Source organism: Dipodomys spectabilis, unplaced genomic scaffold, assembly GCF_019054845.1.
Source record: "Dipodomys spectabilis isolate Male_0828 unplaced genomic scaffold, ASM1905484v1 ptg000250l, whole genome shotgun sequence".
NCBI lineage: Eukaryota > Metazoa > Chordata > Mammalia > Rodentia > Heteromyidae > Dipodomys > Dipodomys spectabilis.
The window spans coordinates 718,377-835,562 of record NW_024870927.1 but is presented as its reverse complement, the minus strand read 5'-3'; the positions used below and the strand labels follow the sequence as shown (position 1 = coordinate 835,562).

The 117,186-nt window shown below is 44.9% G+C and overlaps 3 protein-coding genes and 1 non-coding gene across 4 annotated transcripts; all 4 read right to left on the bottom strand.

Moving 5' to 3' along the window:
- Window positions 1-2,629: 2,629 nt before the first annotated feature.
- Trpv3 (transient receptor potential cation channel subfamily V member 3) lies at window positions 2,630-54,539 on the bottom strand. Its single transcript, XM_042699430.1, has 18 exons — window positions 54,417-54,539; window positions 45,797-45,901; window positions 45,567-45,653; window positions 44,703-44,857; window positions 44,041-44,217; window positions 41,363-41,503; window positions 40,345-40,625; window positions 37,504-37,680; window positions 36,519-36,677; window positions 35,796-35,897; window positions 35,083-35,156; window positions 31,227-31,392; window positions 29,163-29,229; window positions 27,012-27,286; window positions 25,827-25,939; window positions 24,146-24,225; window positions 23,688-23,791; window positions 2,630-2,642 (listed from the first exon to the last, which is right to left on the bottom strand). Exons 1-17 carry the CDS (start codon window positions 54,533-54,535, stop codon window positions 23,694-23,696), a joined length of 2,376 nt encoding a protein of 791 aa, XP_042555364.1. The 5' UTR covers window positions 54,536-54,539; the 3' UTR covers window positions 2,630-2,642; window positions 23,688-23,693.
- LOC122124837 (small integral membrane protein 13-like) lies at window positions 18,549-19,330 on the bottom strand. Its single transcript, XM_042699433.1, is given in 2 exon segments — window positions 18,549-19,225; window positions 19,227-19,330. Coding segments are annotated over 2 exon segments (264 nt in total). The 5' UTR covers window positions 19,326-19,330; the 3' UTR covers window positions 18,549-19,060.
- A 9,438-nt stretch (window positions 54,540-63,977) lies between the features above and the next one.
- Trpv1 (transient receptor potential cation channel subfamily V member 1) lies at window positions 63,978-99,985 on the bottom strand. The gene is made up of 15 exons (XM_042699429.1): window positions 99,670-99,985; window positions 98,831-98,997; window positions 98,606-98,758; window positions 98,003-98,143; window positions 97,611-97,909; window positions 96,620-96,799; window positions 92,850-93,008; window positions 87,423-87,518; window positions 85,130-85,200; window positions 76,308-76,473; window positions 75,913-75,979; window positions 73,464-73,789; window positions 72,660-72,787; window positions 71,303-71,418; window positions 63,978-64,835 (listed from the first exon to the last, which is right to left on the bottom strand). The coding sequence occupies exons 1-15, from the start codon at window positions 99,951-99,953 to the stop codon at window positions 64,663-64,665; spliced, it is 2,526 nt and encodes an 841-aa protein (XP_042555363.1). The 5' UTR covers window positions 99,954-99,985; the 3' UTR covers window positions 63,978-64,662.
- A 10,931-nt stretch (window positions 99,986-110,916) lies between these two features.
- On the bottom strand, window positions 110,917-111,023 carry LOC122124875. Its single transcript, XR_006150678.1, has one exon. It is a non-coding gene; the product is annotated as a U6 spliceosomal RNA (small nuclear RNA).
- Between the last annotated feature and the right edge of the window lie 6,163 nt (window positions 111,024-117,186).

Below are 117,186 nucleotides of genomic sequence, written 5' to 3'. Positions count from 1 at the left end.
TCTTTTCTCTGAGTTGGTCTTGATAGTCTTCAGTATTTCTAGTCAGATATTTCTTCAGTCTATAACTCATTGCTTCACCAGTTCAGGCACTTTGAGTTGTGTTTTTTTTTTGTTTTGTTTTGTTTTGTTTTTGTTTTTTGGGGGGTCCGGTTGTAGGGCCTGAAGTCTGGGCCTGGGAGCTGTCCCTTGTCCTCAGCTCTTCAGCTCAAGGCTAGCGCTCTACCACTTGAGCCACAGTGCCACTTCTAGCTTTTTTCTTTTTGCTTATGTGATGCTGAGGAATAGAACCCAGGGCCTCATGCATGCAAGACAAGCACGCTAGCACTGAGCCACCTTCCCAGCCCTGAGTTGTGTTTTATTTGCATTATTTCTAATCTACAGATGTGTTTTCTCATGTATAAAATAGGAATGGGAATAATAATAATGCCTCTCTCATGGAGTAATTGTGAGGATTAAGTTAGATAACCTTGTAATGCCCTTGAAGTCAAGAAAATCTATGGGAACACGGGCAAAGGTGGCGAAGAGTTTTATTTGACTGGCCATGACTGCCTCATCCTGGGAGGACCAAGAGCAGCACCAACCTACAGTGAGGTAGAATGCAAGTATCAGTTTACAGATGCTCAAAGAGCATTGGGGCAGGGATATTTTTCAGCTGTGGTCAGGACCAGGCATGTGGGGGTTATCAATAAATGAAAAAAAGCAACCTCAGTGCCTAGTAAATGGTGTGTACTTCATACATTATTCAAGTCCACACCTCTCACAAAAGGCCCTTTAGGGTCTTACCCTGTTGGACTCATCTCCTTCCCTGTTCTTCCTGTTTTTTTTTTTTTGCGGGGGGGGGGGGCGGTCATGGGGCCTGAACTCTGGGCCTGGGCACTGTCCCTCAGCTCTTCAGCTCAAGGCTAGCGCTCTACCACTTAAGCCACAGCGCCACTTCCAGCTTTTTTTTTTCTTTTTGCTTATGTGGTGCTGAGGAATCGAACGCAGGGCCTCAGGCGTGCAAGGCAAGCGCTCTACCACTGAGCCACCTCCCCAGCCCCTGTTCTTCCTGTCTTAATGTCCTTCATGTTATATGCTTTCACTGGGACTGATTCTTCCCTCTGAAACTTTCTCCACCTTTCATGCATCTTCCCCATTTGGCCATGCTCTAGATAATTCCTGTATTTCCACCAGAATGCAGCTTAACTCCCATTTCATATACAAAACCTTGCCCTACTTCTCTGATTTAATTGCCCCCCTTTTTCTTTCTCTTCTCCAAGTCCATCTTGAAAACATTTAAATAAATCTTTCTCAGTGTCTGCATTCTAAAGTCCAGTTGCATAAACATGTATATTCAACTATCCTTTCTATATCAAAACATCTTCAAATTCCATCAGTGTGTGTTATTCCTCTGGCACTTTCCAAGTATCCCCCAGTCACTCCCAAGTGAAACAGTACATTCTACAGTCTTACAGTGTTACTGTATTTCAAAGGATGGTAGAAGAAGGCTAAAAAATAAATCCTTCACCCAGACACTAGTGGTTCACACCTATAATACTAGCTACTTGGGAAGCTGAGATCTGAGGATTACAGTTAAAAACTAGCCTGGGAAGGAAAGCTCGTAAGACACTTATCTCCATTTAACCACCAGAAAGCTAGAAGTGGAACTGTAGCTAAAGTGATAGAACACTAGCCTTGAGCACAAAAACTCAAGGACAGCATCAAGGCCCTGAGTTCAAGCTCCAGGACCAGCACACACGCACAAAAATCCTTTGAAGCCTGCAACTCCATAGGAAAAAGTCAGCATGCTCAACAATTCCTTTTGGTGGCTTCTCCTTTACTTTTGCTATGAAATCTCAAAGATTCAGTAAGGCCAGAAAAATCTTTCCTACTCTGGACCCTTCCGCTTAGCCAGTCTCATCTATTGTCACTCTCCTTTTGCTCCCAGCAATTGGAACAGAAAACCTGAGTTCTCCACTCCTGAGATGCACCAAGCTTTCTCTTACCTTGGCTCTTTGCCCACATTATTCCCTTTCCTTTTGTTTGTCCGAGTATCAGGCGCTGTCCCTGAGCTTTTTTGCTTAAGAATAATGCCCTGCTACTTGAGCTATAGCAATGCTTCAGGTTATTAGGTCATTACCCAGAGATGAGAGTCTCTTGAATGTTCCTGCCTAGGTTGGCTTCAACTGGCTTCCTCAGCTTTCAGCCTCCTGGGTAGTTAAGATTATAAGCATGAACCATTGGACCCTGGTTATTGCCTCTTCTTTGAAAGCGTAACCTCTCTAACCCCCATACAGTTCCTTGACCTGGATGCTGGGTGATACTTGTTGTGTGTGTGTGTGAGTGTGTGTGTGTGTGTGTGTGTGTGTGTGTGTGTGTGTGTACATGCATGCATGCGTGTGCACCAGTGTTAAGGCTTGAACTCTGGCCCTCTCCCTCTTGCTTGGCACCTGAGTCACAGTTTCACTTCCAGCTTTTAAGTGGTTAATTGGAGATCAGAGTCTCAAAAACTTTTCTGCCCAAGCTAGCTTCAAACCATGAAATCAGATTTCAGCTTCTTGAGTAGCTAGGAATACAAGTATGAGCTATATAAGTGACCATCCACTTGTGATACTTGTTCTTAATATGACTCTGGCAAAATTAGGCATACAAGCTCATGAATGCTACCAGACTAGTGCAGGGAGCCGGGACAAACGCCATTACAAGATGGCGCCCACTTCCTTTCAGCTTAGAGGTAAATGACTCCATATTAGGCAAGTGCTTGGCGGGGCTGCGGGTCCCTAGCTTTGCGCATGCGCCATCATTGTAAATCCTGAGCCAATCCCGTGGCACCTGGTGACGGTAGAAGGCGGACAGCCAATCCTGAAGCGACCCGTGTTCCAAACCCTATATAAGCGGCTGCATTTCCTTGCTCGCTCTCTTGCGCTCAAGCTCTCCCTTCAACTAAAAGGCTCTCCAATAAAGTGTGATCTGAGAAGACTCCTGGTGTGGTGGTCGTTCTTCCTCGCTGGCCGAGAAGGCGTTCGCCGCAGACTAGCATTTGCCAGAAACAATGACTGATGAAATTAGAGCATGGAGAGTTGATATTGGTCTTTTTTATTGCTAGGCCTGGGGCTTGAACTCAGGGTCTGGGCACTGTCCCTGAGCCTCTTTGTGTTCAAGGCTTAGTGCTCTACCACCTGAGCCACAGTGCCACTTCCAGCTTTTTCTGTTTATGTGGTACTGAGAAATTGAACCTAGGACTCCATGCATGCAAGGCAAGCACTCTACCACTAAGCCATCTTCCCAGCCCCAATGTTTGTCTTTTTTATTAAACTACAAAATTCCCAAGAAAGTAAGGATAGTGTTGGTTTCCTGGTAACCAAAACATTTCACATAGTGCTTAACACATAACAGGAGCAAGTTTTGTTGAATCAATAAAAGTTGTTCCATGTGACCTGAAACTATCTGGAGAGGCTTCTCCGGAGGTGACCCTGAGACCACAGACCATATCACTGGAGACCACAGTTGATGCCACAGGGACAAAAATGGTGAACCACATATAGCTGCTGCTCCAACAGGAGGTTTTCAATAAGTGGAGGACAGTGGTGGGAACTTTGGAGATGGAGATGATGAAGACCATGATGCTGCAGGAGGGACTTATAAATTATACATGCACCAGGGCAGATGGACAGGGTGTGTCTAAAAGCCTTGAATTAGCCTACCCAAAGTAGGCAGATTCTGAGGAGGAATAATTGCTTAGGGACTCTCAAAACCTTTTCACATCGCTATACTTCCACATAACATACATGGCCTTCAAGATGCCTGCAATCTGTCTGGAGAGACCCTCTTCATAGTCTAAGCCCCAACATTGGCACACAAAGAGCTTGATCCAGAGGTTACCAGACAGGAATTTCTTAGCACTTACCAAATCAGTGATGGACTGCTTTCCATCAACTGACAGAAAGTCAGAAAGTGATGGGGGCAACCCTGGACTGCCACATGGGCCTAGTGACTTGTGCAAAGCACAACTCTGGAAGGGGTAGGGGACATTCATGTAATTCCCAAAGTAAATAACAGCCCAGGATTTTAATCCCAGCAAACTGACACCTAAGATTGAAATGTCAGGGCTGGGAAGTTGGCTCAGTGGTAGAGTTCTTGCCTAGCATGTATGAGGCCCTGGGTTCGATTCCTCAGCACCACATAAGCAGAAAAAAGCCGGAAGTGGAGCTGAGGCTCAAGTGGTAGGGTGCTAGCCTTGAGCTGAAGAGTTGAGGGACAGCACCCAGGCCCAAAGTTCAGGCCCCTTGACCGACAAAAAAAAAAAAAAGATTGAAATGTCCTCAGTTTGGCCAAGAAAACAACAAAGTACCTGCTTAGTAAATTGTTTTTTAAAAATCTAGGGTTGCCAGGAGCCAGTGGTTCATACCTGTAATCCTAGCTACTCAGGAGGCTGAGATCTGAGGATCGCAGTTCAAAGCCAGCCCAGGTAGGAAAGTCTGTAGGACTCTTATCTCCAATTAACCACCAGAAAACCAGAAGTGGCACTGTGGCTCAAGTGGTAGAGGGCTTGCCTTGAGCTCAAGAGTGCAGGGACAGTGCTCAAGCCCAGAGTTCAAGCCCCACGACTGGAGAGAGGAAAAAAAAAGAAGAAGAAGCTGAGATCTGAGGATCATACATAGTTTGATGTCAACCTGGGCATAAAAGCCCATGAAACTTATTTCTAATTCACCAGCAAAAACCCAGAAGTAGAGATGTGGCTCAAATGGCAGAGTACCAGCCTTGAGGAGGAAAATAAAAACCCATCTGGGGTCAATAAGGAATTTGGTTTGTGTAGCTTCGACAGAAGAAAAAAAAAAACCACTGGTGCCATTAGCTACAGATAAATGTTTAATGTAAAACTTTGTTCTTAGAAAACAAATCTATTAATCTGAGAAATAGTTTCACCACTATAAACAGCATAAGGAATCTCATGCAAGTAGAGCGTGTCCTTGGGAAGAATTTATACAGTTTCTAGGTTTGGTGGCTAAAAGTTGAAAATGTCCCCATTTGATGGCTTCCATTTTCACTGCCAAGTGATACTGAAAGGGAAGAGTTGGAGTCACAGGTGATAGTTTTAAAATAACTATAGGAAAACAGAGCAGACAACTTTTGAAACAGATAGAGGAACTCCGGGGGTATTGCAAGAATTAATGAAGACACAAGTGAAGTGCATGCCATTTTCACTTCCTTCTGTCTCTCTCTCCACCCACTTTATCTCATTTGTTTGACTCCTGTATCACTGAACATAGTGAATGTTCCATTTTTGTGGCATTGGGCCTAACTTCTCACACATACTAGGTGAGATGTATTCACACACAATGAAGAACTGGTTTGGCTCCCTTCCAATCAGGTGACATTGATTCATGGGATATACTCATAATCTGACTGTTGGAATTGAAATCCCTTTTTTTGTTGTTTTTTGTTTTTATTTTATTTATTTTGTGCATTTTAAAGTGAAAGTTAAGACATACAAACCACAGAAACTTCAGTACTGACCAATTTAAAAACATAAACTGGAGGGGGGACCAAGATGGCGATGGGGCAGTAGGGAAACGCCACAGCTCTCTCCAACCAAAAAGAGAGTTCGAGTTCCAACCTTTAATCTCCCCAAGAGACCGACAACAACAAAAAGACGAACACTCAGAGAAAAACCAGAGGTGGAAAATAACAAAAAAAAGAAAGAGAGGAAAAGAAGAATTTCAGAACAGAGAAGAGCGAAGACCCCTCCCCCAACCTTTACTGGCCGCGCGGCAGTGCGCCAAGCCGCCGGCCAGCCCGCCTGGCGGGGGCTGCTGGAGCCACAGAGACACAGGGGGCTGCTTGCAGATCACCAGGTACCGGATTGCAGAACAGCGGATCGCCAGGAACAGAGAAACCTACCAGCCGGGAGTCTCCAGGAGGATCCCACCCCACCAATCACTCTCCACCGGAGCGGAGAGGCTCCATCCCGCCAAAGCCGCCCGGCACCAGCAGCGCCACAAAGGGACCTGTCCGCAGACCACCCGCCCAATCGCGATCGCAACGACCCGGCGGGGGGCCGCCCAACCCAGCCCGCAACCACCCCAACTGAACTCGGACTGCAACAGCAACTGACGGACTGCAACAACATCTGATGACCTACAGGGTGAGTACCCATCAGGGGACAGGGAATCCATCAAGGGAGACCAGAGCTGGAGGGAATCCCCAGACCCTGACCTAGACTCCCTACCCCAACACCCGGACCACAGGACCCACTAAAACTGGGAACTGTTCGAGAGCTCCACCAGCCGGTGGAGCACACTCTGCTGGCCAGGCCAGAGCAAGAGCGCCCCTGGAAGGGAGCTTAAATGCTCAAGCCAGGAACAGTGCCCCTGGGTCAAGACTACCAACAGTAGAAGAAATTTGAACTGTGTCCTCCAGGCTGCATAACCAAGGTGGTATACACATTAGCACAGGCCTAACGAGCGTGCTCCAGGCTGGGGCCGGAACCAGGCCAGGGGACCGGTGCCTGAACAAAGCAAAAAGGGTCAGAAGTGGGGCTGTGGCTCAAATGGTAGGGTGCCAGCCCTGAGCTGAAGAGCTGAGGGACAGCACCCAAACCTAGAGTTCAAGCCCACAACCAGCCCAAAACAAACAAACAAAAACACATCAGGAGCCCATAGCAGACTCCAGTATTTGGGAGAGTGCATCCAGAGCATCTGATCTTCCCAAGAGCACCCGCAGGAGCAAACACAAGCAGTCTAGGCTGCTCAACCCTTCCAAAGGCGGGAATTGCTACAGCAGAGAGCTGAGAATCCTAAGTGAATAGCAGCTGGAAATAGGCTCCCAACAGAATCCAGATCAGGCACAGACTCTCTCTACCAATACAGAATCAGCAACCAAGCAAAGACAGACACACCAAAACAAGATTGAAGAGCAGTCTCCTGAACCCCCATGCGAAAATCACAGAGAAAAATCACAAGGTTTACCACTACCCAGGACAGCAAGCTCACCTCAAAAGCCAGCAGCCACGCAGGGGAGAGCCCCAGTGGGAGCAAAGCAGGAATGGAAGACAAAAACTACATCCAAGGGTTGCTGGAGGCAATGACTCAAGAAATAAAGCGAGAAATGGATCAGAAATTGAAAGAGCACAAGGATGAACTATCAAAAGATATACAGGATATCAAACAAAAATTGGATGCAAAAATAGAAGCTGCACAAACCTCAGTAAGAAGTGAGATAAACGCCAAATTAGAGGTAATGCATACTGATCTCACCTCATTGAGAGGTGAGATCAGTACTCTGAGAACCAACATTGAATCCATAAAGGGATCCATTTCCACCATGCAAACCACAATAGAAGCCACGGTCAACAGAGTGAATGAAATGGAAGGTAGAGTGTCAGATACAGAAGACAGAATACACCAACTGGACCAAAAAGTGACAGATATGGAAAAATCACTCAAATTAAACCAAAGGGAAATTCAAGAGCAAGCAGATAATGCTAAAAAATTTAACCTTCGCATAATCGGAGTGGACGAAGGTGAGGAATTCCAGAGCAAGGGAATGCAACACCTATTTAACAAGATAGTCAATGAAAATTTTCCCCACCTCAAAAACGACCATCTTAACTACATCACAAAAGCTTATCGAACACCCAACAAGCAAGATCCCAGGAGAAACACTTCTAGGCACATAATAGTAACAATGATGGATCTGAATAATAAGGAAACAATCCTGCATGCAGCAAAAATGAAGAAGGAGCTATACTACAACGGGAAAAAAATTAGAATCACTGCAGATCTCTCCACACAAACAATGAATGCAAGAAAAGCCTGGGAAAGCACCATACGAGCCCTGAGAGCCAATAACTGCCAACCCAGACTGATATACCCGGCAAAGCTAGCATTCACATTCGATGGAGAACTGAAAACTTTTAATAGCAAAGAAAAACTAAATGAATACATAAACATTAAGCCGGCATTACAAAGAATTCTAAGAGGGGGGACACAACCTGAAGAAAGCAACCAGGAACTGGGACCTGCCCCAAACAGGCATTACTCAAAGTCTAACTGAGCAAGCACAGGAGGAAAGGAAAGAAGAAAAACTTAGGAAAACGGAATGGCAGGGACAACAATGCATCTCTCTATACTTTCTCTTAATATAAATGGGCTGAATTCGCCAATTAAAAGAAAACAAACTGAGGACTGGATCAGAAAACAAGACCCATCCATCTGTTGCCTTCAGGAGACCCACCTCTCAGCCAAACATACAAACAAACTCAGAGTGAAGGGGTGGAAAAGGATCTACCAATCAAATGCCCCCAATAAGAAAGCAGGTGTAGCTATCCTGATATCTGACAAAATAAACTTTTCATTAAAATCAGTACAGAAAGACAAGGACGGACACTACATATTAATAAAGGGAACAATCCAAGAGGAGGATATAACCATCATCAACTTATATGCCCCAAATATTGGTGCACCCAGATATGTTAAACAAATGCTCTCAAACTTACAGAATAAAATAGATCCCAATACGATAATACTAGGAGACTTTAACACGCCACTCTCACCAAAGGACAGGTCTACCAACCAGAGGATTGGCAAAGAAGCTACCGAATTAAGTGAGGCCATACTTCAAGCGGAATTAACTGACATCTACCGAGTATTTCACCCTAAAACAACACAGTACACATTCTTCTCAGCAGCTCATGGAACTTTCTCCAAAATAGACCATATCATAGTTCATTCAAGGAACTTAAGCAAATACAAAGGGATCGACATAATCCCCTGTATCCTATCTGACCACAGTGGAATCAAGCTAGCTCTCAATAACAAAGCATACCGCAGAAATTTCTCTAATACATGGAAATTGAACAGCACACTCCTTAACAAGGCCTGGGTAACAGAAGAGATCAGAGAAGAAATAAAGCATTTCCTAGAACTCAATGAAAATGAAAACACCTCACAAAGAAACTTGTGGGACACAGCAAAAGCAGTCCTGAGGGGCAAATTTATTGCCCTCAGTGCCCACATCAAGAGAATGGAGACAGACCAAGTAAATAATCTCATGTTGCAACTAAAACAGCTAGAAAAACAAGAAAAAATGGGACCTAAAGCTACTAGACGAAGCCAGATAACCAAATTGAGAGCAGAGATTAACCAATTAGAAAATCAGAAAACCATAACCAAAATAAACCAAACAAAAAGCTGGTTCTTTGAAAAAATAAACAAAATTGATGGCCCGTTGGCAAGATTAATTAAAAAAAGAAGAGAGGAAACCCATATTAATAGGATTAGGGATGCCACGGGAAACATCACAACACGTACCCAAGATATCCAAACAATTCTAACAGACTACTTTCAAAAGCTATACTCTCTAAAGGAAGAAAATCTGGCGGAAATGGATGCATTTTTAGAGAAATACAAGTTACCCAAACTGAGCAAAGAAGAAGTTAACCAATTAAATAAGCCAATATCCTATAATGAGATACAGGAAGCTATCAAAAGTCTTCCAACAAAAAAAAGCCCAGGACCAGATGGATTCACAGCAGAATTCTATAAGACCTTTAAACAAGAACTAATACCCATACTCCTCAAGCTCTTCAGAGAAACAGAGAAGGAGGGAGCTATCCTAAACTCATTCTACGAAGCCAATATCACACTCATCCCCAAACCAGGCAAAGACCCAACCAAAAAGGAGAATTACAGGCCAATCTCCTTGATGAACACAGATGCAAAGATCCTTAACAAGATTCTAGCTAACAGAATCCAGAAACACATAAAAAAAATAATACACTATGATCAGGTGGGCTTCATCCTAGAGACACAGGGATGGTTTAACATACGTAAGTCAATAAATGTAATCCAGCATATCAACAGAGCCAAGGTCAAGAATCACATGATTATCACCACAGATGCAGAAAAGGCCTTTGATAAAATTCAACATTCATTCATGCTAAAAGCTCTGGAGAAAATAGGAATAGAAGGAACATTTCTAAAAACAATAAAAGCCATTTATGACAGACCAATAGCCAATATTATACTTAATGGGGAAAAGGTACAACCAATCCTCCTAAAAACAGGAACAAGGCAAGGATGTCCACTGTCTCCACTCCTCTTCAACATAGTCCTAGAACCCTTAGCCAGGGCAATAAGGCAAGAAAAAGACATTAAAGGGATCCGCATAGGGAAAGAAGAAGTGAAACTATCCCTTTTTGCAGACGACATGATACTATACCTCCACGATCCCAAAAACTCCATCCCCAAACTTTTAGAAATCATAAGTCACTTCGGCAAAATAGCAGGATACAAAATAAACCCACAAAAATCACTTGCCTTCCTTTAACTGATAACGCGCAGGAAGAGAGGGAAATAAAGGGAGCAACCCCATTCACAATAACCTCCCAAAAAATAAAATATTTAGGAATTAACCTAACCAAAGATGTAAAAGAACTATTTAATGAGAACTATAAAAAGTTAAAGAAAGAAATTGCAGAAGACACTAGGAAATGGAAAGACCTCCCATGCTCCTGGATAGGCCGACTTAATATAGTAAAGATGGTGATACTTCCAAAACTAATATACAAATTCAATGCAATTCCTATTAAAATCCCAATGACGTACATCACTGAAATACAGAAAACAGTCCAAAAATTTATATGGAACAACAAAAGACGTAGAATAGCCAAAACAATTCTAGGGGATAAAGACAATATGGGAGGGCTATCCATGCCGAACTTCAAACTCTATTACAGAGCTATAATCACAAAGACAGCATGGTACTGGCACAAAAACAGACCGGAAGACCAATGGAACAGAATAGAAGATCCAGATATAAATCCACAGGCCTACAGCCAGCTGATATTCGACAAAGGAGCCAAAGACATACAATGGAAGAAACACAGCCTCTTCAACCGCTGGTGCTGGGAAAACTGGGCAGCCACATGCAGAAAACTAAAAGTGGACCCCAGCCTATCACCATGCACCAACATCAACTCAAAATGGATTAAAGACCTTAACATTAAACCTGAATCTCTGAAACTACTGCAGGACAGAGTAGGAGAGACACTTGAACAAATAGGCACAGGAAGGAACTTCCTGAACAGAGTCCCAGGGTCACAACAAGTTGGAGAGAGACTCGACAAATGGGACTACCTTAAAATAAAAAGCTTCTGCACAGCTAAATCTATCGCAACTAAGCTAGAAAGACAACCAACTAATTGGGAAAAAATATTTACCAGCAATATATCAGACAAGGGGTTAACATCCTGTATATACAGGGAACTCAAGAAACTAATCCCTCCCAAACCTAACAAACCAATTACTAAATGGGCAAGGGAACTAAAGAGGGACTTCTCAAATGAAGAAATAAAAATGGCAAAGAAACACATGAGGAAATGTTCATCATCCCTGGTGGTGAAGGAAATGCAAATAAAGACAACCCTGAGATACCACCTTACCCCAGTCAGAATGTCCCACATCCACAAATCAGCCAACGACAAATGCTGGAGGGGATGTGGAGAAAGAGGAACCCTATTACACTGCTGGTGGGAATGTACACTTATACAACCACTTTGGAAAGCAGTCTGGAGGGTCCTTAGAAAGCTAAAGATTGACCTCCCTTACGACCCAGTCATACCACTTCTAGGCATCTACCCTGAACAACAGGAACCAATATACAAGGACACGTGCACCTCCATGTTTATTGCAGCACTGTTCACAATAGCTAGGATATGGAAACAACCTAGGTGCCCCACCACAGATGAATGGATCCAAAAATTGTGGTATCTATACACAATGGAATATTATGCAGCCATTAGAAATGACAAAATAATGGCATTTGCAGGGAAATGGATGGAGCTAGAAGGAATCATGTTGAGCGAGGTAAGCCAAGAACGAAGAGACAAACGGTACATGGTCTCCCTCATAAGTGGATGCTAAATCCAAAAGGTTAGGTGATACGACAAAACTAACAGGACTTAAGAAACAAAGAACTCCCGCTCACCTGGTTGAACCACTACTAAATATCCTCATGCTGCTGATCACAAATATGGTATATAACATGTGAACACTGTTATATATTACAGACTGTGGTAGACAATTTGCTCCAGGGAAGTTAGAATGAACTTGTGACTTTGAAATTATGTAATCATTTAATCACAATCAAAAAAAAAAAAAGAACCTCGGGGAAGGGAGGGAGGGAGGGGATGGTAGGGGGAAAACAATGGAGGGGGTAACAATGTTCAAGAGGAAGTGTACTCATAACCTCACTCATGTAACTGTAACCCTCTGTATAGTAGCTTTACAATAAAAAAAAAAATGGCAAAAAAAAAAAAAACATAAACTGATCATATACACACATTTCTCATCTTTAGTTTTACATGTTGGTTTACAAAGGTACTCTTTACACACACACACACACACACACACACACACACACACACACACTTCTAGTTCCTTAGAACCTACTTGTCAAGCAGCAAGATGGCAATGCCACCAGAGCCCAGCACAAAGGGCTCCTTCAAGGGACCAGCAGCAGTGCTTGATGAATGGTTATGCATAGAACCAACTGTAAGACAGGTAGCACATGTACACTAACAATGGGAAAGTGCGACCATTAGTAATAAAAGATGAATGTTGTTCTTTAAGTTTAAAGCTCTGGGATATTTTAAAAGCAAGACAAAACAAGGTACTTTAATTCTAAACTCCATGACCAAGCACTATTCTATTAGTTGTCTGAGAGTCTGTATGTTGAGAACTGCTCACAGGCTTCTCAAATATATACAATAGCCCTTAACCAGTCAAAATCTTGTTACATTTGCTCACAATAAACATAAAAGATACTTGTGGAGAAAAAACTGACTTAAGACTGCTTTGTTGACTTACAATTAGTCTTAAAAGGAAAATGCACTACTTTCAAATCTTTCAACATGTTTTCAAAGCTACAGACAGTAAATCTATTACTTTATATTCCAAATTTTTCAACAAAGTATTATGAAGTGATTCTTGAGCCTAACTCCATCTATAAAAATGGGTCAGCACATGTGTAAGATGGCGATCCAATGCAAAAAGATACTGGTTTCCACTATGGGATCCATCAAGTTCTACAGTTAACTGGAGGTATATACTTAAAGCCTCACTGAACAGTGTTCTTCAAATGTTTAGTGTTTTGGCAGTTAAATCTGAGAATGTTACTGTACAAGCAATTTTCACAAAAAATTGAAGTGAGAGAAAGAGAGATTTGGAGATGGCTAAGAAGGAAATGGAACAATCTACCTGAGTCCTCAGTCATAGAATTAATTCACCATTTTGTAGAATAATTCAGGCAAGATTCAAATATTGGTACATACTTTAATGCTTGTAACTTTTAAACTTTAAAAATAATCACAGGCCACTGACAGACTGAATATGTAGTTGTGAAACAGTTTTGGTAAGTTTGGTTACAAAAATACTATCACGCTCTCTCTGCTCTTTTCTAGCTCTCTCTGCTCTCTGCTCTCTCTCTCTGCTCTCTCGCTCTCTTGCTCTCTCTCTCTCTCTCTGTTCTTTTCTACCTCTTCTCTCTCTCTTTCCCAGCTCTTCCAGCTCTCTTTCCCAGGACTTTCCCCTCCGCATGGAGGACCAAGATGGCCTGGTTTCAGCCTGAAGGATGGATAAACCTACCCCTTACCTGAATACCACATGCGTGGTGCTGTTCTTACTCAGCTACCTCTTTTTATAAACCTAACATAAATGCCATTCTCAGATGTAGACAGTTTTTGCCACTGCAATGGTAAATGGTCAGAAGTCTGTTTACTTTCAGGTTCTCTTTGCTCTCTCTCTCTGCCAGTCATGTCCAACTTTCCCTATCTCTCCCTTTCTCTTTTCTACATTTTGGCTTGTGCCCTGAAGAGTGCGACGCAGGCTGGGTCCCGGGAACCCCCCTCTAGGTTCCCTCTCAAAGGCTAGCCAAACTAGGCTTGATCTATTTGTTCAGGGTTTCTTTGCATTTTTTTTTCAGAAATTCATCATCTTGAGTTCGCCATCTTGGCCACATGGTGGGTTAAGGGTTTGGCCCCATGTGACCCTTAAACTCCCACCAAGCTTACTACTCCATCCAGCTATTCTAAGGTGTCTTGCTAACAAGTTGCTCTTTTCATAGGTCCTGGTAACTGAGGCCCAACTATCTGATGTGCTTTGTTAGCAAAGACGTCTTCACATTGTTGTCAAAATTTTAGGTTTTTGAGTTTTGCCTTTTTTGTTTTGTGTTATGTATTCTGATACTGACTACGTGACTCTAAAATATTGGGCATATCTGTGCTAAGATTCTCACATCTAGGAAGTTTTGTCATTCCAGAATATTTGTCGGTCAAGTCTTTTTTTTTTGGGGGGGGGGTCTGGTCGTGAGGCCTGAACTCTGGGCCTGGACGCTGTCCCTCAGCTCTTCAGCTCAAGGCTAGCACTCTACTATTAGAGCCACAGCACCACTTCCGGCTTTTTTCTTTTTGCTTATGTGGTGCTGAGGAATCGAACCCAGGGCCTCGTGCATGCAAGGCAAGCGTTCTACCACTGAGCCACCTTCCCAGCCCATGTTGGTCAATTCTTGATAAGAACCAGGATAAGCTCTACATATTCTACTTGATCTCCTTGTTGCTTTAATTGGAAATAATAAAGGGCTTTTGTGGCAAAGGTTTCGGTTCAAAGCCAGCCCATGCTGAAAAATCCCTAAGACTCAATCTCCCAACTAACCTGCAAAGAGCCAGGCTGGAAGCAGGGCTCAAGACTTATTTCTAACCAGCCAAACACTGGAGGTGCTATTGTAACTCAACGAGGTAGAGCACTAGCCTTGAGCAGAAGTGCTCAGGGACAGTGCCCAGGCCTTGAGTTCAAATCTCCTTGAATACCAACTGGGACAAGCCATCCCAGCAACGAGCACCTAGACTCAGCCAGTCTGGGGAACAAGGGACCATGGAGAGGAGTAAGAGGAGATGATGTCACATCAGCTACTTTGTGCCTGCCCTTTCAAAATTAACCAGAGCCGGAAGGTCAGTAGAAGTAAGAAGCCTGCCCATCCAATGTCTATACCTGTGTACCTATTAACTGAACAGGAATTTATATTCCTGCCTTTGTCACCGACTTCTCTACCTAGTAGCCAGATGTCAAAAGTAGCTAGGGACATTTCTACCAACATTTTCAGCCCCAAGTCCTTCCTCTTGCCATTTATTTGCTCTCTAGTATTTTTTTTTCCAGCCCCTCAATGCTCATGAGACTTCTCCAGACTTCATCTAAGGACTCACGCCACCAAGGGACAGCTGCTGCTCACTGCCTTCTCTGGGAGGGGACCAAATTCCAGCCTTTTACCCCTATTGTCGACGCCCCTTGTCAGCAGGAAGTAGCCAGAGAGAATCCGCACCCTATTTCATGATTATTAAAAGACTGGAATGTAAGGTCTGCTCCTGGATGGCTAGCAGACTCCACCCTCCTCACAGCAAAGTCTCCACCCAGTACCTGCGTTACCTAGGCCACTGGGACACCTGGAAGAGGTCACATCTGCATCCCCTGAGGTCACATCTGAATTTGATGTGGCCACACCTTTCTCTGCCCATACCCTAGATAAGGCCTAGCCCAGGCCCAGATGCCCTCTCTCTGCTCTTTTCTAGCTCTCTCTGCTCTCTGCTCTCTCCTCTCTCTCTCTGCTCTCTCTCTCTCTCTCTGTTCTTTTCTAGCTCTTCTCTCTCTCTTTCCCAGCTCTCTCTTTTTCCCAGCTCTCCCAGCTCTCTTTCCCAGGCCTTTCCCCACCGCGTGGAGGACCAAGATGGCCTGGTGCCAGCCGGAACAATGAATAAACCTACCCCTTACCTGAAAAAAAAATACTATCATATGAGGGGGTGGGGGGAGGAAATGGGAAGGGATGAGAAGGGGAAACCAAGGAGGAGGCAACAATGCTTGATAAGAAATGTACTCATTACCTTGCTCAGGTAATTGTAACCCTCTGTACGGTATTTTCACAATTAAAATAAAATACTATCACAGAACAGGAAAAAGAACTAAAATAACATATCACACAAATAATTCTGCATGAACAGCTATTTCCCTCCCCTCTCTTAGTGCCTCAGAAATATATGCTACAGAAAGTGGGATGCACAAAAAGAAAAGTTTTGAACAAAAAATTAGTTTGTGCCCTCAAATATGTATTTTAATGTTTTTGTTTCTTTCATGCATGTGTTTCTAACGCATTTATAAGATTATTTCTTTGTTGCTTTGTATGTCCCTCCCCCACAGTGTAACCCCCGCTTTCACTATATTTGATGTCAGTATAACATGTGGAGGAGACGGGGACAAACAAGTCGTTTAAGGATTCAGGTGGACCTGTTGCAACAATGAGAAGTACAAAATGTCATGTCAAAACCAGCTTTACAATGTCGGTGTGGTGGGGGGGTAGGGGGGGTATGATTGGGCGGGAGGGAGGGGGGAGGCTGGGAAGGGAGGTGAAGGGTAAACAAAGGAGGAGGCTGCAATGCTTGTAAGAAATGTATGCATTATCCTGCCCATGTAATTGTAACCCCTCTGTACAGTATGTTCTCAAATAAAATAAAATAAAATAAAATAAAAATTAGTTTGTGAACTTTCGTGTTGGCTTCAGCAATTCCTCCTTACTTTCCCAAGTGAGATCAAAACAGCAAGTATGAGCTGTCAATATGCCTTTAGAGCATATCATTATGTCCTTATTAATGCAGATTATTTCCTAAAATGCTACAATGCCAATAAATCATGTCCAACATATGTATCTTTACCAAGATTAATCTGGGTGTGACTATGGGGGGGCAGGTAACATCAGCCATCATTCTTTAATACTGACACAACAAGAAGCTCACAAGCTAACATTTTTCAACAACTATTATCATCCAAACCTTAGGACAGCCACTACAAACACAAAACAAAATATGAAATATTTTAATGCAAATACACCCTCCTATACCAAGATGCTTTGGGGTATTAATCTTTTTTTAATGAATGACCATTTCAATGTGATATTCAGCTAGTATATGACACAATTAACAGTAGGATCTATGTCACTGTTTTCTATGCCCTCAAGTAACCATACATCAACTAAGGAAATTAGAATAAAATGACTGCACCCCACTCTCAGATACTGGGCAATCTCCCAGCAAATATGTAAAGTTCTGCCTTGTGGATTCCCTTTCAAAATGCCCAATGAGACACAATATCATCAAGGAGGCGTTCAACAGGTATACAACCTGGGTCAGAGCCAGTGATCTAGTCACAAAAACAAAAGCTGCCAGCATGAAGAATGAGGTATCAACACAGTTACACACCATGAGAGGTGATTACCAGCTCTTCAAAAATAAAGGTTAAAAATAAAGAACTCTGATTAACAAAATAAACTGGCTTTGCATTTCACTTTTGTACAAAGCTGGGAACACTAAACAAGAAGATTGGTTAATCCATATCTGTTCCCTAGTAAATAGTCCAAAGTTCAGTCAGACAAACATGGAAACCTGGCAAGAGTCATTCAGATCCGTTCAGCAGGTGTTCTTGCCTGCTGTTTTTTAAGTATCCAATACCTTTGAGGGCTTATCACTGAACTATTATTTGTGAAGAACAACTGTTTCCCCAGAACGCATTCCTGGGGCATGAAGTCCTCACATACAAAAGGAGTGACCAGACTTAAGTCTTCCTAAAACGGTAGATAATACTACTAACAATAGGTTACTACACCTCAAATCCTGAACAGCTTGCCCCCAAAGTGTATTTCAGAGAAGGTAGCTACTTTAACATTACCAGGGATAGAATTCAGTTCCCTAATAAATAACTGCTACCTTGAAAAGAAAAATAAACTTACAAACTATCATGTTTTACCTAATCTAAGAGGCAATTCATTATTAAGATGCACCACGTACATTGCTAAAAAAAAATGCTGCTTGTTCAAGTACAACACATGCTTTGTATCACAGAAATTGTTTCTTTGATACTTATTGAAAGGGTGCTTCTAAAGATAAACAGATGTTCACCACACCAATTTTGTGTATACCTAAAGAAAAGGGAAAAGCAATTGGTTAAGTTATAACTTAATATTCTAAGTCCAACTCTTCTGAATCACTTTTTAAATGCAGTGGTTGCTTGTTCCCACACATGGTCCTTGGTGTCAAGAGTACTGAGATGCAGCATTTCCTGAAGAAGGGCTCCAACCCTGTCTTCCACTGAATGGAAGCAAGAAGCTTTGGATAAAATACTAATACCGTAATGGCAATCCTGCTTGATGCTGCATTGGTCACACCAGCTTTCTGTTGCTTTCAATTTTGCTTCATGGATTCCAAGGGCTTTGGCAATTTCTCCTGCCTTCAGTTGCATCATTTGGCCTGTGATAGGCATTCCCTTTATACCTGCCTCATTGCCAAAACATGGTACAGCTTCATTTATTTGTGGGGATCTTTCTTTTAGGTCCTGTAATGCATTTTCTTGTTGTTGCCTCGTAAGAAAATAAGGAATGTTGGTCATTCCTCCAACGATGAATATTTGCTTCGCTAATATCAAATGTACACCCTGCTGTTGCATTTGTATGCATTTCCATGCTGAATCATAGTGTAGGCATTTCTAAACGCCTTTGATGACAAGCACACACACACAGGTGAAGGCGATGACAATGGGACAAGCTGTAACTTCACGCATGCATGGCTAGGAAATAACATGAACCACCACTGATAGTCATGAAATGCATCCCAAATTCAGACAAATTACAATGTCAGCAAAACAGTACATTTTCAGTCCAATAAAATGTTTCTTCAAGCTTGAAATGTTTACCAGATTCATCAGTGTAAAAAAAAAAGAAGAGATAGCCCAAGAGATAAAGGAACAACTGTGTTAAGTAGAGAGCTAGGGAAGCAAAATATTCTTAAGATGAAATTTTCAGGGTCTAACTTGTTTCAATTCCCTTTATTTCTATATGGCTTATATGTAAATCTGTTTTTGAACTGGACATAAAATCCAAGTAGAAATGCTGTTCAGTCATTTAGTAAATTTCAAAGTCACATCACTGAAGACAGAGGTTTATAACTGCCTTTTATCATTTACTCAGGAATAGAGGCCCATGTCTGGGGTTAGTGGCCTTCATCAGCAGGTGCCCGGCGCTGACGAGCAGATCGTAACCTGTGTGCAGTGGCTGATGGATCTTCTTCAGTTTCAGACCCTGAAGGCTCATGATCTCCCTCCTGGGACCCTGTATCTCCCGCCAGTTCTCGAAGAAACTTGAATTTAGATAAAAAATAGATGCCATGCAAATTACCAACCGCACACCATCAGCAGCAGGATGATCAGCAGCGTGGCCACGAACACCAGCAGAGTCAGCCCCACGTTGTGCCACATCTTGGGCGCGGCGATGGCCTCCGGGGGGCAGGCGCGGGACTCCTGAAATCCCTTTGTACAACTACTTACAATTTAAAAAAATTAAATGGAATAAACCTTTTGATATTGTTTTAATATAGAAAAGTGGGTTAGGAGAGAGAGTGAGGTTGATCGGGATACATTGTACACATGTGTACAAATGGCATAATAAAACCTTCCTTGTACAACTGCTAAAAAATAAATATTACAATGAAATCTCCCTTATACAACTAATGGCTGCTAAAAATAAATAAATACCCTAAGGTTATGGAAGTAAAATTTGCGCTAAGAGGGAGGTAGAAGAAGAGAAAAGGGGAAAAGAGAATAAGAAAGAGCAATAGAGAGGATGATTAGGTTCCAAGTACATTACATGTATGTATGGAAATGTCAGAGTAAAAGCCTTTACTATATGCAATTCAACAAGTCAGATTATGAGTACAATGGATTTTCACCACTTAAAGATCCTATTTACTTATTTTACTGACATATATTAAATTCAAGTTGAGAGCTGCACCCAATGGAATGACTCAAAACAATTAAAAATACACAGATATATGCACAGATATATGGACAATAATGATGAATCAGCTCTGTGGTATTTATTCTCTCATTGCCTCCTCATGAGAATCCCATAACATAAGACAGGATTACCTTTTGATCTCCAGATGGAGCCATGAATTTATATCCAAGCTAAATAAGTTGAGTGCCAGCAAGACACAATGAACAAAATACTGTATGATGGTCACATTATCTGGCTGTGAATCCTTTACTCAAACTGCTGTAAAAGCTGCTGGGTGGTTCAAATAGGGTATTAGACAGGCATGTGCTTTGAGATGTAGACAGTGCTCTGTCCCTAATCTGGAACTAATAATAATGCTTTAAGTTCAAAAACTGGCCTTCCTTTTATGTGTCTCTACTAAGCAACACTCTAGAATTCATAGTTGGTCTTTCCATTCACCCACCCAAGGAAAGGAAAAAATGCAGTCATAACAAGACAAAATAAATATTTATTTATTTAAAATCAAAAAAGCATATCTTCAATAGGACTAAAATATCCTTTTTTTATGATTTCTTGAATGTAAAGTCTCATACACACAACACTGAGAACAAGTCTGTAGATTATAATTTACAATGATCAGGCATATTCAATGAGAACAGAGACACAATTCTGTTTGGAACCAAGATCACAGTTAAAAAAATATTGGAAATCAATGGCACAAATCATGTACATCCAGATGAGGGCCATTTCTATGGGCCCCACCCAGAGCAAAAAGACTCAGTTTACCAGGCCCTGAGGAGGGAAAGAAACATCAATAATACTGTATTCTCTTGGACAGGCACTAGCTTAGGAGCTTAATGACTTCACAGTACAACCTGGAATACATTCTCCCCATCCCAGGGAAGATAGAAGCACCCTTATTATTCCAGATACATGATATAATATCTAGAATAATTAATTCTTCTTGAGGAAAGGGATAACTGAAACAGCACTGATAGCCAAAAATACCCTGAGCATGGGAGGGCCCATCCCTGGATAACACCTTCCCTTAAATTACTGAAATGTGAATCATGGGATTTTACTGGATTACTGCGATGAGTATATATGTACGTGTATGTGTGTGGCTTGAATTTTAGACTAGTTGTAAGGATGATAGTAACAATCCCAACCATCAGTCACCCAAGCAAAAAGGCCCTAGTCCTGGCATGTACCAACCACAAAAACAGACTCAAAGTTCCTAAATAACCAGGCTAAAATTAGTCAGGACACTTTGCCTTACATGCTTTAATCTGACTTCCTCAATGATAATGAACAAGTCTAGAGTCATTTCAGAGCTCTAAGCCTCATGTATGGAATGAAGGAGTTGGTCCTTTTGACCAGGATGTTTTCAGACTTATTGCTTCTCTTTACTCTAGTAAACCTACCTAGGTTTACACCTAGGAAGTTAAAAGCCATTGAGGAAATGCCATTATTGGGAAAAATAGCTGGTACCAAAATGGTCTTGCCAACAAATTCCATCCAGATTAAAGAAAACAGCTCTCCATAACATGTAAAATTGATTTCTATTTGCCTAACTTCACAGCTTTTGTCTCAGTGGAAGACAGGGCTATACGGCTTTCTCCACTAATACCTAAGTCAAAGCAATTCTGGAATTCCCATCCATAAGGTACTACACAGCTCCACACATCCAGTGGCATCCCTTCAAAGCAGAACATCTGTTCAGGATAAAAGAACAGCAACAACTCCAGCTGTGAATGTTGATTTGTAGAATCGTCAGGCTACAAAGATTTTTAAACTCATCCAATCTAGGCCCAGATGGCTCACACCAATAATCCTAGCTACTCAGGAGGCTGAGACGTGAGGATCAATGTCTAAAGCCAGCTTAGGCAGGAAAGTCTGTGAAACTCTTATCTCCAAATTAACCATGAAAGAGCTGGAAGTGGAACTGTGGCTCAAGTGATAGAACAAAAGAAAAAATTCAAGAACAGCACTCTAGCTCTGAGATCAAGCCCCAGGATGTGACTGTACCTACATACACGCCCACATACACACGCGCAGAGACACACAAAATCATCCAATTACCTTCTTCAGTATCTTATAAATCTTCCATAAGAGCTCAACCAACTTCTGCTTAAACATCTCCAACGGCAGCAAAGGACTAAATGTAGCAAAAATCTTTCTCTAGCTTTTACTAGTTCTATCCATCCAGCACACATCTGCTCCGCTTAACCCTATGACAGCCCCCTTAAATCTTCCTCCTCCAGAGATATATGCCACATCTTTTTTCTCCTGCCTATACCTGAATGTGGTCTGACCATCATACGTAGAGTGTAAGAGGAAAAGCAGGGGGTACTGAAGACTGTGTAGTTATCACCCTTGAACTGTCACATCCTTCTCTCCAGCTTGACTAGCCAAAGGCTAAGTTTCTACTCATCCAGTGAAGCTGATAGGCAGACAGCATAACTATTTGGCCCAAGGTGGACAGACAGGCTTGGAATCAGCTTGCTTTAAGTCAGATTAACTCACTAATTGCCAAGAGCCAATTTATTTTTGTATCATTTAAAATTTTAAATTTGTTGGGACTATCTTTATAATCCTGCCTCAAACATTTCCACATGATTCTTTCTTTCACTAGATACCAAAGGACAGTGAATTCCATTGCTGCTGTTTTTGTCTCTTGTCATCTGGAAAATTTCTTCCACCTCCACTTTACCCCTGTCCTAAAACCAACACAGGAACTTCAGAAAAAAGAAAATTCAAGGATGAGGATCTAAAATAAATCCAAAGCTTTTGGTAGCCCTTCCCTTTAGCTTCGAAATAAACCCACAGTTAACAAAAATAATGTGAGAACATTTCAGATATTTTGCTAAATTCCCCCATACTGGTATATGCTCTGAAATTTAAGACCATACAAATAGAGTAGCAGCTATTTCTGTCTCAGATGAAGCCACAGCCACAGTTCCAGGCACAAACTGGCAAGACCAGAGAAGGAAGGAGCCAAGCCCTTTCACCCAGATAACAGTCTATCCCCTTCAGACTTTTGTGTGTATGAAGAAAAGCTTATTGTCCTAGATCTGGCCACCCGGAGACAAATTACATAATACATCCAGCCCAAAAGCTTCAAATCTATTCCTCGACTTTTAAAAATCACCCACTTCATTCGAAGTAATTTTCATTGAAACTGAAATGTCTTTTCTATACTAAAAATAAAAACCCTGTGTTGATTACTCAACTAAAAACATCCTATTGGAGACAGTTTGAGCCTTGGGTTTCACTTCAAGGATGGTTTCATTTCCTGAAAGTTTCAGGAGGCATTTCCATATCTCCCTTCCTCCCCAAGATGTCTGGCTTAGCTCAGTCTCTTACACATTCAGAAATAGATTCAAACATCTCCCACACAGCTAGGGAGGTAGCTCATTGGTATAGCACTAGCCTAACATAGGCAAGGCCTTGGGTTCCATCACCAGGAACAAAAAGAAAAAAGAAAAATATTGTCTACAAATTCAGGTGACCCAGCCATCTAGGAGAGATGAAGAAATCTGTGGGTAGGTTTAAGTTGACAAGAAGTTGGCAGGAGCTATGTTCAAGTCCCTCCCTTCCCAAGAATCTGTCTCTTCCAGCCAAACCAAATCAAACCAAGGTTCTCACTCAGGACTCCAGGAGAGTCCCAGGCTCAGGGACGCTGGCCTGTGTGTTCACACTGTGCTTGGAATCAAAGATGTTTCCCTTTCCAAAATGGACAGCTGCCGCTCAGTGCAGCCACCTGCTCAGCAGGATGGGGTTTTCTGCTTCTAGTTCAGCACTGTGCACAAGAACCAAGTTCAAGTCTCAGCCCACAATCATACCCACTTCTATACTGAGGTTTCTGGAAATTCATCTATTTCCTCAAATGCATTCAGGGTGGTTTTGCTGTTGCTCCTGGAAGAATCTTGGATTTTGTTGAAATCTACTTTAAAAAAAAAGAAAAGAAAAGAAAAATTGCTTAGATATGGATCACTCTGCATGCCATGTTTCCAAAGCATATGGCAATTTGTGTGTGTTTGTGTATATGTGGTGGTGCTGGTAAGTGAACCAAGGCCTGACAGCACAATAAGCATGTACTCTACCGCTGTGCTACACCTCCAGCCCCCCACCACCTAATTTGTAAAAGTTGTTCCAACTAGGGCTAAAAACAATGTTAGAGCTGATAGGGACCAGTGAACCAATTTAATTCAAACTCCTTGCCCGACCCATATGCCCCACCCTATTTTACAACAGGGCCCTCAGACTTGATTTGCACAATATCTCATAGTGGCAATGATACCTGTTCGTCGTATGGGCCCGGGATCTTCATTAAGGAAGGAGACATGTGTTTTCCATTCAGTCCACTTCACCTCATTGATCCTGCCAGTGTGGTAATTACCTCATTACTTCACAATCACACTTTATTGAATGCAAACAGAAGACACTATGCTCTGGATATCCTTCTGTGTATCCCAGGGATAAGAACACTCTTGACCCTCATGGTCAAGCATAATAAAGGGTTTAATACCTGCCCAAGTCTCCATTTTCCCAGGCCTCAAGGAATGAGTTCTCCTCCAAGAGTAGGGGCCCAGGAAATCTATAAGTTACTCGGAGAGAGATCTCCTGACAGACCACTGTGTCTGGCTGGTAAGAAAAAGCTCATGAGGAAGACAAGACAAAGAGGGACAAAGGGCCTGGGTTGAGAAGAAGCAAAGGTTAAATGTAGGTTAGCTCAGGTTGAGGGTGCAATGAAATAAGGTGGCTATGGATCTGATCCCAGGACAGCTGGCATTGCCTATCATGTTGGATTACAGCTGAAGACATTGGTGTGACTTATATTCACATTCAGAAACCCACTTTAGAGAGCAAGTGTCCAAATCTGTCACTCTTGTTAATGTACAGATTACAGGTTGAAGTGATGGTTTCCAGAGGTGGGAATTGTAGTTAGAGAAAGAAGTAGGCTGAGAACAATTATACTCAAAATTAAACATCTCAGCTAGGTGCCAGTGGCTCATGCCTATAATCCTAGCTACCCAGGAGGCTAAGGGTTTAAAGCCAGCCCATACAGGAAAATTCAAGTGACTTCTATCTCCAATTGAACCACCAAAATGCTAGAGGTAAAGCAGTGGCTCAAGTGGTAGAGCACCAGCTTCGAGCAAAAGAGCCAAGTGAGAGTTGTAGGGCCCTGAGTTCAAGCCCTGGTACTGACACAAAATGAATGAATGAATTGATTGATTGATTAATTAATTAATAACATCTGAAGAGCCAGGCAGTCATGTGGGGTATAGGGACAACTGCACTTTTCAGAAAAGGTGGTCATAGGATGTGGAAGAATTTTTTTAATGGAAAGGTTTGAGATGTGTGGAAAGCCATCTCATCCTCCACTTGGCAGTGATAAATGTGCCCAGATCCTATGATGTCACACCCATCCATCAGAGCAGACAGAAAGGCAGACCCTCAGGCTGGTGAATCTTTTCTAAGTCAGATACTAAACAGAGAAGGTCATGAAGGCACCTCCAAGATGGCAGAGAAAGAGTATCTGATGGCAGAAACCTCTTTCCCTTACCCTCCTGAGCTTAGAAACCCTAGCCCCAGGTCCATATTTACATGGAGAGTTCTGTCTATAAGGATGCCATAAGAAACAGTTGTGGGGGGGCTGGGAAGTTGGCTCAGTGGTAGAGCGCTTGCCTCACATGCATGAGGCCCTGGATTTGATTCCTCGGCACCACATAAGCAGAAAAAAAAGCCAGAAGTGACGCTGTGGCTCAAGTGGTAGAGTGCTACCCTTGAGCTGAAGAGCTGAGGGACAGTGCCCAGGCCAAGAGTTCAGGCCCCACAACTGGACCCCCCCCCAAAAAAAGAAAAAGAAACAGTTGTGGGGTTATAGAAAGCAAGTGAAAGTCATGTTTCTCCAATATCCTGACTTGTCCCCTTCTACCCACCCCAAAGACCACCACCCAAGGATCCTCCTTCTTTGTTACCGAAGACACAGCCGGAAGTCTTCCTCAGCTACTTTGCACAGCTCTCCCATCCGGAATCTGCTCCTCAGCCATTCTGGTAACATTTTCTCAAACTCCAGGATTGTCCTGGCTCTCTGAAGACAGAAACAAGACTAAGTTGGTTGCTCAGAGCCAACCCCAAGAACATGACTCTGTAGGAGTGTTCAAACACACACACACACACACACACACACACACACACACACACACACACAGCCCCTTCCAGCCTCTCTGATTGTTTAATGTGTTTAATGCGTAAGTTCTGGAAGATTTAGCTAATGTATAAAATTCAAAAATGGGCTGGGAGTCTGGCTTAGTGGCAGAGTGCTTGCCTAGCATGCATGAGGCCCTGGGTTCAATTCCTTGGTACCACATAATCAAAAAATGAATAAAATTAATTCAAAATACAAAAATGAAAAAACTGAACTGTTAGGGAACTATCCAAAATACTTTAAAGCACAGCATAGATAAACTTCTCTCATGGTTCAGGAGCCTCCTAACTGAGCTGTTAGGATCCTAGAATCCCAGGTGCGGTGAAGTTCAGATGTCACACTGTCCCACCTACCCCACAGACTGGAGTTCCTCGCAATGTGTCCAATCTCTTTTGAGCATTATCCACAATCCAATTAAGAAGATCTTAATTCATAGAAGCTCTTGGTGTCAAAGCTTCTTTTACCCTGTGGTTTTCCAAAGTTCTGGGGCTACAGGAGGGGCTGCTCCCTCATTGACAGGTAGCTCTGACACTATCTTAAGGAACCCTCTAGCTCTCTAAACACAGCCTCCAATTCTCTCCCACTCCCATCCAGAGATGGTCTCTGAACCCTGGCGATTAATGATGTCAGCAGGAGTTGTCACCTTCCTTGTCCTAGACCTCATACCCCTCAATACTCAATAGTGGCATGTTTCCACAAACACATATCATCACACTGTCAACAGTGAGTAGAGAGCATCGCCCTCTGAAAGACAAAGCTGCTCTCATATATGCTACTTATGCAGCCTCACTTCCTACACATGTTACCCACAGATAGTGCACTCAAAGCTTTCTAAATCTAGCTTATGTCAATTCCAAGGCCCTGCCTCAGACCCACCAGTGCTGACTTTTTGTTGTTGTCAACAACTATATGATTCTGTGGGAAGTCTTTACACTAAGGTCTCTGCCCAGCTCACCTGAAGACGCCAGATGCGCTCACTCTCCTTGGAGACATTCTCCACAGTCTCCCCCATCAGCGCGATGAGCATGTTGAGGAGGAGGACGAAGGTGAGGATGACATAGGTGATGAGCAGAAACAGAAAGAGGATAGGGTAGGTGGAGTTCTGCTGGATGTTCAGGTCACCCAGGCCTATGGTGAGCTTGAAGAGTTCCAGCACGGCGTCACTGAAGCTGCCATAGGAACTGCAATCCGTTTTGTCCTTGGAGCATTTCTCAATCAGTGAGGCCAGAGCTGGAGGACATATAGAATATTCTCTTGGCCTCTCTGCCTGGATGATTATCAACAAGCTTGCATAGTCCCCAGAGTTGGCCTGCAGCCACCCTACTAGTCTTAGCCTCATCTCCAACCTCATGTTCCCTGGAAGTCTCATTAGGATAAAGCAGAAAGCCCCTCCCACCTAGCAAAACACATCTTCTCCTCTCCCACCTCTACCTCAGCATGCAGCACTTGCTCACAAGAGGAGTTGCCAATTATGAGCTACTCCAAATACAAGTAAGAACACAATGTACACGAATAAGAACTTCAGAACTTCATCCAACAGGACTTAGTGCTCCAGATTTCCTGAGGCCTGGATCACCTCCACCAGTGCTGTGAGACCTTGAATTTCCTCCTGATGCTGTTGTGAGCTTTCTGCAAGGAAGACCCCAGCTCACTCTGTTCTTTGCAAGACAACATAAATAGTTGTTTCTGGGTAAATGAGTAGGGAAGCCTAATGCTTGAGTTAATGCATGGATAAAAAAATGAGTACCTGGAGGATCAAATAAATTTGGACCCAGAGAAGGTACCAGGGAACAGCTGCCTAATTTTGAATGCTAATAGTGACTGGTAGGATGCAGGGGGAAGGAGAAGAAGGAGGAGAGGAGGAGGAAGAAGAAGAGGAAGAAAGTTAGGTGGGGTGGCTCATCCCTGAGATCTTAGCTACTTGGGAGATAGAGGTTGGGAGAATCATAGTTTGCCTAAGCCAGGCAAAAAAAAGTTCACAAGATCTCAATAAAAAAAAAAAAAAAAGTGGGCATAGCCAGGCACTGGTGGCTCATACTTATAACCCTAGCCACTCAGGAGGATGAGATCTGAAGATCAAGGTTCAAGGCCAAACTGGGCATAAAAGTCTGCAAGACTTTTATCTCCAATTAACCACCAAAAAGTCAGAAGTGGGGCTTCTTCAAAAAATGCTAAGTGAAGCTAGGCACCAGTGGCTCACGCCTGTCATCCTAGCTACTCAGGAAGCTGAGATCTGAGGATCACAGTTCAAAGCAAGCCCGGGCAAGAAAGTCTGTGAGACTCTTATATCTCCAATAAACCACTCAGAAAACTGGAAGTGGCACTGTGGTTCAAGTGGTAGAGCGCTCGCCTTGAGCTGAAGAGCTGAGGGACAGAACCCAGGTCCAGAGTTCAAACCCCATGACAGACAAAAAAAAATGCTAAGTGAGAGTGGGAGGCCCTGGGTTCAAACCTCAGTACCAGCACATGCACAGTTGGGCACAGTAATGTATGTCATGTATGTATATCATCCCAGCTATTGGGTACATGTAAATAAGAGACTCACCATCCAGTCTAGTCCAGACATAAATATGCAACCATATTAAAAGAAAGGGGAAGAGGAGGAGGTAGAGCAGCAAAAAGGGACTGAATCCTTTGCAAATGCAAGGCCCTAAATTCAACTTCTACTAGTTGCTTTTTAACAAGAGATAAAGGCCCAAAGGAAGTTATCTCCATGTATTACTTGGCTCCTATTCTTGAATACTTTCAGTTAAATTTCTGTGAACCTTTAGTTTCTCCATCTGTGAAATGGGACAGGAAACATCTGCCAAGTCCATCTTAGTTCATAAGAGTGACAGGAGGCCATGGATTTAATCATACGAGGCAGATCAAAATGTAGACTGAAAAAGCGACAGGTCTGGGACTATGTCTCAGTTCGTTTGGGATCGATGATAAAAACCCCCACTAGATCACTGAGAGAAGTGTGAAGATCCTGCTTGGAAAGCAGGGATCTGGCAGGTATTACACTACTGGTGGTCGTCATTGTTGCTGAGACTACTTGACTTTGACATTTGCATATAGTGCTTTGGCAAATGCAGGAAGCTACTAGTATTTAAGAATCAATTACCTACTCCAAATCCAAGTAAGAACACAATGTATACAAATAAGAACTTCAGAACATCATGCAAAATGACCTGCAAAGAAATAAGCACAATTTGAGTGTGAGGTATGTGCACTACCCTCTCCCAGCCTCCACCCTAACCCTGCCACAACTCAGGACATGACCACCCCCTATGGAGAATCCTCCTGATGTTCCCATGCTTGGTTCTGTGCACCACTTTTTCTAGAAAGCCTTGTCGTCTCACTTTAGTCTCCAATTCTGGCCTCCCTCTTGGAACAGCTTCTCTGCTTCACTCTGTGCCTGTTTCTATGGGTCTCACACCTGGGCCTCATCCTTCCTGGGTAGAGTGTCATGCACATACCCATATCAGTGATCATAGATGATTGTTAAATTATCATGAGTTTTGTGAGCTGATTGTTCATCTCAGCCATTATTAAAACCAAAATAAAACCTTCAGGTATCAGACGAATAAGCTCCTGGGATCCAACACACAGTATAATGACTGTATTCATTATATGACATCCTAAGTGTATACTTGAGATGTGCCAAGACCATAGCTCTTAAACTCAAACATATATAATTAAATAAATTATACTGAAAGCAAAGATTACAGATATTTAAAAGTGATCATTGCCCAGCTATTGCATTTTTACAGTTATCTATTGTTTTGAAATGATTTAAATAGATTATAGCCACCCCATTGAAGACTGGGCAATATACGCTGCTGTGCATCTCCTCTCAACTTTGTGCTCAGTGACATAACATCAGCAGCTGCCCACCTACCATGGTAGAAATGCTCACATCATGGAAATTGATAAATACTACAAGTCAGAGATTTATTCCTTTTGTTTTTCTTTGTCATTGTTTTTATGTACCAGTACTGGGGTTTAAACTCAGGATTGTTCCTTCACTTTTTGCTCAAGGCTCAAACCACAGCTTTACTTCTGCTTTTTTCTTTTGGTAGTTAATGGGAGATAATAGTTTCACAGGCTTTTCCTGCCCAGGTTGGCTTCAAATTGTGATCCTCAGATCTCAGCCTCCTAACCAGATAGGATTACAGGTAAGCCACCAGCACCCAGACTCTACTCTAAATTTAAGGTGGTAATGCAGATGAAGGCAGATTAAATTTTAAAATATTTCCTGCTATCTACAGACATCCCATTATGAATAGCACATAGTATTAATGAGATATTCTTCCAGTATTTCCAAACAATTACCCAATTCAGCAAAGAAATTGCTCACATTGTTGTCAACAGTGAAGTTCAAAAGTAAGCCTTCATTGTTTCATTTTCAATTATTGCTTATAAATAAAATATCAACCGGTACTTGGGCCAGTAGGGAACAATAATCATTTGTCAATTATAACTCTAAGTTGGGAACAGACAAAAGAATTCAATGAAAAGCAACAAATTATTCTTTGCAGGGGCTGGGAAGGTGGCTCAGTGGTAGAGTGCTTGCCTTGCATGCATGGGGCCCTGGGTTCAATTCCTCAGCACCACATAAACAGAAAAAGGTGGAAGTGACGCTGTGGCTCAAGTGGTAGAGTGCTGGCCTTGAGCTGAAGAGCTGAGGGACAGCGCCCAGGCCCAGAGTTCAAGCCCCACAACAACAAAAAAAATTATTCTTTGCAGCTCAACTGGCTATGTGGAATTTAAAATAAAATATATTGCATAATTTATTATTTGTACATCCCCTGTTGCAATCCTTTATATAGTAAAATTTATAATAATGCATGTATATAAACACACATATATAGTCTGTATACAGACATATACACACATATATATATAAAAATACATACACATATCTCCAGAGTTAAATTGTTAACTATTTTTCCAGCACACCACTGCCAAGGGATAAGAATATTTCCAAACAATTGTTTGGAAATGCTCTCACCCAAATCAGGTCACTTCTCAATTTCTAAAGGGCCCAGGCATTTTAAGGTCTGGAGACAAAACCAAAGGGAGAATGTGACATTTAGGAAAAAGAACTACCTCTTGTTATTTCCCTTTCCCTCCGAAAAATAGAAGCCCTCTGAAAGCCCACCCAACCACACAGCTACCCACACACCTTCTGGATCATGACGCTGTACATGCCCATGGACTGGAAGCCACGTGTGTAGTAGAGCATGTTCGCCCAGCCCAGGGCCATGGCCAGCACGAGGCAGGCAAGGTACTCTTTGTAGGCAAACAAGTACAAGAAGACAGAGAGTATCACAAGCACAGCTTGGACAAAACTGTTCAGGAGACACAGGAGACAAGGGCCTTACTTACTTCTCTGTAGCAAGGCACAGGTATTTGACTCCCCAAACCTTAACCCCCTTGATCCCTCTGGTGACTGTTGACACACAAAGGCTACCTCCAGTTCATTCAACTGCTTCTGAACTCCAGTAGTATAGACAATATTGCCAGATGCAAATCAGGGCCAGTGGTGAGCTCATAAGGACTTTAAAAAGAAAAATATAAATCCCCAAGTCTCCAGCAGGTTCTGGGGGTAGCCCACATAGCCATATGGCTTTTAAATCACCTGAAGATTTATGAATCCCACGCAGAATGTAAACCACTGAGGATACATTGAATGACCCAAAGTTTCCAACATCAATACTTATGATCATGATACCTCGTTCTTATATTTTATAAGAGAAAAGTCACAATGCAAATACTATTTGGTTCTAGTTATATGAAGTTCTCAGAGTAGTCAAACCCATATAGATAAAAAGTAGCGTAGTGATTGCCAACAGGGAGAAGAGGAGATGGAGAATTGTTTCCTGGGCAGAGTTTTAGTCTGGGAGATGAAAAGCATCCTGCTGGCTGGTTGCACAGCAATGTGACCACACTTCACAGACTTTAGCTAAGCACGTACAAATGGTCTGTGAAGCTGGGCACCGTGGCACACACCTGTCACCCCAGCTATACATGAAGCTTAAATAGAAGGACTATGGCCCAGGGTGACCTGGGCAAAAAGCAAAACCTTATTCAAAATAAATAAATAAATACAAGAAAAAGAGCTGGAGAAGTGGCTCAAGTGGGACAGCATCTGCCCGACAAGCACAAGTTCAAATACCAGTAACCACCAAAAAGAGAAAAAGTGGCCTAAATCATAACTTTTATGTTACATATACTTTAGTACAATTATACATTATCCATGTGTAAATATATGATATATATACAATACAATATGAACCTGAAAGCTGTGGCACATCCTTGTCATCTCAGTCATGTGGGAAATGTATCAATATTAATATATCAATAAATACAAGTATTGTTAATCTACTAGTTAATATTATTCATTAATTATTGGTTAATTTATATTACTATTCAATTGATTGTTGGTTGTTGTTAAGTGTTAATATTAATGTAATAATGTTAATGATATTGATATTAATGTTGTTTATTATATTTACTTTTTATTTATATAAAATATATGCAGAAAATATAAATATATATTGTCCACATAACTGAGGGATAGATAGACAGACAATTACATCTGACTATAGCCCAGCTTGGCCTTAAACTCATTATACAGACCTGGCTATCCTTAGACTCAGGATCCTTCTATCTCAGCTTCCCAAGAACTGAGTTACAGGCATGTACTACCATTTCTGACTACTGCAATTCTGTGTTTTAAAGTATGATTTGTAGCAAACATACAATATTAAAATGTAAAACACATGAAGAGAAGTGGGGGAGAATGCAGTCAAAATTCAAAGTATATCCTATGAAGGTAAGAAAAGTGAGGGAAGGGATGGGTTGGGAGGGATGGGTAAGAAAGAGATGACATCCAGCAAGATACGTTGTACCCATAAACTGTTTTGTTCAATGGCAACAAAGATAATAAAAATACCTTTTAAAAACATTCAAAAATAGGGGCTGGGAAAGTGGCTCAGTGGTAGAGTGCTTGCCTTGCATGCATGAGGCCCTTGGTTCAATTCCTCAGCACCACATAAGCAGAAAAAGCCGGAAGTGGGGCTGAGGCTCAGGTGGTAGAGCGCTGGTCTGCAGCTGAAGAGCTGGAAGACAGTGCTCAGGCCGAGTTCAGGCCCCACAACCGACAAAAAAATCTAAAATAATAAAATAAAATATATTTCTGTGATGATTTATCTTGAATATCAACGTGCTTGGATTTAAAAATGCCTAGTTGGAAGAAATAGTTCTATTGTCAAAGGTTATAGAATTCACAAACTTTAAAACCATGATGATGACAATTTGCCTTGTGAAAGTTAAAATGTGATAGTGACTTTTAACTAAGTATAACTATCCCACAATGCTGTAAAGTTTGTGAAATTTATGTAATCACTTAATCTCAATAAAAAAGCATTTAAGAAACAAATAAAAATGCCTAGTTGATCAGTAAAACAACACATTTCTGGGTATGTCTGTAAAGATATTTCCCAAGGCAGTTGACATATGGAAAAGGAACTGAAGGGGGAAGTCCCGCCCTGAATGTGGGCACTACCATCCATCCAATAGGCTCAAGCCTGATGGAACAAAGACAAAAGAAGAAACCTATTCTCTCATATTCTCTCTCTCTCTCTCTCCCTCTCTCTCTCTCCCCCCTCATCCTCTTTCTTCTTCTCTCTCTCCACAATGAGGTGAGCAACTTTACTCCTCCATAGTCTTCCACCATGATGTTCTGCCTCACCATAGCTCAGAAACCACAGAGCCAGTCAATTATGTCCTGAAACCATGAGTCCCCCAAAATCTTTTCTCCTTTAAGTTGATTTTCTCAGGTGTTGCCACAGTTGACACAACTCCCAAACAGTGAATATATTTCCAGTTTTGCAAACATTGGCTTAAAACACTCTCTTGCATATAACAGCAAGACATTTCCACAATTATAAAATATCCAATCAAAATTAGGCCACAAGCAAGCTTGTTTTACTGGTACAGTGAAGAGCCAACATCTGCTTGATCTGCTGCATTTAAGACTGAAAAAAGTAAGGATGTCTCCACTTTCCTCCACACTAACAAAAAGAAAAAGAAAAAAATGAAGAGAAGAAAAGCAGAACTAAAACCAGTGGTTGTATGGGTGGACTTTTCTCTCGAACCATTACACTTCCCCATTGATGAGAGATGTGGTATGGCTTACATCATGGGACAGTGTCAAATCTGGCCTATCCACTTACTAAGAATACCCAAGTGCCTCACCTTGTGGGAACAAGGATAAAGAGATTGTTCAAGCCTCTGGAAAGTAGGGACATAACAAAATTCTTAGGTATTTGGAAACATCAAACTAAAATTCTAGGTCTCATAGACCTGGCCTCCTAAATATTCAGAAGCAAGACTGAAGTAGGGTAGCTACAGCTTCAGACTCTGTGCCATTACCACACAATCAAGCTAAGTCAGCGTCTGGTCACTTAGAGGCAGAAGTCACCAGCGCCTCTGATGTCAGCTCTACATGGCCTCATTAGGACAGGCTGTTGAACTGAGCTTTCTAGCCAGGTCCCTGTGAGCCTGATCCTGTACTATTTGGGGATAAAAATGCCCAAAGGCTGGGGCTTCAACACTGCTGGAACACCGTGTGGCTGTAGGTGACTAGCTTCCTTGCTCTGGAAACTTCCAAGGTGTCCACAGATGAGACTGCTTTCTCAGGGACCTTCCTGGCCTGCTCTGCAAAAGTCTCAAGTGGCAACATCAAGGCCCAGACAGCTACCCTGGAACAATGCTTGGTGAAAAAGGTCAACAGGATTGCTCTGTGAGTCAACAGGTGGGACTCTATGGCAGTGGGACTCTATGGCATTGTGGCTGTCCTACAGGTTTCTGAACTCTTCACAGGTGTTTGTGTGCCTCTCTTACTGGAAAAAAGTAGACAGATCCTGTCATAGAGCCATGGAATGATGCCTGTACATGGTAAGATGGTAGAATGGCTGTTCTAGAGGACTTCAGTCCTGTCTGTGAAATGGTAACCAAGAAAGCAATCTACTTACAAGACAAAATGAAACCAGGCATCGGACAGAATGGACTGCAGATCCGAAGGTCTCAGCAGGAAAATGGCAATGCCCTAATACCAGGAAGGAAAGGAAAACATCATCCTCTTCCTGACCCATGCTGCAGGATCTGAGTGGAAAGGGGACTGATTGAGATTTGGGCAAGGAGGGGCTGTGCAAAGACCCAGCCAGAGCCAAGGTAGGGATCTGGAGGACATGGTGAAGGCAGATGCTCCCACAAATTGACTTACTTCTCTAACTTTTCAACCCTAGTCCCTAGCTCAAGACCTGCAAAGCCACATAGCTACCTACCATCCCCCAAAATGACCTAGCTCTCCGTCCTCTTTACTTGTGTTCAGGTGTTTGGGTAGGTAAGGCTGGTGGTAGGTAAGGCTGTTTGGATATTTGAATGGATGAATGAAGAGGTTGGTGATAGGGGGTAGGTGACTGAATGGGCAGATGAGAATGGGGAAAGGAGAGATGAATGTAAGGAACAACTGATAAATGTGAATAGTAAAATAGATGAAGATGGGACGCAGTTGGTAAAATAGGCTTACTTTATGCATTTATTCCTGACTTGTAACTTAGGAATCTAAGGCTTAGCAAGGATCTCCCAAAGCCCTCAGCCATCTAGCAGAACAGGGAAAGATAAAAACCAGGCCCACAGTGCCTGCCTCACAGGACAGTTTAGAATGGCTTACCAGTCTACCCACCTCTTTCACAGAGATACACGTGGCCCAGATGAGCACGAACATCCTCCCCAAGAGTTGCAGCCACCCCATCTTGTGTGTCAGGGCCAGAGGATGTGGGAGGGCCTGGGGAAAGAAATGAGGAAGGTAGTGAGGATGAGGAAGAGAAAAGAAAGGGCAACTCTGAAGGGACAGTGACTCAAACACATGTTAGATCTTCAAGCTGGGCCAAAGGCTAGCAAGAAACCAGGAAAGAAATTGCAACCCCTTGCCTCCAACCTCCCAACCTCAGCAGGAACAGGAAGGCTTCCCCTTCCCAGACCCCATCCACCCCCAGACACTCAGCAGGGCCTCTAACACAGCTTGATAAAGCTGAGACTCTGCCTGATGATGGATGGGAATCTGAGGCTCGAGAGCCCAGGGAAACTTGCCAAGTAACCTCCCTCCTTTTGTACCCCTGTGGCCCTCACAAAAAACAATCAATCCATTTTAGACTCAAATAGAGAGCCTGGGCAGGACCCAGAGTACCCAATTCCCAAACTATCATCCAACATTAATCAGCTAGGGCTAGAAACTTAGAATTCAGCCCTATCAAGCTCCAAGGATAGATTCTGATCTCTAGAAACCTTGAAAAATGCCATTTGGATGACCCCATGCAAGTTTCTTGACTGAATTCTATAGGCCTCAGCTAGGCGCATCTCCTAGCTTCTCCAATTCTAATCTTCCCATCCCTCCAGGCCCACGTGCCTCCTCTTCCCGAGGACGGTAATAGGAGACAAGCGTCAGGGTGATGTTGTAGAAGAAGTAGAAGCAGAAGGACAGGAAGAACATGTACTTGGCAAACTTCTTCCACTTCATATGCAGCAGTGTGTGTAGAGGCTCCAGGGTCAACATCTCATGCCGGTTCTGGGGGTGGAATAGCACTCATCACCATGGAGATGAGGGAGACAGTGAGGGACCATGTTCAAAGGGCCCATCAGGACCTCTCTGAGTCAGCAAGGAGCCTATGGCAGAAGGTTCTTGTTATTTTGCCAAGGGACTGGTTTAACTGGAAATGCTGGGCGGGGAGGCTGATGAAACCCAGCAGCAAGTGGGAACTAGAAAGGGGATCAGGTCTCAATTTGCCCCACCCCCTTCACTGTGTGCTCTTAGGGCAGCCTCTGGCCCTCTCTGGGCCACACCTTTTCACTTATAAAACAATCTCTGCCTTACCAAACAGGCTGCTATGAGGATTCAGGGAGAGCCTAGACAAAGCAGGCTCAGTGGTGCAGAGGCCTAAGGCAAAGCCTCTTGCCTCACTTCCTCCAACAGCTGAGCTTCTTGGAGACAATCCTCTGCCTCTCCAGCTTCCTCAAGCACCCTCCTCCTGCCTCCACTAGAAAGGCCTCTAGGATGTCTCCAGTTATGCATTCACTGCCCCTCTTGGGAACCCAGGTTTAGAGGAAAAAAGGATTCCAAAGCAGGCCATATAAACTTTCAGAGGATAGGGGAAAAATAAGACAGAGAAGATTAATACTCAAACGTCCCAAGATTCTGAGATCAGAGATCTCTACCACTTGGTCCACAGCCCAAGGTTTGCCAGAATCATCCCTGACCCTGTCCTGTGTGTGGTGTACCCAGCTCTTTTACTTAGGCAAAGGACTGGAGGATTACACCACAGGACCTCCCCGTGTCCTCTGACCCTGGCCAAGGCCCAGCCCTTGCTCCCCCCCAGCTGGCCTAGAAGACCCACATCGATATTTGTGTTATAGACAATGATTTCCAGAACTGAGTTGTCTGCTGTAGTGTCCACATTGGTGAGGTCATAGAGGGAGGACGACACAGGACCATATGCCCAGTCAGTGAACTTCCTGGACAGACTGCGAAGTGGCTTCTCCTTGATCTCACGACTGAGGATGTACTTCAGAATCTGGAGAGAAAGAGGAAAAGCAATGGAGCTTAAAGACATCAGCACTAGGCCAATGAGGCAGCTAAGCCAAGGAAGATGCTCCTGCCAAGGGTAGTTTGAGTCCAGCCTTTGCCTGGCACCACACTCTTAGTCCCAGATATAGCTCTGGAATGGGTAAAGAGACCACAGCTCTACCCATCTCACCAGGGACCAAAGGCGGTAAGACCCATGCTACAGAGCGCCACATCCCCTCAGCTCCAATTCTATGAGGAATTGAGAAATTTATAACTTTGAGGAACTGTTTTCATTTGACCTAACTTGCAAACATCTAGTTTTCCAGCTTCCTCACTCCATCTTCAGTCGAAGTCCATATGGCTGGTTCTGGTCACAGGGTGACACAGAGTACCATCCTTTATAAAGATGCCCATAGGACCCATTCAAATCAGAAATCCTCACATTCTGTGGCAGTGGATCAATAGGATTTTTTTTTATTTTGAATTTTAATTTTAAATCAGATCTCTGGAGGGAAGAAAAAAACTCTATCTGTGTCTGTGTGTCAGTGCGCGTGCACACGCGCGTGCACACAAACAAACACACACACACTAGTGCTGAGGCTTGAATTCAGGGCCTGGTAGCTGTCCCTGAGCTTTTATGCTCAAGGCTAATGCTTTACCACTTGAGCCACTTGGCTTTTTGGTGCTTGACTGGAAATAAGAGTTTCTCAGACTTTCATATTTAGGCTGGATTTGAACTGAGGTCCTCAGAGCTCAGCCTCCTGCATAGCTAGGATTATAGGCCTGAGCTGCCGTTCCCAGTTTGACAGATTACATTTTTTATAGTCTTCTGGATGGTTCTAATATACCAGCTGGATAGAGGGGTACTGCTCTCCAGGCTACTATTTCCTGAAGGTTAAGCCTTGAGTTAAACTAAATTGGGAACTAGTGTCCCAGTGTCTGAATCTAAGACACGACACAAGGGAGGAGATTGTGGAAGAGGAGTATCAGAGTTGGATTTCATACAGCCTAGCAGCATCCTCATGCAATGACAGCCTTAGGAGCCCCAGGATAAAATGATCTTCCCATCATACACCCACCTAGAAAGCTCTCGGGACAAGCTCAGTGTTAAGACTTGCTGTGCTTTCCATGCCCAGCAAAGTAGCCACCTTGAACATCTTAAGCAGCATCCAGAAAACTTTTCCAAGGACACTGAGTAAAAGGAGAGAATATAGTTGGGCACCAGTGGCTCACACCTGCAATCATAGCAACTCAGTAGGCTGAGATCTGAGGATAGTGTTTCAAAGCCAGCCCAGATAGAAAAATCCATGAGATTCTTATTCCCAATTAATCAGAAAAAAGCTGGAAGTAGAGGTGTGGCTCAAGTGGTAGAGCACCAGACTTGAGAGAAAAGCCAAGCAAAAGTGAATGTCTGAGCTCAAGTCCCATCACTGGTACAAGGGAGTGGGAAAGAGAAAAAGAAAAAGAGAAAGAGACAAGAAGGGTATGCATGCCTCCCATGCCTCCCAGACGGTTCCTCAACTTCCACTCATCCTCTAAAGAATAAGGGAGTCTTTTGGTCACTTTCTATAAAAGGCATAATACTCCCTGAGTGGAGATGACAGGGAGAGCACATACTACAGTGACATGCAGGGACAAGACCCACGGAGGAAGCTCAGCCTGCAACTATCACCTGACTCCTCAGAACTCACTGTGACCCTAGGGCAGTAAAGTGAAAGGGAGGCCAGCACACAATTCCATTACTGTTGAAGCCATTCTCCATCTACTCCTTCCCCCACAAAGCAGGGGAAAAAAAGGTCCTTTGTAAGCTCCAGCCTGGCCACTAAAACAGACCCAAGGCTCTCCGATCAGCTGACTGGGGAAGTGGGTGCACAGCTGCGCTTGTCTAATAGCTGCCACCTACCCAAGGGCCTCCTGCAGCCTTCCAGAAGCCACAGCTCCTTCCCAAGGCTTGGATGCTGAGAAACAGTCCATGACCTCAGGATCTGTCTCTAAGAACCCAGTTATGTCCTTGATCTTAGACCAAACTGTGATTCCAGCCACTGATGCAGATCTAAACCTGCCAGTCTGAGTCTTCACGAAGGCTCATTTTTTTTTGGTTCCTCAAAGCCACATCACACAAGGCATGAGGGCCTCATGCAACCATTCTCTTTTGGGAATGTGACTCAGCATCTCACCCCAATCAACAGGCTAGAGTCCATCCACACAGAGGAGCAGCTGCCCTGTGAGCCACAGGTAGTCATTCTGGAACTCCTGACCTCATGAGGGGTTGAAGGCCTGAAGGGCAGACATTCAGCCCCTGTTGGGTACCTCAACACATAGAACTAATCAGCACAAAGCCCATGAGGTGTGGTAACCCCTCAGCCCTAGAGATGTCCCAGTCTAGCCCCCTATAGGAAGTCCTGGGACAAGCGGTGCAATCATGGAGTACAGGACTGAAGTCCATGATGTGGTGTGCCCATCTCCTGCACGTCAGCAGTTCTACATGTCCCTCAGAGCCCTAGTCACCCCTGTACTATTGCATCCAGACCTAATACTAGGCCTGTCTCATGGTTAAAGCTGAGATATGTGTGTGTGGGGGGGGGGGGGGGGTGGAGTCTTTAAAAAGGCCCCAGGGTTGGCAGAGTGATAGCTGGGCCTCCTTGCCCTCATGGCTGCACCAGGACCCCACCTCAGCCTTGCCCATCTTAGCAGCCAGCTGCAGTGGTGTGAGGCCATCATGGTTACACATCGTCTCCAGTTCCCAGTTGCCACTCCTCAGCAGGATCATGTCGTACATGCGTTTAACAAAGTCGTTCTGGGTCTTGAAGTCCTCGGCCACTGTTACTAGTGCGTGCAAGATGTTGTTTCCCCGTGAATCCTGGGAGGTGATGTCCGTTTGCTCGTTCTCCATCAGCAGCTGCACGATCTCAGGCTGGTTGGTGCATGCTGCCAAGGCCAGGGGCGTTTCTCCTATGGAAGGGGAATATTGTGGCTCTTGGTCTTTCCATGGGCTAGAAGCAGTATCTTCCTGAGCCCAGGACTCCGCCTCCTATCTTATTTTGCTATCTTAGTTCACTAAGGTCCTCAGCTGTCTTTATTGGACAGGTGATCACTGTGATCAGCTAATGTATCTGTGTCCCCACAGACCCTGCAACACTCTGTGCTCCACACCAAGCCAGACAAATCCTGTTAACACACATACCCCACCTTTCCAGAATGAAAGCTCCAGCACAGTCCACAAAGCCCTACATTCCTCCAACTCCTCCCCCTTCCCTGCCTCCTCCCCTCCAGTCCCAGGGGTCTCTTCTTCCCCCAGCACACTGATTTGCCTGCCTCTGGGCCTTCTCCCCCGCCCCCTTCTCCTCCCGTCTGCCTGGAGATGTCTGTAACTGTTCCCTCATTTCCTTCAAGTCTTTATTCAAGCAGCACCTTTATGATAAATCATCCTAACTACCCTACTTGAAATTGAATCCAGGGATTTCAATTTTAAATTCACAGTGGAGGCAGAGAGCTCCTAAGGAGGCACTCCACGCCCCAGCCTGGAGAAGCTCTGAGGACACCCATTCGTCTTTGACTGGGAGGAAATTGGCTGGAACACCTTGCAGACACGTGACACTAACCGTGCCCCACCCACAACTAACGTGAGCGAGCACCGAGTGAGAGCCGCCAGGGACTCGGACCGGAGCTCACGGCCAGGCCGCACCCACCGAAGTAGAAGCCCTCGTGCTGGTGCCGGGGGTTGAAGAAGGCGCCCTTGGCGTGTGCGTTCACGTCTGCGCCCGCCGCGATGAGCGCGGCCGCGATGTCCCGCTGCCGCCGCTCGATGGCGATGCTCAGCGCGGTCTGTCCTGCGGACGAGAAGGGCAGACGGGGTGGGGCGGGCGGACCCGGAGGATGGGGCGCATGGGGCGGGAAGAACGGGAGGATGGGGCCCACGGGGCGGGGTGGGGCGGGCAGAACGGGAGGATGGGGCGCACGGGGCGGAGTGGGGGGCACCGGGAGGATGGGGCGCACGGGGCGGGGTGGGGCGGGCAGAATGGGAGGACGGGGCGCTGAGGGCGGGGTGGGGCGGGCAGAATGGGAGGACGGGGCGCTGAGGGCGGGGTGGGGCGGGCAGAATGGGAGGATGGGGCGCACGGGGCGGGGTGGGGGGGGACCGGGAGGATGGGGCGCACGGGGCGGGGTGGGGGGACCGGGAGGATGGGGCGCACGGGGCGGAGTGGGGGGGACCAGGAGGATGGGGCGCACGGGGCGGGGTGGGGAGGGCGGACCCGGAGGATGGGGCGCATGGGGCGGGGTGGGGGGCACCGGGAGAATGGGGCGCACGGGGGACAGGCGCTCAGCTGGGGAAGCTGGGGAAGCTGGGGCGGGCCCACCCCATGAGCCCGAGCCCCACCCATCCTGTGGGGAGCACCCTTCCCCAAAAAAATACATGGCGGGGGTGGGGGGAGAGGAGCAACAGGGGGCACCAGGAGCAGAAGGAGGCGGCATGGCTGGTCTCTGAGAAAGAGGGACACGTGGCTCCCCAATATGGAAGAGGCAGGAGGGAAGGAGGGAGCGGCAGAGTGAAGTGGAGGGGGAAGGAGGGAGAGAGGAGGGACAGGAGGGAGAAAGGAGAGATGGACATCACCCCTGCAGCCTGGCAGCAAGAAGCAGTTGTGACAGAGGGAAGGAGCCAAGCGAGACTGGCAGGGGCAAGCTGAAGATAGATGGCCCCACGGTACATGGCCTTAATAGAGACACTAATAATTTACACACTCAATCAAATATCTCTAGTGTGAGACCTGCAGAGGGGGATTCTTCAATCCCTGAAGTCTGGACAAGGAAAAAGGAGTTAGGAAAAGAAGGATCAGGACAGGCAAGCCTGAGGCACTGGTCTGAACCTTGAGGTCTGCAGGCTAGTGCTTGCCAAGGACATCTATGGCCTCCAGCTTCTCTCTCTGGTGACACCAAGGAAGCTCAGTGTCCAGCTTAGTGCAAGATTTCAGTCTTCTCTGAATTTCCTCTCTCCTCCATAGCTTCTTCATAATCCTTGCCTTAGCACATGTTTGTGTGTGTGTGTGTGTGTGTGTCTGTGTGTCTGTGTCTGTCTCTGTGTGTCTCTATGTGTGTGTATGTGTGTCTGTGTGTGTGCTGGCACTGGGGCTTGAACTCAGGCCTGAATGCTGAATCTCTTAGCTTTTCAAAGCTGATGCTCTACCACTTGAGCCACAACTCACTTCAGCATTTTGGTGGTTAATTGGAGATGAGTCTCAAGAACTTTCCTGCTTGAGCTGGCTTCAAACATTGAACTGAGAGGATCACCAGCACCTGGCTTCTTGCCGTCTTCGAGCATATGCATTTTTAATTGAGAGTTTACAGAGTTCAAACAGTAACAAAATTAGTTTCTCCATGCAAACAATTAAGGGCTTGAAAGATCCCACCTTGAAAACGTGAATGCTTAATACCTTCAGTATATCAGCAAGATGACTAATCATGAGCCATTTATTTTGCCATAAGGGGCTGTTTACTGTTGTCAAGTCAAATTTGGACACAGCTTACTAACTCACAGACCGGGAAACATTATCCCTATTTTTTTTCCTAGCCTACCTATGAAAGAAGCCAGACAACTAAGACCCAAATGGGATAGTTAATAATGATAATGATAATGACACTAATGGTTGTTTTGTTGTCCCATCCAGAGACTCTAGCCTAATCACCAGCCTTCTTTCTAGAGTTTAAATATGATTATCTCATTCCTACCTCAGGGCTCTTGACCCAGCCTAACTCTGGATCCTTCTCAGCATGCAGGTTTTGCATTGAAGACACTTCTCTGTCCATCCACTCTGCTCATCCTGTCACTGTATGTCACTCTACATTTGCTTATTTGCTTGTTTGCTTATTGTTGTTGTTCCAGGACTAGGGCTTTAAACTCAGAGCCTGGGTACTCTCACTTAGCTTTTTCATTCAAAGCTTGTACCCTAGTATTTGAGCCACAATTCCATTTCTGGCTTTTTGGTGCTTAATTAGAAATAAGAGTCTCACAGACTTCCTTCTGGGCTGGCTTTGAACTGAGATCCTAAGATCTCCTGAGTAACTAGGATTACAAGCATGAGCTACAGACGCTGGTTTACATTATCTTTTGTTTGCATAGCATTGTTTGTCCAAAATCAGAGCAATAACCTTAATCTGACTTGTTTGCTTTTGTACCTCAGTGCCCAAAACAATGTCTATTGTGGAGTTAGCACTCACAATTATTTGTAGAAAGAAAAAGGGGCAAAAGAGATGTCTGCTGCATGACATAAACCAGGCTATATGCTCAGGCTTCTCAATGGCTTTGGTGTCTCTGTCTGGAAAGGCCAGCAGTGGCTCTGCATCCTGTGCAGCCCCTCCACTGACAGGCTACCTTCATATGCCTCCTCTGTGTACTCAGCATTGATGAACCTGTCCAGGATATCATTCTCCTCAGCAAAGGCAAGCAGGATCCGCACAATCTCCTTGGTGTTAGGGTTGATGTTTAACAAGGCCTTCATCAGGCAGGTCTTCCCTGTGTCTGAGGCTGTCAGCTTGTGCATGAGAAAGTCTGCAGGCAGAGCCACAGGATACAGGTTCAGAAAGGAAGGGACAGCTTCCCTTATCCCTCCCAGCCCCCAGCAAAGAAAGGGGGGCAGCAGTCACACACCTCAGCATGAGGCTCCACAACTTCCCATGCACAACTTCCCTTACCCTGTGCTCCTTAGCTGCTGGCTTCTCTGGTCCCCCACAGGACCCAGGAGAGCCTTATTTGCAGCTTTTCTCTTGGCCCTCTGCACCTTCTCCCAAGTGGGGCAGTCTCACCCACAGCCAGACTTCTCATTGTCCACTTCAATGTCAACACCCTAAAATTTCCATCTTCAGCTTATTACTCCCCATGGCCTACACATGGTGCTCATTGACACCAGGCAACCTGCTTGTCTCCTGGTCTCCCAAGACCAATGGAGCAGGAGCCAGTGGATCCAAGTGGGTTCCAAGTGGGATCCAAGGTCTGGGTTCCCCCAGACCTGCACCCTGTCAGTGCCAGGCACTCACCAGGTACATCTCGGCCACGGCGCCGTTTGCAAAGCTCCTGCAGCTCCAGCAACAGCTCCACCAACTCCTCCACATAGCCCTCTGACACGGCAGTAAAAATGCACTTCTTCAGCCGCTTCTTCTTCCGCCTCTGCTCTTCCTTGGCTAGGTTTGCACTGAGGCCAGAGCACAATTTCCAGCTTGCTACACATGTACCATAGCCCACCCACATTCCCTTCTTCACCACAGCTGCTGGCCCCCAGGGGGGCAGCACTGACTCCCTAGCACCTCCCAGGCCTGTCTCCATGCCTGCAGTGCCTACAGGTCCTGATTTGTGCTACTCTATTAGGCTTCCCTCCCAATCTATATCCTTTTTAATCATATCAACATGTTTACATACATGTGGGGACCATCAGGAAAGATGTGTGCCCACTGGCCACAGGGATGACCTTGGAAACCAGGATTATGGAAAGGGAAGATTCGCTTTAATATTTGGAGTTGTGTGAACTTTGCCATTGTATCCCTGTCTGCCTCTACACTCCTCAGACAATCCTGGTAAAGCATGGATGTATCTCCTTTTGTTTGTATTGTATGCATGTATTTTGTATGCATGCATTTTGAACTTACATAAGCTATCATGTCCTAAATTTTTTGTTCTTCTGTATACCACAGTTTGAATGCTTTATAACAAATGGGTATTATTTTACAATTTCTAATATTAAATATTCCGCCCCATCTACAAGATGCCCTGCACATAATAGCCATGGCCCAGACCTGTGTCCTAACACCTCAGGGATGTTGACTTCTTTCCCTTTCCTGTACTGAAAGCCTGGGGTCTGACACTGCTTCTTGGGCACAGGGGGAAAAGAAAAGGGCTGGACTGACCTTGGACTGTTGGGATTAGATGGAGTCTCTGTAACATCATCCTGAGGAGACTGAGGAGAGTCCATGTCATCACAGTTCCCAGAGAGACTGAAGGGATTTGAGGAGGCAAGAGAGGAACAAGCATAAAAATGGACAGTGGTGGCATGCCATCACTAGGCCCCACAGCATGGCCCAGGCATACCACTGGTTGTCTGATGGCACTGAGGGCTGGGCTGGGGGCTGGTACTCACCACTGCCGGATGTTGGAGTCCATGGGCTTGGAGAAGATGGGGGGAGAGGTCTTGGTGACAGTGGGGTTAGGCTCGAACCCTTCTATCTCCAGGAAGAAATGTGCACTGAGGGGACACCCAAGCAAGGACATTAGAGCTTCAACAGGGACTGTCCACCTGGATGTCCTCCAGCCCTGAAGGAAAGAGTCCCACCCTTGGCTACCTCTGTGCCATGTGTCTTCATCTAGCTCTCATAATGACCGTCACTGTCATTATCAGCTACATTTCACTTTGGCTCCTGGGAGGCTCTGGAGTAAAGCAACCTGCCCTAGGTCACACACAGGAAAGTAGTAGAGCCTGGGTTCAAGCCTGAGTCTTGATAACTTCTGTCAAGAGAAATACTGGATGGATGAGCCCAAGAGTCTCTTTTATGTGTGGCCTAGTATCAGAGGACCTGCTGCTGCCTTCAGGTGTAAGGGACCCTTTAAACATGGGACCATCATACTAAGAACTAGATTGCCACCGCCAACCAGCTTCCCCAAGAACTCGGGTCTGACATCTTTGGGCTCTGGGAAGGGGAAAGGGAACACCACTGACTGTTCCATCACTGCCCAACGCTACTGCAACACCATTGGGCAGCACTTATTTGTTACAACAGCAAACAAGCCAAGGGGGCTGATCTAGAGCAGAGAAGACTTCAGAGATCAGGGCTAGAAATCCTCCATCAAGAAGGAAAACCCAAGCCAGGTATGGTTGTACAAGCCTATAATCTAAGCACTCAGGAAGCTGAGGCAGGAAGATGTTAAGTTTATGGCCAGCCTAGCCTATACATAGCAAGACCTTGTCTCAAGAAGAGAAAAAAAAGATATCATATCAAGAAGAAGGGGGAGAAGAGAGGAAGTGAAACAAGGTCTGCTTTCTCCTCCGGTCACAAGAAAAGAAACAGGGACCCAGGCTCTGATGTCCTGGGTGAACATGGGGAAATAGGGGACTCTCACTGTCCCAAGAGATTCAAGACTCTCAGGGAAGACATGATTCCCAGACAGCCACAGCCAGCCCTACCTCCAGTCATACCCACAGACACTAACAGGCTTCATGGGACAGCACAGTCACACATTCAGAGATGAGCCTTTTGTTGACACTAATGAGAACCAGATTGCCTTCACAGATGCCTCCCCTGCAGCTGGAGACCACATGACTGCTCAGGACAATGGCCTCCTGACTTCTGGACCTCTCTCTAGGCAGACAAAGCTCCAAATACCTTTACTACCATCTTCCCAGGCCTAGAAGGACCAATGCACTCCCTCCCTTATTCAAAAGACACCAGAGTTGCTCTGGGAATGCAGCCCCACCATATCAAGTCCAGATCAGAGGGAAGCAGAGATAGGATTTGGGTAAGGTTCAGGATGGAAAGTAGGAAAAGGAATGTAAGGAAAAATCAAGAGTCAAAGAACTTCAGCCGGGCACTGGTGGATCATGCCTCCAATCTTAGCTACTCAGGAGGCTTGAGATCTAAGAATTGAGATTCAAAGCCAGCTGGTGGAGGTATGGTTCAAGTGGTACTTTACCAGCCTTGAGCAAAAAAATAAAAAAGCCAAGCAAGAGCATAAGGCCTTAAGTTCAAAGCCCCAGTATTCTCTCTCTGTCTCTCTCTCTGTCTCTCTCTCCTCTCTCTGTGTCTCTCTGTGTCTCTCTCTCTGTCTCTCAGACATACACACAGTCAGAGAAACTAATCAATTCCTGATATCCAGGTTGACAGTTCACATAGATTTCCACCTCAGCAGACTCTCAGCTTAACCCCTTGGACTAAAGTAGCTGCAGAGTCTAACTGTAGAGTTAGTAAGCTGGTATGGAGTCATTGCCCACCATATGGCATACAGAAAACACCTAGAGCTGTCCTAGGGAGTTCCCTCCCCTCCTCCAGGTACAGGCGCTCCTGAAAAGCTCAAAGCTGTTCCAGAAATAGGACATATATTGGGCAGAGAGAAGTTCTGGGAATATATTGACTGTCTTCTTCCTGATTATTGCCCATGAAAGGGAACCTTCTAACCTAACTTAATAGCAAATCCTTTTCAACTTCTGACTTGGAACCTAAAGCATGAGTCCTAGTGTGCCTCCACCTCTGCCTCCTGCATGCCCCTATGTTGTCACTTTCCATCTCCAGGGCAAAGAGTTCTCATTCAATGGATAAAAGTTAGGCCAGATGATTCCTACGGCCTGGACTCAGGAGCCAAGGAGGCTTCAGGATCACGCACATATGAGCTGTCCTTCTGTAGTGGGCATCAGAGGTCTACTGGTCTGATCACTACTCCTCTGCACTTCTAGGTGCCCTGAATTGCCACCCCAAAGTGGGCCTCACTCCACTGTGGCAGTCACTCAAGGATTCCAAGTATATCCACTGGAGACTTAGCCACAAAATGTTCTAGCTGGTTGTCTCCATATAGAACCCCACCTACATTGGCAGCTTTTCCCTGACAGTTGGTCCAGCACTACCTTGAGCCCTTCTTTCCTATTGGTCTGGATTAATCAGTGGCACTTCTACTCAGTAAACCACCAACAGTGTGCAGGGCACTGTTCCTGAAGCTGGGGACATCATGGTAAGCAAGTGGTTGAATTCTTTCCAGAACTGCTGCTTCACTGGGTTAATGAGAAGTGGCCTCGAGGTGAAACCAAGGCACAGGGCAGCAAGGTCATGGCTTTTTTTCCTCTTCACAATACATTATTTTTTTAGCTGTCAGTTCTTCAATGGCGGAGACTATGACTGCATCATTTTTTATTCCCCAGAATCATCCCTGATTGTCCATCATTGATCCAGACACACAGAAAACCTCACTGTGGGTGTATGGGAAGACAGGTGATAAATGAAAGCGGGGAAGGAAGCGGGGGGGCGGGGGGGGGGGGGAAGGAGCAGGGGAGGATGGGAAGGGAAGGGATGGGAAGGGGAAACAAAGGAGGAGGCTACAATGCTTGATAAGAAATGTACTCGTTATCTGTTGCAACAATGAGAAGTACAAGTTGTCATGTCCAAAACGAGCTTTACAACGTCGGTGTGGGGGGGGGGGAAGGGGGGGGAAGGAGAAGGATTGGGATTGGGGGTGAGGGGGGAGGCTGGGAAGGGATGTGAAGGGTAAACCAAAGGAGGAGGCTGCAATGCTTGGTAAGAAATGTACGCATTATCCTGCCCATGTAATTGTAACCCCTCTGTACAGTATGTTCACAAATAAAATTAAATTAAATTAAAAAAAAAAAAGAAATGTACTCATTATCTTGCCCATGTAATTGTAACTCCTATGTACAGTATTTTCACAATAAAAAAAGAGGGGAAGGAAGATAGCTAGTTGGACAGAATAAATATGTGGATGGATGGATTGATTGACGGATGGATGGATGGATGAATGGGCAGTTCAATGGATGGATGATTAGTGAGTAGATAGGTAACTGATAAAGTAGACAGATGAGATCTGTGTACAGAACCAATACACAGGCAGATCAACACAATCTTAAACTATGAATGTTGAAACTTTGCATCTTTCCCATGGCTCCTACTGCACTCTCAATTGCCCCAAGCCCTCCCTCTCCTAAGCCCCATCTCCTTCTTAAGACTCCCCAGTCTTGAAGTCCTCTGTCACTCCACTCTCTCTCCACCTCCTCAAGGTCTCCTCCCGAGCCTACACACACACTCAGGGGCTGGACACTGTCCCTGAGCTTTTAAGGCTAGCACTCTACCACCAGATCCACAGCTCCACTTCCAGCTTTTTGGTGATGAATTGGAGAGGCTCATGGATTTCTATGCGCAGGCTAGCTTTGAACCTTGATCTTTGGATCTCAGCTTCCTGAATAGCTAAGGTTATAGACACTGGCTTCATATTCTTTTCTATATGAGAAAGGAAAAATACTATGTTTTATTCAATCCCACTGTTTGTCTCTGTGAATTACAGATGTTCAATAAATAAATAAACAATCAATAATAAAAAAGAAAAGAAAAGCTTTGGCAGAAAAGGTGTAGTAGGAAAGGAAGTCTGTGGCTTAAGAGTGTGAGGAAGAGAATGATGACAGCCAGCCTGGGGGCAGGGGAGCTAGTGATTAGATAAGGGCCTGAACTCAGAGGCAGTAAAGCTGCTAGACCATGATGACCCGTGTCTGCCCTACTTGCCACCACACACCCTACAAGCCACGTCACATTATAAGCACATGGCAAAGTCTTGGCCACATGACACGCTGGCTCCTGCCTGCTGCAGATGCTGATTGTTTATTCCTGCCTTTGGTCTAGGCCAAAGGGCACCACATGGCTATTGTTAGCTCTAGTACACAGATAGCTCTACCCCATTTCTTCATTTCTGTCCCTTTACATGTGGGAAAACTCTAGGATTGGGAAACAATCCTAGAGCTGAGAAGGAGATTAACTGGATGCCTGTTTATCCCAAGAAATGGCTGAGTTCTGAGTTCTTCAAGATAGGCTCCTCCATATATTCCATCAGCCTAAGTCTCTGATCCTGAATATCCCTTGCCTATGGAACCCTCACCAGCAGCTACTCCCAGGGAAAGATATGATGTTTGGACCTGGGAACTTTCTCAAGTCCAAACATTTCTCCCCACTTTAGACTGAGTAACTAGGCCAGTCAGCCATTGAATCAGTAAACTCAACCTGGAGCCAAGTTCATGAACGCAGATGGATTCAAAAAGTACATCTAGGGGCTGGGAAGGTGGCTCAGTGGTAGAGCGCTTGCCTTGCATGCAGGAGGCCCTGAGTTCAATTCCTCAGCACCACATGAGCAGAAAAAAAAGCCAGAAGTGGCGCTGTGGCTCAAGTGGTAGAGCACTAGCCTTGAGCTGAAGAGCTGAGGGACAGTGCCCAGGCCCAGAGTTCAGGCCCCATGACTGGACCCTCCCCCCCCCAAAAAAAAGTACATCTAAACTATTCCTGCTGTGAAAAACCTGAGATTTTCCTAAGATCCAGTCCTCATTTCTCCCCCCTGGCACAGTTCAGAGATGTTTCTGTTCGTTCCTTCTAGGCTGTCCACAAGACACCTGTCTCATCACTGTCTCCTCCCACATTCCTCCTTCCACCCTAATGTCCCTCATTCAGCTCTTAGTCAAATTTTCCTACTTGGGGCTGGGAAGGTGGCTCAGTGGTAGAGCGCTTGCCTTGCATGCATGAGGCCCTGGGTTCGATTCCTCAGCACCACATAAGCAGAAAAAGCCGGAAGTGGTGCTGTGGCTCAAGTGGTAGAGTGCTAGCCTTGAGCTGAAGAGCTGAGGGACAGCACCTAGGCCAAGAGTTCAGGCCCCACAACCAACAAAAAAAAATTCCTACTTATACTTGGCTTTTCCTAATTTTTCTCCTTATCCTCTGATTGCCCCACATCAGAGGTGGCTTTGCAATTTCTCTGAATCCTCCCTCTCAGAAGAAGTGGGTATCAATTGACTCTTCTTCTTCCTTCCTTGCTGTAGCAGGTCTCACAACACTAATACCTCTGTGTCTTTGTGGTCAGGGATGTAGAGGGGGCCCGGAACTCATCACCTACCCCTTGGACTTCCCAACAGACTCCTCTTCTGCAATACATTCTCCACAAAGATAAAAATTCAAATCTTACCATATTTTCCCTCCCACACAAACTCCATTAATGGCTCACTCCTCTTGTGATTGTCCAAGTTTCTTTTTTTCTTTTTTGTTTTGTCAGTCATGGGGCTTGGACTCTGGGCCTGGGCGCTGTCCTTGAGCTCTTTAACTCAAGGCAAGTGCTCTACTGCTTGAGCCACAGAGCCACTTCTGGTTTTTTGGTGGTTTATTGGAGATAAGAGTCTCAAGGCCATTTCTGCCCGAGCTGACTTTGAACTATAGTCCTCAGATCTCAGCCTCCTAAGTATCTAGGATTACAGGCACGAGCCACCGGTGCCCGGCTTAAGTTTCTTAACTGACCACCAGGAATTATGAGTTATGTTAGATTGTCTAGAACAACAGCTCTTAGACTGTGCGTAACCTATACCCCATTCTGTTTTTTAAAGCAATACTTTTAAACTACTCCATTTTGAGTATAAGCACCAAAACAGAGTAGACTTTACATTTTGTTTATGCAGTTAAACCACTACCACCTGTCAGCACACCATGAGACACAAACTGATAGTTTATCTGTACCAATAAACAATTACATTAACAAATATATCAACTCATTTCCCATTTCACAATGTGCAGCAAGTAGACCAAGACTGCCCCCTTCCTCTGGGATGGACCACAGAGCCAGCAGCATGGTAGCCCTCTCCCAAGACAAGATTGCTGGGGGCAACAAGTTCTGTCACAACTGTCTCCCATGGTAAATTAAAGCTGCTATAGCCAGTTAAGTCACTGTCCATAACTCTAGCTTCACTCCCTGCCTCTCTAGGCAAGGTAGAGAAGTCGAGTACCTGGGAAATATATTGGGGTACAAAGAAAGCTGGTGTTTGGGGGAGATGGGAATACATCTATTCTCATTGCTAGAGACTATGTTTGGTGGTATTGTGGGGGACTTTTCTGGTCAAATGGAGTAGAATCTGTACTTTAGTTCAAGTGGCTATCCCCTTTACTCTGGCATTTCAAAAACCCAAAGATCTCAACTGGGCAATGTTGCTTAAGCCTGTGATCCTAGCTACTCAGGAGGCTGAGATCTGAGGATCAAAGTTTGAAGCCAGCCTGTGCAGTAAAGTCCATGAGCCTCTTATCTCCAATAAACTACTCAGAAAAAGCCAGAAGTGGTGTTGTGGCTCAAGTGGTAGAGTGCTAGCCTTGAGCACAAAGAGGCTCAGGGAAAGTGCCTGGGCCCTGAGCTCAAGTTCAAGGAAAAAAAAGCCCTCAACAACAGACCCAGTGATTTATGTTCCTTCCTCACCTGAATCATATAAACTAGGACTGGGACAGAGTGGCAAACACTGACCCAGCTTCAGATGGTCTGGCACAAGTACCCAGGACAGGTGTGACCTTTGTCTGGGATGCAGGCACAGCTTGACCTGTGATGGCTCAGTGACTGAGCACTTTGCTAGTTTCATCTAACCACCTGTGAAGACTCTGTTTACCTCTGAATCCACCCTCTGCTCAAGTCTTAGACTGGAAGCCTGCAGCCACTGACACTATTTACTAGCCATCCTCTCATTTCCATATTATAGTAATGTGTACAGAGTGATCTGAGCATTCATATTAGTAATCAAGACTGAAATAAAGAGATCCTGAATTGCTAGCAGCCTAAGCTATCAAGTGAATTCAGGGGTACTTGGTGAATTAATGCCAACCAAATTGGTGTAACTTGTGAATCTGCTGTTACTTGTGAATTTGTTGTTATTCATAAAATTCTGACTTTGCAGAAAGACACAAGCATGTCTATCTATCTACATTTCTGACATAGCAAGACTGGCATAACAGGGTTCCATACTAATTAAAAATCCAGTGAATAAACAGACAATTGGAATATACAAAAGGTTTTCAAACAAATTAAACAATGTTAGTAATATTCAGCAGCCTTACCAAAGATTCCTGAAAAGGTCTAAAAGCTTGCTTATGACACGGCCTCAATGAGACTCATCTCCCCAAAGATAGCAACACCAAACTCCTCCCCAGGCATGGTGGCCAGCCACTGCCCCCCATGTCCCCACTGCCTTTCATGCACTTTCCCTTCATCTCTTCTAGGCTTAACATCACTTCCAGCAGTAAATGCCTCAAGACTGTCCCTGGGATTAGCATTGCTCTCCCTCCACATGCTTAGCGGCGGCCCTCACCTCTCTAGGTAGTCTCCACATTTTCCTTGGTGCCCTTTCCTCCAGGCTGCGAGCAGGAGTAGACATCCCTTCTCTCTGTGTCCCCACTTCTCCATTCTGGGCCCAAGCGTGGGCCTAGCACACTGGACACCTTAATTATACCTTGGGACAACAGCTGAAGGAAAGCACCAAGTTCATCTCTGGCCCAAGAGGATCCTTGGAACCAGGGCAGAGGACTCAGAGTAAATGAGACATCCTAGACTAGGGGCCACACCACATCTGAGAGAAGCAAGCTGGGGTGGCCTCCTTGTCTAGGCTGACCCATTTGAGAGGGCACCCTAACAGCTGAATAGCAGAGGACCAGCTGTGAAAGATGTTCAAGAGTGTGAACTTAATACAGTCCCTCAGCTCCCAGTCTCCTCTGTGTTCCCAGCTCCCAGGATCCTTGTGAAGTGACTGTTAACAGTTTTTATGCTAATATAAACCCCTTCCTCCAGCCTTGGGCTTCCAGGATTGTCCTACCTTGCTTTCTCCAAAGACATATTTCTGTCCCTAAACTCTCAATAAAATTGTACTTTGCACAATACTGCATTTGTCTGCCTCTATTTTTGGTTTCAGGGTTCATCAAGACTATCTGGAATTCCTACATAACTTTCTGCTCCTGGTCTCAAGGGTTGCCCAAACAATCCCTTTGTTCTTGCTACACTGACCCTGACACACAAGGAAGACTTCCCTGACTAAGCCAGTCATGCAGACATCCCAATGAGACCCCTGAGCACATCTATCCCCCGTTATACCTAGTTGGACATTGAGACACCCTAGATGATGTTAAGTCCTAAGTCACAGGAAGCAAGGGTCCCTGAAGGGAGACCCTCTGTGCTCCTCACCCAAGAGCCCAGACCTGAGCATACAGTCTTACCTCTTCTTGGTGGGGGTGAGTTCTGCTGGCCTCTTCTCTGACAGAACAACAGAGTTCCCACAGGGGGCAGTGGTTCTCCTACTGATGAGGGGCACCATCTCTTTGGGATGAGTGTTCATGGCTAGAATACAATCACAGAGGTCAGAAGAAGCTTCTGGGAGCTTCAGACCATTTTTTTTTTTGTCTATCCTGGGGCTTGAACTCAGGGCCTGGGTGCTGTTCCTGAACTCTTTTGCTCAAGGCTAGCGCTCTACCACTTTGAGCCACAGCTCCACTTCCAATTTTTGAGTGGTTAATTAGAGATCAGAGTCTCATGGGCTGGCTTTTCTGCCTGGGCTGGCTTTGAACTGCGATCCTTAGCTTAGCCTCCTGATTAGCCAGTGGCATGAGCCACTGGCTCTCAGCTAGCTTCAGACCTTTTGTAGTACCAGCCTGCCCTGATTCACATCCCCTGGAACGAAGAGAGTGCCCACAATCTTTCTCCTTCCCAAGCTTCCCTATTCTGTTTCTGGTCCTAGAAGAACCAGAAAAGCATCCATAGACAACCATGCCCCTCGCTCCTCCCTTTATCACCATCTCAGACTCACCAGTCTCCAAATGAACTTCTAAGATTAAGCTCTGCTTTCTCAATTTCCCCCTAAACTCTCGTGCACAACTATATTCTCAAAGAGGTTTGGCCTTGACAAAGCGGGAACATCACACTGTGCCCCTAGTAAAGCACCCTCAGGAACCCCTGATTTTTGGATTTCTCAGCGACCAAACGATCTCTGCAGTGAAAACACAGATCACCCTCTGCATCTCCCCACAAAGCTGAACATAACCAGTGCATGGCTGTCCATCTTCTGGACCCCCCGTCTTTCCTGGAAGAAGCAGTTGAGTCCCTACCCCTCCGGCAGAGGAGGCAGATACCCAGTCCACAACTGCTTTACCATCCCAGTATGGGCTGGAAACCCCACTACATTCCCAAGAGTGTGGAAGCACTAGCTGGAAAAAGGGACTAAGCTGGCTTCCAAGGAGAATAAGGAAGGCATCTTAGGAGGACTCCTAATGGCTACTGTGTGAAGTAGGGGCAGTCCCAAATGGGAACGCAGTCTGGGCCAACAAGGATCAGGCAGATCAGTGAGTGGCAGGGCTGGAAAACGTGGGGAGCTTGTGGTGAGCCCTGGCAGGGAGAGGCATAGGGGCAGGCAAGCCACGTAGTGAGAGACTTCAGACACCATATTGGAAACTGTGGCTGGTCCCAGACCAGCACAAGCAGTGAAGGGCTTAGGGGTGCATGAAGGACAACCCCTCAGGAAAAGCAGGTACAGGAAACCTTAGGGCCCAGGGGAGGCTCTTGTAGTGGCCATGGGGATGGAGAGGAGGTCAACTGGCCCTGCAGGATGCGACAGCGGTGTGCAGAGATGACGCTTGCAGTTAAGGAGCCCATCTCAGCTCAAGTCATCTCAGGGAAATCACTCAGATTTCCTATCCATCTTTGCCTGAAGAGAATGGGCAGCCTTTATTTCTTGCCCCAGCTTAAAACAGACATGCAGACAGAAAAGGCTAAAAGGCTTCCTTGGGCTAAGAAAGGAGGGGAATGGAAGAGCCCCTGCCCCACCGCAAGGTCTCTGGTTTCTCCGTGACCCGTGGTACAGGTTCTGCTAGCCTTTCTGTCCAGTCCTGGGCCCACCAGTGTAAGCAATCTTGGGCAGCCAGGGCAGGAGAAGGTCAAGACAAGCTGCACTGGGACCAAGCAGCTATAATTAGTTCCCTGCGTCACCCTGTAAAGCCTGTGTTCTCACCTGACGGCCTCTCTTGATGTCCTGGTCCTGCCTCTCTCTGGGATTTATCATCCTCACCCAGGAAGTTGATGGATGTTGAGATTCTCAAGTACTGACACTGATTTAAATGACCCGGGATATAGACTAGGCCTGGGGACCATGGGAACACCCCACCACTGCTGCCTCAATACCTTGGAGTGCCCAGGCCCTTCCCTCTCCTGCCCTAGACTACTTCATCCTGTCCCACACTCCCTGGAGCTCCTGACCCCCAGTAGCTCCTCCCTGTACCTGATAGGAGACTGCCCGGCAGCCTGGGGCTTTCTCCCTCCCAGGATTCCCAAACCACAGAGAAAAGCTCCTTAGCCCAGCAGAACCCAGCACCCGTCATCTCCCATACCCCTGCCACATGGTAGTATTTCTTCTGTTAAGCCCCAACCCCTTCCCAAGTTTTCTGAGCCTATCAGGGGAAAAGGTAGTCCTGGCTCAGAAGAGGCCAGCCCATGCCCAGCGCTGCCCAGAGGCAGTCCTGTGCCCTAGGAACTCACCTGGAAATGTTCTGGGTGATAGTAATAGTCCTTACTTTGACTTCACCGCATGTCTGGGGTCCAAAGACCCCAGTCAGGAAGATGGCTGAGATGACAAGAGGCGCTCATCCTAGACACTGGGGATGGCTGGTGGCTGCAATTCAGCATCAGAGGCAGAACTGGCTGGGCCACCTGAGCCAGGCACCAGGCAGGCCACACCCGCCACCCACGTGCTCTGCCTGAGTCACCCTCACACCCACAGCAGCAGCTCTACCCCACAGGGGAAAAGGCTGGGGAGGCCCCTTCCTTGGCACAAAGCTAGAGGTCTTGTCCCAACTCTTCCCTTTCTTGTATTTTATGGTCAACAAGTACTTTCCATCAAAAATCTCAGTTTTCTTAACTGAAGATGGGAATCACAGAATTCACTTCACAACTGTATCACAAGGGTCATAGAGGTGAAAGGACTTAATAAATCATTAAGTGTTCTGCCCTGGGTCCTGGAAGGGAAGGCAGACCCCAGGGTAGCCAGCCCCAAAACCTGGCATTCATCCTTCCAACCCAGCCCTGGATTCATATCCTTCAGAGACAGAGGAAATCCCCAGCAGAAGGTTGGTGCTTCCTGAAGCATACATCATGGACCTTAGTGTCAGACAGCCTCGCCCCTTCCTGGATGTAGTAACTAGAGCAAATCATTTCTCCTGAGCTGTCATTTCTTCACCTGTGTAATGTGCCTACTGTACTTTGTAAAGTACTCATGGCTTAACTGAGAGAGCAAAAGGAAAGGGCAAGATAGACTCAGAACAGAATGAACTCACAAAATTGTGACAGCTATTAGGTATTGTCATTTTTGCTGGCCCAGAGCACTACTAGGAAAGAAGATGAGCAAGGCTTGACTCAGAACATACACCTGTTCTGAAGGCAAAATGAGGACATGACAGGGACCAAGCAGAAGTCTTCACTGGGCCCCAGGCAGTGACTGACCCCAGTTCCTCTGGGTGAGGAGGCTGGGAGCTAATGCAGTGGAGACGTTCCAGCATGCTTCTTCAGATCCCCAGTCACCACAACCTTCCAGGCCTGGGGATGTGGCAGGAGTCAGGGGCAACAAGCTTCTAGAACAGGGGGTCAGGACAGAAGCAGCTTTTAGTTGTGGCTGAAGTTCAGGAGTGCCTTTGCAGATGAATCCAAGAGAGTCCTGAAGTTTCCACTCACAGCTTGAAATCTCATTGATGTGCCTGAAAAACCATCATCAAAGTCCAGCCTTGAGTGAAGCACAACCAGGCTCTGTTGCTCACTTGCTCAGTCCTGACTCAGCCCCCGTCAACCTCCTGCCTTGCTCCTGATTGTGTCAGAACCTTGCAGATGGGGCTGTTCTGGTCTGAGTTTTTAAGCTTTCCTTGTGTCCAAACTTTTCCTCATGCTCTACCTTGTAGCTAGTTAAAAAGATTTCTTATCTCCCATGCGGAGGCTTAGTTTATGGCCATTCAGGAATAAGGGACATCCCCTTCATCTGTGAGCATAGCAGGTCCAGTCACCAACAGAGGCACTACCTCATGGAAACTCATGGAAACTCAATCGGACCCCAAATGCTTAGAAATGGCAGCTCCATGCGCTAATCCACAGTCCCACTTAATCAACCATCATGAGAACCCAGCTTGAAGCCCTGGAGGGATCTGAGGGGGTCAGTGAGTGATTCAGAACCACAAGGGAGGCCAGCTCAAGCAGGAAACCCTGACCCATCCATCAGTCATGTGACAAGGGAGGCCTCTAATGGGGCAGTAAGAATGAGTTCAAGACAGAACAAGCATTTGGGTTGAACTTGAAAAGGAAGCATCTGCAAAGAGAAAAGCCCCATCAGCAGGGGCTTGGAGTCTAGAACCAGACTAACAAAGGTGTGGTGACAAGCCTGGAGCAATGTGTGAACTCAGTAAGGTGACTGGATCTGAGGCTGCAGCCAGGCTGCTGGGTCAGTCTTTACTCCTCAGTCACCCAGACTATGCTGGCATAGCCTCCCAAGGTACAGAGCCTGTGGCTTGGTAGTGATGCATTCGTCACTACTGACCCAGCAGGACTGAACCCACATCTTAAGCCAAAGGCAGTGACTCTAGCTGTCTTCAACAGCACTGATTTTTGGTCTGGTGAGATTCCTGACCTGAATCTGGGATCCTTGATCTGGTGAGATTCCTGTCCTGAACCTGGGATCTATCTGGCACAGTCACAGGAGCATGAATCCACAGGTCTCAACTCTTTCTACCAAGTCTTTAGGCCTTGCAGAACCTAGCATTACCTTTCTCATCTTAACTACCACATGCGTGTCCATTAGGGCTCATCGCTATGATCCCAATGCCTCAGAGCCAAGAGGAATTAATGACTACCTTTCACTACCAGGATCTGGTCCTGGTGTCAGCTAAGGGCCACATTGGATTCTCCTTTCCTCAGGGATTGATTCCCTTTTAATAAATGGATGGGCTACACAGAGGCTCTAGACGTCTGCCAGGATGCCCAATCCCCATCCTTCTCCCTACCTAGTCAGTAGTATCTAAGTGCAGAAGCTATCCTCCTGCCTGGCAAATGTCCCTAGAGGACCAGTCTGGGCCTGCACCAGACCCTGTCCCCTACATCCAAAGACCAGCTGACACCAGGCCCAAGCAATAAACCCAGAGTCCCCCTTCCCGGGAACAGGCAGGAAAGATGGTATCTTTAGGAGTGGGGCAGGCAACTGATCCCTCCACACACCAAAGAACACTGTTTACCCATGAAGAAGAATCACAATTCCATTCCCTACCTCAGGCATGGACAAGTGACAATGATGCGGTCAGGAGAAAGTTTGCCTGTTTGTCTACACCATGGCAGGACACCGCTGGTCCTGAGCTAGAAGAGCAGTTCCTAACTAGCCAAACAACTTCCCTGCTGGGAATTGTGGGTGTGGCTTGGATGTTTCCCAGAAAGGAAAGACAGCAACAGACTTAAAACTGCTAAGACAGTAAATACTAATGTTATTACCACAAAAATATGGTAAGTAATGAGGTGATGTATGGGTTATGTAGTTTAACTCATCCATTCCATGATGCATATGTGTATCAAAATATAATGTTGTACCTAAGTATATCCACTGAATCCAAACTTGCCAATGAAAAATAACAATTTTAGGGCTGGGAAGGTGGCTCAGTGGTAGAGTGCTTGCCTTGCATGCCTGAGCCCCTGGGTTCGATTCCTCAGCACCACATAAGCAAAAAGAAAAAAGCCGGAAGTGGCGCTGTGGCTCAAGTGGTAGAGTACTAGCCTTGAGCTGAAGAGCTGAGGGACAGCGCCCAGACCCAGAGTTCAGGCCCACTACTGGACCCAAAATAAATAAAAAAATAACAATTTTAGAGCACATAAACACATAAATCAACATCTTATAAAACAAAGATTTTGTTTTGTTTATGAGAAGATTAGTAAATTTAAGTATATTATATGTATGATGGAAATATCACAATAAATTCCTCCATGCAGTTAATATATGTTAATAAAATGTTTTAAAAAAGAAAATATAGAAAAATGAAAGGGAATATGACCTGAAAGAATACAACATATGAAATGTAAATTCATACGACACATTAGTCAAGTTCCAATGAAAGTATAGGAGACAGACAAAAAGACTACTTCACTCATTAGAAAGGACCGAGTCCAAAATGCTGGCATCAAAGGCTAGTGAAGATATGGAACAAGAATCCTCATTCATTGCTAATAGGATGCAAACTTGTTCAGCCACTTTGTAAGAAAAGTTGGTGGTTTTTTACAAAAAAAAAAAAAGTGGGGGCTGGGAAGTTGGCTTAGTGGTAGAGTGCTTGCCTCGCATGCATGAGGCCCTGGGTTTAATTCCTCAGCACCACATAAGCAGAAAAAACCGGAAGTGGCGCTGTGGCTCAAGTGGTAAAGTGTTAGCCTTGAGCTGAAGAGCTGAGGGACAGTGCCCAGGCCCAGAGTTCAGCCCCCATGACCGGATCCAAAAAAAAAAAAAAAAGTTGGTGGTTTTTTAACATACCCTTACTTAGTATGACCTAGCAGGTGTGTTCCTTGGTACTTATTCACAGGTGTCTAAAACATATCCTCACACAAAAAAACTGCACATGCTGCATATGGCAGCTTTACTAAGAAGTACCTCAACTTGGAACTGCTGAGATGTCCTGTAGTAGTTGGGTAGATAAATCATGATATATCCAGATATAGGAATTTTATCCAATGCCAAAAAGGAATGGGTTATCAAGACATGAGGACTGCAGTCATGGCTCAAGTGGTAGTGTGCCAGTTGAGCAAGAAAGCTGAGCAAGAGTGAGAGGCCTTGAGTTCAATCTTATAACATACACCCAAACACATGCACACACACACACACGCACACACACACACACTACAAGAAAAGACAAGAAAGAAATTTAAGTGAAATAATTCAATCTGAAAAGGTTACTGTATAATTTCAACTACACAGCATTCAACTACACAGTACAACTAGGACAACTATAAAGACAATAAACAGATTAGTGGTTTTCAGAGGTTGGTGGAAGATGAGGAGGGAAGGATGACAGTGGAGTACAAAGGATTTCAAGGCAGCAAAACGATTTTAACTGATACTGTAGTGATTGATAAACATACATCTGCCAAAATCCATAGAATTAGACGACCCAGAGGGACCCCAGTGGACTCTGGATCATAATAGCATGTTAATCGAGACTTGAGGGACAGGTGTTTGACCCCAGTTAAACAGTTAAGAGATAGAAAGTGACTGGAACAAAGACACACCATGGGAAACAAAGGAAGAACATAAATCACTGTTCTTGTTTCTTCCCTAGGAAGCATGTTCCAATTGCATGTGTACTTAGATGTGTGCACAAGTGAAGGCAAGCTCTCCCACATTCACCCAGGAAGGGAGGGGTCTAACCAGACAGGAACTTCCATCCAACTGGAAAGGCCTTCAGCAGTGAGCAACCATCACTCAACAAATCAAATCAAGGTACATCTCCCGAGAGAGGCAGGTATAGGGACCAAAGATCTAGCAGGCCAGACAAAGAAGCCTCAGATTTTTCCTCACAGAGTGACTGGGAAATGCCCTTCCCACTCAGGGAGTCTGCCAATTCTTTTCTTCCTTCTTCTTTTTTTTTTCTGCTTTCTTTTATCGTTTTTCTTTCATATTCAAAGAAACTTAATTCACCCAATGCCCTGCCTTTTTGTTCTTTTAAAGGACAGAGAAAAAAGAAGTGAAGCCCTTGGACTCCTCAATTGTACCAAATGTACCACTATGAGGCAGGATGTCAATAACAGAGGAAACAGGAAACATATGAGGTATCAAACTTCTGCTTGATTTCACTGTAAACTTAAAACCACCCTAAAAATCATTTATCCTTTTTTTTTTCTTTTGTGCTGATCCTGGGGCTTGAAGTCAAGGCCTGAACACTGTCTCTGAGCTTTTTTGCTCAAGGCAAAGCCACTTCTGGCTTTTTGGTGGTTAACTGGAGATGAGAGTCTCATGGATTATCCTGCCCAAGCCAGCTTCAAACCAGAATCCTCAGCTCACAGCCTCCTGAGTAGATAGGATAACAAGTGAGAGCCACTGCCTGCCCCCCCTCCCCCATTTACTAATTTTAACAGAGAAGAAAGAGAATCTCTGCCAATATGTCCTTTCTTTAACAACTCTAAATTTACACAAAAAGTTTTGATTAAAGGAACACACATGAATTTCTTTCCAGCTCTGAGTAAGTTTGAAAGCTGGTCCAATTTGCAGAAATTTGCAGATAATTGATGTCCATTCAATGTTTTCAAGACAAGCCTACAGATACAACAGGGAGTGGCAGGCCTCAACAGCAAGGCTTCTCTCTCCTGACTCAGGGATAGGCCAGGTGCCCCAGGCAGCATGACTCATCAGTGAAGACAGGCTTTGGAGCCATATAGCCTGGGATCAAATCCAAGCCCCATGCTTTGCTGGCTGGATAACCTTGCCAGCTGCTAGAGCCATAATTTTTTATCTATAAATGCAGCTAAGAATAGCTTCTTCACAAGCTGTTATTTAAAGGATAATGCACATCAAGCACTTTCATAAACTCTCTCATTCGTCTCCACACTCACCTTCCCTGGGGCCTAGGCATGCTTCACTTCAGTCAGCCCTCTGGCTCCTCCTTAGATCCCATATGTGGAACAGACATAATGGAGAACACAGAGTTCATGCATCACCACCAGATTTTCCTTTTATGGTAGGGCCAAAGCCCTGGCCTCTGCTTGAAGTATTCATCCTTTCATAAGCCAATGTCCCATGATTTCGTGACTCAACAATCCACAGATACTAACATAGCTCATCCATGTCTGGGACAGATCTCTCTCCTAGAATAAGTTCTATTCCATAAAGGAAATTGTTAGGTTTTTTGTTTTGTTTTTGGGTCCAGTCATGGGGCCTGAACTCTGGGCCTGGGCGCTGTCCCTCAGCTCTACAGCTCAAGGCTAGTGCTCTACTACTTGGGCCACAGCACCACTTCCGGCCTTTTTCTTTTTGCTTATGTGGTACTGAAGAATCGAACCCAGGGCCTCAGGCATGCAAGGCAAGCGCTCTACCACTGAGCCACCTTCCCAGCCCCAAATTGTCACGTTTTTAAAGAAGAGGTAGCCGAGTAAGAACAGCACCACGCACGTGGTACTCAGTTAAGGGGTAGGTTTATTCATTAGACCTGCTGGGGAAGGCCTAGGAGAGACCTGGGAAAGAGAGCTGGGAAAGAGAGCGTCCAGGCCTGGGTGAGGCCTTATCTAGGGTATGGGCGGAGAAAGGTGTGGCCACATCAAATTCAGATGTGACCTCAGCGGATGCAGATGGGACCTCTTGCAGGTATGCCAGTTGCCTAGGTAACGAAGGTACTGGGTGGAGACTTTGCTGTGAGGAGGGTGGAGTCTGCTTGCATCCAGGAGCAGACCTTACAGAAATAAGGGTCATTGAACTTTTCTATAAAGGGCTAGATCGTAGATACTTTAGGCTTTGTGAGCTATTTGGTCACTGGTACAATTATGCAACTCAGCATTGTATTGTGAAAGCCAAAGACTATAATAAATGACTGTGTGAGGCAAGGTTTCAGTGAGGGTTTATTCATAAAAACAGGAGTAGATTGGATATGGGCCAGGGCAAGGGAAGACTGTCACCATTGGCACAACTAGGGTGACCTGAGGTTCCTAGTAATTGGAAGTACATGGTACTATGAGCATGCACACACACACACACACACACATACACACACACACACACAAAGTTCACACCTGTAATGTACATGTGTATATATATACATACTTTTATTTATTTTTAAGGATGACAAACTAGATGAGGGTGAAAGAGTTTAGTCCTGAAGGGGAACAGGGTTATTTCTAGTTACTACCAATTGAAGTTCATTGATAAAATTCTTACCATATCACTTAGATACAGTTCTGAACTTTTATCTAAATAGCAATTGAGCTAATATCTGGGGGACTTTCCGATTTCACACCAAAATCACTCTTGGGAAAACTTGATTCTTCCAGAGCTTGGAGTGAGACCAGTCTTCCCCACCTTCTCTGGGAGCAAATGATAAACCATTTGAGGCAGATAAGACATTGGGCACAATACAAATACAGATGGTTTTGACATCAAAGGAAATGTTTTGTTCTGAGAAGTGTTTTCATAAGCTTCATATACTTGTACTCCAGTAATATAAAAACCAAAGGAAAAGAAAAGGGGTTAACATGTGTTGCAGTCAGTAAAAAGTTGAAAGGCAGGTCATTTCTTGTTTGAAGATATTCACCTGGAGACGGGTGGCTGGAATCTTCCCATGGACTCGACCACAGTCAACGCAGTATCGGGCACAGGCCCAGGCAGGCTGGCAGGCTACACACAGGGCACTGGTGTTCCCTCAGCAGCTCACAATGGCAGTGTGGCACTCAAAGGCCCAGCCTCGGGGGCACTCTGCATGGCATCCCTCACTTCTCCCCTGGAGCCACAGAATCCTTGGAGACCTCAGCATCCTCTGGTTTAAGGGACCCTGTAAAATGCTTCAGATGAACTTCCTCAGGCTGTGCAGGGTGCCTTTCTCGAGTGTTCACATCTCTCAAAAGAGGAACGAGGGCAAAGTTCTTCCAGTTTCTCCCTGAAACTGAAGGGCAAAGTAACTGTCATTACTACTTTGGATACAATAAAACAAGGCTTACTTATTAACCTCACAAATCTCTAGATGGGGGTAGGGAGGTGGGAGAAGGGAAGGGATGGGAAGGGGAAACAAAGGAGGAGGTAACAATGCTTGATAAGAAATGTACTCATCTTGCCCATGTAATTGTAACCCCTCTATATGGTATTTTCACAATAAAAAAAAAATCTCTAGATAAACAGAGGCCTGAGGATGTACGTTCCTCTTCCTGAAGGTGCTTGGGGAGCCTCATCCACTTGGGTCAGACCCTAACTTCTCTCACCCACCCTGGCATGCTTATGACCTCATGAAACACTATTCACTTGCTTCTTTCAACTGCCCAAATGAGAGACAGGTTTCTTCAGCCTAACACTGAGATCTTTCCCATGAGTGGCTCCATACTAGATGAGCTCTAGAGTGATGAGTGCCAAAGAACCAGGATTTGGGGTACAGTCTAACAGGGCATTGTAGATTGAGAACAATGCCAAGGAAAGCTCAAATGTAGCCAGAAGTCTCAGAGAGCTCCTGAAGATGGCCAAGTTGTTACTCCCATAACCACCTCAGAGCCACCATCTGGCCAACGCAGAAAATGACAGCCAAAGGGCAAAGATAGGGTGTTGTCCTTTCATTTGTTTGGTTAGCCAGCTCCTTGGATGGCCACATTTTATATGATCTGTCTGGAAAACCCGCCTAAATTCACATCTCCCATTCTTGTGTTATGATCCAGGCCCTTCTGCTGGCATCCAACACCTACCACATCGCAAAGGCATCTGCAGTGGGCATTGTGATTGTGACTAGTCCAGCAGAACACACATCAATGAGCTGCTGGCCAATGAGGTGCTGGCCAGTTCCCTCCCCCATGCTGGAACCAAGTCCTAATTGCTACAAAAAAAAAATCTCTATGCTCAGAATGCTGAGCATAGAGACAGAAGGGTCCATGAGACAACAGGCTGAGTGAGTACTTGGATACTACCTACTGGCTGACTGAGTGGTAGGGACACCCAGCATCAGAGATGATTTGGCTCAGTCCTAGTTCTAGTGCCCTCAAAGGAGGCCTGAGTTCCCAACCACTCATTATAGCTCCAAGACTCCCTCCTCATGCTCCCCTAGCTCCTCTATTTACCACTTTTCTTCCCCAGCCTTTCCCTCCTACATTCTTTCACCTCTTTCTATCATTTACACTGATTGATGGGGAGAGGTCCTTGTTACCTGAATTTATCTAGCTAGGCTTTGCTGGGCTTTCTACTGTGACCAAGGAATAATCCTTAATAAATTCTTAATAAATTTTAAGTGTGAAATCAGGAACTCTCTCACCATCCCCCATGCCTGCTCTGTTAAACACAGCTGTGTGTATCCCTGACACTGAGTCAATGTTATTAATATCACATTGAAGCTGGTACCAGTGGCTCACAACTACAATCCTAGCTGCACAGGAGGCTGATATCTAAGGATCCCAGTTCAAAGTCAGTCTGGGAAGGCAAATCCTAGAGACTTTTATCTCTAATTAACCAGCAAAAAGCCAGAAGTTGAAGTGTAGCTCAACTAGTAGAGCATAGCCTTGATGGAAAAGCTAAGAAAGAGCTCCTGAATTCAAACCCCAGTACCAGCACACACACACACACACACACACACACACGCACACACACACACACACACACACACACACACACACACACACACACACACACGTGGGCATGCACACATGTGCAGTAGTTACCGAAAATTTATAAAAACTGTCTCTTATGTGGGGCAGCCCCGATTATTCAAGAAACTGAAGCAGGAGGAGCACTTGAACCCAGTTGTTCAGGGTCAATGAGGCTCCAACGCTAAAATAAAATAATGAAATGAAATGAAACAAAGTGAAATTAAATAATGAAATAACTCTGCTTTATATGTATGTTACATCCCAATAAAAAGTTGATTTTTTGAGGGGGGGGGAGGCTGGGAAGGGATGTGAAGGGTAAACAAAGGAGGAGGCTGCAATGCTTGATAAGAAATGTACGCATTATCTTGCCCATGTAATTGTAACCCCTCTGTACAGTATGTTCACAAAAAAAGTTGATTTTTAAGTTTATGAAATATATAAAATGAACCATTTATGATATAATATCAAACATGAAAGATATAACATCAGGAAAACTGGTTTAAAAAAGTATGCACTTTCGGGCTGGGAAGTTGGCTCAGTGGTAGAGCGCTTGCCTTGCATGCCTGAGGCCCTGGGTTCGATTCCTCAGCACCACATAAGCAAAAAGAAAAAAGCCGGAAGTGGCGCTGTGGCTCAAGTGGTAGAGCGCTAGCCTTGAGCTGAAGAGCTGAGGGACAGCACCCAGGCCCAGAGTTCAGGCCCCAAGACCGGACTCCCCCCCCCAAAAAAAAAAAGTATGCACTTTCTGCAAGACTTGATTTACTCTTCAGTCACTTTTTTTTTTTTTTGTCAGTCCTGGGATTTGACCTCTGGGCCTGGGCACTGTCCCTCAGCTCTTCAGCTCAAGGCTAGTTTACTCTACCACTTGAGCCACAGTGCCACTTCCTGTTTTCTGGTGGCTAACTGGAGATAAGAATTTCACGGATTTTCCTGCCTGGGCTGGCTTTGAACCATGACCCTCAGATCTCAGCCTCCTAAGTAGCTAGGATTACATGAGCCACTGTTGCCTGGCTCTTCAGTCACTTTTAAGGACAAGTTCACCTATCAAGTGGTGGAACACATGCCTAGCAAGCTCAAGGTCCTGAGTATAATCTCCAGTGTCAATAAAAAAAATAAAATAAAAAGCCAAACAGCAACTTTAGAACTCACATCTGTAACCTTAGAAACAGTCTGAAGGTCTATAGTAACAAACACCAAATCAAGAAAACAACTTTTAAATGATAGGGAACTAAAACTACTTTAAAAAAAAAAAAAAAAAAGGAACCCTATTACACTGCTGGTGGGAACGTACACTTATACAACCACTTTGGAAAGCAGTCTGGAGGATCCTTAGAAAGCTAAAGACTGACCTCCCTTACGACCCAGTCATACCACTTCTAGGCATCTACCCTGAACAACAGGAACCAATATACAAGGACACATGCATTTCCATGTTTATTGCAGCACTGTTCACAATAGTTAGGATATGGAAACAACCCAGATGCCCCACCACAGATGAATGGATCCAAAAATTGTGGTATCTATACACAATGGAATATTATGCAGCCATTAGAAATGACAAAATAATGGCATTTGCAGGGAAATGGATGGAGCTAGAAGGAATCATGTTGAGCGAGGTAAGCCAAGAGCAAAGAGACAAACGATACATGGTCTCCCTGATAAGTGGATGTTAAATCCAAAATGTCAAGTGATGCGACAAAATTAACAGAACTTAAGAAACAAAGAACTTCCATTCATCTGGTTGAACCACTACTAAATATCCCCATGCTGCTGATCACATGTATGGTGTATATGTGTACACCGTTATATGTTATAGACCGTGATAGACAATTTGCTCCAGGAAAGTTAGAATGAACTTGTGACTTTAAATGAGCATCATTATTCCACAATACTGTGAAATTTGGGAAATTTTGTAATCACTTAATCACAATAATAAAAAAAAGCACCAGAAAACTAGAAGTGGAGCAATGGCTCAAGTGGTAGAGCATGAGCCTTGAGCTGAATTGTTCAGGGACAGCTCCCAGGCCTAAAGCTCAAGCCCCACGACTGACAGAGAGAGAGAGAGAGAGAGAGAGAGATCTTTCATGCAATTGCTTCTAACATATTTATAAGATTATGTCTTTGTTGCCTTGTGTGTCCCTCCCCCATGGTACAACCCCTGCTTTCACTATATATGATGTTGGTATATGTGGAGGGGAAGGGGGAAAAAATTGTTAAAACAGGGATACAGGAGGACTCATTACAACAATGAGATGTACAAGTCGTTATGTCGAAAAACGAACTTTACAACTTTGGTGGGGAGGGGACGGGGGGGGGGGGGGAGGAGGGGGAAGGATACGAAGGGATGGGAAGGGGAAACAAAGCAGGAGGCTACAATGATTGATAAGAAATGTGCTCATTATGTTACCCATGTAATTGTAACCCCTCTGTACAGTATTTTCACAATAAAAATATATTAAAAATTTTAAAAAAACAAAAACAAAACCTCTTTCCAAAAGATAGGAAGAAATTTTCATACCATTCAATTTGGCAATGATTTCTTGGATGTGATAGCAAAAGATAGGGAAAGAAATTTAAAAAGTCCAATTTATGGACTTCATAAAAATGTAAACAATATTCTCAGCCAGACACCAGTGGCTCACACCTGTAATGCTGGCTGCTCAGGAGGCTGAGATCTAAAGATTGGGCTTCGAAGCCTGCTGGAGCAGGAAGTCCATGAGACTCATCTCCATTGACCACCAAAAAGCTGGAAATGGAACTGTGGCTCAAGTAGTAGAGCACTAGCCTTGAGCAAAAACAAGCTTATGGACAGCACCCAGGCACTGAGTCCAAGCCCCAAGACTGGCACAAAAAAAAAAGAACTTTCTCATCTGGGTACAGTGGTGCAGCTGGTTCCACTGCATTGGAAGCGCAGGTAAAAGGATCACAATCTGAGTGTAGCCCAGGCAAAAAATATAACTAAAATCAAAAGGAAAAAAATAACTAAATCAAAAGGAAATGCTGAATGTCTAGCCAAAGTGGCGAGTGCAAGGCCCTAAATCAGCCTGCTGAAAGGGAAAAAAATTATAAATCACATATGTGACAAATGATTAATATCCAGAATAGATTAAAAGCTAATATTTTAATGCATAAAGAACTTAAATAAAGAATATTTACAAAAGGCAATTAAGAAGATAATATGTTAAATATCATTTGTCACTAGGAAAATACAAGTCAAAACTACAATGAAATACCACTTCAAAGTTAGGATGATTATACTTAAAAGAAAAAGAAAAACATGGCAATTGTTGAGGAGAATGAGAAGAAATCAGGACATTGAGGCATTACTAGTGAAAATATAAAGGAATGAAGCTACTTTGGAAAACATTTTGGCTATTCCTCAAAATGTTAAACAGAAATACCATATAGTCCAGCAATTCCACTCCTCAGTGCATACCCCAAAGCACAGATGAGAATCATATACACCAATGCTCATTATAATAATTTACAATAATTTACAATAGCCAAAATAGCAGAACCAATCCAAATACCAATCAACAGGTAAATGGATTAATTAAATTTGTTATAATGCATGTAATATAACATTATCCCACCAGCATAAAAGAACAAATATTATTGGATTCCTTTATATAACTTACGAGTGGGAAAATTCACATGAGAGAATGGAACACAAGTTACTAGTATCTGAGGAAAAGAAGAACGGGGGACTTAATGATTAGTGATGATAAAATTTCTGTTCAAGATGACAAAAAAATTTCTAGAGATAGATAGTGATTATGATTGAACAATGTTAATATAATTAATCCAGTAAAATTTTATGTATATTTAGTGTATCTGTGGATGATAACAGTATTTTGATTTTGTAGTAGGAATCAAACCTAGGACCACTACAAGCAATCTTGCTAGACAAACCATCTACTACCAAGTTATATCCTAGCCCATATTTTAAAAGCAAAAGCAAAAACAAAAAACAAGCTGGAAACAGGTGGCTCACATCAATAATCCTACCTACTCAAGAGGCTGAAATCTGAGGATCAGGGTTCCAAGCCAGCCTGGGCAGGAAAGTCTATGAGACTCTTATCTCCAATTAACCACCAAAAGGCTAGATGTGGAGTTTTGGCTCAAGTGGTAGAATGCTAACCCTGAGGAAAAATGCTTAGGGACAGCTCCCAGGCCCTGAGTTCAAGCTCCAGGACCAGTATACACACACACACACACACACACACACCATTAAAAAATTTCCAATAGTTCAGATTATAATTGTACCTCCAAATGTACTACACTTGCCACGCTCATCATACCTTTCATTTAATGCTTACTGTGAAAGGTTGATCATTAACTGTTAGGCAACATTCTGGTTGTAATTTTCCACAAAGTTTTCTGCTTCAGATGTACCCTTTTCTCCCCTTCCATCCTTTCCACCTGTCCACTTGTGCCATTTAAAAGAAGTGTTCCCATACAACTCTTATGTCCCCATAGCCCCACATAACTGATTGCATACGTGGGGTAGCCCTCAAAAGCAGGGGTGTGGCCTAAGCTTCTCTCTCAGGAGCCCTGAGGCAATGCCAGGGCCAGGGGTGTGGGCACAACTGGCTTGTAGAAACCCCAGGAGCCCTCAGTGTGTCATATTTAAGGACATTCTAGTGTACCATAGCTAGGGATGTGTGGCTGGCAGGCATCTGAAGCTACCTCAGAACCCAGGCCTTCACGGGGTATGGGGACCCACCTGCCCAACGCCATGCCACTGGCCAAGGAGGCCCCTCCATGCCCAGCACTGGCCCTCATGCCTCACCTCTGCCTGACCTCAAGGAGAAGCTCAGGGTGCGTTTGACGCCCTCACAGTTGCCTGGGTCCTCATTGATGATGCCCACATTGGTGTTCCAGGTGGTCCAGTTCACCTCATCCACCCTGCAGGTGACAGGTGAAGTCAGGGAGCTGGCTGCCCAGGCTGGCCCAGCTTCCCGATACCACTCCCAATACATCAGCATGGAAACAGCTACCAAGAGGCAGGAGCCTGCTTTGGGGACACTTTCTCTCTCCAGTTTCATCATGAGACACTTTAACTGTAGATTTCTAGTCCTGACCCTGCTCACCATATTGTCCCTTCAGACACTTAAAACTTTCATCATTGAACATTTGACCATGTGCTAGAATCTACAGTGGTTTTCTTTGCCCAGAGCTAAGCCCTAAGGGGCTCTCAAAGCTACAGCTGCCTAAAAAGAGTTTTATATTTTTATGGGGTACCAGTGGCTCAGGCCTGTAACCCTACCTACTCAGGAGGCTGAGATCTGAGGATCATGATTCAAAGCTAACACAGGCAGGAAAGCCTATGAGACCCTGTTCTCCAATTAGCTACCCACCCACTCCCCTTTGCCCCCCAAAAAAGTCAGAAGTGGAGTTATGACTCAAATGCTAAAGTATAAGTCTGGAGTGAAAAGGGCTCAGGGAATGAACCCAGGTCCTGAGTTCAGCCCCACTACCAGCACAAAAATGAAAGAATAGAATAGAATAGAATGCTAGGAAATTGATTTTTTTTTAAATTAAAATAGCTAGGTGTTGGGGCTGGGAAGGTGGCTCAGTGGTAGAGTGCTTGCCTTGCATACATGAGGCCCTGGGTTTGATTCCTCAGCACCACATATGCAAAAAGAAAGAAGCCGGAAGTGGCGCTGTAGCTCAAGTGGTAGAGCGCTAGCCTTGAGCTGAAGAGCTGAAGGACAGCGCCCAGGCCGAGTTCAGGCCCCACGACTGGACCCAAAAAAAAAAAAAAAAAAGCTAGGTGTTGGTGGCTCACACCTGTACTCCTATTACTCAGGAAGCTTTGATTTAAGGACAGCAGTTTGAAGCCAGCCCAGGCAAGAAAGTCTGTAAGACTCCTATCTCCAATTAACCACCAAAAGTGGAGCTGTGGTTCAAGTGGCAGAGCTCTAGCCTTAAGCAAAAACCAGGGACAGCACCCAGGCCCTGAGTTCTAGCCCCAGGACTACACCAAAAAGAAACAAACAAAAAGTCTCCTATTCTCCTGACAGGCCCTAAGAGGCCTTGAGGCCCTAAGAGGCCCTCTATACCCACAGCTGGCTCCAAGCATGTTCCTTCATGCCCATAACTGCACCCCCCAGGTTCTCAAGCATTGATTCCTACCTAGGTCTTACCTAAAACACCACCTGTAGTCGTCCTTGCCATCCGGAGTAAACCCCACCTGCAGCAGCTTGCCGGAGCGGAAGGCCTTCCTCATGCACTTCAGGAAGCTCTTTTCTGTGTCCAGGATAGTGATAGCTCTCTGCAGGAAGACACAAAGGGCTGAGTAGCCAAGGGTCAGAGGGACAGAAGCCACTAGCCAGGATCAGCCTCTCAAGGTATCTCCTAGCTTCTGATACCTCAGACCTGACCTTCCAGGATCCCCTCTCCTGGGCTTGTTTCCACAGACTGGCAGGTTCGTGCTCTAAGAACGAGCTCAACTCATCCAGCTCAGATCTGCCTGGTGCCTGCTGAGCCTGGCTGGGACAGTTCCATAAGTGACCCCAGACCCTCCCCTAAGGAGCTCACAGGTCACCATACAGGGAGTAGGTAAAAGGAAGGACTCCAAGTGAGTCTGAATCCTGGTTTTGCCTCTTGCCAGCTGTGTTCCCTGGGACACCTAACCATCCCTATCAAATTCCTCCTATCAAAGTGAGGGGGGATTAAATGAGAGAAGCTAAATAACAGGAGGTGTATGTAGACCACATGGTTCAGAAAGGGAGCTCCCAGCGTCCTTTGCCCCATGTGACTAGTATCAATTACCACCCTGCAATACGTTTATCTGTGATGGACACTCCACATGTCCTTCACTCCAGAACTGCCCAATCTCAGCCACACATGACTTCTCTGGATGCTAGTCCTAGGTCTAGCTGTGCCCAGCTGTGTGAGGCAGCAGTACAGCTAGCCCTCTGGGCTGTGTCCCCTACTAGCTGTCCCACCTGAAGCTTCCAGATGTTCTTGCTCTCCTGCGCAATTTTGTTGACAGTCTCTCCCATGAGGGCAATGAGCATGTTGAGCAGGAGGATGTAGGTGAGAATCACATATGCTAGTAACAGGATGATGAAGACAGCTTTGAAGTCATAGTTTTCAGTGAACTCCAGGTCACCCATGCCAATGGTGAACTTGAACAGCTCCAGACACGTGAAATACAGGCTGTTGTAGTTGTCAGGTGGTTGTACCTTACAGCCTGGACCCCGCCTGCTTTGCAATGTGGATTCAGCCAGCACAGAGTCATTCTTTCCATCCTCAATCAATGTCACCACCGCTACAGGCCATGGAAGGGAGAGGTACAGCTGGATGGAAGCCAAGACTCCAGGGCCCCTAACACCCTCTCCTGCCCTGCTACCCAGGATGGGTTGACAGCAAAAAACCTGCTCAGACATGGAGCACCCTTGCGTGCAACTATCAGAAATTTTCCATAATATACTGCTTTATCATAATAAGACTTTATGTTCATATGCTAGAAAAATGTTAAAATAAATCTGTTAGGGCTGGGAAGGTGGCTCAGTGGTAGAGTGCTTGCCTTGCATGGATGAGGCTCTGGGTTCGATTCCTCAGCACCACATAAACAGAAAAAGCTGGCGGTGGCTCTGTGGCTCAAGTGGTAGAGTGCTAGCCTTGAGCTGAAGAGCTGAGGGACAGTGCCCAGGCCCAGAGTTCAGGCCCCATGGCCAACAAAAAATAAAAATAAAAAATAATAATAAATCTGTTAATACAGTGTGAATATAGTCACCTTTTTTTTTTTTTTTTGTCGGTTGTGGGGCTTGAACTCTGGGCCTGGGCGCTGTCCCTCAGCTCTGTAGCTCAAGGCGAGCGCTCTACCACTTGAGCTACAGCGCCACTTTCAGTTTTCTGGTGGTTTATTGGAGATAGGAGTCTCACAGTCTCTCCTGCCTGGGCTGGCTTTGAACCTCAATCCTCAGATCTCAGCCTCCTGAGTAGCTAGGATTACAGGCGTGAGCCACCAGCGCCCGGCTTATATAGTCACCTTTGTACAATGTACAACCTGCTTAATTTTATACATCAGCCCTAGCTTTATCTCATTTGTCAGCTACCCTCTGTGTACCTGTGTTGCTTGGGGGTTCTGTCTACTCTAGAACTCTAGGTGTCAAGCAGAATAGCCTCTTCCCACTTACCACCCTGTTCTTTAGCAGTTGTACAACATAGTTATGCATATCAGTATCATGAACCCCCTTGGCCTTATCCCTTCCTTTGGCTACTGATATGCAGGGATTTCAGGTACAGATGCCAGAGCCATTTCTACCAGGGCCCTCCTGGATGAGCTTTCCCACTCTCCCACAGAACCCATGTAACTGCAGAACTGAGACGAGAATCAGAACAGAGCCACGTGCTTCAAACATGATGTGCATATGCCAAATAAAAGGCACAGAAGTCTTCTTGAAGGGCTCTCAAGGACCAACCTCAGACACTCTGAGCATCAGAGTAAAGGTTGATAAAAAGGATTTACTCTCTGGGTGCCAGTGGCTAAAGCCTGTAATCCTGGCTACTCAGGAGGCAGAGATCTGAGGATCATGATTCAAAGCCAGCCCAGGCAGGAAAGCCCAAGAGACTCTTATCTCCAATAAACCACCAGAAAACTGGCAGTGGTGCTGTGGCTCAAGTGGTAGAGTGCTAGCCTTGAACTGAAAAGCTCAGAGACAGCGCCCAGGCCCAGAGTTCAAGCCCCAAGACTGCCAAAAATTTTTAAAAAAAGAAGAAGATTCAATCATTTAAAAGTAATAGTCCATGAAGCAAAAAGAAAAAGAGAAAATCCAAGGGAGGGAAAGAGGGAAGAAAAGAGGAAGGGAGAGAAGCAGGCAGGCAGAAAGGAAGACAAGAAAACAGGCAGGCAGGCAGAAAGGAAAGTTCTATGGGCTCCAAAAAACAATTTTCACTATAGTGTGTGTGTGTGTGTGTGTGTGTGTGAGAGAGAGAGAGAGAGAGAGAGAGAGAGAGAGAGAGAGAGAGAGAGAGAGAGAGAGAGAAAGAGAGTGAGAGAGTGAGAGAGAGAGAAAGTGATTTGTAAATCTAGGGAATCTAAGTAAGCAGTATAATAAAGTTATTGTTATTCTTCATAAAACTCTCCTTTAAATCTTATGTTAAAATAAAGCTAGGGGGAAACTGAGTCACAGTACAGCTATGCTACAGGCAATCAATATTACCTATATCAAAAATTACTGACAACTTTTTATGAATCACATTTCCAAGTTCTCAAGCTGGTTTTAGTGTATCCTCTATCCATTCACTCTGTCACCTGCAGACATAATACTGTCTTGTCCCCCCTCCACACACACACACACACACACACGTTTCCTTCCCCCCTCCCAGGCAGAAGCCTTAGGAAGTCAGGAGCCCAACCCTCCCACTAGGCCTGACCATTCCCCTTACCTGTGGAAAACCCAAACAAGAAAACAAGATAGACAAACATGAAGCGACACAGGTCTCTCAGGATCATCTACAAGAGAGAGTAAGCTTATTAGAGACAAATCTGGGCCCTAGAAAAAGCAAAGCAAGATGGCAGGCAAACAACCCATAAACATGCAGGAGTGCTGTGTTACCGCTCACCCATACCTCCCATGGGCTTTGTTCTGGTTGGGAGAGGGGCTCTTAGGGGTCAGAGGGTCAAAGTTCAGATAAGCCCCCACACCTCAAAGCCTGATTACATGATTCTTGGGAAATGGGTTGAGAGCTAAATCAACACCTCCCAAGATGATTGAGACAGGCTGGGTAATGTGAGGGGCCATGCTCTACACCCCTGGGGTAAAAGAGACTATAAAAACCACCTTCTCAATCATGACAGCATAGATGCCCATCTGCTGGAAGCCTCGTGTATAGTAGAGCATGTTGGTCCAGCCCATGGCCAGGGAGAATACCATGGAGGCCACGTACTCCTTGTGGTGACAGAAGTACAGCACCACAGATGCCAGCATGAACAGTGACTGCACAAAGCTGAGTAGAGAGACAGGAAGCTCAGTTCATGGGTGCTTAGGAGGCCTGGTCCCCTCAATCAAAAACCCAAGGCTACACATGTGGGCCTGAAGACTAAGGCCCGTGTAGGTGCTGTACTGCTGTACTGCTTGAGCTGTACTGCTTCCGAAATAGCCCATGAGTTCTCAGCAGGAGCAATATTACTCTCCTAATAGGTAAAATTTGGTTAAGGGTAGGAAATAAGATCTTATTCTCTATAAAGCCCAGATATAAAAATACCACTGATGTTCCTTATGAAAGCCCATTATAGCTGAAAAAGCATTGGATCCACTTAACTTACTAAACATTAGAGCTTAGCAACACAGAGCATCAGAGTGTAGGTTGTCCCCTCACGATCATGCAGCTCTCTGCGCAACACCACAAAGAAGACCCTGCAAGCCAGGCATTGGTGGCTCACACCTATAATCCTAGCTACTCAAGAGGTTGCAATCTGAGGATTTTGGTTTGAAGTCAACCCAGGTAGGAAAGTCCATTAGACTTTTATCTCCAGTTAATCACACACACAAAAAAAAAACAGAAGTGGAGCTGTGGCTCAAGTTGTAGTACTAGCTTTGAACAAAGAAGCTCAAGGAGTACTCCCATGCCCTGAGTTCAAAACCCAGGACTGGCATACACACCAAAAAGAGGATTATGCAACATCCTGCTATCCCAGGAAGATACACAAATCTACCCAGTACCTACTAATTACATGCCAGCATGAAGTAAAATCCTAGGTTAAACAGTCTTAAGTTGGGAACTATCTGTACATAAATGGATACATAATATCACTGAGCCACTGAAATTTCATGGGAAGTTTAAGTAAGAAAAAATATCCAAAAAGATAATAACGGAAAATGGTTGAGAAACATTGCTTTAACCCCCAACAACCTTCCTGCTTGGTCCTCAGGAACAAGAGACTGGCAGGATAATAGATGACGTAGGAAGCCTAGGCCTATAAGGGAACAGCAATGTTCTTTCAAAAACCTACAGACAAGCAGGGCGCTGGTGGCTCACCCTGTAATCCTAGCTACTCAGGAGGCTGAGATCTGAGGATCTCAAAGCCAGCCTGGGCATGAAAGTCCATGAGACTCTTATCTCCAATAAAAATCACTGTGGCTCAAGCAATAGAGCAGTTGCCTTGAGTTGAAGAGCTCAGGGACAGCACCCAGGCCCAGAGTTCAAGCCCCATGATTGACCAAAAAAACAAAAAAAAACCTACAGATAGTGGTGGACACATCATCAGTTTCAGGAACAAAGCCAAGGAAAATGTCCTTCAACTCCCTAGCCCAGTGAACAAGGTGGAGGGCTTCTGGAGGGCCTATGACAGAACTGTTAAGTGACTCCCTCCTTGTCTTGGTTCATCATGGTCTCCTTCAAAGAGTCTTCCTGGCTACATTCATCCTACAGACCACATTGGCAATCTTACTCCTAATTTGTATAAAAGGTTCAGCAAAAGTGACCACTGTTCTGATGTGAATCTGGAAAACTGTAAAGATTGTATCAATAAACTGGTTCACCAACTTGAATCCTCAGCAGCTTCAGAACCTGGGCCAGAAAGTTAATTAAACCAGTTGCAATAGGCAAAAAGCTATCTCTGGTGACAAATGGGATCCCCACAATGGATTTGGGAGTTGAAACACAATAAATAAATGAAAAGTGAATTAGCAGACCCCAGAATGCCAAATCCAAACACAGCATTGGGGGAAAACTGAGAAACAATCCTGACAATAAAGGAACTTCAAAGGCTTCCCCTAATTAGAAGGAGAGTGAAGAAGGGCCTAAAAAGGAATACTAGAAATTTCATCTCTGACGACTTATAATAAAGCAAAAGGCCTTTGACCCAGATTTATCAGCATCATTAAAAACATTGAGAAGTGGCTCATGCCTGTAATCCTAGTTCCTAAGATCTTAGGATCAAAGTTTGAACCAGGCAGAAAAGTTTCTTAGACTCTGATCTCCGAATCATGAGCAAAAAGAAGAGTATTTGAGGGTGACATTGTCCAAAAAGAAATGTACTCATTACCTCACTTATGAAATAGCAACCCACAGTACATCACCTTTATAATAACAATTTTTTTAAAGGCAGTTGATATGTAGATCACCAGCCTTGATCTTGAGTTCAAAGTCTCACACACATATACATACACACACACACACACACACACACACACAAATACGCACACACACACACACACACACACACAGAGATGGTACCAGAAACAGAAATAGCTATTGTGTACATTATATAACATAAGTGATAGAAAGCTCTCAGAAAGCTGGGAGGTGGACTTCTTCCTTCCAGGATAAAAGCTTGAGAGGAAAAAAAAAATTCTTTATAAAGTTTGGTTTATCCAAATCTGCCTATAGTAAAGCCTAAATTGATGCCAGTCCACACATAAAGAGCTTGCAACCAGTGTACCATGGGTTTTTTTTTCTTTTTGTGCCTGTACTGAGGCTTCAACTCAGAGCCCAAGCACTGACCCTTAGCATTTCTGCTCAAGGTTGGTGCTCTACCGCTTAAGCCACAGCTCCACTTCTTGCTTTTTGGTTAGGTTAATCGGAGATAAGCATCTCATTGACTTTCTTGCTCAGCTGGCTTTGAACAATGATCCTCAGCTCTCAGCCTCCTGGGTGCCTAGCTCAGTGCTGCACTCTTTATCACAAACATATATCAAGAATTTCCAGATTATGATGACAGCTGCTAACATAAAAGCAAAAAACAATTAAACTATAGGAAATAACTTGGAGAAAAGAAAAACTATGCAAAAATGAAAGAAAAAAATAAGGTTGGAGGCCTGGCTAAGGGGGGTAGAGAGTCAGCCACCAAGTGAAAGCTTCAGATCAAGACTTTGAATCTCAGTCTTGGACCAAAAAAAAGGTTCCAAAAACAGCCTACTCAGAAACAAATCACCTTGAATGCCAGGAAAGACCATACTAACTAATAAGCATTTTGTGTGAAAGGCAAACTAATGCTTTCTTATCATCTTAAAGAAAGTGACAGAAAACCCAGGAGATCACCTGCTGAGCAACTTGTTTCTGTTCCATTCCAGAGATAACATGATAATAGTAACTTCCCTATAATTGCTCTTGATTCAAAGACAGCCACACATCCTGTGTTTTGGGACTCTCATGTGTTCAGGCATTTCCCCTTCTCTTCTTGGAGATGCCTTTGATCTCCTAGGTAGTATATATGCATACTTTTCTCATCCCCTGCCCCTGATTCTCCCTATTTAACCTGAAGTCAATGGCTGTACCCCAGAAGATAACTGAGGATGTACTAAAAGGCTGTCTTCCCATGGCTGCCATGGAATAAATCTCCTTTCTCTGCCTTTTACTATGTCTTTTTATTTGGTAGGATATAACTTGGGACTCCTGGACATTGGGCCTGGTGTCCAAAAATCCAGGTTCAATGGCATATGCCTGTAAACTCCAACAGTTGGAAGGTGAGTCCGCAGGAGGATTACAGTATGGACTACACAAGTTCAAGGCCATAGCAAGAAGGGGGAAAGGAGGAAGAAGAGGAGGAAAAGGAAAAGGAGGAAAAAGAGAAGGAAAAGAGAGAGAACAGTTATCTAGATAAAAAGAAACCCACCTGAAACCAAAACACAGCTGGGCGCCAGTGGCTCACGCCTGCAATCCTAGCTACTCAGGAGGCTGGATCTGAGGATCAGAGTTAAAGCCAGCCCTGGCAGGAAAACTTGTGAAATACTTATCTCCAATTAACCATAGAAAAATCTTGAAGTAGTGCTATAGCTCAAGTGGTAGAGCACTCTCCTTGAGCTGAAGAGCTGAGGAACCGCACCCAGGCCCAGAATTCAAGCCCCATACTGACAAAAACAAAAACAAAAACAAAAACTAAAAGACATTTAGAACACAAGCACTGGTGGCTCACTCCTGTAATCCTAGCTACTCAGGAGGCTGAGATCTGAGGCTCCCAGTTCAAAACCAGCCCTGGCAGGAAGCACTGCATGAGAAGTAGAACCAGCCAGAAGTAGAACTGTGGCTCAAAGTGGTAGAGTGATAGCCTTGAAGAGAAGAGCTCAGGGACACTGCCCAGGCCTTGAGTTCAAGCCTTACAATTAAAAAAAAAAAAAAAAAAGTTTAAAACATAAGGGACAAGAAGAAGATATAATAAATTTACAGAGAAAAAAATTAAAATAGATCTTAATATAAGGTCCAGAACAGAGTGGTTTTATCTGTAATACATTTTACTTCCCTCTTGTCCTGTTTTTTGGTTCAAGACACTCTTCCCCCAAAGAAGAGAGTAAACCAGAAAAATGGAGACATGGTTGGGTTTCAGAAAATAAGAAATACCACCTAGGAAATTAAAGGGATCTCCAAGAAGAGAATGGGAAATGGCTAAACACGTGTGAGTGATGTGACTCAGGATTCAAGCACACTGAAGGCTGTTATCACTGTGTCCTCTACTGTTATACCATCTTTTTTCCACCAGTTGAAAATACAGAAGCATATGTTCAAATAAAACAAGAGATAAAGCTAAGAAAGAGGAAGACATGAGAAAGCAAGGAGCAATGAAAATTCCAAGATTGATATTAGGTAAGTCTCAGGGTGTCAGGAAGGAGAAAACCCGGGTCCAACAGCTAACTTAGATAAAGCAGGCTAGATACTAGGTGGCACACATCTATCATTCTAGCTACTAAGGAAGCTGAGATCCTAGGATCACAATTCAAAGCCAGCCAGGGCAGACAAATCTGAGATATTCTTATCTCCAATTAACCAGCAAAAAAAACAAAAAAATACTGGAAGAGGAGGCATGGCTCAAGTGGTAGAGTAATATAAGAAAACATTACTCCTTCTCATAGACCCTGTCTGTGGCTAGAGTTTGCCTTTTCAGAATAAAGAATAGGAATCTCAAAATTAGGGGGGAAAGATGGAATTTATGAGCCCTAAGAACACACTACCTGAAATCAAGTTAGAAATATACTCTTGCCAGGTACCAGTGGCTCACCTATAATCCTTGTTATTCAGGAGGCTGAGATCTGAGGATCGCAGTTCAAAGCCAGCCCAGGCTAGAAGGTCCATGAGACTCTTATCTCCAATTAAGCACCAAAAGAGCTGGAAGTGGAGCTGTGGCTGAAGCAGTAGAGTGATAGCTTTGAGAGCAACAGAACTCAGGGACAGTACCCAGATCCTGAGTTCAAGCCCCAAGACCAACATTTTTTTTTTAAAGATACCCACTTTTTTCTCTTCTCAGGATGAGGGAAACCTGGAGTCCAGGACAGACAACATGAGTGAAGATACCCAGAGACTGGTTCTCCCTGTCTGAAAATCCCATGTGCATGACATTCCTTGGAGGTTCTACATTACTTTATACAGGTTTCTTGTGACTATCATATTTTTACAACTGCATTTTTACTTCTCTGTTTCTTCCTAATATGGTATTTCTTAATTAGGAACAATTCTGGTACACATACCATATCACATCACATCATACAAAATAGAACCCTTTGATAATATCTGTGATCATTTTTATTGTCAAGACTGGAAGATGAACCAAGCACTGGTAGCTCATGCCTATAATCCTAGCTACTCAGGAGGCTGAGATCTGAGGATTGCAATTTGAAGCCAGCCTAGGCAGAAAAGTCCCTAAGAGTCTTATCTCCAATTACTTAGCAAAACACCAGAAGTGGAGCCAGAAGTAAAGCACCAGCCTTGAGTGAAAAAAGGCAAGAAAGAGCTCAAGGCTCAGTGCGCGCGTGTGCGCACACACACACACACACACACACACACACACACACTCACACATACCACAGCCTGGCAGATAAGGGATAGATAGCTGTTGGCATTTAGTGAGTAAAGCCAGTGATATTGCTAAATCTTCAACACACAGGATAGCTTCATCTCACTACAAATAAAAATTTTCTAGTCCAAAATGTCAATAGAGCCAAGATGAAGGGAAAAAAACCCTGCCCTTTTAAAGACTAGGATGCAGAACAGTCAGCGTTCCTAACACATAATTTTGTGGGAAAGAAGTTTACCAAATAGAACGCACTGTTTACATATACTTTTTTTTATCTTTCTTCTCACAGTGTAAAGCCAAAAATGTTCATCTTCAAATTTAGTCACATCAGGTCTTTCTTTTTTTGGGGGGAGGGGGGTCCAGTCGTGGGGCCTGAACTCTGGGCCTAGGTGCTGTCCCTCAGCTCTTCAGCTCAAGGCTAGCACTCTACCACTTGAGCCACAGCGCCACTTCCGGCTTTTTTTTCTTTTTGCTTATGTGATGCTGAGGAATTGAACCCAGGGCCTCAGGCATGCAAGGCAAGCGCTCTACCACTGAGCCACCTTCCCAGCCCCTCACATCAGGTTTTTTTGTTCTATATCCCTTTCAGTCTGCCATGTCATTAATTTGAAACACAGTTGAATTCATTTGTCCCTATTTGTATTGTATATCAGATCTCTCTGACATCTAATTTGTTTTTAATTTGGAAACTGTACATTTAGCCTGTGTTGCATAGTTCCATGAGTTTCGAAAAATACATAGCATCATGCCAAGTGCTGGTGTCTTGTGCTTATAATCCTACCTCCAAACCCTGGTAACCACTGGTGTGCTGGCCTTCCTTTTGAAAGATTAAAAATTAGAATTACATTTTACAATTGCTAACTGCTGATTTTGCTTTTGTAAACTTGCTCGTGCTAGCACTAACCCCCCTCCCTTCTGGAAATTAGGAATTGAGTGAAAAAAAGTCTCGGAGCCAAGATGTCGGCCCTGGGACAAGCTCTGTAGTCGTAAATAAAGAACAAACGTCGTAAATAAAGAGCAAAGGAGTGTGAGCTCCTGTTTGGAAATTCCCCAAATGGGACCTGAGATAAGGGCCATCTGGCGAGTCCAGCAAGCTAGGTCAAATGTCAACCCATCACAAGCCTGTAACTATGTGAACTCCCCTCCAAGGTAACCGCTCCCCCTAGATTTGCCCTGAGCCAACCAGTTTACTACGAGTGTTACAAAAATTTCCCACCTAGCAAAATGATTGCCGGAGTACATGGTGAATTTTAAATTGGGCCAATCCCAGAGCACCTGGTGTCTTATGCTAATCCTGTGGTCTTTGCCTTTAAAAATGCTTGTAACCGCTGCTCCCGGCTCTCTCCCTTGCCAGGGCAGAGAGACCTTTTGCCCAAACGCTGAATAAACTCCTCTTGCTTGTTGCATCTACTGGTTTGGAGTCTTGGTTTCTGGGGCACTCTCCCGTAGACAAAAGTATCCCAGGAGTCTGGGGTCTTTCACTTCTAAATAGCCTTTTGTAGAATCTTATATACATATAATTGTATAATCAATAGTCTCTTAGGCCTGGATTCTTTCACTTAGTAAAATGCATTCTTTTGACTCATCCATGCTTGTTGCATAAATCCTTGGTTTCTGCCTTTTTTGTTGCTAGTAGTATTCTATTGTATGTACCACAGTTTGCTTAGTAAGCTACCTGTTGAAGGATATCTAGGTTGTTTCCAGTTGGGTCAGTTCAAACAAAACCGCTAAGAACATTTAAACAAATAAACACGACGTGCTGGTGCATACACGTGTAATCCTAACTACTTTAAGAGGGAGATCTGGACAATCACAATCCAAAGCCAGCCCATACAAGAAAGTGTGTGGGACTCCATCTCCAAAATAACCAGTAGATCATAGCTGGAGGTATGACTAGAGCGGTAAAAGGCCAGTTGTGCAGGCGAACTGAGAAACCCCAGTGGAGGGGGGGCCGGGGGTAGAGGGGTGAACAAAAAAGACTAGAAATTCTTGAAGGCAAAAAATAATATTTCATCACAATCTTCAAGTGCTAACCCAGAGAATGCCAGAGGGATGGAAAAACTGATGGAAAGAATGAACAAGGAAACGTCTAACTCGGACATTAAGTTAAAACACAGTCTGTCAATCTGAGCACCTGACTCTCATCTGGCATGGACGGTGTAGATAGCACTGGGTATGCATTCACACATTCAGTAAACACTTGAATGCCTTCTACCATGGCTCCAACATGTTTAGCAAGGCCCTAGTGTACTAGATGATCCAAAAGAGGCTCTTCTGGGTCTTGTGAGTTTACTAAAAGCTGATCAACTCAGACCTGCCCCCACTTTATATCTGTACCCTCTGATCTAAGCCATGCCCTGCTGCTTACTTTACTATTAACTTTGGGTTCGGCGGGGCGGGGAAGAAGAAGAAAAACAAGGAAGTAGTGGAATGCAAACAGCCCCTCAAACAAGCAATGCCAACTTCTATCATCTTAAAAAGAACAGTCCAAAGCTCAGGAACCCACAGGCACCTCATTCCTGCTGGCCCTGGTAAAGTGGTTAACAATTTCTCCAGAGACAAAAGTAATGATCCAGCAGGCCACACTTTGCCCAGTACCTACCACTTTCCCCCAATTCTCCCCACTGAATATGTACTGCCAGGTAATATGGCTGCCAGGTAATTAATAAACCTCCTTCTCTGCCCATGTTTCTTTATTTGGCATATAAGGGCAAGTAGCTGGACCTAACATGGGATTCCTGGGATTTAGGCCTGGAGTCTAAAAACTAGATTTTACGCCTGTACTTAGGCCCAGAACAAGTGAAAGAATGAGTGAAAACTAACTGCTGTCACCTCAGGACTAGACCAAAAGAGAATAAAAGTCAACGTATCACTTACAAAAGCATCTCACTGTAGCTGTCCACAAATAAGGTCTTGATTGATGGTCGTCTCTGCAGGAAATACTGAATCTGCAGGTAAGCAAACAGAGTGAGGCTTCAGGAAATGTTGGATACACTCAATGGAGAGGGAGCTCTTTCTCTAAGTATCATCTGATGAGACCCTGGAGTTTATTCAAGCAGAGATTATGAAGAATGGAAGAGAATGGATCAAGCTAATCAAGTGATTGTGGTGAACTGACCTCATTTTTTCCCAAATATAAAGTGAAATTATAAGCACACTTAGAAGTAAATGCCAGAGAAAAAGTCACCAGAATATTATCCATTACTGCTACTTAAAGGTGAGATTGAACTTTTTTTCTCCTTTCTAATTAGTGCTTTTTTTCTTAATTTTCTCTAAACATTGTAGTAAAAAGTTAAAAAGTGAAAGTCCCATTACTGGCAGAGAAAGAAAATAAGAGAAAAGAGAGAGACAAAAAAGAGGAAGGAAGGAAGGACGGAAGGAGGGGAGGGGAGGGAGGGAGGGAGGGAGGGAGGCAGGGAGGGAAGGAAATCATAATGATCCCACTGGGCCTGGTGTTTCCCACCTACAATCCTAGCACTCAGAAGGCTGAGGCAGAAGATCAAGAGTTTAAGGCCAGCTGGGATACATAATGAGATCCTATCTCAGTAACTGTTTTATCAAATTCTGTATTCAAATCTCTTGGCATGCACCTAAGTTTTTGCCCCTCTTTAACACTGAAACTGAAAATAATAAATCATGCATTCATTATAGCTTTAGTTTTTGCTAAAAAGATGAAGTAAAATCCAAAAGGTAATCCCACATTCAAGAAAAGATTCAGGGCTGCGAGTGTAGCTCAGTGGTAGACCACTTGTCTAGCAAGTGTAAGGCCCTGGGTTCCATTTCCAGCACCACAAGGAAACTAGAAATGCTAATAAAGTTCTTAAAAAAAGAAAAAAGAAAAGATTCTGCCTATTAAGAGAACAGCCTTATACTCTGCTTTCTTTTAAGACCTTATAAATCTTTTGCCTTATACTGAAAGAATGGCCGTGGAGTATACATGCAAGAAAATTTGTTAAAAGAAAATGGGTCCACAGCAATCCCACTTTTGGGCATTTACCCAAATGTTTACAAACAAGACCACACTAAAGCTACCAGCACAACTATGTTTATTGCAGCATTATTTACCATAGCTAAGATCTGGAACCAACCCAGATGCCCCTCAGTAGATGAATGGATCAAGAAAATGTAGTATATATATACAATGGAATTCTATGCCTCCATCAGAAAGAATGACATTGCCCCATTTGTTAGGAAATGGAAAAACTTGGAAAAAATTATATTAAGTGAAGTAAGCCAGGCCCAAAGAAACATAGGTCCCATGGTTTCCCTTATTTACAATATCTAGTATATGTATGAGTCAAGCGGAAAAGGTCAGATAATGTGATGTTAGGAAAATGAACCCTTAGATATGTATTTTAATGTTTTTTTCTTTCATGCATTTGTTTCTAACACATTTATAAGATTATCTCTTTGTTGCTTTGTATGTCCCTCCCCCACAGTATAACCCCTGCTTTCACTATATTTGATGTCAACATAACTTGTGGAGGAGATGGGGAAAAACAAGTCGTTTAAGGATACAGGTGGACCTGTTGCAACAATGAGAAGTACAAGTTGTCATGTTGAAAACGTTGGTGGGGGGGGGGGGGAATATGGGGGGGAGGCTGGGAAGGGATGTGAAGGGTAAACAAGGAGGAGGCTGCAATGCTTGATAAGAAATGTATACATTATCCTGCCCATATATTGTAACCCCTCTGTACAGTATGTTCACAAAAAAAAATTAAATTAAATTTTAAAAAAAGAATGCTGCAATAAATGTAGTTGTGCTGGTAAAAAAAAAAAAAAAAAAAAAGAAAGAAAATGGGTCCAATATACAGATACATTTCCTTTATTATTCTGAGCCTTAACAGAACCTTTGATGATTTAAACTACTAATCCTGATTTTATCATTTAAAAGACTTCCACCCAACTTCTGGATTTAACTATTACTTTCAGTGAGAGGTTCCCAGTAGAAATCCCTAACTTCCTCAAATTTGAGGAGTCTAGGCTCCTAGGCATGCACTGGACAGTCTCCTACTCCAGCCCAGAATGCCCTGAGGGACTTTTCCTGAAATTTAGCTATTCTTCTCTCACTTATGGTAGGGCCATTATGTGCCTATTGAAAACAGACCCCTTGGCTTTTTTTGTCTCCTTTCCATAATAATAGAAACTCATAGCACAAAGGAATACTCACACCTCTGAAAAAGAAATAGATGCCCCCAGACACTGACATAATCTCTCCAGTGACTCGGAAATAGTCTCCAACAGTGTTTTTCATTTCATAAGGAGGCTGTGGGAGGCAAAGAAATTGGTGATTCCATTTACTTATTCAGTCAACAAACATTTACTAGATTCCAAGCCTTGTGATTAAGATCCAGCCCCTTACTTGGAGAGACAGCCTCCATTTGGAGAGGTGGAAGAAGGGAAGGTAGGACAGGAGGAGCAAGAGATAGAGAGATTGAAAGAACATAATTATGCCTTATTATGAGATGCCTGCAAGAAAGCTCCTTTGTGGGACTTGATTTCCCCATAGTGGCAGCCTCCAGGTAGCAAACAAAGAATCCTTCACACTGCTGTGTTGTCTTCCTGGCTAGGGTCTGCCCACTGGTGAAGGAGGCTCTCCTACAGATCTGATGCGATAGGAATCCTGTTGCTCCCATGGCCTGTGGTACTGAAGTAAGGATGTTTGGTCTGGCACCTGCTTTCCAGGAGTGTGGGAACTTCTCACAGATAAGGGACAGAGAGGGCCACCACACATACACACACACACACACACACACACACACACACTTTTGTTTCAGTCACCACTATCTCATTAGCGTGTTTCATTGATTAGCACATTTCTCATCTTTACTGAAGTCATTAAATGATCTTAATAGATGGGTAGCAATCAGTTTTCATCTAACTATGAAATTGGGGACATTGTGTTGTTTATTGGGCTGATTTCAGGTTTGGGATTTGTTTGTGGTCCTAGGGCTTGAAGTCAAGCAGACACTCTACCACCTGAGCCACAGCCCAGAGTTTTTAAGACCAAATTTCCAAGCAAAATGCCTCAGAAATAGAAGCAGCAAATTATGTGCCCTGGGTATTGAACAAGAAAGACTCAATTCAGAAAGGAAATGGAGTCCATGCCCAGAGTAGAACTGAGTAGTCTTACAAACTGATTCAATTGGTAACACAGGGCCAGATACAAAACCAGTGTTCAAAAGTATAGGTCCACAAAATGGACTATGAACAAGTAAGTGAACAAAACGGAGCAGGCAGGCAGGGTGGAGATGGATCAGTGAGAGAACCAAAGAGCTTTCCACCAGTGGCTTATATCTGTAATACTAGCTACTCAGGAGGCTAAGATCTGATGGTCATTGTTTGAAGCCAACCAGGGTTGACAAATTTGAGAGTCTTACCTTCCACTAACCAGCAAGAAGCCAGAAGTGGGGTGCAATTCAAGTGGTAGAGTGCCAGCCCTGAGTGAAAAAGCTAAGAAAGGGGGGCTGGGAAGGTGGCTCAGTGGTGGAGTGCTTGCCTTGCATGCATGAGGTTCAATTCCTCAGCACCATATAAGCAGAAAAGCTGGAAGTGGCACTGTGGCTCAGTGGTAGAGCACTAGCCTTGAGCTGCAGAGTTGAAGGACAAAGCCCAGGCCAAGAGTTCAGGCCCCAGGACTGACCAAAAAAAAAAGGGAAGTGGCTCAAGTGGTAGAGTGCTTGCTGAAGAGCTGAAAGACAACTCTCAGACCCAGAGTTCAAGCCCCAAAACCAACAAAAAAAAAAGCTAAAAAAAGGCTCAAGGACCTGGGTCTATCCCATCTGCTGTGAGCTAACTACCCAGCCTCAGCCCCAGATGTCAGTCCTACCCCCAAGCAAACTCCTCAGCCCTATAGGCAGTTCACTCTCAGACCTTGAAAAGCCCCCAGTCTGGTTAATCTAGCACCGGTAGTCTGAGGATAACAGTTCAAAGCCAACCTCAGGCAGGAAAGTTCATGAGATTCTTATCTCCAATTAACCACCAGAAAACTAGAAGTGGAGCTATGGCTTAAAGAGGTAGAAAGCAAGCCTTGAACAGAAAAGGTATGTGCCCTGGCCCTGAGTTCAGGCCCTATGGTAGACAAAAAAAAAAAAAAGGTGCCTCCAGTCTCTAAAGGAAGTCACCCCCTGACCCTGACCATTATTGACCCTGGCCAGAAATCCTTATCAGGTTAAAAAATGAGTTTCTGCTGTTGAGCCCCATCTTGCTCTTCTTTTCCTTTGACTCCCATGTTCATTTTGGGGAAACCAGGGCACATGTTAGGGCCAGGATTCCCTTGCAACCTAGGAAGCAGTGGGCAGCAGCTGCTCATCCCCGGGTAACTCCTGGATCTTGGTAATTCCTTGCTTCTCCACCCAGTCCTCCTGCTCCATTGCCATCTCCGGCACCCCTCGTTTACTTCTACTTTCCACATTTCTTCCCTTTCCTCACAGGCATCTAGATACTTCTTGCTGACAGCAGCCTCTGCTATTAAAACTTACACTGATTCTAAATATGTTTATTATATTATCCAATCTAATGCCCAAACATGGAAAGAAAGAGAATTTTACACAGCCCAGAGGTCTTCCATAGCAAATGGACAATTCATTCAAAAGCTATTCCCTAAACATATTCCCAGCTACACTTTCTCTTGAAGATCTGCTCTGTCAAAAATCCACCCCACAATCCAACAACATCAGACACTCTCCACCCCCCCCCCATTTTCCAGTCCATCTGGGACACTCCCAGGACAAGACTGACAAACTGACTTCACTCACAGGCTCTCTATTAAAAGAATTGGTTACCTGCTTGTCCTGTTGAATACCTGCATATGATAAGTCAAACTTTTCCCACCATCAGCAAAAGAGTTTCTATACTCACCTCCAAACTACTGTCTGATATTATACCATGTTTCAGCACCCTTTCCTCCTTTCAATTAGACAATGGGTAGAATTTACCTCCCAGATCACCCAACAATTCACATTGCACAGTAAGTGGAAATTTCATATTCTCTAACAACCCAATCACCAGGAAAAGTAGACAAGATGAATTATCCCAGTGATCCATTAAAGAACTTAGTCACCTCTGTTCAATATGGGTACATTAGCACTGCATAGCTCTACTGCCTTTGGTTCTTTTTTTTTTTTTTTTGTCAGTTTTAGGGCTTGAACTCAGGGCCTGGGTATTATCCCTGAGTTTTTTTGTGCTTAAGTCTACCACTTGAGCCACAGTGCCACTTCCAGTTTTTGAGAAGGTCATTGGAGATAAATTCTCATGGGGACTTTTCTGCCTGGTCTGGATTCAAACTGTGATCCTCAGATCTCAGCCTCCTAAGTAGCTAGGGTTACAAGCATGAGCCACAGGCACCTGGCTTCCCTTTGTCTCTTTTAAAGTTCTGCTCCCTGACTTGCAGTCCCCTTGTGATTAGTCCATATGAGTTCATGTCTAGGCAATCTCTGCTAACCTCTGGACTGGATCTTATATCTACTATATCCCTGCCTAATTCAATAAACTATCCAGTCTTTGCTGTGGAACCATGCTGACTCCCACTTACCCCAACCAGCATCAATATCAACTGAAACTGGGCCCCAAAAATCAGGAGATTAGGTGTTTCTCAAACCTCTAGCCAACCTACTCTAGCCAGAATGAGAGAGATCTCATCAAGTCCTCCTTCCCCTATCTACAGCCCCTGAGCTCAACAGATTATCCCAATGGTGCCACTTCTACCCCTTAAAGAAGGCAGCTCCCCCCACCAGGACTCTTCCAAACTCCTTCACCTCTAACCTCCCCTTCTCTTGTATACTAACAGGAGCAACCAGTCTTCACCTTGTGCAAATACTGGAGGAGTGACACCAGATGTCACTCTTGTTTCTGGCCTGCCACATGATAGGCAGACACTACCTGGCTGGTCACACCTCAGATTTGCAGTAGTATTCCTCCTAGTAATCAGTAATTACTCCTTCACAGTTTCTGAAAGTATGATGCAAATTATAGCTACAAGGAACCTTACAAAAGTATGCTCCCACTCAGTTCCTCTTTTTTTTCTATTGCTGTCTTTTATCAATATTTTCCAATGCTTACATCTGTATCTAAACTCCACTATCACCTTTACTGCCTCCCTTCTGTTACTGTACCATAATGCTTCAATTCATCTGCCATGTTGGGTCTCTGTTTTCATCTCTTCCAGATAGCTGATCTAGTGTACCCAGAGGGCTATAGCTCAGGCAATATTTCACTTCCAAAGACCTCATGAAAGAACTAAAATAGGCCAAAGCCACCAATATTAGCAACTCCAGTTGCTGGCCAGTTAAGACAGGATCTGTCTTCCTTGTCCCTCCTCAATAGATAATCCAAAGACTCACCCCCACATCACATGACACAGTATTGCTACCTCCATCTGCATCAAATGATCCCTTTTCAGGGATATGCCCAGACATAACTAATCCCACCCTTCCTCTATTACTCCACCAATAAGATATCCCTATTGCCACATGCTGTCATTCTACAGCTGTCAGTCTAGCTACTCAAGAGGCTGAGATCTGAGGATCAAGATTCAAAGCCAGCCTAAGCAGACAAATCCATGAGACTCTTGTCTCTAATTAACTGACCAAATCCATAAATAGTGGCGTGGCTCAAGTGATTGAGGTACCAGCTTTGAACAAAAATCTAAGTGAGGGGGCTGGGAAGGTGGCTTAGTGGTAGAGTGCTTGCCTTGCATGCATGAGGCCCTGGGTTCTATTCCTCAGCACCACATAAGCAAAAAGAAAAAAGCCGGAAGTGGCGTTGTGGCTCATGTGGTAGAGTGCTAGTCTTGAACTGAAGAGCTGAGGGACAGTGCCCAGGCCCAGAGTTTAGGCCCTACGACCGGACCCAAAAAAAAAAATCTAAGTGAGGGCTGGGAATGTGGCTTAGTGGTAGAATGCTTACCTAGCATGCATGAAGCCCTGGATTTGATTCCTCAGTACCACATAAACAGAAAAAGCCAGAAGTGGCACTGTGGCTCAAGTGGTAGAGCACTAGTCTTGAGCCAAAGAAACTCAGGGACAGTGCCCAAGCCCTCAGTGCAACCCCAGAACTAAAAAAAAAAGCTAAGTGAGAGCACAAGGCCCTGAGTTCAAGTCCCAGTACTAACCTCACCACCACTACCACCCATGCCACCACAAGATCACTTCACTTTAAAAAATCAGGGAGGATATTCAAGAGCCACCCCATGTCTTAGTAACCACATTTGTTTTCTTTTTCTTTAATTCTCATGCAATCAGAGCTTACACCATCTGATCCTGCAGACACAAGCCCTGATTTCTGCATTATTTTTAACTGAGTGCTTCCTATCCTGTACTCAAAGATTTTTGCAACATAAAAGTTGAAGGAAGTTGGCCAGAAGTGGACACTGAGTGCAACCTCAAGACAACCAGAGAGCAGGAAGGCTGAGTCCAGGGCAGTGAGGATGTCCTAGGGTCCTTCTTCCTCTCCAGTGAGCCAGAAAGGGTTTTGAGGCAGAATCTGGACCTAGAGTCTGGCAGAGGATGTCTTATGGAATATTCCATCCAGTGGACACCCACAATCACCCTCCCCTCTACTGCCCCTCACAACCCATGGCCCAACCCGCTAGTCGCACCAAGCCATGCACAGGCCTGTAGTATGCAGCCGTAGTGAAGATGATCATATACAGGCAGTAGATGAAGAAGTTGAAATAGAAGATACGCTTGACAAATCTATCCCATTTGTCCTGCAAGAGTCGGTTCAGGGGCTCTACCAGGAGCATGTCATGGCGATTCTAGGGAGCAAAAAGAAGTAGCGTCATTCCCCAACCAGGGGCTGCCTTGTATATTCACAACAGCCTGTGGTGTTCTCACACCATGTAGACATATGTCTCATCAGTCCACCAAACAGCTGAGGAATATCGAGCATCTGAACCAGTAAGCAGCCAGGACCTGGGGCTGGTTTTAGCTCTGGCTCTTAGTGATCACCCTCTTGTCTCAGTGTCTTTGAGGGGACAATGTGAATTTGGGAGAATTGGATAAACCCTAATTGCTCATGTAAGCATCCATAGCATTGTCCAACTATGTCCATTAGAAACTCACTTTAGGGAACCCTCATCTTTATTATTCCCACAATAATGGGAAGAAGCTGGCTCAGACAGAGTGTGGCTTGCTTCAGGTATGCCTGAGGGCAGGCAAGAAAAGAGCCTCTAGATTCCTTACTTCTCACATTTGCAGCCCTAGATCAGGCTGAAGTGGTCATCATCTCATCAGGAGATTTAAAGGAACCTGAAAGACCTTTCTTGAAGTAGGGGACCAATGATGGTCACTGTCTTTACAAGTATGCTTTAAGGCAAAAGTTTCATATCCAGAGACTTTGTTTAGGTCCAAGTAACCCTGGTCAGTGTAGTGATCTCTTATCAGTTCTTGCCTGAGGGCCCTAAAACAAGCCTTACTCCTGGACCCAATGAGCCTTTAGAGACACAAAGATGTCAGGGATGGCCCCAGAGTTTTCTTTCCTCCAGGTCAATTCCTTTTTTGAGGTCATTTTATATGTGCATTGCCCCTTTGAGAACTCCTGTGTCTAGACTTTCAGTCAGAGGCTAGATTCAGCATGGCAGCCTAGGTATACACAATAGGGCCAAGCAGCCAAGCCTCGCCACCCCTCCTGGACTCCATTCCAGAAAGGTCCTCTGAAAGGGGACAGGTGATGGGGCCTTTCTTACGTCCTGCCTGTGATGACAGGATGACTGCAATATGTGACGTTGAGGCTTCTTAATACCTACACAGAAACAAATTCTAGATAAAGTGTCAAAAATAAAATACATGTAAAGGAAGTAAAACAAAATAAAGGATAAATGTGTGACTTGAAGTGGAAAAGGCAGAGTGAGGAGCAAGCACAGAAGCTATAAAAGGAAAAGACTAAGCAGCTTGACCCTGTCAAAATGAAAACCTTCTATAAGTAAATGATATGGTAAGTGAAATTAAAAGGCAAGAGAGACTAGGAGAGAAAAAAATCATGGCAAAATGGGCAATAGAGAAAAGATTGGTTTATTCTCAAGTAAGAGCATCAACATTTGAGCACTTGTGGCTCATAACTATGATCATGGCCGCTCAGGAGGCTGGGTTCTGAGAATCAGCCCTAGTAGGAAAGTCCATAAGACTCTTAGCTCCAATTAACTAGGAAAAGGCTGGAAGTGGAGGTATAGCCCAAGTGGTAGTGCTAGCCTTGAGCAGAAAAAGCTAAGTGATAGTGTCCAGGCCCTGAGTTTAAGCCCTAGGGCAGGCAGACAGACAGACAGACAGACAGACAGGGAGGGAGGGAAGGAGGGAGGGAGAGGGAGAAGGAGAGAGGGAGAGGGAGAGGGAGAGAGGGAGAGAAGGAGAGAGAGAGGGAGAGAGGGAGAGAGGGAGAGGGAGATAGGGAACGGGAGAGGGAGAGGGAGAGAAGGAGAGGGAGAGGGAGAGGGAGAGAGGGAGAGAGGGAGAGGGAGAAGGAGAGAGAGAGGGAGAGAGACAGGGAGAGGGAGAGAGAGAGAGCATCTATAACCAAAAAGCCCAATAGAAGAAATGGAAATAGATAATAAATAGGAAATTATCCAAAGATACATGAAAGGTTGATAATTTAAAAATCTCTGCTTCATATTAATCAAGAAAATATCCTATAATTCCAGTTCTTGGGAGACTGAGGCAGAAAGATCACAAGTTTGAAGCTAGCCAGGGCTATAGATACAGTCAAAAAAAAGAAAGAAAGGAAAGAGAGAGTGGGAAGAAGGGTGGGGAAGGAAGGAAGGAAGGAAGGAAGGAAGGAAGGAAGGTAGTTTAGATATTAATGAGATTGCATTTTGTCTCTATGGATTTAATCCATATTTTAAAAGAAAAAAGTAATAGAAAATTACTTAAACTCAAAACACTCACCTTTCCCCCTGATATGTATAAAACTGCCCTTGTAGGCTAGGAAGGTGGCTTAGTGGTAGAGTGCTTGCCTAGCATGCATGAAGCCCTGGGTTCAATTCCTCAGTATCACATAAACAGAAAAGGCCAGCAGCAATGCTGTGGCTCAAGTGATAGAACACTAGCCTTGAGCAGAAGAAGCTCAGGGACAGTACCCAGGCCCTGAGTTCAAGCCCCATGACTGAAAAAAAAACTGCCCTTGCTACAGACCTCAATGAATCTAAATCATCTTCCACCCTGTTCCTTCTTCCCAAATATACCCTTCAGCTGTAAAAAAAGATAACCTACCATTTTTTGCCTGCTAAAAACAGATGCTTCCCTATAACTCAACCCAGTTCTAATCCCACCCCCACTTCTGATGACAAACTATCCCAGGTCCCTGCCTGACTTTACTCTCTCTAACAAAAGAAGACCTCTGGTGTAAGAGAGCGTGCCAGTGTCTCTTCATTCTTGCTGGAAGACTTTGGAGCCCCTCTCAGGTTTTCATCCAAAATAAAACTCTGTTGATTTGTTACATTTGTTTTCTACCCTTTCTTTATCCTGATATCCTCATGACTCAATTTCCTCACAAAAAGGTTAATAATATTCAGGTTGGCAAGAATGCGGATAATTATGTACCCATTGGTGGTAGATTGATTAAAATGTTAAGATGGTACATGTCAATCCTAACACTTGAGAGGCTGAAACAATAAAAAGCCAGAAGTAGAGATATGGCTCAGCAAAAGTAGAGGTGTGGCTCAAGCAGTAGAACACCAGACTTCAGCAGAAAAAAACAAACAAAAGCACAAGATCTAAACCAAAGCCCCAGTGTGCATGCATGCACAAGCTCATGTGTGTTCATGTATGTGTGTACACACACATACATACACATATATACACAAACACAGCCTAAATAAGCATATTTTTGATGGTTGCAACTCCAAGTATCTTTCATTGAAAAACCCTCGAACCTAGACCAAATAACCTGCAGCATGGTAGCAGCAAGAATTTGCAAATAACTGGAATGTCCTGTGGACACCTATCATCCCACAATCAAATATTATGCAACAATATTTTTTAATGAGAAGGACTCAATTGCATTGATATAATATGTCTACAAGGCATGCCATTAGTTGAAAAGACTTGTTTGTTCTACATTGTATATAGCGTGATTCCCATTTATGTAAACAAAATGAAACTTTCATATGGTACAAATGAAACCTTTTATATGATACAAAGGAAGGGTTTATCTTTGTCTATATACTTTTTCAATGTTCCAGTTTTTATGAGACAATAATCCTCTGTTGTTTATATGCTTAAGAAAAACATCCCATGGGAATAGAGGGGGAGAGGAGGCTTCAGGGTCTAGGCTTGGGGCAGTAGGATTTTACTGGTGCAAGGTGGGCTATATGGGCTAGGTAGAGCTATGGGGAATCCCTTCTGACCCTGGCCACATCTTAGCCCTGGCACTCACTGGGGTCTCACTGCTGCTGTAGGCGATCACCTCCAGCACTGAGTTCTTCTCACAGGTGTCGATGCAGGACAGGTCATACAGTGAGGAATGCACAGGCCCATAGGCCCACTCAGTAAACTTCCTGGACAGGTGCCGGCACTCAGGCTCATGGATCTCTCTTTGAAGAATATAGGCCAAGACCTGAAGCAGGTACAAGAGGCCTCAGAGGCTAGTTAGAGTCCCAGCCATGGGCTATATACCCACGCAGGCCCTAAGGTCTCCTGGGAAATGAAATGAACTCAGCTTCTCCACCTGGCAGCACCACTGGGGATTCCAGGCTCCCCACTAGCCCCCACCTGCTCTTGCCCACTATCAAGACCCATACCTGCCCACTGCCTCTAACTCCAGCTGCAGCCATATTGTGCCCACTATACCTGGGCCCCTAGCCCTCCCCTCCCCCAATGACATCTTAGGAAACCTCAAGCCAGAAGGAAACAAACAAAATCCAGAAAATAAAGCCAGGTTTCCTAAGAGGCTTGGACAAGATTCCAGGATCCCCTGGTACTAAGAAATTTCCCTCCCCTCCGATTCCAGCGTCCTCACCCCACCCTCAACCCCTGCCCCAGAAGCCTTCCACGGCCTAACATCATCTACAGGCCCTGGACTTGGGCCTGGTCACCCCACACTGTCCCCTTAGGACCTTCTTTATCATGCAAAACTGCTGCTCACTATGGAAAGACACCAGTAGCCTCTTCTATCTAACCCTAGGCTCCACTCACCCCTCCCTAAGTCCACACCCATCATGCATCCCCACCCACCACATTGGTGACACTAGAGTTGGAAATCAAAGATGGTAGGTCTGCCCTACTGGGTTCTGCTCCTTGCTCACAATTCCTTTGACTTACTCTACCAGCAATACTGGTTGCTGCCATGAGAGTCTTGCACATAAATCCTCTTAAACTACCCTCACTGCCCGGTGCCTCCAGTTCAGGGCTGAGACCCCCTCCTTTACCCCAATCTTCCCACTGCTAGCAGCCAGAGCCAGTGGTGTGAGCCCCTTCTTGTTTGTGAGCTCCTCCAACTTCAGCGTGGGATGGAGCTTAGCCCCCAGAATCAGAATCTCATTGTACATGCTCGTCACAAACTTGGTGTTGTCAGCTGTGTTGTCCGCCACCTCCACCAGGGCATGCAGAACTGTGTTGCCAACCGAGTCCCTGGCACTGATGTCTGCCGGCTGCCAGGAGTTCTGCAGCAGAAACTTCACGATGGCCAGCTGGTTAGTGCATGCTGCCAGGGAGAGGGGAAGCTCACCTGCAGTCAACAGTGGGTCCAGGGAATGAGATGGACTGGTCCCTGTACCATCATCCCTCCAGCCCCTTCATATTTGCCAAGTGGTCTCCCTACCAAAGTAGAAACCAGGTCGCCCTTTGGTCTTCTTAAAGAAGTCCCCATTGGCTGCTGCCTGGACATTTGCTCCATTCTCCACAAGGAGGGTCACCAGTGCCATGTTGCGTCTCTCAATGGCAATGTGCAGCGCAGTCTGGCCTACAGAGGATATATATCATATGCTTTGTGATGACAGTCCTATGAGGACCAGGATAAATGCACACAAGGCAGGGCTTTGGTTGGGTAGCAGTTACCACTGGTAGTACCAGTCTGAAAGTACCCAGATGGACTCTACTGCAAGAGGCCATGCCAGCGTCCCCAGGGGAGTCTAGGAAGGTCCTACAGTATGAGTACAAACTCACAGAAACAGGAGGCAAGGGAAAGGAGTGGAAATGTCACAGGGCCAGAAGTTCTGACTTCCAGGGACAAGGATCACCAATTGAGCAAGGGACTCTCCTCCCCAAAAGGAGACTACAGATGAGGAAAGCAGGCATCAGAACCAGGAGAAACCAACACTATAGCTGGACAAGCAGTAAGGTACAGAGGAATGTGGAAGCCCTTGGCTTCCCCCTCAGTTTTAGGTATGCTGTGGGCTGTCACACTAACTCTGCCACTACTCACCCTTATAGTAGCTGTCTGTATAACTGGCATTGACAAACTCATCTAGGCTGCCTGTCTGCTGGGCAATGTCCAGGAGCAAAGAGATGGTGTCATTCTGCCCGTTGTGCAGGTTGAGCATGGCTTTTAGTAGACAGGTCTTCCCTGTCTCAGGGTCTGAAAGACAAAGGGAAAATCAGAAACAGGCCAAACGGAGCCCTCCCAGGGCACCATGATCCCAATGCCCACCTTTGAACTCGCTGTCAGTGAGGCGCTTCTTGCTCTTCTGAAGAAAGGGCAGCAGGCTCTCCAGCTCCTGGCAGTTACTCTGAGCAACAGCATCAAAGATACTTCTGCGGTCATAGAGCTTGAGGGGCTTCTCCACACCAGTGGGGACAGGGTCCTGGGATGATTGCCTGGGGATAACAATCAATAGACACAATCTCACACATAATTCCATCTCATGCCTTGGGCTCCCCTGAGGATTTGCCCCATCTCGTGCCCTGGGCTCCCCTGATAACTTGTCCCATCTCATGCCCTGGGCTCCACTGAGGACTTGGAAACTTATCAAGGGACCATAACTAAAGCCTGAGGCAAACCAGAAGGTGAGAATAAAAACCATGGCACAAAGGACACCCCTCTGGTTAGGTGACCTTTCCAGGAGCCACTATAATAGGATAGAACATACATGTCTCCACTCTATTTGTGGGCATTAGCCCACCTGCCTTCCTTCTAGGGCTGAGAAAACAGGAGTTTGGAGGAAGCTGGGATTCAAGGGCTGACATAACCCTTGCTGAATGCAAAGGCATCCTCATACTGTCCAGAAGTCAGCTGCGCTGCTGCCCTCCCTGTTAGGCTTCAGAAGAGGAGGGAGGGCTGGTGGGCTGCTTACTGTAACTCTCTGTCCTCTCTGTCTAATGGCCTTGAAGAATTAGAAGGGTTTAGGGCTGGTGATGAGCGCACACATCAGCCTCAGGGACCACATGTCCCACAAGGTTCCATGAGTACAAATGCTGGGCCAGATTACCTCTGAAGTCTCCCCAGGCCCCATGCTATAACCCATGGCCTAGAGTGGCCTCCAGACTTACGTGATGCAGGCAGGACCATCGCCAGGCCTAAGGATGGTGGCAGCAGAGCTGACTGTGATGGTTGGGCAAGAGTTCAGCTTGCCGTCCTTGTAAGAGCAATCCATAAGCAACGCCTCCCCCGACTCACCCTTCCCAGAGAGCCGGGTATGGCTCTTGGCTGTGGAGATGTGGGGTTTGGCTGGAGGTGACTTGCAGTTGGGGTCTCCATTTGGGGGGTCTGGGTAGGAGTTTTCTTGTGGCGTGTCCTCAGACTCCCTTGAGTCTAAGTTAGCCCATTTCTTCATTCTTATCAGATCTTCTGAGGCTCAAAATGCAATCTATAGGCAGCCAGAGATGAAGTTTGTTCCCAGATTGAGGACTATACATTCTTAGCCCCAACCTGCTCTCTTTGGCAAAGCCCCTATGAAACCCCAAAAGTCCAACCAGTGCTGCCCTTTACCTCAAAACTAATGCTTTCATGATCAATCCTTCCTCACACCACTGTGGCCTATAATATGCAATTTTAGCTCCATTAGCAAGGATTGGGGCCAGTAGGCTCTGAGACTGTGTTTAACATGACCCCAACTTCTAAAATTCTCTGTCCGCAGTCTCCACTGCTCTCTCTCCCTCCCCAATCCCTCCTCAGGTGCTTCTAAAGGAGTGGACATCACCAGCTGCATCAGGGAAGGACAAGGTGCTGAGGATGGCTGAGCCCCAAAGACGTAGGGTAAGCAGTCTGTATCCCAGAACTAGGTGATACCTCACTCTGCACTCTGCACTGCACAACCTTCCTCTACAGCTCATATGCCACCAGCTCTGTCTACCCCTTCTCTCAGTTATGAGTGTATTTCAGGCATGCTGGCCTACCCTTTCAGGCAGAAAACTGGTTGTTAGGATGGCTGCATCCAGCTAGAACTAGGTGCTCATGTTCTTTTCCACTCCCTTCCTAACCTCATCTTCCACATTTCCCTTCACCTACTGAGCATCCTACTCTCTGGTACCCAGGGTGACCCCATCACAGGGGCCTTTGCTCTCATGATGCATCCACTTAGGGCATTCTCCCCCCACCCCCTGCCCAAGTCCTCCCATCCCTCTGATGCCTCCTTCCCTCAGAATGCAACACTGCTAACTCACCTCACAAAGGCCCCTTCACCAACCATGACCCCACTCACCTCTAGCATGGCCATACTTTCTGTCTAGCTATCCTGATGGCCCACCTTGTACAATTTCTATCTGTCCCTAGCAAGTTTTTATCTAGCAAATGTGTCTATTAATTTTTATCTCTCTCTTCCTGACCCATCTCTCTGAGAAAAAAAAAAAACTGTGTTAGTCTCCATTGAGAAATGGAAATGGACCTAGACTTTCTGAACACTCATTTAGTTAGGGAGATTAAGTTCCAGCAGCATCTGGATCCTGGAAAACAGCCACTGAAAAAGTAGACTCCTCTCAAGCTCTGAGCACATGGCAAGGCCAGGGTAATAAATCAACTATGGTCTGATGCCCCAAGACACAGATGGGGCAGACTGCTGAGCAGTGGTCTCTCGTCTGCCCCATCCATCCTCTCCCACCCTCTCAGGAAGGCCTAGATGCTTCTGACCCAGAATGGGACAAGGTGATATGTTATCCGAGCCACAGAAAATTCTACATCCATCATTCTTCCCATTCAATCCACCTGTCACATTCCTTCAGGGAGAGGGAGGGAGAAGAAGGGACCAGGAGCAGCTGGAGGAGAGGAAGTCAAAGATCCAGCAGGATAGGCAGCAGGCTACATTGTAGGCCTTGATGACAAACAGAATGTGGACATGCTTATGTGGACCATAGGAAGCATTAAGTCACTTTAGAAGCATGCAGACCACAAGTGAATCTGTGCTTTCAGAAGATAATTTCCCATCCTAATGTGGAGAGCCTGTAGTCATTTCAAAGGCACAGCAGGGACGGGTATGTGGCATGCATGAGGCCCTGGATTCGATCTCCAGTATGACCAAAAATATAAAATAAAATAAAAAGTAAATAAATAAATAAAAAGCATAGGAAGTGAATGAGAATAAGTGAGCATGCTCTTCACGTGTGTGTTTGAGCATTTGGTATGCAAAGCACAAACACCATGCCAAAGAGTTTACCTGCATTCCCTTAATTCTTTTTTCGTAGTACTGGGGTTTGAACTCGACCTCTGGCTTGCTAAGCAAGCTTTTGTAAACCACATAGCCAGTCTGGCATTCACTCAATTCTCACAATATTTCCTAGATGTAGATGTTGTGGCCCAGAATGGTGTCTGACTTGTCCAAGTCACACAATGAGAGGAGAACTTAGGTCTGGTCCCAAGCAGCCTTGCCCCTGGGGTATCTCTGGTGGTCTATCATCTCCAGAAGGCTCCAGGTTCTTTCTCAAATGTTAAACTTGGTCCCAGACTACAGGGTAGGGCCTGGGGATTGATTCGACCAGGCACTTCCACCCCTGGGACCAGATCTATCACACTCTCCTGAGCCACCAAGCATCTCAAGCTCAAAATCCAAAAATAAAATCACACATAAAGCTCAGGCCACCTTCCATACTTTATTCTCCCTGGAGTAAGGTTGGCTGTAAACTCAAGAACAAATAAATCCCTTGCTAGCAGCTTGTAGAATGCAAGCAAGAGAGTGCCCACTAGAAGAATTCCAACCAAACAACTAAACCCAGTAAGCAGAAAGCAGCTCACAATGTACCAACTATCAGTCAGTCAACAATCCCTGAATTGGTACTGCACATGCTATACCTAATTTCCTATTGGAAATCAAGCTTCTTCGAGAGTTAAGGGTGAGATAATGAGACAAGTGCTGAGAGGCCATTTGCTATGAGAGAAGAGAGGAACAGGACAAGATAGTTTGTCACTACCAGACCTGGGATGTACCATACTCACAAGTCCCATGGTAACACACCTGTCACACAGTAACCTTTTACAGTGATCAGAGGAATTTCCAACCATGTTATCTATGGATAATAGGATTCTGAGCTGGCCCCCTTTGGCTCACACCTGTCATCCTAACTATTCAGGAGGCTGAGATCTGAGGATGGCAGTTCAAAGCCAGCCTGGAAAGTCTGTTAGGACTCGTATCTCCAATTAACTACCAGAAAAACCGAAGTGAAGCTGTGGTTCAAGTGGTAGAGTGCTCGCCTTGAGCTGAAGAGCTCAGGGACAGTGCCCAGGCCCAGAGTTCAAGCCCCACAACTATTAAAATAAATATATATATAATAAAATAAATAGGGTTCTGGTTTATGTATCAAGATACATTAAGTTCTGAAAAATTGTCCACAAAAATCTGGATTGACCTGGTCCATCTTCACCTCCTGGGAGGTAGGGTGGTTACCCTGTATGGTCCTGCTCACCTCTCTGCTCAGAGCCTCCATCCCTGCAGGACCTGGGTGCACCTCCCTGTCACTGCGTATGGCTTTGAGAGTGGGACAGCACTGGTCCAGGACCCAGTCCCATCACTGCTACCCCCTCATCTGATCTGGGTACCCCCTCAGGAAAGACAGGTAAATGGGGGCTTCCCAAGCAAGGAGTGAAGAACAGAGGAGCACATCCAAAAATGGAGAGGTAAGAGCCAAGGCAAGAGCGCAGCATTGCTGCTGCCCAGCCCTGAGCCTCACCTCTGAATGGAGAGAGTAATATACTCAAAACCTCCAGCCTCCACAGCAGCTCAGCCCCCTCACCTCTGCTACAGGAGCAAAGATCATAAACACTGATAACATGAAACACTGTCATTTACCCAGGGCTCGTGAGTGCAGAGCAATGTCACCTAGGCCTCACAACCCCTGAAGCAGCCATGGCTGCCATCCTAGTGAAACCCTCAGAGTCCAAGTGAAGTGCCCATTGTCACACAAGTGACAAGTGACAGCGCTCATAATGCCACTCTAAGAACATCTGCACTGGTACCAAACAAACAAACTGATAAAGGACTTACCAGACAGATGTATACACACCTCAGACCTGGTGGGCACCAGTGAGCTCAGAGAGGCTGTTCTTAAAGGAAGCGTGAAGCTGGTGTGGGAGGAGAGTGGTCTCCCCACCTCCCTCTGTGAGGGTCCTTGCCCCGCCCTGGGCCCTGCTGTGAGGCTGGGCAGTGGGCACACACTGGTGCGCAGGAAACATTTCCACCAACGGTAGCAGCTGCTGTTTCCACAGCTCCAATTCCCAGAGGAGCTCAAAGCTTTTTCCCATCATTTTTGCCCTGTTTTTCAGAAACCACTTAGCCACTGCCCCTCCTCCAGCTATGCCAAGGCCACAGGGCACTTAGTTTCCAGCAGCATGGAGGATCTCAGGCTAAGCCTCAGATCTCAGCTCCCCAAACCCATCTCTCTGCACATGGAAGTCTGGAGAGTCCTAACCGGAGATGTCAACTCCAGCATCCTAAAGCCACCCTGCTTTCCAAATAAAGATGGAACAGGGCCCTCATGTCACCTCCCACAGTGTCCTGGACTGGAACTCAGGGACCTGCCTGGATGCCCAGTACAACTTTGACCTCACTCTTGCCTCTCTTCGGCCTCTGCTTTCCTGTGTGTGCAAACCCTGGATGGAGCCTAGGGTTGGGGTTATTCTAGGCCTGCCAGGTCCTCGCTTTTCTCAACCAAGGTTACTCAGTGAACCACAAAACAGAAAATTATGGGTATAAACTAACATGCTGAATTGAAACCCTCTCTACAGCTACTTAAAGATAATTTTTAAAAAGGCAATGATGAGGGCTGGGAAGGTGGCTCAGTGGTAGAGCGCTTGCCTCAATTTCTCAGCACCACATAAGCAGAAAAAGCTGGAAGTGGCGCTGTGGCTCAAGTGGTAGAGCACTAGCCTTGAGCTGAAGAGCTGAGGAACAGCGCCCAGGCCCAGAGTTCAGGCCCCATGCCCAACAAAAAATAAAAATTAAAAAAATAAAAAAGAAATGATGAGTACTTATTTTCTCCTTTAGTATGCCCTTCAATGGACAGGAAGCAAGGCCATTCATCACTACAATGGATAAATAGAACTGGAAATTCATTCTTTCCCAAACCTATGTGATAAAAGCCATGGTTTTTCTGAATATTCCTATGGGCCATATCCCAAAGCATTCTGGAGAAGCCATAAGAGAAGCTGCCAGACAAACCTGACAATACTTCAACAAGCCATGGGTTGGACCAGCCAGAGGCAAGCAGGCTATGCAAGAAAGCATTGTAGCCCCTCCTGGAACAGCTGAAAGCTATGACCTGATCTAAGGCAAGGGCAACTCCCTCACAAGTTCAAGGACAGCCCAAGCAAAGTTAGTGAGCCTCAGCTGGTGCGAGAGGCTCTCATTATGTTAACTACTCAAGTGGCTGAGACCTGAGAATCAAGCAGTACTGGGCTGGCCTCTGGAAACTGCTCTTTTACTTTCTGTCTTTATTAAATTGACAATCTAAGTATATCCTATTAGCAGAATGGCATAGTATTTGTCTTTTTTAAACTGGTTTTCTTCACTTAACATGATGTCCTCATCCATGTCATAGCGTGTGTCAAACCTCCTGGCTAGCCGGGCACTGGTGGCTCACACCTGTAATCCTAGCTATGCAGGAGGCTGAGATCTGAGGATCATGGTTCAAAGTCAGCCCAGGCAGAAAAGTCCATGAGACTTTTTTTTTTTTTGTCTGTCATAGGGCTTGAACTCTGGGCTTGGGCACTATCCCTCAGCTCTTCAGCTCAAAGTGAGCTCTCTACCACTTGAGTGACAGCAATACTTCAGGTTTTCTGAGTGGTTTATTGGAGATAAGAGTCTCACAAGAGTTTCCTTCTCAGGCTGGCTTTGAACCGTGATCCTCAGATCTCAGCCTCCAGAGTAGCTAGGATTATAGGCGTGAGCCACCAACACCCAACTCATGAGATTCTTATCTCCAGTAAAGCCACCAGAAAACCAGAAGTGGCACTGTGATTCATGTGGTAGAGTACTTGCCTTGAGCTGAAGAGCTGAGGGTTAACACCCAGGCCCAGAGTTCAAGCCCCATGACCAACAAAAAACAACAACAACAACAAACCTCCCCCCTTTTAAGGCTGAGACTTTTTTTTTTTTTTGGGTCCGGTCGTGGGGCCTGAACTCTGGGCCTGGGCGCTGTCCCTCAGCTCTTCAGCTCAAGGCTAGCGCTCTACCACTTGAGCCACAGCGCCACTTCCAGCTTTTTGCTTATGTGGTGCTGAGGAATCGAACCCAGGACCTCAGGCATGCAAGGCAAGCGCTCTACCACTGAGCCACCTTCCCAGCCCAAGGCTGAGACTTTTATCTCCACTTAACCACTAAAAAACCAAAGGTGGAAGTGAGGCTCACATGGTAAAGCACCAGCCTTGAGCAGACAACACCCAGGCCTTGAGTTCAAGCCCCAGTACCAACACACACACACACACACACACACACACACACACACACACACACACACACAATGAGAACCTGTGTCAAAAATAAAATAAAATAAAAACAAAATGGCTGGAAGCACACCTCAAATGCGAGTGCTTGCCTAGCTAACTTCAGGCCCTGGGTTAAATCCCTAGTAATCACAAAGAAAAAATGAATGTAGCCTTTCCCATTGATTCAGCAGAACAGTTAACAATGAGCTTTCCTAAATCCACTCTCCCAGGTCCTACAACAACCCTTGGTAGTGGGCAGGCAGAAACTGTCACATCCATTTTACAGGTGAGAAATCTGTGACACTAAGCAATTAGACAATTGACCAGGCCACACTGCAGGTCTGGGTGTGAAAGCTGGGCTCAGGACACCATGCCATGCCACACTTCTTGCTTAGACTCTTGTTTCTGTTACATGTGCCATTTTAGCATTAACTGATGTTTCTAAATTCATAACTATAACTCTGGTTACTCAAGAGGTTAAGATCTGGGGATTGAGGTTTAAAGCCAATCCAGAAAACTCCTTGAGACTGTTATCTTCAATTAACTATCAAAAAGCCAGACGTGGAGCGCTGGCTCAAGTGTCAGATACTAGCCTTGAGCAGAAAAGCTAAGGGAGAGCTTCCAGGCTTCAAGCCCCAGTGCTGGTACAAAGATTATTATTTATTAATTGTACTAACATACACACGCACACACACACACATATAACCTAAAATTTACCATCTTAACCTTTTTTTTTTTTGGCCAGTCCTGGGGCTTAAAATCAGGGCCTGGGCACTTGCTGTTCCTGAGCTTCTTTGCGCTCAAGGCCTAGTGCTCTACCACTTGAGCCACAGCACCACTTCTGGCTTTCTTTTTTTCCTTCCTTCTTTTCTTTCTTCTTTCCTTTTTGATTAATTCATTGCAGATAAGAGTCTCACAAACTTTCCTGCCTGGGCTGGCTTCAAACAGTGATCCTCAGGTCTTAGCCTCCTGAGTAGCTAGGATTACAGGTGTGAGCCACCAGTGCTCAGTGTCCTAACTATTCTTAAGCACACAGTTCAGAAGCATTAATTTTTTTTTGGCTTGGTTTTTTTTTAATTGTGAAAATACTGTACAGAGGGGTTACAATTACATGGGCAAGATAATGAGTACATTTCTTATCAAGCATTGTAGCCTCCTCCTTTGTTTCCCCTTCCCATCCCTTCCCATCCTCCCACCACCCCCCTACCCAATCCTCCCGCGCCCCCCCCAACCCCACACCAAAGTTGTAAAGTTTGTTTTCGACATAACGACTTGTACATCTCATTGTTGCAATGGGTCCACCAGTATCCCTATTTAAACGATTTTTCCCCTTCCCCTCCACAAATTATACCGACATCAAATACAGTGAAAGCAAGGGTTATACTGTGGGGGAGGGACCTACAAAGCAACAAAGAAATAATCTTATAAATGTGTTAGAAACAATCACATGAAAGAAAAAGACATTTGAATACATATCTTAGGGTTCATTTCCTTAACAGAAGCATTAATTTTTACATTCACCATCATCCATCTCCAGAAATGTTTCATCTTCTCAAACTGAAACTCTATCCCCATTAAACTACAATTCCCCACTTTTCATTCCCCCAGCTTCTGGCAACCCCAATTCTACTGTCTTTATGAATTTAACAATCTAAGTACCTCCTGCATGCAGAATCACATAGTGTTTGTCTTTTGGAATTGGCTTTCTTCACTTAGCATGAAGTCCTCAAGGTTCATCCATGTTGTAGCATGTGTCAAGCCTCCTCCCTTTTAAGGCTGGACAACATTTCATGGTATGTGTACCAAATTCAGTTTCTCCATTCATTGGATGATGACACCTGGGTTGCTCCCGCCTGTTGGCTATGGTGACTAATGCTGCTGTGAGCACAGGTGTGTACATATTTATCCCTGCCCCTGCCTTTTGATTCTTTTGGACATCCAGAATTGGAATCTATAATCTATAAAAGACTTGCTGATACCAGATGGCAGGATCTTATGGCATGGGAACAGTAGAAATGAGATCAAGTCACATATTAGAAACAAGACAGGACAGACTCCTTTGCTGGTTTTCAGCCTGTGCTAGCAGACTTCAGCTCAAGGTGAAAGGATACAGTAGTGGGCAGAAGAAGAATCAGGCTGCTGCTCACTGGGAAAAAAAAAGAATCAAAAGCTTTCATTGATTTTTTAGGGTAGGCTGAGGTTTGGTAATTTGGTCATGAGCACAGTTTCAGAAACTAATTTCCTTCTTATGTTTGAGCATCCTGGCCCTGTACCAGGGCTCATGGGCTGTCAACTCCATTTAGGAGATGCTGAGTTATAGCAGGTGCCACACAAGCTTGCATACATGTCCTGGCCTTATGATGAAGTTAAAAAATGGTCAGTGCTCGGGCTGCCAAGAAAACACAATGGTGGGGTATACCCATGCCAACAGCTCATATACCAAGTTAACCCTGTGTTGTGGTATTGAGTAAAACATGTTTCAAATGATCAAAATGTCTACTGAGTAGTATCTAGTTTGGGTGAAGACAGAAAAGAAGACAAATACAATATGGGTCTTTTAAGCCATTTTAGTCCTCTGCCAGGTATCAAATGAAGTATCAGACATCTACTGCTTCAAGTGAGGAATTCTGTTGTTGTGGTTGTGCCAGTACTGAGCTTTGAACTCAGGGCCTGAACTCTTTCCCTTAGCTTTTTTGCTCACGGCAGGCATGCTAGCACTTAAACCACAGCTCCACTTCTAGCTTGTTTTCTGGTTAATTGGAGATAAGAGCCTCTTATCTGTAGCCTCAGATCTCAGTCTCTTCAGTAGCTAGGATTACAGGCTTGAGCCACCTGTACCCAGCTCTGCTGGTTGTTGTTTTCAGCAAAAGTGGATTCAAGTTTCTACAAGCAGATGTTATTATAACCCACTCATCCATGGTGTTATCTCCAACTAGTTGGAAGCTAGTAATGCCTTGCTCAGCTGTATGACCTCTAAAGTTAATGATTTTTAAGTTAACAAAGAACAAGTGAATGCAGAGGTCCTATTTAGGTTTTTTTCTCAGTAACAATTCCCCCTTGTCTTTATCAGGTGTGTGATCACCTCCAAACCCCTTGTTTTAGCTTGGTTTACTCATAAGGGGCTCACAGACTGTAAGCATTCTGGCCTTGTGACTTAATCTGGTGTTTTATGACAGATGTTAAAAGCATGTTTCTACCCAAGATTACAGGCTAAGAGGCCAGCGCTGATTTGCCTTCCGTCTGTGCTGCTTCATCAACAGTGCTCCCTCAATTCACAAGTCCTCTTGGGATCATTTCCCTTCCAACTACATGGGCCAGAACAATGTCCAAGAAAGAGCTGGCTGGCACTTCTCCAGAGCCATTCCCTTAGCATTGAAGGTGGTGAATTTTGCCTATAGTAAAAAAGATAGCACAGCCAGGCACTGGTGGCTCATGGCTCAAGAGGCTGAGATCTGAGGATCACAGTTTGAAGTCAGACCAGGCAAGAAACTCTGTGAGACTCCTTTGAGTTTCTTAATTCTTTTTTTTTAATTGTGAAAATACCGTATAGAGGGGTTACAATTACGTTGGCAAGGTAATGAGTGCATTTCTTATCAAGCATTCTTGCCTCCTCCTTTGTTTCCCCTTTGTAAGGTCCGCTCCTGGATGGCTAGCAGACTTCACCCTCCTCCCAGCAAAGTCTCCACCCAGTACCTGCGTTACCTAGGCAACTGGGACACCTGGAAGAGGTCACATCTGCATCCGCTGAGGTCACATCTGAATTTGATGTGGCCACACCTTTCTCCGCCCATACCCTAGATAAGGCCTAACGCAGGCCCAGATGCTCTCTCTCTGCTCTTTTCTAGCTCTTCCTCAGCTCTTTCCTTCTCTTCTTTTTCCCAGCTCCCTTCTCTTTCCTAGCTCTCTCTTTCCCACCTTTTCCAGACGCTCTCTTTTCTAGCTCTTTCTCCGCTCTTTCCTTCTCTTCTCTTTCCCAGCTCCCTTCTCTTTTCTAGCTCTTTTCTCTCTTTTCTAGCTATTTTCTCTCTTTCCCAGCTCTCCCAGCTCTCTTTCCTAGGCCTTTCCCTACCACATGGAGAACCAAGATGGCCTGGTGCCAGCCAGAACGATGAATAAACCTACCCTTTACCGGAATACCACATGCCTGGTGCTGTTCTTACTCGGCTACTCTTTTTAAAAACCTAACACCCTTCCCATCCCTTCCCATCTCACCCCCCCTCACCGCCCCCTCCCCCCGCCGCGCCAAAGTTGTAAAGTTCATTTTCGACATAACATCTTGTACATCTCATTGGTTGAGACTCATTTTTTTCTTTAGATATTTTTTTATTGTGAAAATACTGTACAGAGGGGTTACAATTACATCGGCAAGGTAAAGAGTACATTGCTTATCAAGCATTGTTGCCTCCTCCTTTGTTTCCCCTTCCTATCCCTTCCCATCTTCCTCCCCACCCCCACCCCTCCTCCCCCGCCAAAGCTGTAAAGTTCGTTTTTCGACATAACGATTTGTACATCTCATTGTTGCAATGGGTCCATCTCTATCTCTAGTTAAATGATTTGTTTTTGCCCTTCCCCTCCACAAATTATACCAACATCAAATACAATGAAAGCAGGGGTTATACCGTGGGGGAGGGACATACAAAGCAACAAAGAAATCATCTTATAAATACGTTAGAAACAATCGCAAGAAAGAATAAACATTTGAATATTTATCTTGGGGTTCATTTCACCTAACACCAATTTATCTGACCTTTTCTGCTTGACTCAGACATATACTAATTATTGCAAATAAGGGAAACCATGGGACCTATGTTTCTTTGGCCTGGCTTACTTCACTTAATACATTTTTTTCCAATTCTTTCCATTTCCTAACAAATGGGGCAATGTCATTCAAAAATATGGAACACTTCACGAATTTGTGTGTCATCCTTGTGCAGGGGCCACATTAATCTTCTCTGTATCATTCCAATGTTAGTATATGTGCTGCCGAAGCCAGCACTGAGACTGTTATCTACAATAAACTACTCAGAAAAGCTGGAAGTGGTGCTGTGGCTCAAGTGGTAAAGTGTTTGCCTTGAGCAAAAGAAGCTCAGGGATAGTGCCCAGGCTGGGAGTTCAAGCCCCTGAACAAGGAAAGAGGAGGAGAAGGAGAGGGAGAGGGAGGGGTAGGGGAAGGAAGAGGAGGGGGAAGGGGAGGAGAAAGAAAGCACATAAAACCCTATATAACCCCTATAACAGAGTCTTAGGTGCTAATAGTATCCGTCAGATGTACTTGGCGTTGTATGTGATCCACCGTCCTGGTCCTTCTCCTCTGGCAGTTCCCTCTGTTTCCATGGCTGCCCTTCCTCATCACGTCCTTCTGGTAAACACAGGAATACCCAGGTACCCACCCAATCCTCTCTCCTAACTCCTTCTACCACATATACCCTCCAGGAAACACTCCTCCCCAGGACCCCTCTGACATTTCTAACCCAGGGACTCCATTCCTGGAGTCCAATCCAACCTTTTCTCTGAGCTTCCTCCCTGATATTCAGAATCTTCAGGTAAAAATAGCAAAGCCCTTTCCTCAGCATCTCAGTTAAATTCCTCTTCCATCCACATTCAGTTCCCCCTGAGCAACTCCTGACTGTAGAGAAACCAACTTTCCTTTGGCCACCAAATTCCATGTTCCCTGTTATCTTCAACCTCCTCTTCTCTGTCTTGTCTGGGCTACAGGCCTCATATCCATCCCTCCTTTGACTTGACAGCCCCTTCTTACCTAATGATCAAACATGCCTCCTGTCCCTTGTACAGACTTCTCCAACCTCATCTCTTGACCATCATCTGATCATAGACCCTGGCCTCTCAGTGATCCCCTCCATTGCTAAAGAAGACCTCAGCCTCCAAATTTACACCTGGATCTCATAGCCTTTTCCATCACTGGGCTCCCTTTCCAAGCCACACTCACCACACTGCTTCCATACTCTTCCACTGCCATCTTTCTGCCCAATCTGCTTATACCATTTATCCCATCAACTTGCTTAGCTCAACTTCAGGTGTCAAGTGGGATCTATAAATACCAGGATTATACTATTTGAGTACACCTTCTCCAACATCCTCCCTTGTCATCGGCAGGGCAGAAAGTTCCCACCTCCACACTCCTATAGCTAGCTCAGTGTCACCTCCTACTTCCTAGAACAAGTGGCACCTGTAATCACAATGGCAGCAACAACAATGGCTGTGACTATTTACTGAACATATGGAATGTGCCAGGTTGGGTTCAGCACTTTTATTCACAGCATCTCATTGGACTCACAAAATTTTCATGAGTACTATTTTATCCCATTTTACAGATATGGAAATGGGACATTTAACAAGCTATGTGACCTTCCCCGAGACAGGGACAACTGTACTGGTGTCCTTGGGAGCTTCCTAATGCTTGAATTGAGATTTTACTTCTCTAATTGTTGTGATCTTACTTTGGATCCTAAATGCAGATCCTAAATAGCGCTCTAGGACAAGAGAAGCTATTATGGCACTTATCCTTCTTTGAGTCTAACACTGTGCCTTGCCTTATGCTGCAAGCAGAAACTGTCTATTGGTATGCCTCTATCTGAGCAGCACTTGTGCTACTGAGTGATTGTACTATAACTCACAATACAGTACAAGGACAAGCCCTATCAGCAATCTGGGCAGTTTTCTGGGTTGGCGGGGGGTGGGGGGGGCATAATTTGAAATGGTGTTCTTGGATCAGCTCTATCAGTTGAGCCATGTCTCCAACCCTTCTGGTTTGTATGTGTGTGTAATAGTACTAAGGCTAAACTCAAGGCCTGGTGCTTTTTTTTTGTTGTTGTTGGTCATGGGGTTTGAACTCTGGGCATGGGCACTGTCCCTCAGTTCTTTAGCTCAAGGCAAGAGCTCTACCACTTGAGCCACAGAGCCACTTATGGTTTTCTGGTGGCTTATTGGAGATAAGAGTCTCATGGACTTTCCTGCCCGGGCTGGCTTTGAACCACAGTCCTCAGATCTCAGCCTCCTGAGTAATCAGGATTACAGGCATGAGCCACCAGCACCCGGCTAAGGCCTGGTGCTCTTGCTCAGCATTTTCACTCACAGCTTAGCACTCCACTGATATTGAAATAATACAAAACCGGGATCAGATCCATTGACTCTGACTCAAAGAATGAGTCAATGAACATGCCAAGAAGTAAAATAGCAAAGATTTATTGAAGAAAAAGATAAAAACAGAGCTAGATAGGAAGGGTTCTAAGAAAGGGCACTCTCTGGGGTACATTGTACAGCTGTTCATATATTTTTATAAGAAAACTATGTGGCCCTTGAGATCACTGGAGCCATCAGTCCTCAGAGTCAGAAGCTCCACATATATACCCGCACAAGCTCTCCATAAATTCTTTAGCCCCTCTTACTGGGTGCCTATTTTGGAGCATACCTCTAGGGTCCAATCAGCTCACTGTTTACATTCTAGTTTTCTAGAGGCAATGGACTGTGATGTGATGGCCAGGGTCTTGCATGCATGACTGCCAAAGGCCATGATGATATGATGTCTAGAGGAATGTATACAGGACTACTCAAGGCTGTGGTAAGGGATACAGAAATTCTAGGAGGGAGGGTTGCGCCTCCCTTGATTGCCTAGCCAGGCTCTTTTTTCTCTCAGTTTTCATCTTTTTCTGGTTAATTGAAGTTAAGAATCTGCCTGGGCTGACATCAGACCTCAACCATCCTATCTCAGCTTCCTGAGTAGCTAGTATTAGAGGTATGAGCCTCACCCTTTTTGCTTTTATTACTTTTCAGGTAAAGCCTTGTTTTTTCTCAGCCAGCCTCAAGCCACCATCCTTGTACCTATGCCTCCCACATAGCTAAGGATCATAGGCATAGTCCACATTTAACTTGCTGTTGGTTAAGATAGTCTCCCAATCTCTGCCTCTGATTGGCCACTGTGCCCAACCTGTCAATCATATTCAAATGCTCACGTCTGGGTGGGTATTTTTCTAAGCTCCTGACCAATGGGGATCAGAGGCAGTGTAGAAATGTTCAACTGCTTGTTGGGCCAAAACAGATATGGCAGATGCTAAAGCCAAAAAGGTCACCAAAGACCACAGCTTTCTCTTTAAGTGCTATGACCAGAGTGCAACTCAATTAAGCTGAGTTCTTGATCTTAAGTAGATGTACAAAGGGGTTTCAATATGTCAGTTTATCAAATTTCCATGTCCATAAAAGCTTGATTACTAACACTAGGGATCAACAGTGTGACATCTCAGGGGAGCCTGGCAGGCATGAGCAGAGTCAACCTCGGCCTGAGAGAACACTTAGGGGGCTGTACAAGTGCTGTTATCTGCTCAAGGACTGCTCTACCTCCCAACTTGGCTTGATAAATTTTGTACTAAGGCTTTAACTTCCTGACTTTTATGTTTTGCTTCTCAGATTTTAAATGGCTTAAAGGGGTCCCAAATCCAGGTATCAGTAAAACTGGAGGATAACTATTTCCCATTATCATTTCACCTATTCATGAGTGTTAGCAAGTACCCATGTCAGTGTGAAAAACTAACTCATGGGGAAGACACCAGGAGGAGATGGAGCTGGCCATCCTAGCTAAGGGAAGCAGAAATCTGGAGCCCTGTCTACAAAGCTGTGTCTAAGGCAGAGACCAAGAACAAGAGGGAGGAGGGCAGCCACAGGGTTGGGATGGGTAGTGAATGGATAAGGACTTAAAAGGCCCAGCTGTGCCAAATGCCAGCCATATGAACCTGCCTGGCAGCCATACCTCTGAGGCTTCCTTATCCATAAAGCAGGCAAAAGCACCTGCCCTGCTTGCTTCACAGGGCTTTTCTGGGGATTAATAAGGATAGTGGGTGTGAAAGCACTCTGGGATCTGGTAAAGTCCCAGGCAGGCAGGAAGGATTATTGTTCTCAGAACATCTGCTGACTTCTGAGCTATATCCGGCCATTAGCTGGAGGTTGTGACTAATTGTTTTTTAATGAAAAAAAAAAACAATATTTGCTTAATGTCTCATGAAGTCAGTCAAGCAAGTATTTCTATAATGAGAATATCTTGCTGTCACACACTTGTCCTGGCCATCTATTCTTGGCTGAGATGAGAGGTCAGGTGAGACCCTTGCCTCCAGCAATGATACAATAGGGTGAATAAGAGTAAGCTCTAAGAGTACCCACAATAGATGAAGGAGGAGGGCAGCTGCACAGACCTACTGACACCAGGCAGAGTGGGGCACATGCATCAGACCAGGTGTTGAGTACCAGCAACAAGGGCTGATTCAAGGTGCAAGACTTCAGCTGCAGCTGAAATCCAATGTCTTATGCTACCAAACAGACTCCTGTGTCAGGTAGAACACCTTTAGGCAGGGCTGGTGACCAGGTAGATAATTCTGCTATGTGAAGAGGATGTTCAAACACAAGAAGCAGCCTATGTGTTAAGGAAATGGAAAAGAGAACAGTTAACAGGGACCTTTCAGTCCACTTGAAAACAAAAACAGAGAATAGAAAAGCCACATCAACACTATTTGGATACAGTCTTAAGTCAAAGACAGGTATGTGGCAGGGGAAGGGACAAGCTGGAAACCTCTGGCCAGGAAAGGCTAGGTTGCACTTGTCTTCCTAGGCCATTTTATAGCATCCTCTATTAGGCTTCTGCACCCCATAACACCAGCCTCATTCCTAATTTCAGGAGCCATGCAAACCACTCAGCCTGGCAGCCAAGACCCTCAGAGTCTGGCCAACACTTACAACCTCAGCCCCTATGACCTCTTTCATTTGCTCTCTGACTCAGTTACTCCAGACAATGTGCCCCACCCTAAGCATGCCAACATATTCACTCAGCCTAGCCCCTCTACCTAGAATGCCAGAAACTAGCTCTAAGGGTTGACTCCTAACATTGCACCCTCAGATAAATTTTATGTGTCAGTTTCCCCATCTGTGAAATGGAGACAATACTTACCTCCTAGGATTCTTGTAAAGATCAAATGAGTTCAAGTAAGTAGAGTTTAGGTTAGTTCTCACTATACAAAAATGTACTTACAAACATGCAGTCACTAGAGAGAGACTCTCCAAGGTTTGGTTAGCTATTACCTGTGAAGAATCAATTCATTCCTCCTGGGAATGTGGGTGGCTGTTTTCTGAGTGTTCCTGGCTCAGCAGGAACATGCTGCCCATGTTGACATCCCTGTAGGGCCAAGAGCATCCTAAAGTCTTTCTGTGGTTTGAAGGGCCAGTCTTGCAATGCTGTCACAAAAGGGTCACTATCACAGCATCTATTCTCCAATTCCCAAAGGACCCCAGGTTCTGGCAGGCCTAGATTTGAAGCACTCAACACCCATGACTTTGGGAAGCAGTCAGGTTGTCTCTATAAACATTTAACCAGCCAGGGGGAGAGGGGGAGTGTGGGGAGATATGGGAAGGGATAGGAAGGGGAAACAAAGGAGGCAACAATGCTTGATACGAAATGTACTCATTACCTTGCCCATGTAATTGTAACCCCTCTGTATGGCATTTTCACAATTAAAAAAAAATTTTAACCAGTTATGATTGCCAGAAATCCTTAAATAAATTTGCCTAGGGATTCTGGTTACATTTCAGATACTGAATAAAGCTCTTTTTTTTTTTTTTCCAGATTCTAACCCTTTTAATAAAACATACACCTGTCTGCTCTGGGAAGGGTACATGCTATAGCCCAGCAACAGAGCCTGGATGGCAGGCTAGCATGGTGGTATGGACCCTTGTGGGCTGTTCTGTGGAAAAGCCTGATCCAAGTGCTCACCACAAGTGGGTGCAGGTCACTCGGGCAGTAGAATCAGATCTCTTTCATCAAGGAAGTCCTCAGGAAGAAAAAAAGACAGAGGGACCTCAAATAGCCTTGTCTGTCTGAGGACAGACAACCTCTCCGACCTCAGGAAGGCAGGCTCAGGGTGCTGCTCTGAACAGAAGTCCTAATAGTCTAGCCTGTGCAGCATGATGCAGGACCTCTCCCCTTTCCAGACCATGTGTTTGCTCTACCACAGGGCCAATCCTTGCCAAATTCAAACATGTCAACTAAGGATCTCTTGCACATGTGCTTGGCACCATTGGGAGCTAGTAAGCAGAGCAGAGCTCTCAGGGCTCATTTTCTCTGGCCTGAAGTCACAAACTACTCATTGCTTCTGCCAGTGAGGTGA

What these genes read in the sequence shown, in the direction of transcription:
- Trpv3 (XM_042699430.1), bottom strand. Translation starts at nt 54,535, where the DNA reads ATGAACACTCATCCCAAAGAGATGGTGCCCCTCATCAGTAGGAGAACC. An exon ending in TCTAATCCCAACAGTCCAAG is followed by an intron (nt 44,858 to 45,566) that starts GTCAGTCCAGCC and finishes CTCTGGCCTCAG; the next exon opens with TGCAAACCTAGCCAAGGAAG. An exon ending in GCCTGGTTTCATTTTGTCTT is followed by an intron (nt 31,393 to 35,082) that starts GTAAGTAGATTG and finishes TCTCCTGAACAG; the next exon opens with TTTTGTCCAAGCTGTGCTTG.
- Trpv1 (XM_042699429.1), bottom strand. Translation starts at nt 99,953, where the DNA reads ATGAAGAAATGGGCTAACTTAGACTCAAGGGAGTCTGAGGACACGCCA. An exon ending in ACAGGCCTGTGCATGGCTTG is followed by an intron (nt 87,519 to 92,849) that starts GTGCGACTAGCG and finishes TGCCTCCCACAG; the next exon opens with CCTCCTTATGAAATGAAAAA. An exon ending in AGAACATCTGGAAGCTTCAG is followed by an intron (nt 72,788 to 73,463) that starts GTGGGACAGCTA and finishes GTCTTCCTGCAG; the next exon opens with AGAGCTATCACTATCCTGGA.